General features: G+C 39.7%; 2 protein-coding genes and 1 non-coding gene across 7 annotated transcripts; 1 reads left to right on the top strand and 2 right to left on the bottom strand.

Annotated features, from left to right (window-relative positions):
- Positions 1-13352: 13352 nt before the first annotated feature.
- On the bottom strand, positions 13353-85295 carry LOC110288904 (UDP-glycosyltransferase 3A2). 4 transcript variants are annotated; one of them, XM_085831431.1, is made up of 8 exons: positions 85074-85295; positions 82127-82225; positions 58092-58190; positions 39035-39149; positions 23392-23926; positions 18387-18618; positions 17125-17344; positions 13353-14537 (listed from the first exon to the last, which is right to left on the bottom strand). In XM_085831431.1, exons 1-8 carry the CDS (start codon positions 85165-85167, stop codon positions 14261-14263), a joined length of 1671 nt encoding a protein of 556 aa, XP_085687557.1. In that variant the 5' UTR covers positions 85168-85295; the 3' UTR covers positions 13353-14260. The 4 variants fall into 4 exon arrangements, with proteins under 4 accessions (XP_085687557.1, XP_085687559.1, XP_085687558.1 ...); XM_085831433.1 differs by lacking the exon at positions 58092-58190; XM_085831432.1 differs by lacking the exons at positions 82127-82225; positions 85074-85295 and adding an exon at positions 61790-61993.
- On the top strand, positions 45484-45590 carry LOC115029513 (U6 spliceosomal RNA). The gene has a single exon (XR_003835074.1). It is a non-coding gene; the product is annotated as a U6 spliceosomal RNA (small nuclear RNA).
- Positions 85296-99107: 13812 nt separating the features above from the next.
- Positions 99108-129232, bottom strand: LOC110310735 (UDP-glycosyltransferase 3A1). 2 transcript variants are annotated; one of them, XM_085831435.1, is made up of 7 exons: positions 129137-129232; positions 124055-124153; positions 116214-116328; positions 108166-108700; positions 104033-104264; positions 102777-102996; positions 99108-99776 (listed from the first exon to the last, which is right to left on the bottom strand). In XM_085831435.1, exons 1-7 carry the CDS (start codon positions 129141-129143, stop codon positions 99500-99502), a joined length of 1485 nt encoding a protein of 494 aa, XP_085687561.1. In that variant the 5' UTR covers positions 129144-129232; the 3' UTR covers positions 99108-99499. The 2 variants fall into 2 exon arrangements, with proteins under 2 accessions (XP_085687561.1, XP_085687562.1); XM_085831436.1 differs by lacking the exon at positions 129137-129232 and adding an exon at positions 128179-128404.
- Between the last annotated feature and the right edge of the window lie 14947 nt (positions 129233-144179).

Raw genomic sequence — 144179 nt, forward strand, 5'->3', positions numbered from 1 at the left:
ACAGCAGGAAGAAAATTCACCAAAATGAAGCCATGACTTAGCTATTTTTATTCCTACATAGAGCTCACTGTAGACTGGGCACCTTAAAATCTACACTCTCCTTTGTGACAAGAGACACTTCTGATCTTGGACAGTGATTAATGAGTGAAATTATTATTAATCTGCCTGTTTTTTCTTTCATTGTCCTTACCTCTGTGCCTTCCTCCAACTCAAAGTGATAAATTTCTCCTGAGTATTCCGTTCTTGTCTTCCGTTACTAGTCAAACTAAGGAACACTGGAAGAGATGATTTTAACTCTGTTCTCCCCAAAGTCTCCTCTTTTCTACCTATAAACCCCCATGAACTACAAATTTAGGGACCTTATCTCAGTTGGAGATCCTCATTCTGATTCTAGAAAACATTATCTCCTTTGTTTCTGCCCCAGTGCTACATACTATAATAACCATGCCCTTTTACCTCATGGGCCAGTTTTAAATCCTTTCTGTTGTGTGAAATTCAAGACTGCCAAAGCTAATCTGAAAGCAAAAGGACCTAAGATTATTTTTAGGGTCTCTTGAAAGTAAGAAATTAATGAAATAATGCATTATGATTAAAAATCAAAGTGGCTGCTCATATTTTGAATGTTGTTTGATCTCTGTCTATTAGTAATACAGGTATAGGACCTGTAGGACATGGGACTTCATTATGATATATATTATGGTGGTAGTGGGCTTTTAGGGCTAGAACCCCGATCTGTTTCCAATCCACTTTGTGCTTTCTGATCTCATGTGCAGTGAGTCAATCTTAAATTACCACCACCCTGAATTCCTTCGTGTCATAATCACTAAGACTGTGAGCTACAGTCAGCATCCTCTCTAAGTTGTTTGGATCAGGTATCGTTGCTTCGTGTCATAATTACTAAGACTGTGAGCTACAGTCAGCATCCTCTCTAAGTTGCTTGGATCAGGTATCGTTGCTTCGTGTCATAATTACTAAGACTGTGAGCTACAGTCAGCATCCTCTCTAAGTTGCTTGGATCAGGTATCGTGGCTATAAGCCTTAGAAGAGTAACTATTAAGCTCAATAGCAGGGCTGTCTTAATAAAGCTTGTCTTGCGGTTCTTAGGATCAAAGGTCCCCCTTTGGAATGAGTGCATATACTCTGTTCCTAAATATATGAGAGATATTTAGTATATTGATTTTGTGTGTTTATTATTTTTGCAAATTTTGTGCAGTGCATTCCAGTTATACTCATCTTCCTTCCCTCGGCTCCTCCAGAACCACTCTGATCCAAGTTTCTATTCTCTTTTTTTAAGCCTAGCAAGTCCAATTTGTAGTGTCCATAGTCTTGAATAAATGGCCTTTGTCCATAGTCCTGAATAAATGGGCAATTTACCAGGGGCAGCAATCTTAACTCTCCCAACAGCTATTAACTGCCAACAGCACTTTCGCTAGGGATTCCACTTCTACTTCCTTCTCCATACTTGGGTTTAGTATGGCTTGGGCATGCTGTCACAGTCACTGTGAGATCTGACATTCATGAGTCCTGTTTCCAGAAAACACTGTTTCCTTTTATGCCTTCACTCTTCCGATTCTTCCGCTCTTCTTTATAAGCCTCTTCTACAATGATCCATGATCCTTGGAGGTGTGCTATGGTTTCCGCATTTAGGACTGAACATTCTGTAGTCTCTTGTTCTCTGCACCTTGACCAGGTGAGGCAATCTGTGTTAATCATGATCTACTACAAAAAGAAGCCTCTCAGATGAGCACTGGGACAATAAATGCTGTCAAAGGTGTGAAGAAATGTGAATACTGGTGAGAGTGAAAACTGGTACAACCAATGTGGAAAACAATGCAGAGGTTTTCTCCACAAGTTAGGAAATATGACGCAGGACCCAGCTATGCCACTCTTGGAAATGTACCTAAGGTCTCTATATTCTACAATCAAAGGACCTGCATATCCATGTGCATTGCCACTCTAGTAACCATACCCAGGAAATATAACAGCCTAGATATCCATAAAGTAATGAATGGGTGATGAAAATATGATACAGCTACACAATGACATATCATTCACCTGTTAAGAAAAACACAATTATGAAAATCACAGTATGGAGACAGAAACAGTTACTCTACATGAAGTAAATCTGACCCAGTATGTTTTCTCTCACCTGTGAATGCTAGCATTGGATAGTCAAATATCTATGTTACATCTAGAATGCTCACAGAGGTCTGGAAATTACTAAGAGAACATAGGGTAAATTTTCAAGGGAGAGAAGACAGACAATAGCAGCAAAAGTTGGTAAAGGGGAATAATAAAATAGGTCACACTGAGATGAGGTGAGAGGTAATAAGGAAAGAGATTTAAAAAAAAACACACATTTTGAAAAAGTCACATGTTTTCATCTCTCTCCCAAGTGGGACTGGGGCATCCTGACTTGGCCACTTCAGCTTGTTGAGCTCTTTGAGCACTATGGACTGTATCTTGGATATTCTGTACAATTTTTTGCAAATATCCACTTATTAGTAAGTACATACCATGCGTTTGAGTTACCTCACTCAGGATATTTTCTAGTTCTATCCATTTATCTGCAAAACTCAGGATATCCTCGTTCTTAATAGCTGAGTAGTATTCCATTGTGTAAATGAATCACATTTTCTGTATCCATTCTTCTGTTGTGGGACATCTAGGTTGTTTCCAGCTTCTAGCTATCAAAAATAAGGCTGCAACGAACATAGTGAAACACGTACCCCAGTGGCATGGTGAGGCATCTTTTGGGTATAAGTGTGGAGGGAGGGAAGGACCTGGGAGGGAAGGTGGAAGGGATTTGGCGGGGAGGGAATAGAGAAAAACCTGATCTGCTATTAGGTGAGGAAAAAGGACTGAAGCCTTAAGGACCAGCAGAAAGAATGTAAACAGGCAACCTCAGGAAATAAGAGGTTGGAGGACCCCCAGAATGCATCAGAGTCCTGGGAGGTGAGAGACTCCCAGGACTCAAAGGGAAGGACCTTAGATGAAATGCCATTACTGCTTTTAATAGTCTTTCTTTGTTTAGTGTTTTGATTATTATGTGACATGAGGAATTTCTTTTCTGGTCCAGTCTATTTGGAGTTCTGTAGGCTTCTTGTATGTTCATGGGTATCTCTTTCTTTAGGTTAGGGAAGGTTTCTTCTATAATTTTGTTGAAGATATTTACTGTCCCATTAAGTTGGAAACCTTCACTCTCCTCTATATTTATTATCCTTAGTTTTGGTCTTCTCATTGTGTCCTGGATTTACTGGACGTTTAAGGTTAGGATCTTTTTGACTGTTATATCAATGTTTTCTATGTGTATCTTTTTCACCCGAGATTCTCTTTCTTTTTTTTTTAAATATATTTTATTATGTATTTTCCTCAATTACATTTCCAATGCTATCCCAAAAGTCCCCCATACCCTCCCCCCTCACCCCCATTTCCCTACCCACCCATTCCCATTTTTTTTTTTTTTTTTTTGGCCCTGCCGTTCCCCTGTACTGGGGCATATAAAGTTTGTGTGTCCAATGGGCCACTCTTTCCAGTGATGGCCCACTAGGCCATCTTTTGATACATATGCAGCTAGAGTCAAGAGCTCCGGGGTACTGGATAGTTCATAATGTTGTACCACCTATAGGGTTGCAGGTCCCTTTAGCTCCTTGGGTACTTTCTCCAGCTCATCCATTGGGAGCCCTGTGATCCATCCACTAGCTGACTGTGAGCATCTACTTCTGTGTTTGCTAGGCGCCGGCATAGTCTCCCAAGAGACAGCTATATCAGGGTCCTTTCAGCAAAATCTTGCTAGTGTATGCAATGATGTCAGCGTTTAGAAGCTGATTATGGGATGGATCCCTGGGTATGGCAGTCTCTAGATGGTCCATCCTTTCGTCACAGCTCCAATCTTTGTTTCTGTAACTCCTTCCATGGATGTTTTGTTCCCAATTCTAAGAAGGGGTACAGTGACCCCACTTTGGTCTTCATTCTTCTTGAGTTTCATGTGTTTAGCAGATTGTATTATATATCTTGGGTATCCTAAGTTTTGGGCTAATATCCACTTATCAGTGAGTACATATTGTGTGAGTTCCTTTGTGATTGGGTTACCTCACTCAGGATGATGCCCTCCAGGTCCATCCATTTGCCTAGGAATTTCATAAATTCATTCTTTTTACTAGCTAAGTAGTACTCCATTGTGTAAATGTACCACATTTTCTGTATCCATTCCTCTGTTGAGGGGCATCTTGGTTCTTTCCAGCTTCTGGCTATTATAAATAAGGCTGCTATGAACATAGTGGAGCATGTGTCCTTCTTACCGATTGGAACATCTTCTGGATATATGCCCAGGAGAGGTATTGCTGGATCTTCCGGTAGTTCTGTGTCCAATTTTCTAAGGAACCGCCAGACTGATTTCCAGAGTGGTTGTACAAGCTTGCAATCCCCCAAAAATGGAGGAGTGTTCCTCTTTCTCCACATCCTCGCCAGCATCTGCTGTCACCTGAGTTTTTGATCTTAGCTATTCTGACTGGTGTGAGGTGGAATCTCAGGGTTGTTTTGATTTGCATTTCCCTAATGATTAAGGATGTTGAACATTTTTTCAGGTGCTTCTCAGCCATTCGGTATTCCTCGGGTGAGAATTCTTTGTTCAAGTCTGAGCCCCATTTGTTAATGGGGTTATTTGATTTTCTGGAGTTCACCTTCTTGAGTTCTTTATATATATTGGATATTAGTCCCCTATCCGATTTAGGATAGGTAAAGATCCTTTCCCAATCTGTTGGTGGTTTTTTTGTCTTATTGACGGTGTCTTTTGCCTTGCAGAAGCTTTGCAGTTTCATGAGGTCCCATTTATCAATTCTTGATCTTACCGTGCAAGCCATTGCTGTTCTGTTCAGGAATTTTTCCCCTGTGCCCATAACTTCAAGGCTTTTCCCCACTTTCTCCTCTAAAAGTTTCGGTTTCTCTGGTTTTATGTGAGGTTCCTTGATCCACTTAGATTTGACCTTAGTATAAGGAGATAGGAGTGGATCGATTCGCATTCTTCTACATGATAACAACCAGTTGTGCCAGCACCATTTGTTGAAAATGCTGTCTTTCTTCCACTGGATGGTTTTAGCTCCCTTGTGGAAGATCAAGTGACCGTAGCTGTGTGGGTTCATTTCTGGGTCTTCAATTCTATTCCATTGGTCTACTTGTCTGCCACTGTACCAGTACCATGCAGTTTTTATCACAATTGCTCTGTAGTAAAGCTTTAGGTCAGGCATGGTGATTCCACCAGAGGTTCTTTTATTCTTGAGAAGAGTTTTTGCTATCCTAGGTTTTTTGTTATTCCAGATGAATTTGCAGATTGCCCTTTCTAATTCGTTGAAGAATTGAGTTGGAATTTTGATGGGGATTGCATTGAATCTGTAGATTGCTTTTGGCAAGATAGCCATCTTTACAATGTTGATCCTGCCAATCCATGAGCATGGGAAATCTTTACATCTTCTGAGATCTTCTTTAATTTCTTTCTTCAGAGACTTGAAGTTTTTATCATACAGCTCTTTACTTCCTTAGTTAGATTGACGCCAAGATATTTTATATTATTTGTGACTATTGAGAAGGGTGTTGTTTCCCTAATTTCTTTCTCAGCCTGTTTATTCTTTGTGTAGAGACAGGCCATTTACTTGTTTGAGTTAATTTTATATCCAGCTACTTCACCGAAGCTGTTTATCAGGTTTAGGAGTTCTATGGTGGAAATTTTAGGGTCACTTATATATACTATCATATCATCTGCAAAAAGTGATATTATGACTTCATCTTTTCCAATTTGTATCCCCTTGATCTCCTTTTGTTGTCTAATTGCTCTGGCTAGGACTTCAAGTACAATGTTGAATAGGTATGGAGAAAGTGGACAGCCTTGTCTAGTCCCTGATTTTAGAGGGGTTTCTTCAAGCTTCTCATCATTTACGTTGATGTTGGCTACTGGTTTGTTGTAGATTGCTTTTATCATGATTAGGTATGGGCCTTGGATTCCTTATCTTTGCAAGACTTTTATCATGAATGGGTGTTGGATCTTGTCAAATGCTTTTTCCGCATCTAACGAGATGATCATGTGATTTTTGTCTTTGAGTTTGTTTATATAATGGATTACATTGATGGATTTCCATATATGAAACCATCCCTGCATTCCTGGAATAAAACCTACTTGGTCAGGATGAAGGATTGCTTTAATGTGTTCTTGGATTTGGTTAGCAAGAATTTTATTGAGGATTTTTGCATCTATATTCATAAGGGAAATTGGTCTGAAGTTCTCTATCTTTGTTGGATCTTTCTGTGGTTTAGGTGTCAGAGTAATTGTGGCTTCATAGAATGAGTTGGGTAGAGTTCCTTCTACTTCTATTTTGTAGAATAGTTTGTGCAGAACTGGAACTAGATCTTCTTTGAAGGTCTGATAGAACTCTGCACTAAACCCATCTGGTCCTGTGCTCTTTTTGACTGGGAGACTATTAATGACTGCTTCTATTTCTTTAGGGGATATGGGACTGTTTAGATCGTTAACTTGATCCTGATTTAACTTTGGTACCTGGTATCTGTCTAGAAATTTGTCCATTTCGTCCAGGTTTTCCAGTTTTGTTGAGTATAGCCTTTTGTAGAAGGATCTGATGGTGTTTTGGATTTCTTCAGGAACTGTTGTTATGTCTCTCTTTTCATTTCTGATTTTGTTAATTAGGATGTTGTCCCTGTGCCCTCTAGTGAGTCTAGCTAACAGTTTATCTATCTTGTTGATTTTCTCAAAGAACCAACTCCGAGTTTGGTTAATTCTTTGAATAGTTCTTCTTGTTTCCACTTGGTTGATTTCACCCCTGAGTTTGATTATTTCCTGCCGTCTACTCCTCTTGGGAGAATTTTCTTCTTTTTTTTTCTAGAGCTTTTAGATGTGTTGTCAAGCTGCTAGTGTATGCACTTTCCAGTATCTTTTTGTAGGCACTCAGAGCTATGAGTTTCCTTCTTAGAAATGCTTTCATTGTGTCCCATAGGTTTGGGTATGTTGTGGCTTCATTTTCATTAAACTCTAAAAAGTCTTTAATTTCTTTCTTTATTCCTTCCTTGACCAAGGTATCATTGAGAAGAGTGTTGTTCAGTTTCCATGCGAATGTTGGCTTTCCATTATTTATATTGTTATTGAAGATCATTCTTAGTCCATGGTGGTCTGATAGGATGCATGGGACAATTTCAATATTTTTGAATCTGTTGAGGCCTGTTTTGTGACCAATTATATGGTCAATTTTGGAGAAGGTCCCGTGAGGTGCTGAGAAGAAGGTATATCCTTTTGTTTTAGGATAAAATGTTCTGTAGATATCTGTTAAGTCCATTTGTCTCATAACTTCTGTTAGTTTCACTGTGTCCCTGTTTAGTTTCTGTTTCCACGATCTGTCCATTGATGAAAGTGGTGTGTTGAAGTCGCCCACTATTATTGTGTGAGGTGCAATGTGTGCTTTGAGCTTTACTAAGGTGTTTTTAATGAATGTGGCTGCCCTTGCATTTGGAGCATAGATATTCAGAATTGAGAGTTCCTCTTGGAGGATTTTACCTTTGATGAGTATGAAGTGTCCCTCCTTGCTTTTTTTGATAACTTTGGGTTGGAAGTCGATTTTATTCGATATTAGAATGGCTACTCCAGCTTGTTTCTTCAGGCCATTTGCTTGGAAAATTGTTTTCCAGCCTTTTACTCTGAGGTAGTGTCTGTCTTTTTCCCTGAGATAGGTTTCCTGTAAGCAGCAGAATGTTGGGTCCTGTTTGTGTAGCCAGTCTGTTAGTGTATGTCTTTTTATTGGGGAATTGAGTTCATTGATATTAAGAGATATTAAGGAAAAGTAATTGTTGCTTCCTTTTATTTTTGTTGTTAGAGTTGGCATTCTGTTCTTGTGGCTCTCTTCTTTTTGGTTTGTTGAGGGATTACTTTCTTGCTTTTTCTAGGGCGTGATTTCCTTCCTTGTATTGGTTTTTTTCTGTTATTATCCTTTGAAGGGCTGGATTTGTGGAGAGATAATGTGTGAATTTGGTTTTGTCGTGGAATACTTTGGTTTCTCCATCTATGGTAATTGAGAGTTTGGCCGGGTATAGTAGCCTGGGCTGGCATTTGTGTTCTCTTAGTGTCTGTAGAACATCTGTCCAGGCTCTTCTGGCTTTCATAGTCTCTGGTGAAAAGTCTGGTGTAATTCTGATAGGCCTGCCTTTATATGTTACTTGACCTTTCTCCCTTGCTGCTTTTAATATTCTATCTTTATTTAGTGCATTTGTTGTTCTGATTATTATGTGTCGGGAGGAATTTCTTTTCTGGTCCAGTCTATTTGGAGTTCTGTAGGCTTCTTGTATGATCATGGGCATCTCTTTCTTTAGGTTTGGGAAGTTTTCTTCTATAATTTTGTTGAAGATATTTGCTGGCCCTTTAAGTTGAAAATCTTCATTCTCATCAACTCCTATTATCCGTAGGTTTGGTCTTCTCATTTTGTCCTGGATTTCCTGGATGTTTTGAGTTAGGATCCTTTTGCGTTTTATATTTTCTTTGATTGTTGTGCCGAAGTTCTCTATGGAATCTTCTGCACCTGAGATTCTCTCTTCCATCTCTTGTATTCTGTTGCTGATGCTGGTATCTATGGTTCCAGATTTCTTTCCTAGGGTTTCTATCTCCAGCGTTGCCTCACTTTGGGTTTTCTTTATTGTGTCTACTTCCCTTTTTAGGTCTAGTATAGTTTTGTTCATTTCCATCACTTGTTTGGATGTGTTTTCCTGTTTTTCTTTGAGGACTTCTACCTGTTTGGTTGTGTTTTCCTGTTTTTCTTTAAGAACTTGTAACTCTTTAGCAATGTTCTCCTGTATTTCTTTAAGTGAGTTATTAAAGTCCTTCTTGATGTCCTCTACCATCATCATGAGATATGCTTTTAAATCCGGGTCTAGCTTTTCGGTTGTGTTGGTGTGCCCAGGACTAGGTGGGGTGGGAGTGCTGCGTTCTGATGATGGTGAGTGGTCTTGATTTCTGTTAGTAGGATTCTTGCGTTTGCCTTTCACCATCTGGTAATCTCTGGGGCTGTGCAGAATACACTGGGCGGGGTCCCGGAACCAAGATGGCTGTTGCTGATGCTCAGGCAAAGCGCTCCCTCTCTGCTCAGACCCCTTTCCACTGGCCGGAAGGTGGCCGGATGTCAGGGGCCTGTGCAGAATACACTCGTCGGGGTCCCGGAACCAAGATGTCTGCTTCCGATGCACAGGCAAAGCGTTCCTGGGCCGGTCGGATCCCTAACCACTGGCCAGAAAAGTGGCCAGCTGTCTGCGGTCTGAAAAGGGGGCTGCCTTAGAAGCTCTGTGGCTCCCCCCACCCTGACCCAGAAGCTTTTAGCTTCTGTATTCCGTACTCTCACCTGTGCAGAATGCACTCAGCTGTACGGTGGCTGGAAGTCTGGGGCCTGTGCAGAATACACCCGGCAAGGTCCCGGAACCAAGATGTCTGCTGCCGATGCTCAGGCAAAGCGTTCTCGGGCGGTCGGATCCCTAACCTCTGTGCAGAATACACTCGGCAGGGACCCGGAACCAAGATGTCTGTTGCAGATGCAGAGATTCTCTTTCATCTCTTGCATTCTTTCAGTGATGCTTTCATCCATGACTCCTGATCTCTTTTCTAGGTTTTCTAGGTCTGTTTCCCTTTATGATTTCCTTATCGTTTCTGTTTCCATTTTTAGATCCTGGATGGTTTTGTTCATTTCCTTCACCTGTTTGGTAGTGTTTTTCTGTGATTCTTTAAGGGATTTTTGTGTTTCCTCTTTAAGGGCTTCTACCTGTTTACCTGTGTCCTTCTTAAAGTCCTTTATCATCATTGTGAGAAGTGAGTTTAGATCCAAATCTTGTTTTCCTGGTGTTATAGTGCATCCAGGACTTGCTATGTTGGAAGAACTGGGTTCTGATGATGACAAGTAACCTTGGTTTCTGTTGCTTATGTTCTTACAGTTGCTTCCCACCGTCTGATTATTTCTAGTGCTACCTGCCCTGGCTATGTCTAACTGGAGCCTGTCCTTCCTGTGATCCTTGTTGTGTCAGAACTCCTCAGAGTTCAGCTGTCTCTGTAATCCTGAGATTTAGCATCCTGTGATCCTGAGATCCTGGGTGTTTCAGAGCTCCTGGAAGTAAAGCTGTCTCTGGGACCCTGAGATTCTGGTGTAACCAAGCCCCTGGATCCTGGGATCCTGGGTGAGTTAAAGAGCCTGGGAGTGGAGCTTCCTCTAGGTATTGTGGGATTGGCTGCAGAGTTAGGGCCCAAGGTCTGCTCAGGGCTCCAGCACAGACTGGAAGGAACCCATGCCACTCAAGATTTCACACGTTTATTTCATAGAACCTTTATAATTTTAATGAAGCAATTCTAAGTGTCATAGTAAGAATAAATATATTTTTAAATTTATTGAAGTATATTCAATATGTATCATCATGCATTTTATAAAGATATTTTCAATAAGGTACATAATATTATGGTCATATTTGACACCATGTATTTGAAAGGAGTGAATTGGCCTGAGCCAGGCTGACTTCCTGACAGATGGCAAACTAGCAGCTTATGAGATCACATTCGAGTTTCTACTTCCCAGAAATGGGTAAGTCACTTACTGGAACAACCACAGGCTTACATAAAAGGGATCCCTCCCCTGCTTTCCAAAGGACAGTTCGCCAAATTTTTAGCCAAGAGGTCAAGAGCTCCCCTTCCTTGGCATGAAGCAGGAATAGGCAGTCTGAACCATAGATCACTCAAACCCCAGAGATAGAATCCACCAATCAAGATACCTATAACCCCCCTAATGTTCCTCTTTTTTTTCTTTAATTTAGTTTTGACTTGTTTTCCTTTTTTTATTGGACACTTTATTTACATTTCAAATGCTATCCACATTCCTACCCCACTAGAAGCCACCTATCTTATCCTGCCTGCCCCTGCATCTATGAGTGTGCTCCCCCAACCACCCACCCACTCCTGCCTCCCTACCCTGGAATTCCCCTACACTGGGGCATCATGCCTTCCATGGACTAAGTGCCTCTCTTCCCATTGATGTCTGACAAGGCTATCCTCTGCTACAAATATGGCTCTGATAGAGCCATGGGTCCCTCCACATGTACTCTTTGGTTGGTGATTTAGCCCCTGGGAGCTCTAGGGGTCCTGGTTGGTTGATATTATTGTTCTTCCTATGGGGTTGCAAACACCTTCAGCTCCTTCAGCTCCTTCATTCCTTTCTTAGCTCTTCCCTTGGGGACATCATGCTTATTCCAATGGTTAAGTGTGAACATTCACCTCTGTATATGTCAGGTTCTGGCAGAGGCTCTCAGGAGACAGCTATATCAGGTTACTGTCATCGAGCACTTGGCATTCTCCATAGGGACTGGCTTTGGTGTCTATATGGGATGGATACCCAGGTGGGGCAATCTCTGGATGGCCTTTCCTTCAGTCTGTGCTCCACACTTTATCTCCACATTTCTTCCCTCAAGTACTTTGTTCCCTCTTCTAAGAATGAATGAAGCATTCACACTTTGATCTTCCATCTTCTTAAGCTTCATGTGGTCTGTGAATTATATCTTGGGTATTCTTTTTGGGCTAATATCCACTTATCACTGAGTGCATACCGTAGGTATTCTTTTGTGACTGGTTTACCTCACTCAGTATGATATTTTCTAATTTCATCTATTTGCCTAAGAATTTCATGAAGTCATTAGTTTTAATACCTGATTAGTATTCCACTGTGTAGATGGACCACATTTTCTGTATCTTCAGATGAAGGACATCCCAGGTTTTTCCAGTTTCCTGCTATTATAAATAAGGGTGCTATGAACATAGTGGAGCGTGTGTCCTTGTTATGTGTTGGAGCATCTTTTGGGTACATGCCCAGGAGTGCTATAGCTGGGTCCTAAGGTAGTGCTATGAGTGTTCCTCTTTTTGTCTTTAAAACAAAATCTGCAAATTCAGTCAGCATCCTTCCAATCCAATGAAATTGGGTCCTGCATGTAGGAATAGATGTTCTTTGCTTTTGCATACTATTTGAGACTGGGGTATTATTCTTCAGTGATTCATGGACCCTAACACAGATACACACCATTTCTTTTTGTCCTGTCTCTTTTTCTACTCATTCCTCTGGTCTCCTTTTTCTCTCATGCAATCTCACCCCTATTACTCTATATATATGAGTGATTTCATCTGTCTATATTAAAATCCAAGTCCCACAAATTTTACAAAATGTGGCTTTCTGGGTATAGGACTCACCAGTTGCAGTCACTGAAGTGGACCAGCAGTGATGTAATTCCTTTCTTCTTCATGACTGAATTACATTCTATACTACGTTTTCTTTACCCATTAACTTATTGACAGATGCCTAGGCTGATTGTATAACATTCTTAGGCACTACAGAACTTCAAGTTAGAACCACATCAAGATTTCATCTCACACCAGTCAGAACGGTTATCATTAAGAAGCAGAAAATAATAAAATGCTGTTGAGGATATGGAGGAAGTAATCTTGTGCACTGTTAGTGCCAAATAATAATTTCTAACTCTATTTTCATACATTTACAACAATATCTTTTGTTGCCAAGAGATTTACCTTTGTGTTTGTTTGTTTGTTTGTTTGTTTGTTTGTTTGTTTGTTTGAAGTAAGGTGTTATTGTATACCTCAAGTGGACCTTCAACTCAGATATCTCCTTGATAATGCTGAGATTAGAGGCAAGGACCACCATACCTATCTGAAACATTATATTTATATATATAAGTGTGTGTGTGTGTGTGTGTGTGTGTGTGTGTGTGAGTATCCCTTCTGGAGCATTTTTCTTCTTCCTGTGGCCTCATAATCATCTTACTTACCTAATATCAGTTTTCAAAGCATATATTTGCAAGGTGCCATGAATCTTTTCCATGATAATTAATACTTGAAGACCAGTTCATGGTCAGAAAATATGCTTGAAAATGTACAGATATAAATAGGGTTGCAAAATCCCATGTGGCTATCTAGAAGAGCATGCCTATCTTTATCATATCAAATTGTGAATTCTTAGTCATACTTTAAATTGAAGTACTTTCCCAGTTGCATTATGTTCATCTCATATTGCCATTTCTGAGTCTCTCTTTTACAACTAAAGACTACAACACTTGATGTTACCAAATTATTTACAAATCTATTTGCTTAATCCTCTGCAGTAGTTTTCAAACACTCATCCACCCAACTATGAAACACAAGCAGTAAATCATAAGATCATATAGATGTATGCTTTTCTTTAACTGGGAATTTGACACTCAAAATATTTTTAGCCATTGGTGGTGATATTTTTTCATGCTTTTCTTAGTAGTAAAAATCCTGGTGAGAAGATGAAGACCACTCTCATTTTGGTGTTTATTTGATTTCATGGGTTCACTTATCAAGTGAGTCTCAAACTTATGGTTCTTTTTACGAAAAAAAAAAAAGTATAGTGTAAGAAGTATAGTTGTATACTATTCATGGCACATCAACTCTTACATCTTAGAAAATGTGAAAGAAGATACTTATTGGTTCATTGGCATTATTTTAGTTAACAATACTGAACTCTATTCCACATACATTTATAGAACTCTGGCTCATTCTACTTTATATAGACACATTACTCCAATGAATAAATAGACAACAAGTTCTTTCCTTTTGTAATTTCTTAAATGTTTAGAAATAAATCTTTTACATCAGGAGCATTTTGAAAGCATATTCTTCCAATATTTCAGTTGCATATCATTTTTATTCTGATTATTACCAAACAAAAATTATTATATTTTTCTACCTCATATATTCTTAGATAAATTCATTTTATAGAATGATTGCTATCCAGAACTGAGGGAAACAGTGGAGTAAGGCAGAAGAGGTATTCTGAGCTCTAAAGAATGTTTATAAAAAAAAAAAAGAACATGAGAAAAAAATGTCCAACTATGGTTTTAACCCCAAATGATAGAAGGGATAAAGAGAGGAAGAACATAAGCAACCACGGGGCAAACAGCCTATTGAAGCAGTGTGTTTAGGATAAATGAGTGGGAGGAAGAACACATAATGCACGTGGTTTATATCTAAGTAGGAATGAAGGTCATAAGAGGAAAACAAGAAGCCAATGGGCCAAAAGTAGTGAGGTACTAACTCGGGTGCATCAGTAGAAGATAGAGGCAGAGAATGCTAGAGTTGCTATGTACTGAATTATGGAAGGCCTCTGATGAGCCACAGACCTCCCGTCACCACACCAGAGCCAAGCCCAGCATTTCAGCATTATGCCTGCTTGACCTTCCTTGCTCCACTCAGATACCTGGTTACACCAACAAGAACCTTTACACTAAGCCACAAGGTACCCAGTGTGAGTCCTAACAGAAAGAGGAAGACATCGAGCATATATTGCTCATGCCATGGCTGCTGGAAAGCATATGGCTTGAGATGTGCTGCACCCCCTGTCTGCAAGATGTGATCTATCCAGCCCACAAGCCTCTGGGCAGGGGTCAGTGGGTGGGAGTGCCTGATAATCTTGGAGGCCATTGCTGCAGACTTGTACCTGTGGACATAGACAGAGAAAGACTGTTACCTATTTGCTGTGCCAGTACTTAAATCTTAAATCATGAACACACAAACATACAAGCCCATATTTTCTCCCCACCGCAATTTCTCTCTCTCTCTCTCTCTCTCTCTCTCTCTCTCTCTCTCTCTCTCACACACACACACACACACACACACACACACACACACGCACACATTTCTTGTCCATATTCATAGCTCAGCTCTAAACCAAATCTGTTGGCAAACCCTTACCATTATTACTCAAGGTCCATCAGAAAGTTCCCATGGCATAGTAGATGGCCCCCACCAAACCAATTCACATGTGGAGAGTTCAACGCAATTGGTTAAAAGAGTGTATATATATATATGGAAGCAAAGATTTTAAAAGGAGAAAGGAAGTTGAGAGGGTGCTGTTTGAGGGAGTTCTGGGAAGAGGTGGAGGAGAAAGTAACCTGGAATTGATCAAAATACATCTATGTAAACAAAAAAATTCAAGAATACATACAAAAATCACGTTTAAAAGTTCAATATAAAAGAAAAACCTACACAGAAGGATTATAACTAATTTGTGAAGAGAGAATATTTAGACAGAGAAATAAGTAGTCATTAGAGGGAGGGAACGTAATGAGAGAAAGGATGGGGAAGGGAACAGGGTGGGGGAGATCAGATGTAAGGACACCTCAGAAGAGAGGACTAGGAGAATGAACCAAGATAACTGATAGAAACAGAATCAGAGACTAATAGACATACATTAGATCAAGCTTGATGGGTCGTGTAGAACAGTTTGGGGAAGCATTAAATGACCCTGAGGCAACAGGGATTACAAAGGAAGACCAAAAGTGTTAGCTATCCTGGACCCTTTGGGGCTCCCAGAGACTGAATCACCAATCAAAGAGCATACATGACCTGGACCTAGTCCCCCACCACACACATCACACACATATGTACAAGATGTGTGGCTTGGTCTTCATACAGAACTCCCAACAACTGGAGAGGGGCTGTCCATGACTGTTGCCTGCGTATAGACTCTGTTCCCCTAATTGGTCTGCCTTATCTGACTTCAGCAGGGAGGATGCACCTAGTTCTGCAGTGACTTGATGTGCCAGGGTGTGCCAGCCCCCGTTTTCAAAGGAGAAGGGAGTGGGTAGGGAGAAGGGGCTATATCAGAAGTGGACTGGAAGAAAGGGATTGCGATCAGGATGTAAAATGAATGAATGAATGAATGAATGAATGAATGAATGAATGAATGGCAAAACAAATTGTTAACTATTAGAGCTGCTTGACCCTATGACCTTCAGTGTTGGCTGCCTGTTGGATTCTAGAAACAAGATAGGATATAAAAAATCTAGTAGAAGTTGAGAAAGTGGGTTGGGCTAACAGTATGAGAGGAGAAGGCAGTTGATGTAGAAGATGTTATGTTAAGAGACAGTTGAGCCAGAAGAAGCAGAGCTGAGTAGATAGCCTAGAACCGTTGTTATAGTTTGGAGCTGCTAGTACTGGGAAAACTGGGAGAAGAGTCTGTTTAAGCAGAGGGAAACTGAAGGAAGAACAGTGGTTAGAAGAAGTCTTTGAAGGGGCTGGGCTGGAAACTGGGAGCATTGTTCACAGGAAGTTAAGAAAAGTGCTCACTGTTTATAGAAAAGAAAAAACACATTTTATACCCTATAGCACAGAGAGAATGAGTAAATTGAATACTGGGAACAGATGTAAGAGATGTATATCTGATTGAAGCCATTAGGACATTGAAACCTGAATATTTACACTTGTTGAGTTGTTAAGTCACTGTGCTGAATGGGCAAGAGCTATGTGGGTGTCCAAACTCCTGTTCCTGCCCTATTTGTGCTAGATTTGTAAAATCTTCCTTTATGGAAGAACTGCCCTGTGTCCTAGGAACAGGATAAAATTGATACACACTGCTTCTTCATGTTGCGTGCTCTCTATGTGCTACAGTAGGAAACACAATAACAATTCAGGTGATGGGGAGATGTCAAAGAGAAAGTCCTAAGGGAGATTAGTCACAATAACATGTAAATATCTTGAAGCAGAGGATTGCATTGCCTGGTCAGTCATCAATGGGAGGAGAGGCCTTTGTCCTATGAAGGTTCTCTGCCCCAGTTAGGGGAATGCCAGTGCCAGGAAATGGAAGTGGGTGGATTGATGAGGAGGGGTGAAGGGGAGGGGATAGGGGATTTTTAGAGGGGAAACTAGGAAAGGGGATAACATTTGAAATGTAAGTAAAGAAAATATCTAATAAAAAAGAACATTTTATGAAAATAAATTTAAATAAAACATGTAAATATCCTGTCCTGTTTCAACTGGAATTCTACTATAGGTACCCAAAATGTGAGAGGTCATAAAGGTACTTTGTAGAGAAGAAACCATCATACAACCATAGACAGAAGCATTTTTTTCAGCACTTTACCTAAAATTAGGATTAATGTCAAAGGAAAAGCAGGGCCTTCAAGTATCACACACTTATTATAACACAACTACAAAATTCTGGTTTCACTGGAAAACAGACAACACAGATCCCTGTGTCAGGCCTTCATTCAGTCTTATGGACCACAACCCAGAGAGCTGCATACCTCTTGTCTTCTATGACTTTTTTCATGGTGAGCGCAAATGACTCTGCTTTGAGCTTCTGTAGCTGAATAGAAACACCAAGATTCTTTGCTTCTACTCGGACCATGTTTTCAGGTTGGTCAAAAAAAAATGGAATCCCCACCATGGGCACTCCATGATGGACAGCTTCCATCACACTGTTCATCCCTCCATGAGTGACAAACAGACGAATGCTAGGGTGAGCTGTTGCAAAAGATAGACAGATGGTCCAAGATTTCACTATGGAAGCATCAGATACCAGGTAAAGCAGCAGACCCAAGAAATATCCATGTGCCGCAGAGAGTGGACATTGGTTTTGCTTTTGATATTTGCAATGTTCCAGGATATGATGTCTAACCTTACCTTTCCAGAGAAATGCCTTACTTCAATCCAAAGACATCCAGCTACAAGGAGAGTGACAAGCCAGACATGTTTCCTGTCCTCCTATTCATCCTTGTCCCTTCCAATGATGCTTTTCTCTTCTCTTTTGTCACCTCTACAATCTCTTGCTTTCCATACCTGCTTTCTTATAAAGCTTATATTCTGTGTGCTATCTCCTCTGCTTCAAGGAAAGCAAAGGGGGGATGGTAGACCAAACACTTCTAGATGTATAGGTCTTGTCTGTTGCAACATCTTGAAAGCAATCAAATATTTCTTATGATCATATAGAAATTATCCCAAACTATACCTCACACAAAATCTACCCATGTTCCCTGGAAAGTGAGCCTTTTTCCTATGTCCTTAAACCCCCAATGGTCATGTATGTGTCTAAGTTTTTAGCCTGTAGCTGGCAACCAAGATGTGTCTACATGCTTACATTCATATTTGTGTTTTAAAATCGCTGAAGTATCTTCATGTCACTGTGAGAGTGGTGACAAATAGCGCCAACTGCCTCAGAAAGTAGTTATAGTTCACATATTGTCCACAATGGTGTTATATTAATCCTAGTCAATCTTAGATACTGTTACGTCAAGGCAACGTAACTGATCATATCTAATTACGGATATGAGACCTGTCTGAGTTGGAAAAAAATAAGGACGTTGCTGCTATAGCCAGACTAGACTGCAGCCTGGTTCCTTCAAGAAGCTGTTATCATTCAAAAGCTGTGATTGCCTGCCTCCTGGAGATAAACCTTTACCTATCAGTAGCCTTCTCTTCTGCCATTCCACGTGTTCAGACATGGGATATCATTAAGTCTCCAAAACATGTGAATGAAAGGAAAGTAACAGGTCGAAGAGGAGCTTACCTAGAAGGTCAGTCTGTGGAAGCCAATCCATGATTTTGACATTTGGGGCCAAACTGACATCTTTGGGCCAATGAGAATCCTTACATGTCCAGAGCACCCCTTGAGGGAGGTGAGCAAAAGCACTGTTCATCTCCTTAATAATTTCCTTGGACTGAATCATGCTCACTATAGAGCCCAGGGCCACAAGAACAAAACCTGACTCTCCAAACTGAGAGATAAAATCCTCCAAGTCCTAGAAGAATCATAGAGGGAAGAAGGCAAAGGAGGTGGTTTGTAAAGGCCAAAGCAGCATGACATGAAAGCAGGCTGGGTATTGAATAAATCTTTGCTTCAGTTGATCATGTCCTATAAGATAAAAGTCCTTCCATAGGCCCTGTGTAGATGTGTCATGTGTACTGTGTTCATGCTTACTGCTTTTATTAGCAGACATCTCTTCACCATGAACTCTTATAAAATGTGTAGCCTGTGGTTTTACTGACGGAAGTCTATTTCCAAAATTTTCCAGCTTATTTTGAGTCACAATGTTAGGTACAAAACTCAGAGACTCAGTCACTTAGTGTGCTGGTGATGGGTCTCCAAAAAGTCACACATAAACATAAAATTTGAGGGGAGGTGGCTTTGGGGACTTCTCTATTGTCCAAGAAATCACTGTCTCTGTATCATAACATGGGATTACATAGGATGGTGCTCAAAGTGTTTCATATGCCAAACCCCCAATATTAATGTTGTAAATGTCGGAGTTCTCAGCCTTTTGCTGACAACCAAGTCTACATACGTGTAAATATACATATACGTATACATATACATATACACAAGATTTATTTCAGTGACTAATTTCTGTTGCTTAAAGTATAACCTTGGGAGTAACCTAATTGTTAAGAGTAGTTCTCTGTTTAAAAAATTGAGATCGCTGCAAACATTTTTTTTAATATCAATTGCATTATTTTATAAGTAGGCAACAAATATGTAATAGAATACACAAAATTCCTTCACCAGCTTTGTTCTTCTCATCTGGTTTTGATTTTTGTCTTTGTTACAGAGCAATAATAGACTCATAAAACGAGCTGAGAAGTATTCCTCCCTATACAACTGCCTCAAATATTTATAGAGGAGCTGCAATTGACTTTTCAGTGTTTCACTAAATTTGCCAGTTAATGTGTGTCATATTAGACTTTCTTGATGAAAGAGTTTGTTGGCATTTCCAACCTAATAAACTCTTACAAGTTTCAGATGTTCTATTTCTCTCAAGGCCAGGTTTGTAAACAGATAGCAATAGGAGTTTGTCCATTCCTGTAGGTCACCTAATTTGATGATACATGTTTGTGTGTTTCCCTTAGAATCTTTTTGTTTTGTTTTGTTTTGTTGTTGCTGCTGTTGTTGTTGTTGTTGTTGTTGTTGTTGTTGTTTTCGATACAGGGTTTCTCTGTATAGCCCTGGCTGTCCTGGAACTCACTTTGTAGACCAGGCTGGCCTGGAACTGAGAAATCTGCCTGCCTCTGCCTCCCGAGTGCTGGGATCAAAGGTGTGCGGGCCTGGAGGGCATCATCCTGAGTGAAGTAACACAATCACAAAAGAACTCACACAATATGTATTCATTGATAAGTGGATATTAGCCCAAAACTTAGGATACCCAAGATATAAGATACAATTTGATAAACGCATGAAACTCAAGAAGAATGAAGACCAAAGTGTGGACACTGTGCACCTTCTTAGAATTGGGAACAAAACACCCAGGGAAGGAGTTACAGAGACAAAGTTCGTAGCTGTGATGAAAGGATGGACCATTTAGAGACTGCTGTATCCAGGGATCCGTCCCATAATCAGCTTCTAAACGCTGACACCATTGCATACACTAGCAAGATTTTGCTGAAAGGACCCAAATATAGCTGTCTCTTGTGAGACGATGCTGGGGCCTAGCAAACATAGGAGTGGATGTTCACAGTCAGCTATTGGATGTATCACAGGGCTCCCAATGGAGAAGCTAGAGAAAGTACCCAAGGAGCTAAAGGGATCTGCAACCCTATTGTTGGAACAACATGATGTACTAACCAGAACCCTGGAGCTCTTGTCTCTAGCTGCATATGTATCGAAAGATGGCCTAGTCGGCCATCAATGGAAAGAGAGGCCCATTGGACTTGCAAACTTTATATGCCCCAATATAGGGGAATGCCAGGGCCAAAAGAATGGGAATGGGTGGGTAGGGAAGAGGGGGGCGCTATGGGGGACTTTTGGGATAGTATTGGAAATGTAATTGAGGAAAATATGTAATAAAAATATTAAAAAAAATAGAAAAAGAGACACAGATCTCAAAAAAAAAAAAAAAGGTGTGCGGGCACGGGGCATGGTGACACACGCCTTTAATCCGAGCACTCAGGAGGCAGAGGCAGGTGGATTCCTGAGTTCGAAGCCAGCCTAGTCTACAAAGTGAGTTCCAGGACAGCCAGAGCTATACAGAGAAATCCTGTCTCAAAAAAAAAACCCAAATAAATAAATTAATTAATTAAATAAAATAATGGGCAATTTTTCACTTTAGGATTTAATTATTTGATTGTTTTTTCTTATTCATTTTCTCAATGACTCTAGTGGTTTGCCAGTGTACTGTTCTCTTTTGTTCAGTTCATTCCAATGTTTTAATATTCATTGTTTCAATAATCTTTACTCTGATTTTTAAGCCTCTCCTTTCTAAGAGTATGCTATTTAGTCCTATCCTCATTATCTATTTCCATATAGTGAAAGGTTACATTATCAATCTCCATTGCCTTGTCTGTACCAACAGAGATAATGACAGCCAAAAAGGATGCCCAGAATTGTTTTTATTGTATTTTATTATCCCAATGTGTTTTGTCCCTTTCTCCTTGATATACAGTTTTTAAATGTTCCTCTTGATTTTCCCCCTTTGTCTCATTAGCTGTTTTAGAGCATGTTGTCTATTTTTATATATTTTTGATTTCTATATCATCCCACTGTGATATGAGATTTTTGCACTAATTCAAGATTTTGAAATTTACTGGGGTTGTTATCATCTGACTGTGTTCTAATGCACAAACCAAGGATATTGTTTTCTGCATTAGAGAAGAATATGTGCCTTGTTCTTACTGGAAAAGATCCTTGAGCTAGAGAGATGGCTTGGTATCTAAAAGAACTTGATGTTCTTACAGAGGACCACAGTTAAGTTTCCAGGAAACCACATAGCAGGTCACAGCCCTCTGTAACTCTAGCTCCAGGGAATCTGGTGCCCTCTTCTGGTCTCTTCTGGACCCAGGCACAGCTGTGTCTCATGCACAGGAATATATGCAGGACAAGAACTCAAGAAGTATAAAATGATTTTTAAAATAAATTTAAAGAATACTCTCTATATATTTCTAAGAGTTCTGATTAGCTTATAGTGTTGATGGAGATGATAATGGATATGGAAACTCTTCTCATTCTATAGAGGCAGAATTTAAGTCTTAAGTTATCTATTACTTCTTTAAATTGTTTACATTTTCTTCATATTTTTATTTCATATTTGTTGCATATATGGTGTATTTCTTACATCTTCTCTGTGAATTAACTGTTTCACATATTTTAAATAATATAATTGTAAAGTTTGATAAACTCAAAATTTCCAATAGTTAAATGCAGTCTTTAATCTTCTGTGAAAGGTTCAATGCAAAGTCTGCTTCTTATATCAACAAACACAACTGTCTATTTTGCTTCTAACATGATCTTTAAAGAACCATGTGGTCAAATACCCTACAGAGTAAGTTCCATACTGCTTTGTCAGGCATTCCTTGAAAACATTTCTCCCCACTCTTCTCTTTGACAAATACTTCATCTCTCTATGTTCAAATATCTAATTCACCTGTCTAGAAGGTGAAGACTGCCAATCACGTCTAGATCTCTAAATGTCAATGAATCTTCTATTCCTTGGAGATGCAGTCAGGGAACCAAGATGATGACTGTCTCCCTTCCACATCTATATACTGCACACCTACTCCCCCAATTTGAATTTTCAGAAGATTTTATCCAAAACCCATAGCTGACAACTCCTTTCAGCAATGAAAAATAAGTCATATCATTCAGTGATCACTCCCCAAAGTTTTCTTCTCACTCAGTGCTAGGAAAGGTAGGGACTCTGGCACCCAGTAGAACCAGAAGGAATCTGTACTCTCTCTGCATTTAGATGAAAATAGGAGAAGGATCATCTTCATCATTTCAACATCAATGCCACCACTGTATAAAAACTCAGGGGGTCATTCCTCCCAGCAAGGGACAGGGAATTATAGAAGATAATGTCTACAAAACAACAATACTATAGTGACAGGGAACAACCAATAAAAATCTATTAGTTCTCTGTACTTTTAATTTTTCAGTGGTAGTGATTTTGAGCCTGCATTGATCATGTAAACTACATGGCAGCTCTAATGGTTTACAATAGCTGGATGAAATTTAAAGAGCTCAAAAGACTGGACACACAGAATAACAGACACAGTTCTTGATGCCACTCCTGCTAAGTTTTGTCTAAATACATTCCTTCTGAAACAGGTATATGTTTCATCATGAAAAGCATGCTTCTGTAACAAATGCAAAATGTACAGACATTTGTTGCACTTTATACATATATATGTATATGTACATATATATGTGTGTGTATATATATATATATATATATATATATATATATATATATTTCTGTGTGTCTGTGTGTGTTTGGGTGTTTGTGTCCCTGTGTGTAATCAAATTTCAATCGGAAATATCAATACTAACTAAATGAGTCATTCTACCCAATCCAGGACTTCAGAGGGACAAAAACAACTCATACTTCTTACCATATAACCAGGTATTCAATATCAGCATGGGGCATTTTGACACTGTACTTACACAGCCCTAAAAGTGTAGGCTGCAAATATCTCCCTTACCTTAAGGCATTTCCTTTCAGGACATCTCTGACAATTGACAACCCCTACCTGAGTATTGTAGGTCTCTGAATAAAATATAAAGTGAGAGCTAATTTATCACTTACTTGGGGTATTGGCTGAACAGGTTTGTCCAGTAAACCTCCCACATAGACTGTGTTGGGAAACAGGGGACGAGCAAAATCCAAGGCAAAGTCAGAGTTGACAAACCACAGCTCAGCTTTCAGTAGAAGTTCAGACAACACTGGTCGAGAGCCTTCCACAAAATGCTCCTGGATAATACTGTCATATTGAGAAAGGATTTCCCTTTGCTTCATGGTGAAATCAAGGAACATCAGAAAGTTCTTCACTCGGCCCCAGAAGTCCATTTGGTCAGTTAGACCAGAACCATACACTGGAGCATAGGACAAGGGGGCACTTGGTAACCCAAAGTCTATATAGCTAAATTGAAAGGGAAGAAATGACACAAATCGTTTCCCAAGCTTTTCAACAGTCAGCAAAGAACAGATGTCCATTGAATCAAGAAGTACTAGGTCAAAGTTCTCATTTTTTAAGAAGTCCATGATGTCCTTTCTGCTTAATAATTGACTGCATAAGTCCCCAAAGTATTGATGAATCTTTAGTAGGGTGTGATGTTCGGACCTGTAATAAATAAACACACAAATAAATTAAAACACAACAAATATTTTAATAAGCTTTTCCACACTATTTGGAATGATACTATGCTTAATTCCCAAAGGATATTTTGTATGTTTTTACACACTTTAGTATTCAACATTAGATATAGGATCCTCAGTTATGGATAGTACTAAATATTCACTAATGATATTTGTAGGATATGAAAGGATATGAATATAAAAGTTGAACAAGCTCAGGAAAGATGACAATTTTCTTTCTGGTGACTCTCTAAGGCAGGTCCACTCAGGAGAGCATAGGCCCCAGAAGTGGCAGAAGAGCTGGGACAGGGTCCTATGGGCCAACATCTGCACCCAGGAGGTGGGGCTTTTCCTAGTCCTTTGTACACTGGTCTTCCCAGGAGGGAGCTGGTCTCCCAGACACAGGCTTACTGACTCACAGGGGAAACAATCTGTAGCCAGAGACAGCAAGAACATCTTACACCAGAAAATACAAGATAGCAAAAGACAAATGCAAGTATCTTACCAATAGAAACCAAGAATTCTTGGCATTATCAGAACCCAGTACTCCTACTACAGTGAGTCCTGGGTACACCAACACCCCGGAAAAGGAAGATTCAGATTTAAAATCATATCTCTTAATGCTGATAGAGGGTTTTAAGGACATTAATACATCCCATAAATAAATACAGGAGAATGCAGCTGAACACATAGAAGCCCTCAAAGAAGAAACACAAAAATTCCTTAAAGATTTACAGGAAAACACAACCAAACAGGTGAAGGAATTAAAAAAAAAACCACTCAGGATCTAAACAAAAAAGGAGAAACATCTTCCAGTCTGACCAGCACCGGGATATCTAGGGCGCAGGGTTGGCTGACACCCACCAGCTACCCACGACACCCGCCACAGGATCTTGAGACTTCTGGTGAGTGGAACACAGCTTTTGCTCCAGTCCAATCGCACGGGACCTGAGACTGCTTTGATTGGGGAGGCAGAAAACCGGCCTGAGTAGGGCCACAAGCCTCTTCCGGTCTGACCAGCACTGGGGTAGCTAGGGTGCAGGGTCCGCTGACACCCGCCAACTACCCACAACACCCACCACAGGATCTTGAGACTTCTGGTGAGTGGAACACAGCTTCTGCTCCTATCCAATTGCGCGCGAGACCTGAGACTTCATTAGTTAGGGAAGCAGAAAACCTGCCTGAGTAGGGCCACAAGCCTCTTCCGGTCTGACCAGCACCAGAGTAGCTAGGGCCCAGGGTCAGCTGACACCCGCCAACTACCCACGACACCCGCCACAGGATTTTGAGACTTCTGGTGAGTGGAACACGGCGTCTGCTCCAATCTTTAAACAGTGACAACGATAACAACTAACCCCAGAGATTACCAGATCGCAAAAGGTAAACATAATAATCTTACTAACAGAAACCAAGACCACTCACCATCATCAGAACCCAGCACTCCCACTTCGCCCAGTCAGGGCGCCCCAACACACTGGAGAAGCTAGACCCAGATCTAAAAGCATATCTCATGATGATGGTAGAGGACATCAAGAAGGAATTTAATAACACACTTAAAGAAATACAGGAGAATACTGCTAAACAGGTAGAAGATATTAAAGAGGAAGCACAAAAATCCCTTAAAGAATTGCAGGAGAACACTGCTAAACAGGTAGAAGACATTAAAGAGGAAGCACAAAAATCCCTTAAAGAATTGCAGGAGAACACTGCTAAACAGGTAGAAGACATTAAAGAGGAAGCACAAAAATCCCTTAAAGAATTGCAGGAAAACCAGAACAAACAGGTGATGGAATTAAATAGAACGATCCAAGACCTAAAAAGGGAAGAAGAGACAATGAAGAAAACCCAAACTGAGGCAACGATGGAGATAGAAACCCTAGGAAAGATCTCTGGAACCATAGATGTGAGCATCAGCAACAAAATACAAGAGATGGAAGAGAGAATCTCACGTGCAGAAGACTCCATAGAGAACATCGGCACGACAATGAAAGAAAATACAAAATCCAAAAAGATCCTAACTCAAAACATCCAGGAAATCCAGGACAAAATGAGAAGATCAAACCTACGGATAATAGGAGTAGATGAGAATGAAGATTTTCAACTCAAAGGACCAGCAAACATCTTCAACAAAATTATAGAAGAAAACTTCCCAAACCTAAAGAAAGAGATGCCCATGAACATACAAGAAGCTTACAGAACTCCAAATAGACTGGACCAGAAAAGAAAATCCTCCCGACACGTAATAATCAGAACAACAAATGCACTAAATAAAGATAGAATACTAAAAGCAGTAAGGGAAAAAGGTCAAGTAACATATAAAGGCAAGCCAATCAGAATTACAACGGATTTTTCACCAGTGACTATGAAAGCCAGAAGGGCCTGGACAGATGTTGTACAGAAAAAAAGAGAACACAATTTCCAGCCCAGGCGACTATACCCAGCCAAACTCTCAATTAACATAGATGGAGAAACCAAAGTATTCCACGACAAAACCAAATTCACACATTATCTTTCCACGAATCCAACCCTTCAAAGGATAATAACAGAAAAAAAAAACCAATACAAGGACGGAAACCACATCCTAGAAAAAGCAAGAAGGTAATCCCTCAACAAACCTAAAAGAAGACAGCCACAAGAACAGAACACCAACTCTAACAACAAAAATAAAAGGAAGCAACAATTACTTCTCCCTAATATCTCTTAATATCAATGGACTCAACTCCCCAATAAAAAGACATAGACTAACAGGCTGGCTACAGAAACAGGACCCAACATTTTGCTGCTTACAGGAAACTCATCTGAGAGAAAAAGATAGACATTACCTCAGAATGAAAGGCTGGAAAACAATTTTCCAAGCAAATGGTAGGAAAAAACAAGCTGGAGTAGACATTATGATATCTGATAAGATTGACTTCCAACCCAAAGTCATCAAAAAAGACAAGGAAGGGCACTTCATACTCATCAAAGGTAAAATCCTCCAAGAGGAACTATCAATTCTGAATAGCTATGCTCCAAATACAAGGGCAGCCTCATTCATTAAATATACTTAGTAAAGCTCAAAGCACACATTGCAACTCACACAATAATAGTGGGAGACTTCAACACACCACTTTCACCAATGGACAGATCATGGAAGCAGAAACTAAAAAGGGACACAGTGAAACTAACAGAGGTTATGAAACAAATGGATCTGACAGATATCTACAGAACATTTTATCCTATAAAAAAAGGATATACCTTCTTCTCAGCACCTCACGGTACCTTCTCCAAAATTGACCACATAATTGGTCACAAAACAAGCCTCAACATATACAAAAATATTGAAATTGTCCCATGCATCCTATCAGATCACCATGGACTAAGACTGATCTTCAATAACAAAATAAATAATAGAAGGCCAACACACACGTGGAAACTAAACAACACTCTTCTCAATGATACCTTGGTCAAGGAAGGAATAAAGAAAGAAATTAAGGACTTTCTGGCGTTTAATGAAAATGAAGCCACAACATACCCAAACTTATGGGACACATTGAAAGCATTTCTAAGAGGATAACTCATAGCTCTGAGTGCCTCCAAAAAGAAACTAGAGAGAGCACACATTAGCAGGTTGACAACACACCTAAAAGCTCTAGAACAAAAGGAAGCAAATTCACCCAAGAGGAGTAGACGGCAAGAAATAATCAAACTCAGGGGTGAAATCAACCAAGTGGAAACAAGAAGAACAATTCAAAGAATCAACCAATCGAGGAGCTGGTTCTTTGAGAAAATCAACAAGATAGATAAACCCTTAGCCAGACTCACTAGAGGGCATAGGGAAAGAATTCTAATTAACAAAATCTAAATGAAAAGGGAGACATAACAACAGACCCTGAAGAAATCCAAAACACCATCAGATCCTTCTACAAAAGGCTATACTCAACAAAACTGGAGAACCTGGATGAAATGGACAAGTTTCTAGACAGATACCAGGTACCAAAGTTAAATCAAGATCAGGTTAATGATCTAAACAGTCCCATATCCCCTAAAGAAATAGAAGCAGTCATTAATAGTCTCCCAACCAAGAAAATCCCAGGACCAGATGGGTTTAGTGCAGAGTTCTATCAAACCTTCAAAGAAGATCTAATCCCAGTTCTTCACAAACTATTCCACAAAATAGAAACAGAAGGTACTCTACCCAATTCATTCTATGAAGCCACAATTACTCTGATACCTAAACCACATAAAGACCCAACAAAAATAGAGAACTTCAATCCAATTTCCCTTATGAATATTGATGCAAAAATCCTCAATAAAGTTCTCGCTAACCGAACTCAAGAACACATCAAAACAATCATCCATCCTGACCAAGTAGGTTTCATCCCAGGGATGCAAGGATGGTTCAATATACGAAAATCCATCAATGTAATCCATTATATAAACAAACTCAAAGACAAAAACCACATGATCATCTCGTTAGATGCTGAAAAAGCATTTGACAAAATCCAACACCCATACATGATAAAAGTCTTGGAAAGATCAGGAATTCAAGGCCCATACCTAACCATGATAAAAGCAATATACAGCAAACCAGTAGCCAACATCAAAGTAAATGGTGAGAAGCTGGAAGCAATCCCACTAAAATCAGGGACTAGACAAGGCTGCCCACTCTCTCCCTACCTATTCAACATTGTACTTGAAGTCCTAGCCAGAGCAATTAGACAACAAAAGGAGATCAAGGGGATACAAATCAGAAAAGAAGAAGTCAAAATATCGCTTTTTGCAGATGATATGATAGTATACATAAGTAACCCTAAAAATTCCACCAGAGAACTCCTAAGCCTGATAAATAGCTTCAGTGAAGAAGCTGGATATAAAATTAACTCAAGCAAGTCAATGGCCTTTCTGTACACAAAGGATAAACAGGCAGAGAAGGAAATTAGGGAAACAACACCCTTCTCAATAGTCACAAACAATATTAAAAACCTTGGCATGACTTTAACTAAGGAAGTGAAAGATCTGTATGACAAGAACTTCAAGTCCCTGAAGAAAGAAATTAAAGAAGATCTCAGAAGATGAAAAGACCTCCCATGCTCATGGATTGGCAGGATCAACATTGAAAAAATGGCTATCTTACCAAAAGCAATCTACAGATTCAATGCAATCCCCATCAAAATTCCAACTCAATTCTTCAACGAATTAGAAAGGGCAATCTGCAAATTCATCTGGAACAACAAAAAACCTAGGATAGCAAAAACTCTTCTCAAGGATAAAAGAACCTCTGGTGGAATCACCATGCCTGACCTAAAGCTGTACTACAGAGCAATTGTGATAAAAACTGCATGGTACTGGTATAACAACAGACAAGTAGACCAATGGAACAGAATTGAAGACCCTGAGATCAACCCACATACCTATGGTCACTTGATCTTTGACAAGGGAGCAAAAACCATCCAGTGGAAAAAAGACAGCATTTTCAACAAATGGTGCTGGCACAACTGGTTGTTATCATGTAGAAGAATGCGAATTGATCCATTCCTATCTCCTTGAACCAAGGTCAAATCTAAGTGGATTGAGGAACTCCACATAAAACCAGAGACACTGAAACTTATAGAGGAGAAAGTAGGGAAAAGCCTCGAAGATATGGGTACAGGGGAAAAATTCCTGAATAGAACAGCAAAGGCTTGTGCTGTAAGATCGAGAATCGATAAATGGGACCTCATAAAGTTGCAAAGCTTCTGCAAGGCAAAAGACACCGTCAATAAGACAAAAAAGACCACCAACAGATTGGGAAAGGATCTTTACCTATCCTAAATCAGATAGGGGACTAATATCCAATATATATAAAGAACTCAAGAAGGTGAACTCCAGAAAATCAAATAACCCCATTAAAAAATGGGGCTCAGACTTGAACAAAGAATTCTCACCTGAGGAATACCGAATGGCAGAGAAGCACCTGAAAAAATGTTCAACATCCTTAATCATCAGGGAAATGCAACTCAAAACAACCCTGAGATTCCACTTCACACCAGTCAGAATGGCTAAGATAAAAAATTCAGGTGACAGCAGATGCTGGCGAGGATGTGGGGAAAGAGGAACACTCCTTCATTGTTGGTGGGATTGCAAGCTGGTACAACCACTCTGGAAATCAGTTTGGCAGTTCCTCAGAAAATTGGACGTAATACTACCAGAGGATCCAGCAATACCTCTCCTGGGCATATGTCCAGAAGATATTCCAACCAGTAAGAAGGACACATGCTCCACTATGTTCATAGCAGCCTTATTTATAATAGCCAGAAGCTGGAAAGAACCCAGATGCCCCTCAACAGAGGAATGGATACAGAAAATGCGGTACATTTACACAATGGAGTACTACTCAGCTATTAAAAGGAATGAATTTATGAAATTCCTAGGCAAATGGATGGATCTGGAGGGCATCATCCTGAGTGAGGTAACATATTCACAAAGGAACTCACACAATATGTACTCACTGATAAGTGGATATTAGCCCAAAAACTTAGGATACCCAAGATATAAGATACAATTTGTTAAACGCATGAAACTCAAGAAGAATGAAGACCAAAGTGTGGACACTGTGCCCCTTCTTGGAATTGGGAACAAAACACCCATGGAAAGAGTTACAGAGATAAAGTTTGGAGCTGTGAAGAAAGGATGGACCATCTAAAGACTGCCATATCCAGGGATCCATCCCATAATCAGCTTCCAAATGCTGACACCATTGCATACACTAGCAAGATTTTGCTGAAAGGACCCAGATATAGCTGTCTCTTGTGAGACAATGCCGGGGCCTAGCAATCACAGAAGTGGATGCTCACAGTCAGCTATTGGATGGATCACAGGGCCCCCAATGGAGGAGCTAGAGAACGTACCCAAGGAGCTAAAGGGAACTGCAGCCCTATAGATGGAACATTATTATGAACTCACCAGTACCCCAGAGCTCTTGACTCTAGCTGCATTTGTATCAAAAGATGGCCTATTCGGCCATCACTGGAAAGAGAGGCCCATTGGACTTGCCAACTTTATATGCCCCAGTACAGGGGAATGCCAGGGCCAAGGGGTGGGTGTGGGTGGGTGGGGGACTGGGGGGGGAGTGTATTGGGGACTTTTTGGATAGCATTGGAAATGTAATTGAGGAAAATACCTAATTAAAAAAAAGGAGAAACAATAAAGAAATCACAAAGGGGAGAAATTCTGGACATAGAAACCTAGGGAAAAAAATCAGGAGCCATAAATGCAAGCATCACCAAAAGAATACAAGAGATGGAAGAGAGAATCTCAGGTGCAAAAGATTCCATAGAAAAGATTGACACAACATCAAAGAAAAGGCAAAAAGAACCGAAACTAAATCATTCAGGAAATTCAGGACGAAATGAGAAGACCAAATCTAAGGATAATAGGTATAGATGAGAATGAAGATTTTCAACTTAAAGGAACAGTAAATATCTTCAACAAAATTATAGAAGAAAACTTCCCTAACCTAAAGAAAGAGAGGCCCATGAACATATAAGAACGCTACAGAATTCCAAATAGACTGGACCAGAAAGAAATTCTTCCCAATGCATGATAATCAAAACATCAAATGCACTAAACAAAGAAAGAATATTAAAAGCAGTAAGTGGAAAAGGTCAAGTAACATATAAAGGCTGACCTATCAGAATTATACCTGACTACTCCCCAGAGTCTACGAAAGCCTGAACATCCTGGACAAATGTCATACAAACCATAAAAGAATAGAAATGCCAGTCCAGGCTACTATACCCAGCATACTCTTAATTACCATAGATGGAGAAACCAAGGTATTCCATTGTAGCCTCCCCCAGCCTGAAGTGGGCTGGTACAAACCTTGTGGCCACTGAGGTGTGGCCACCTGCAGTGCAGCTTTCTGACTTGGCTGGCTCCTTTTTGAAGTGACAACTGCCCTGCTCTTCTGCTACCTGTCAAGAGGCTGAACCTGCCTTCCTGAGAGATTCCTGAATAAGCAACCAGCCTGGCCAATGAGTGCTGGCAGAATGGCTCCAGGCACCAAGAGTGGACTGGCGGGAGGAGGGGGTGGGGAATAGGCCTTCCCCCTTAAAAACACGGTCTCTTAGTAAACTTGTGGGCCTTGAACAGAGTTGTGACTTGGTCTTCATTAATTTCTCTCACAGTCTAAGTCTCTTTCAGCCCCAGTCTGCCTTCCAGGTGTACCCGGTTCAAATAGACTGTGGGCTGACATACAACATTCCATGACAAAACCACATTTACAACATATCTTTCCATGAATCCAGCCCTTCAAAAGATCATAAAGGAGAAACTCCAACACAGGGAGGGGAAACTAAACCCTAGAAAAAGAAAGTAATCTTTCAACAAACCTAAAGGAAGATAGCTTCATGAATAGAATCCCAACTCTAACAACAAAAATAACAGGAAGCAACAATAACTTTTCAATAATATCTCTTAATATCAATGGACTCAATTCCCCAATAAAAAAGACATAGATGAACAGACTGGCTACATAAACAGGACCCACATTTTGCTGCATACAAGAAACCCACCTCATGGACAAAACAGACACTACCTCAGAGTAAAAGACTGGAAAACAATTTTTCAATCAAATGGTCCAAAGAAACAAGTTGGAATAGCTTGTTCTATTAGCCATTCTAATATCGAATAAAATCAACTTGCAACCTAAAGTTATCAAATAACACAAGGAGGGACACCTCATACTCAACAAAGGAAAAATCTACCAAGATGAACTCTCAATTCTGAACATCTATGTATTATTTGATTCTCAAAACAATCAATATTATTACTGTGCTTGATGTATTAAATGCATTTAAATAATAAAAACTTAAAGAAATAAAGAAATAGTTCTGCAGATAGATAAACACAAGCCTGGAATTCCAACACTCTGGAAATGGAGACAGGAGGATGAAGAGTTTAAGGTCAGTCTTAGGATTGTGACTTTGAGGCCATCAGTGTCTGAGCTAAATAAAATTGTGACTCACTTAGATAAAAATGATTTCTAATATGTTTTATGGAAAGAGGATCTGTAGCCTGACTTATTGTTTTTATTCTGTTTAAAGATAGACAATCATTAGTTTTACTTCCTATGGAAACCATATGGCTTTTCATAAAATAAAGTATGCTTTTTAATTAAAAGCAAAAAGACACGTAGAAAGTTGTTTCCACACTCCTCCATTGCTGGTGGGATGGCAAGCTGGTACAACCACTCTGGAAATCAGTCTAGCCGTTCCTCAGAAAATTTGACATAGTACCTGATGACCCAGCTATACCATTCCCGGGCATATGCCCAGAAGATGCTCCAACATATTATAAGGACACATGCTCCACTATGTAGACTTGGAAAGAACCCAAATGTCCTTCAACAGAGGAATGTATACAGAAAATGTGGTACATTCACACAATGGAGTACTACTCATCTATTAAAACTATGAATTCATGAAATTCTTAAGCAAATGGATAGAACTAGAAAATATCATACAGAGAGAAGTAACCCAATTGCAAAAGAACTCACATGGTACACCCTCACTTATAAGTGAATATTAGCCCAAAAGTTCCAAATATCCAGGATACAATTCACAGAACACATGAAGCTCAATAAGAAGGAAGACCAAAGTGTGGGTGTTTTGCTCCTTCCTAGAAGAATAAAATACTCACAGGAACACATAGGGAGATAAAGTGTAGATAGGAGACTAAAGGAAAGGCCATCCAGAGACAGTCCCACCGAGAAATTCATCCCATATAAGGTTACCAAACCCAGAGACTATTGTGGATGCCAAGAAGTGCATGCTGAAAGGAGCCTGATATGGCTGTCTCCTGAGGGTCCCTGCCAGAGTCTTAAAAATACAAAGGCAGACCCCTTTAGCTCTTTGGGTACTTTCTCTAGCTCCTTCATTAAGGACCCTGTGTGACATCCAATAGATGACTGTGAGCATCCACTTCTGTATTTACCAGGCATTGGCATAACTTCACAAGAGAGAGCTATTAAAGGGTCCTATCAGTAATTTTTTTTCTACCATTTGCAAGAGTGTCTGGACTGGTGGTTGTTTATGGGATGGATCCCCAGGTGGGACAGTCTCTGGATTGTCTTTCATTCCATCTCAGATCCAAACTTTGTCTCTGTAACTCCTTCCATGGGTATTTTGTTCCCCATTCTAAGGAACAAAGTATCCACACTTTGGTCTTCCTTCTTCTTGAGTCTCATGTGTTTTGAAAATTGTATCTTGGATTTTCTAAGTTTCTGGACTAATATCTACTTATCAGTGAGTGCATATCATGTGTATTCTTTTGTGATTGGCTTACTTCACTCAAGATGATATCCTCCAGATGCATCCATTTGCCTAAGAATTTCATGAATTCATTGTTTTTAATTGCTGAGTAGTAATCCATTGTGTAAATGTATCACATTTTCTGTAGCCACTCCTCTATTGAGAAACATCTGGGTTCTTTTTAGCTTCTGGCTATTATAAATAAGGCTGCTATGAACATAGTGGAGCATGTGACCTTATTATAAGATGAAACATCTTCTGGGTATATGCTCAGGAGAGGAATTGCTGGATCTTCTGGTGGTACTATGTATAATTTTCTAAGAAACCACCAGACTAATTACCAGAGTGGTTATACCAGCTTGCAATCTCACTGCAAACCTATAGGAGGAACAAAAATATGAACTTGTACCCCCCAGAGCTGTGTCTCTAGTTGCATATGTAGCAGAGGATAGCCTAGTTGTCCATCAATGGGAGGAGAGGCCCTTGGTATTGCAAAGATCATATGCCCCAGTACAGGAGAATGCTAGAGCCAGGAAACAGGACTCGGTGGGGTGAAGAGCAGGGTGGAGGTGGGAATAGGGTACTTTTTGGATAGCATTTGAAATGTAAATGAAGAAAATATCTAATAAAAGAATGCTTTAAAAAATACAGATGCACATATTCACATCCAGCCATTGAACTGAGCCTTGAATCCCTAATAGAAGAGTTAGAGAAGGTACTGAATGACTTGAAGGGGTTTGTAACCCCATAAAAAGAACAAAAATATCAACCAACCAGACTCCCCAGAACTCCCAGGGACTAAGCCATCAACAAAGGAGTGCACATCCCTCCAGCTGCATATGTAGCAGAGGATGGCCTTGTTATGCATCAATGGAAGGAGAGGTCCTTGAATCTATGAAGACTTGATAGATGCCCCAGTTTAGAGTAATCGAGGGCAGGGAGGTGGGAGTGGGTGGGTGGGTGGGTAGAGGAAAACCCTCATAGAATCAAAGGGAGGGTAGAAGTGATAGGGTGTTTTCAGGAGGGAGGAAAACATTTGAAAAGAAAATATCCAATTTAAAAAAAAAAGGAAACATGTTTGTTTTGTAATGAAATACAGAAAGGTCACATATCTATTAGGGAAGTACTAGGAGGAGTGGAGAGAGGGAGGGGAAAGTATAATCAGAATATATTATGTCAGAAAAATATTTACTTTCTTTTTTTTTCTTTTTCTCTTTTTGATGTTTTCTTCATTGACATTTCAAATGCTATAGCCTTTCCTAGTTTGCTCTCTGAAAATCCCCTCTACCCTCCCCACTCTAACTGCTCCTCAACCCACCCACTCCCTATTCCTGGGCCTGGCCTTCCCTAATACAGGGTCATAAAATCTTGATAAGATCAAGGGACTCTCCTCCCATTGATGACCAACTAGGCCATCCTCTGCTACATATGCAGCCAGAGACACGAGCTCTGGGGGGTACTGGTTAGTTCATATTGTTGTTCCTCCTATAGAGTTGCAGACCCCTTCAGCTCCTTGGGTATTTTCTGTAGCTCCTTCATTAGGGACCATGTGTTCCATCCAATAGATGACTGTGAGCATCCACTTCTGTATTTGCCAGGCACTGGCATAGCCACACAGGAGACAGCTATATCAAGGTCTTGTCAGCAAAATCTTGTTGGTATACGCAATAATGTTTGGTGTTGGTGGTTATTTATGAGATAGATCCCCAGTTGAATCAGTCTCTAGATGGTCATTTCTTCAGTCTCTACCCCACACTTTTTCTCTGTAACTCCTTCCATGGATATTTTGTTCCTTTTTCTAAGAAGAAACAACATATCAATACTTTGGTATTTCTTCTTCTTGAGTTTCATGAGATTCTCAAATTGAATCTTGGGTATTCCAAGATTCTGGGCTAATGTTCACTTATCAATAAGTGAATATCATGTGTGTTCTTTTGTGATTGGGTTATATCACGCAGGATGATACACTCAAGAGTCATTCATTTTCCTAAGAATTTCATGAATTCATTGTTTTTATGAGCTGAGTAGTACTCCATTGTATAAATGTACCACATTTTCTGTATCCATTCTCCTGTTGAGGCACATCTGGGTTCTTTCCAGTTTCTGGCTATTATAAATAAGGCTGTTATGATCATAGTGGAACATGTGTCTTAGTACACATTGGAATATATTCTGGTCATATGCCCAGGAGTGGTGTTGCTGGGTCTTCTGGTAGTACTAGGTACAGTTTTCTGAGAAACTGCCAAACGGATTTTCAGAGTGGTTGTATCAGCTTGCAATCCTATCAGCAATGGAGGAGTGTTCCTCTCTCACCACATCCTTACCAGCATCTGTGGTCACCTGAATTTTTGATCTTAGCCATTCTGACTGGTGTGAGGTGGAATCTCAGGATTGTTTTGATTTGCATTTCCCTGATGATTAAGGATGTCGAACATTTTTTCAGGTGCTTCTTAGCCATTCAGTATTCCTCAGTTGAGAATTCTTTGTTTACCTCTGTACCCCATTTTTTAATAGGATTATTTGATTTTCTGAAATACAACTTCTTGAGTTTTTTTATATATTGCATATTAGCCCCTGTAGTGGCTATTCCTGGTTGTCAACTTGACTTATTTGGAATGAACTACAATCCAGAATTGGAAGGCTCACCAGTGACCCTTATCTGGAGGCTTGGAGATCCTTATCTGGATCTTGGTATGAAGATCTTGAGCCATAGTGGCTATGGATTCCAGAAGATTAAATCTCCGAGTTTAAGGAGATTTAATCTGGGCTACACCTTTCATCTGGGATTAAAGGTGTGGTGGAACACACCTTTAATCTGGGCTACACCTTCTGCTGGAGACAATATAAGGACATTGGAAGAAGGGAGTCTAGCTCTTGCTCCTGCACCTGCTTGCTGTGTGAGACGGAGTAACTGCTAGATCCTTGGACTTCCATTCACAGCTGCGACTGAACCATTGTTGGGAATTGGGCTGCCGACTGTAAGTCATCAATAAATTCTTTTACTATATAGAGACTACCCATAAGTTCTGTGATTCTCGAGAACCCTGACTAATACAGCCCCCTATTGGATTTAAGATTAGTAAAGATCTTTTCCCTATCTGTTGGTCGCCCTTTTGTCTTATTGACAGTGTCCTTTGCCTTACAAAAGCTTTGCAATTTTTTGAGGTCCCATTTGTCGACTCTTGATCTTTCAGCACAAGCCATTGCTGTTCGGTTCAGAATGTCTCCCCTGTGCCCATATATTCAAGGCTCTTCCCCACTTTCTACTCTATAAGTTTTAGTGTCTCTGGTTTTATGTAGACTTCCTTGATCCACTTAGACTTGAGCACTGAATAAGGAGATAAGAATGGATCAATTCGCATTCTTATTCATAATAACTGCCAGTTGAGCCAGCACCATTTCTTGAAAATGTTGTCTGTTTTCCACTGGATGATTTTAGCTCCTTTGTCAAAGGTCAAGTGACCGTAGGTGTGTGGGTTCATTTCTGGGTCTTCAAATCTATTCCATTGATCTACCTGTCTGTCGCTGTACCTGTACCATGCAGTTTTTTTTTTTTTTTTTTTTTATCACAATTGCTCTGTAGTACAGCTTGAGGTCGGGAATGGTGATTCTACCAGAGATTCTTTTATTGTTGAGAATAGTTTTAAAATGTAAATAAAGAAAATGTCCAATAAAATAAAAGGAAACCTGTTTATTCTAATGAGACAGAAAGTTAGTGGATATAGTAATGAGAAGTAGAGGAAGGGGAAACTGTAATGAGAATATATAATGTGAAAAAATTTTTACTTTCAATAAAAGGGAAAAAAAGAAAGCTTTTAGGCAAGTTTAATAGGAAAGAACCAATTAATAACACACTCATGTACAAGGGGATTTGAAGAATAAATTTCTGGTTTCTCTATCAACTCAGTTGTGTGACATGTTGTTTTCCTTGAAGCAGTTCTGTAAGAGCATGTTTTGCTGAAGCAGACATATGAGAGGGCATGCAATGCTTTGCTGGAGCAGACACTTGAGAGGGCGCATGATGCTTAGAAAGAATATAAATATAACCCCACAGATATGCAAGGATGCTCTTGTGTTGGTTCACTCAGCAATGCTTTGCTGGTTTTCTCTGATCTTCACTTGTCATAACTTCATAGAGAGAAACATGACAAAGAACATCTCATGGTGTTCTGGCTGCTGCCTGCCACCTCCTAGGACTCATGCTGATTCCTCAGAGCCTCGAGGTTTCTTATGGGTCAAGCTGCTGCTACTGATTTGTGTTGGTGTTGCTGATTGGACTGGACTACCACTACTGATTTGTGTTTGGAATTGCTCCAAAGAACCACTTCTAAACAAGTCTACATTGCCTTACTAACCAGCTTTCTCTTCTATATATGGTGAGTGGGCTAGGAGGAAGAATGAAGCATCTATGAATCCTTATTAAAGTATGATTTGAAAACTCTAAGCCTACAGGCATTACCTCTCTTAGTGAATTTACATAATAAGGTGACAAAGTACATTGAAGAAGGTGGCTCTCCTTTCCCTGAGTTGAGAAGTTGAAGTGACAGTACTGGCACAGAAGACAGGAAACTTGTTGACAGGTAAGTTGTAGATAATAAGGCCTAAAGGCACAGTTCCCACTTTCTAGAGAATTACTCCAACCCATCATTTATCTAGCTATGAGTCAACTACCATGCACAAACCAAACATATCCATCCCTAGATCCATCAGAGCACCAAGTCATCCTTTCCCTTAAGCTCACTCAAAGCATGATGCATCCTTCCTCTACCAACTTGTAAGGCTTGATTAGCAATAGTTTGGTTCAAAGAAATGAAAAAAATTACCTGCCATAAGTTATTTCTTCTGTAAGTCGATGCCTAAGATCAGCAAATTTCTTTTCCTGATCTTCAGGTGGACGCCAACTAATAATCTGGTATGATGGTTTTTCCTTTCTAAAATCTAAGAAAAGACCGACTGAGTAAAATTTAAATTTATCACAATATATCATACATTACTATGGTAATAAGGACAATTAATTTAATTAATATCACATCTTTGTGAAAATTGGATTTGTTTTCCAGTGGGCTTGTATTTCTTTTAATCTACACAATTCTGTATTCTAATATTTATTGATACTTTACAATAAACCAAGAATTTTTATACAGTCTACATAATGAAATATTTTAATAATGCCCTTCACTTAAAGACATAGCTACCATTTTTTTACTTTACAAGTAAGAAAACACAGAAGTAAATATTCTAAAATGATGTAATTCAGCAACTTTGTTAACATAGAGAATTAAAGTTTTTGTTAATTACAAGTGAGTTTGACTGCAGTTCTCTGTGTTTCAAAGACATATCAAAATGAAATAGATGAAGTATAATTTTGTTTGTTTGCCTTTTAATTGATATTCATTTCATATTTGTGGTTGGTTGGTTTGTTACTTGTTTTGTGATAGAGTCATGTTCTAACTTTTGATTGACTTTCAATTCACAAGCCTACTTCTTTAAGCTGCCAAGGAATTGGATTACAAGTATGTGATAACCCAAACAGGTTTTACCTTTGTTTGTTTGTTTGTTTGTTTGTTTGTTTGTTTGAGTAAATGCACAGGTTCTACTCACAGTCAAGATGCTAAGTCAAATAGAAAAAAAAATGAAAGGAAGGAAAGAAAACTGAAGGAAGGAAAGAAGGAAGGAAGGAAGGGAGGGAGGGAGGAAGGAAGGAAGGAAGGAAGGAAGGAAGGAAGGAAGGAAGGAAGGAAGGAAGGAAGGAAGGAAGGAAGGAAGGAAGGAAGGAAGGAAGGAAGGAGAGAAAGTCTGCTATGCCCCAACTGGCCAGTCTGGCTCTCCCCTTATTACTCATTCAAAATGAACACTATGAGTTCCCTTTGAGGTTTCACTTCTGACAAATTCAAGCTATATCTCTCATCTTAAAGAAGAAAAAAACTCAATTTATCTTCTCTTGCTATTGATGAGAATTTCAAGTCAAAATAAGTAGACCTAAACTCTCTAGTTAGGATCCTCAAGAATTTCAATCATTTGTGTTTGAAAACTAACTATATGTTGGGAACATACTTTCATTGTGCATGGCTCATGTGACACAGTCCCACACTAACTTGGTGTCTCAGACTCAGTCATAATTGCAGATTCCAGAACCAACTGTGGCTGACTCACCTCAGTGAATGCCTCTTATCTGCACATCTGTCAGGCAGTGATCATATAAAGTATTAGAATGGATCCCATACACAACACAATGAATAAATCCAACAGGATGCTTGTGCCCACACAACACAGACATCAATCACCCAGAATCCTGGAAAATGCGCTTTCTATCCCTGTTGATTACATATCTGCAGATTTTTTAATGCTATTAAAATGTTCCATGGGGAAAAAACACTCAAAATTTCCATGAGTGTGGCTCTTCTTTTTAATGATGTTGGTTGGGTCTCTCTGGGGAAAGTTGTAAATATAAGAAACTTTTAAATACACCCACCATTGGCAAGGGAAATGAAGCAATAACCAAAAAGAGATTAGGAGAGAGGTGAAGAACAGCTAAACAAAGCTAAAGACTATACAGAAGACATATGGAAATCCACTAATTTAGAAGCTAATTTTAAAAGAAGAAAAGAAAATCTCAAAGGGCCACTGAGATGGCTCAGGAGATTAAGGTACTCACTGCCAAGGCTGGTGGCCTGAGTTTGATCCCTGGGATTCAGATACTGGAAACTCCTGCAGGCTGTCCCTTGATCTCCGCACATAAGCATGCACACACACATACACACAGTCAGTAAAGAAGTTTACTGTCAAAACCATTCATAAAACATGTTTTAAATTGTTTAAATAGAGATGTCATGTATACTTAGATAATGCTGATCTCAGAAGTCAAGAGCAATCAAACAAAAAGACTCTGTGCTAGTGTGGGACACATTCCTAGGAGTTGTTGATCTTGATGCCAATGAAGCCCTCAAGACAGCATAGGCTATTGCCATTGCTCTTGATTGCCCAGCAGAACTAGATCACATAGTCACCACAGCTTTGGTTATAAGGCAGAGCAAACTCAAACTGGTACTGAACTCAGAACTTCCTTCCTTCGGCCTGGAAGATGCTACCCAGCAGGCAAAATTCATCAATACTTTTACATAAATAATGGGCCTCCCATGTTACAGTAGTGACCTGCAGGGAAAATGTGCCCAGTGTTATGGTGGTGATCTTCTACCTTCTGACTGGATTTAAAGCTTGTTGTACAAGGGAAAAAATAGTAGCAAGTATTATATAAGCCCATGGCTGGGGGGGAGGCATGTTTTGTATGGAAGAAATTACTACTTTCTTTAACTAAGCGGGTATGTTTTTTGAGCCACCTTAAAGATGTTTATGTTTATACCCGAGTATTTTAAGTGTTGCTCTCAGCCTTCATTATAGAATTTCTTTGTGCAGCCAACTGCAATAAATGCAAAGAACCATGTCTGCTCCATGTGCTGAGAACATCCAGTGCTCAGCTCTATCTACATCATACTTTCCAGGACTCAGGTAGCATTGCACAGGAGGGGAATCAAAATCAGAATAGAGCTGGATGGAGGGGAAATGGATCGCAAAATACTACTTCTGAACATGCAATAGCTGTGACCTCATTAGTGCTATGATTTCCTACACTGGAGCTGACTTCCAGACAGGATGAGGAATGGCTCATCCAACTCTGCCTTTCTTGGGAAACTACTGCGGACTGTCTATGGATGCTGAGGGAAGCAGTCATTGTCATCAGTAGTTTGACCACTAGTGAGCTTCCTAAACTTCGATGGATAGTCCTATTCACATGCTTGAGCAAGTGGTTATGTTAGTTAAATCAGTTGTTCTCTCTCTCTCTCTCTCTCTCTCTCTCTCTCTCTCTCTCTCTCTCTCTCACACACACACACACACACACACACACACACACACAGAGGTAGAGAGAGAGAGACAGAGACAGAGAGACAGAGAGAGACAGAAAGAGAGATGAATAAGGGCTTGGGAGAGAATTACAAAAAAGAAGGGAAATAGACAAGAGGTAGAGAGCTTAGAGGAGTAAGTATAGTGGTATGAACAGAATGCTTTATTTGTGTGGATGAAATTGTATATAAAGACCTTCAGGTACTATACATCTATCTATCAACCTAGAAAAAAAGAGTTTTCAGACAGTAGTGTGTGGATGTGTGTGTGTGTGTCTGTGTGTGTATGTATGTGTGTCTGTGTGTGTGTGTGTCTGTGTGTATACAAAACATTCACAATGGGTTATTTTTTAACCAAACATGACTATATATAGCCTGAACTCTATCTATAGGAAACTAAATAAGTTAATGATGACCATGTACACAAGACAATATGACTAAGAAATACTATGAGTTATTCACAAACATGAATGAATGTTTACATATCAAAAAGTATATGTAAGTTTTCATTTCATTCATATAAAGTCCAGAAGATACAGACTAACATAGTAACATTATATGTTGACTACCAATGCCTCCTAGGAAGTAAGATAGCCAAGAAAAAACATGGTGAAGAGCTAGGGAGGAGAAATCTTCTGTGATGATAAAACTTCAGATATTTTAACACTGATATCCATATATGTACAACTGATTGTTTTAGTTATGATGAATTTGTCAATAGTAATCCAGTAAATTACTTTGAAAAAATGAAATAATAGACAGATCTGCTTTGGATTTTACATGACTAAAAACCCAAACTAGAAACACTGTCTGTGTAAAATGTTCTTCACACATTGTTCATTAGGAGGCACAGGACACTAGGTATGCATTGGACTTAGTTTTCAGAATCCAGGTGATAGAATAAGTATTCAAATCCACTCAGGAATTCCCCCTGAGTAGAAGATTCAATTCAGATTTTAGGAAGGACAAGACAGCTGGCTGAAATTTGCAGGCTAAGCCAGCATGGTCACAGTGATACATGAGAGAGTAGAGTGCTCTGTGAGAGAAAATCTGGAACTGAGATTTCCTACAAACAGGTCAATCCAAACTGGCCAATCCCTCCTCCATTCAGCAGTGTGCTACAGAAACAGTCAAGTGGAATGATATCCAGAGGGTACACATGGCCCTTCTCTATGCCTTTATCCTTGATTCAATTATTAATATTTTCAACACAGAAAAGAGTCAGTTGGCTAGAGACACTTCACATTGTAATTGTGACTCCTCTCTCTCTCTCTCTCTCTCTCTCTCTCTCTCTCTCTCTCTCTCCCTCTCCCTCTCCCTCTCCCTCTCCCTCTCCCTCTCCCTCTCCCTCTCCCTCTCCCTCTCCCTCTCCCTCTCCCTCTCCCTCTCTCTCTCTCTCTCTCTCTCTCTCTCTCTCTCTCTCTCTCTCTCTCTCTTTATCTCTCTCATTCACTCACTCACTCACTCACTTTGTATGTGTGTGTCTCCCTTGGTCTTTGAATTCAAATATTTAAGGATAAATGCATATTTTAATTTCCTTAAACCCACTAGTAGTGAACCTACTTCACCTTACATAGTGAATGAAAATGTTATACTTTGAGTTCTTCTGGACTCAAGTGAACTGTGCTGTTAGGGAAAGGAAGGCCTGCATTCTAATCTGAAAAATGAACTATGAATTAGGGACTTCATCACATTTCTCTCTGTGTCTTTTGTTTCTTTGTTTTTGTTTCTATTTTACCAAATCTTCACTACAAATAAGAACCGGCCTGCTAGAAGGGATAAAGGTTGTCGGTAATCCAGAACACTTATACAAACATGTCCTGGCCTGATTATTTATATCAAATCACTAAGGATCAGTAGTGTTAGTGGAATCATCCCACCAAAACAAGAACATTTACTTGAGATGGATGCTTGATAGGAAGTAAGGTATATACATATTGATATGTTGTTCAGTTCTTAAAGTTCTTGGCTACTATATACAAAGTCTTACTCTGGATGCTGAGAATCAAGTTTTTTGGCACATACTTACAAAATAAGAACTCAGGAAGTTGAAGAAGAAAGATAATAAAACTAAATGTTATTATTTACTATAAAGCAAATTTGAAGCCATCCTGGGATGCATGAGATCCTTTGTCAAATCAAATAAATAGATAAATAGATAGATAGATAGATAGATAGATAGATAGATAGATAGATGATATAGATTAGATATAGATGATAGAGATAGAGATAGATGATATAGATATAGATGATATAGACAGATAGGTAAGTTAATTTAAAATAAGTCTAAGGATGCTTGTTATAGGAAGGAAAAGTACTATAAATTGCAACCATTAAGCCCTCCTTCCTGGCACTAATCCACTACTTGCAATTATGTATAAACCCTAAAAACCATTAATCCTTCAAAATACATCATATAGTTTTCAGGTTGAATAATCACAGAATGAAAGTGACCAAAACAGCTAATTAATGTTTAAATGGTTTAATGCAGAGCTTCAATTTAAGGTGAGGAGAAATAATCTTATAATGTTATTTCTGACTTCATAAATACACTCAAATTCTACTAAAAATTAAGAAGAAAGAATAACTCATTACTACATCTAAAGTGTCCAGAGCTCATGGATATTGAAAGGACATCTGAGTTGGGTGTGAATGGTGCCTCATGCCTCTAATCCCTAAAGTTGAGTTGCTAAGACAAGAGCACTCCCCTAACTTTGAGAACAACCCTGGCAATATAGCTGAGCTTCAGTGAAAGCCTGGGCTTATCTCAGAAAAAAATGAAGAAAAATAAGAGAATAATGAAAGAAAAGAAACACAAAAATGGAAGCAAACAGGACGCCATTGTGGGGTAGCAAAAGAAGAAAAAGATAAAGAAGAAATAAAAGACAAGATGCTTTAGGATAGCAAGACTAAAAACCTAACACTGAAGAATGACAGGTCTACAAATGTGGAGAATTTTAGTGGACTAGTTTGTGCATAGCTTATTAAAGGAGCAGAGTTTATAGCATTGAGCAATGTATCAAACATTGTGGAAACAAGCAAAATGGGCTGGGCATGAATTGCATCTATGAAGTCAGAATGTCAAGACAAATTAAATGTGTAGGAAGATAACCAGTGAACAAGGAAGTGACGTTTTCTGAGCTTCTGTGCCTTAATCTATCAGCACGGATGAATGATCTTCAGTTGGTTATGAGTCTCTGTGTTTGTTAAATTAAATAGGAACTTCTGACATCTCTGTACAGAATTTTGGGGGAGCTACTGATTTTTAAGATCCTGAGGTCATCACAATCATGCATACTAAACATTTGATTCAAATATGAAGGTCACTAGAAAATATTTCTTAAAAGGTAGGTCTCATTGAAAAGTAGAAACTGGTGCTCGCTTCGGCAGCACATATACTAAAATTGGAACGATACAGAGAAGATTAGCATGGCCCCTGCGCAAGGATGACACGCAAATTCGTGAAGCGTTCCATATTTTTCCTATCAGACCTTCAAAGAAGATCTAATCCCAGTTCTTCACAAACTATTCCACAAAATAGAAACAGAAGATACTCTACCCAACTCATTCTATGAAGCCACAATTACTCTGATACCTAAACCACAAAAAGACCCAACAAAGATAGAAAACTTCAGACCAATATCCCTTATGAATATTGATGCAAAAATCCTCAATAAAGTTCTTGCTAACCGAATCCAAGAACACATCAAAACAATCATCCATCCTGACCAAGTAGGTTTCATCCCAGCAATGCAGGGATGGTTCAATATACGGAAATCCATCAACGTAATCCAGTATATAAACAAACTCAAAGACAAAAACCACATGGTCATCTCGTTAGATGCGGAGAAAGCATTTGACAAGATCCAACACCCATTCTTGATAAAAGTCTTGGAAAGATCAGGAATTCAAGGCCCATACCTAAACATGATAAAAGCAATCTACAGCAAACCAGTAGCCAACATCAAAGTAAATGGTGAGAAGCTTGAAGCAATCCCTCTAAAATCAGGGATTAGACAAGGCTGTCCACTTTCTCCATACCTATTCAACATTGTACTTGAAGTCCTAGCCAGAGCAATTCGACAACAAAAGGAGATCAAAGGGATACAAATTGGAAAAGATGAAGTCAAAATATCACTCTTTGCAGATGATATGATAGTATATATAAGTGACCCTAAAAATTCCACCAGAGAACTCCTAAGCCTGATAAACAGCTTCGGTGAAGTAGCTGGATATAAAATTAACTCAAACAAATCAATGGCCTTTCTCTACACAAAGAATAAACAGGCTGAGAAAGAAATTAGGGAAACAACACCCTTCTCAATAGTCACAAATAATATTAAATATCTTGGCGTGACTCTAACTAAGGAAGTGAAAGATCTGTATAATAAAAACTTCAAGTCTCTGAAGAAAGAAATTATAGAAGATCTCAGAAGATGGAAAGATCTCCCATGCTCATGGATTGGCAGGATCAACATTGTAAAAATGGCTATCTTGCCAAAAGCAATCTACAGATTCAATGCAATCCCCATCAAAATTCCAAATCAATTCTTCAACGAATTAGAAAGTGCAATCTGCAAATTCATCTGGAATAACAAAAAACCTAGGATAGCAAAAACTCTTCTCAAGGATAAAAGAACCTCTGGTGGAATCACCATGCCGGACCTAAAGCTCTACTACAGAGCAATTGTGATAAAAACTGCATGGTACTGGTATAGTGACAGACAAATAGACCAATGGAATAGAATTGAAGACACAGAAATGAACCCACACACCTACGGTCACTTGATCTTCAACAAGGGAGCTAAAAACATCCAGTGGAAGAAAGACAGCATTTTCTACAAATGGTGCTGGCACAACTGGTTGTTAACATGTAGAAGAATGCGAATCGATCCATTCCTATCTCCTTGTACTAAGGTCAAGTCTAAGTGGATCAAGGAACTCCACATAAAACCAGAGACACTGAAACTTATAGAGGAGAAAGTGGGGAAAAGCCTTGAAGATATGGGCACAGGGGAAAAATTCTTGAATAGAACAGTAATGGCTTGTGCTGTAAGATCGAGAATTGACAAGTGGGACCTCATGAAACTACAAAGCTTCTGCAAGGCTAAAGACACCATCAATAAGACAAAAAAACCACCAACAGATTGGGAAAGGATCTTCACCTATCCTAAATCAGATAAGGGACTAATATCCAATATATATAAAGAACTCAAGAAGGTGGACTCCAGAAAGTCAAATAACCCCATTAAAAAATGGGGCTCAGAACTGAACAAAGAATTCTCACCTGAGGAATACCGAATGGCAGAGAAGCACCTGAAAAAATGTTCAACATCCTTAATCATCAGGGAAATGCAACTCAAAACAACCCTGAGATTCCACCTCACACCAGTCAGAATGGCTAAGATCAAAAATTCAGGTGACAGCAGATGCTGGCGAGGATGTGGAGAAAGAGGAACACTCCTCCATTGTTGGTGGGATTGCAAGCTTGTACAACCACTCTGGAAATCAGTCTGGCGGTTCCTCAGAAAATTGGACATAGTACTACCGGAGGATCCAGCAATACCTCTCCTGGGCATATATCCAGAAGATGTCCCAACTGGCAAAAAGGACACATGCTCCACTATGTTCATAGCAGCCCTATTTATAATAGCCAGAAGCTGGAAAGAACCCAGATGTCCCTCAACAGAGGAATGGATACAGAAATTATGGTACATTTACACAATGGAGTACTACTCAGCTATTAAAAAGAATGAATTTATGAAATTCCTAGCCAAATGGATGGACCTGGAGGGCATCATCTTGAGTGAAGTAACACAATCACAAAAGAACTCACACAATATGTATTCACTGATAAGTGGATATTAGCCCAAAACTTAGGAAACCCAAGATATAAGATACAATTTGCTAAACGCATGAAACTCAAGAAGAATGAAGACCAAAGTGTGGACACTGTGCACCTTCTTAGAATTGGGAACAAAACACCCAGGGAAGGAGTTACAGAGACAAAGTTCGTAGCTGTGATGAAAGGATGGACCATTTAGAGACTGCAGTATCCAGGGATCCATCCCATAATCAGCTTCTAAACGCTGACACCATTGCATACACTAGCAAGATTTTGCTGAAAGGACCCAAATATAGCTGTCTCTTGTGAGACGATGCCGGGGCCTAGCAAACACAGGAGTGGATGTTCACAGTCAGCTATTGGATGTATCACAGGGCTCCCAATGGAGAAGCTAGAGAAAGTACCCAAGGAGCTAAAGGGATCTGCAACCCTATTGTTGGAACAACATGATGTACTAACCAGAACCCCGGAGCTCTTGTCTCTAGCTGCATATGTATCGAAAGATGACCTAGTCGGCCATCAATGGAAAGAGAGGCCCATTGGACTTGCAAACTTTATATGCCCCAATATAGGGGAATGCCAGGGCCAAAAGAATGGGAATGGGTGGGTAGGGAAGTGGGGGGGCGCTATGGGGGACTTTTGGGATAGCATTGGAAATGTAATTGAGGAAAATATGTAATAAAAATATTAAAAATTAAAAAAAAAAGAAAAGTAGAAACTGATTTATGTGCTAATGAACATAGCAATCTTTATGTAAGTATGGTAGGATACATCTATTCAACACGACTTTCAGACAGTCCTTGACATAAGGACTTCTCACAATGATCAATAATAATGAGTAGTGTTGACTGTGAGCGACCGTCAAATAATGAGATGTTTAATTTATTTTTGTTGCCATAACAAAAATATCTGACATTTGTTAATTTATAATTTAAAAAAAATTTATTGAGATGGCTCAGCAGTTCAAAGTGTGTACTACTCTTGCAGAGAACTCATATTCAGTTCCCAACAACCACACCATGCAGGTCACAACTACCTGTTAATTCCAGGTCCGAATGATGCAACCATGTCTTTTGGTCTCCTTGGATACTTGCACTCTCAGGCAAAAACTCACATACCATCTGTGATGGTTTGTATATCCTTGGACCAGGGAGTGGCACCATCTGAAGGTGTGGCCTTGTTGGAATAGGTGTGACCTGGTTGGAATGGGTGTGTCACTGTGGGTGTGGGTATAAGATCCTCACCCTAGTTGCCTGGAAGTCAGTCTTCCACTAGCAGCCTTTGGTTGAAGACATAGACCTCTCAGCTCTGCCTGCACCATGCCTGCCTGGATACTGCCATGCTCCCACCTTGATGATAATGGACTGAACCTCTGAACCTGTAAGCCAGCCCCAATTAAATGTTGTTTTTTATGACTTACCTTGGTCGTGGTGTCTGTTCACAGCAGTAAAACCCTAACTAAGACAGAAGTTGGTACCAGGAGTGGTTCTAGAGTAACAGAAGTACAAGGATGAATCTTTTAAAATACTGGAATTGGCTTGTTGATCCACCAGCACTTTCAACTACTGAAACCTCTCCAGATTCTCTCCCTCCTGGGAGCTCAGAGAATTTTGAAGACCCATGGTTGAAATTATATTTCAAACTTAAAGAAGCTAATGCCCTTGATTTTCTTAATGAATTAGGTGATTCAGTGCACAAAGCTTTCTACAAGATGGGGAAAAAATCAGAAAATGATTTTACTGGCTGGCTGTTCTTAGTATCTGGGGAAAAAATGATGAATGAAAGGAAGGAGTTGTGTGATAAAATCGAAAGGCTCCAGACACAAGTAAACGATCTAAAAGTTGCTAAGTGTGTCCTTGAAGAGAATCTTCTCTCTTGCAGCAATAGAGTTCAAGTTGCAGAAAATCAAACTGAAACCCTCATTGTAAGGTTGGCTGAACTACAGCGAAAATTTAAGTCTCAGCCTCAGAGTGTGTCGACAGTTAAAGTAAGGGCACTAATTGGCAAAGAATGGGATCCTATAACATGGGATGGGGATGTGTGGGAAGACCATGTTGAAGCTGAGAATTTTGAATCTTCAGATTCTCAAGGGTTTGCCCCACCTGAGGAAGTAGTACCCTCAGCCCCACCCCTTGAAATAATGCCTTCCCCACATGAGGAAATTAATTTTTCAGAGTCTGATAAACCAGCAATGACTTTCAATACTGATGTTTCTCAAGGCCCACCAATAGTTTCTTCTAGACCTATAACAAGACTCAAAGCAAAACAGGCTCCTAGAGGTGAGGTAGAAAGTGTAGTCCATGAGGAAATTCGCTACACTACTAAGGAGCTTAATGAGTTTGCTAATTCATTCAAGCAGAAACCTGGTGAATATGTATAGGAATGGATTTTAAGGGTGTGGGATAAGGGTGGAAGGAACATAAAACTAGAGCAGGCTGAGTTTATTGACATGGGCCCTCTGAGTGGAGATTCTAGGTTTAATACGGAAGCTCACATGATTAAAAAAGGTGTCAAAAGTTTGTTTGAATGGTTGGCTGAGGTGTTTATCAAAAGATGGCCTACTGGAAATGACTTGGAGATGCCTGATATTCCGTGGCTTAGTGTTGATGAAGGGATTTTAAGACTTAGGGAAATTGCAATGCTAGAGTGGATATATTGTGTAAACCCTAATTGTCCACAATGGGAAGGTCGAGAAGATATGCCCTTCACCAGCTCTATAAGACGCAAATTGGTGAGAGGGGCACCAGCACATTTGAAGGGTTTTGTTCTTTCCCTTTTCCTTGTGCCAGACCTTAGCATTGGAGATGCTTCTGCTCAATAAGATGAATTAAATTCACTGGGTTTAGTTGGATTCCGAGGTAACAAGGGCCAGGTGGCAGCATTGAATCGCCAGAGACAAGGTGATCCTAGTTATTATAATGGACAGCGTAGGCAAAAGAATGTTTATAATGACAGACCCAGTAACGGTCAGCACAGGAGAGGTGAAATTTATAATGGCATGACTCGCTTGGACCTTTGGTACTGGCTAATCAATCATGGTGTTTCCAGGAATAAAATACATAAGAAGCCTACTGCATATTTGTTTGATCTGTATAAGCAAAAAAAAATTCTCAAACAAATGAAAGAAAGGCTACATTAGATCGTGGTAAACAGCAATCTCGGCCAGTGAATCAATTTCCAGACTTGAGCCAGTTTGCAGATCCGGAACCCCTTGAATGAAGGGGTGGCCAGGTTCCGCTGAGGAAGGATCCTGATAAGACACCCAAAGGTTTTGCTGTTACCCTTTCTCCAGTTCTTCCCCAGACGGACCTACGGCCTTTTACAAGGGTAACTGTACACTGGGGAAAAGGAAATAATCAGACTTTTTGGGGTCTGCTGGATACTGGTTCTGAGTTGACACTGATCCCAGGAGATCCCAAGAAACATTGTGGCCCTCCAGGTAAAGTAGGGGCCTATGGAGGGCAGGTGATTAATGGAGTTTTGACTGATGTCCGACTCACAGTAGGTCCAGTAGGTCCCCGGACACATCCTGTGATGATTTCCCTAGTTCCAGAATGTATAATTGGGATAGATATACTCAGAAACTGGCAGAATTCTCATATTGGTTCCCTGAACTGTAGAGTGAGGGCTATTATGGTTGGAAAGGCCAAATGGAAGCCTTTAGAGTTACCTCTGCCAAAGAAAATAGTGAATCAAAAACAGTATCGTATTCCTGGAGGCATTGCAGAAATTACTGCCACTATCAAGGACTTGAAAGATGCAGGGGTGGTGGTTCCCACCACATCTCTGTTTAACTCTCCTATCTGGCCAGTGCAGAAAACAGATGGATCATGGAGAATGACAGTTGATTATCGAAAACTAAATCAGGTAGTAACTCCAATTGCAGCTGCTGTACCAGATGTAGTTTCATTACTTGAGCAAATTAACACATCTCCTGGCACCTGGTATGCAGCTATTGATCTGGCAAATGCCTTCTTCTCAGTACCTGTCCATAAGGACCACCAGAAGCAATTTGCTTTCAGTTGGCAAGGACAACAGTATACCTTCACAGTTTTGCCTCAAGGATATATTAACTCTCCTGCCCTGTGTCATAATTTAGTTAGAAGGGATCTTGACCGTTTGGATCTTCCACAAAATATCACATTGGTGCACTATATTGATGACATTATGCTGATTGGACCAAGTGAGCAGGAAGTAGCAACCACTTTGGACTCATTGGTAACACATATGCGTATCAGAGGATGGGAAATAAATCCAACCAAAATTCAAGGACCATCTACCTCAGTGAAATTCTTAGGAGTCCAGTGGTGTGGGGCATGCAGAGATATTCCTTCTAAGGTGAAAGATAAGTTATTGCACCTGGCCCCTCCTACAACCAAGAAAGAAGCACAACGTTTAGTGGGTCTATTTGGATTCTGGAGACAACACATCCCTCACTTGGGTGTGTTACTTAGGCCTATTTACCAAGTGACTCGGAAAGCTGCTAGCTTTGTGTGTGGCCTGGAACAGGAGAAGGCCCTTCAACAGGTCCAGGCTGCTCTACCACTTGGACCATATGACCCAGCAGACCCGATGGTACTTGAGGTGTCTGTGGCTGATAGAGATGCTGTTTGGAGCCTCTGGCAGGCCCCTGTAGGTGAATCACAGAAAAGACCTTTGGGATTTTGGAGCAAAGCTCTACCATCATCTGCAGACAACTATTCTCCCTTTGAAAAACAGCTCTTGGCCTGCTATTGGGCCTTAGTGGAAACTGAACGTTTGACAATAGGACACCAAGTTACTATGCGACCTGAATTACCCATTATGAGCTGGGTACTATCAGACCCTGCAAGTCATAAAGTGGGACGCGCACAGCAGCAGTCTATTATCAAATGGAAGTAGTATATACGTGATCAGGACAGAGCAGGTCCTGAAGGCACAAGCAAGTTACATGAAGAAGTTCCTCAAATGCCTATGGTTTCTACTCCTGTTACAATGCCATCTGCTGCCAAGCATGCGCCTGTAGCCTCATGGGGTGTTCCCTATGATCGACTGACCGAAGAGGAAAAGACTAGGGCCTGGTTTACTGATGGCTCTGCACGTTATGCAGGCACCACCCAGAAGTGGACAGCTGCAGCATTACAACCCCTTTCTGGGACAACTCTGAAAGACACAGGTGAAGGGAAATCTTCACAGTGGGCAGAACTTCGGGCAGTACACATGGTATAACAGTTTGTTTGCAAGAAGAAATGGACAGATGTACGATTATTCACTGACTCATGGGCTGTAGCCAATGGATTGGCTGGATGGTCAGGGACTTGGAAGATCACAACTGGAAAATTGGTGAAAAAGACATCTGGGGAAGAAGTATGTGGATAGATCTCTCCAAATGGGCAAAGGATGTGAAGATATTTGTGTCCCATGTAAATGCTCACCAAAAGGTGACTTCAGCCGAGGAGGAGTTCAATAATCAAGTGGATAAGATGACCCATTCTGTGGACAGTCAGCCTCTCTCCCCAGCCATCCCTGTCATTGCTCAATGGGCACATGAACAAAGTGGCCATGGTGGTCGAGATGGAGGTTATGCTTGGGCTCAGCAACGCGGGCTTCCACTCACCAAGGCTGACCTGTCTACAGCTGCTGCTGATTGCCAGATCTGCCAACAGCAGAAACCAACACTGAGCCCCAGATATGGCACCATTCCTCGAGGTGACCAGCCAGCAACCTGGTGGCAGGTTGACTACATTGGACCACTTCCTTCATGGAAAGGACAGCGTTTTGTTCTTACTGGAGTAGATACTTATTCTGGTTATGGATTTGCCTTTCCTGCACGTAATGCCTCTGCTAAAACCACCATTCGTGGACTGACAGAATGCCTTATCTATCGTCATGGTATTCCACACAGTATTGCTTCTGACCAAGGAACTCATTTCACAGCCAGAGAAGTACAACAGTGGGCCCACGATCATGGAATTCACTGGTCTTACCACGTTCCCCATCATCCTGAAGCAGCTGGCCTGATAGAAAGATGGAATAGCCTTTTGAAGACGCAGTTACAGCACCAATTAGGTGGTAACAGCTTGGAAGGCTGGGGTAGAGTTCTTCAGAAGGAAGTATATGCTTTGAATCAGCGCTCGATATATGGTACAGTTTCACCCATAGCCAGGATTCATGGGTCCAGAAATCAAGGGGTGGAAAAGGGAATAGTTCCACTTACTATCGCTCCTAGTGACCCTCTAGGAAAATTTTTGCTTCCTGTCCCCATAACTCTAGGTTCTGCTGGCTTAGAAGTTTTAGCTCCAGAGAGGGGAGTGCTCCTACCAGGAGCTACAACAAACATTCCATTGAATTGGAAGCTCAGACTTCCCCCTGGTCGTTTTGGGCTTCTAATGCCCTTAAACCAACAGGCTGAAAAAGGAATAACCGTGTTAGGAGGAGTGATAGATCCAGATTACCATGGGGAAATTGGATTACCTCTTCACAATGGAGGTAAGCAAGATTATTTCTGGAGTGTAGGAGATCCCTTAGGGCGTCTCCTAGTACTACCATGTCCTGTGATTAAAGTCAATGGGAAACTACAACAGCCTAATCCAAGCAGGATGACAAAGGACGCAGACCCATCAGGAATGAAGGTATGGGTCAATCCTCCAGGAAAAGAGCCAAGACCTGCTGAGGTGCTGGCCGAAGGTGAAGGAAATACAGAATGCGTAGTAGAGGAAGGTAGTTATAAATACCAATTAAGGCCACATAACCAGTTGCAGAAACGAGGATTATAAAGTAATATGAATGCCCCATTGTAAATTTACAAATGCGTTTGTGATTGTACGAGGGATAGTTATATCATGTTAGGCGTATTCACAACCTTGTTATTGTTTCATGTGAACTTGAGATATTATTTGTGTCAAGTTGATAAGGGGTGGATTGTAGTGGCTATTCCTGGTTGTCAACTTGACTTATTTGGAATGAACTACAATCCAGAATTGGAAGGCTCACCAGTGACCCTTATCTGGAGGCTTGGAGATCCTTATCTGGATCTTGGTATGAAGATCTTGAGCCATAGTGGCTATGGATTCCAGAAGATTAAATCTCCGAGTTTAAGGAGATTTAATCTGGGCTACACCTTTCATCTGGGATTAAAGGTGTGGTGGAACACACCTTTAATCTGGGCTACACCTTCTGCTGGAGACAATATAAGGACATTGGAAGAAGGGAGTCTAGCCCTTGCTCCTTCGCCTGCTTGCCGTGTGAGACTGAGTAACTGCTAGATCCTTGGACTTCCATTCACAGCTGCAACTGAACCATTGTTGGGAATTGGGCTGCCGACTGTAAGTCATCAATAAATTCTTTTACCATATAGAGACTATCCATAAGTTCTGTGACTCTAGAGAACCCTGACTAATACAGAAGTTGGTACCAGGAGTGGGGTATTGCTGTGATAGGCCTGACCATGCTTTTATTTGACAGAATGTGGATTTTGGGACTTTGTATTTGGAAAGCAATGGAATGCTTTAAATGGGGCTTAATGGGTCATCCTAGTAGGAATATGGAAGACTTAGTTGCTGGGAGTAATTTGAACTGTGTTGACCTGGCCCAAGAGATTTCAAAGGAGGAGAATTTCAAAATGTGGCATAAAGACTGGTTTTGTGGTACTTTGGTGAAGAATGTGGCTACTTTTTGCCCTTGTCTGAAAAGTTTGCCTGAGGATCAGGTGAAGAGACTTGGATTAATTGCATTGACAAAGGAAGTTTCAAAAAAGCCCAGCAGAGACTTTGTTCTCTGGTTAAGTCTTATGAAGAGAAGTTTGAACAAGCATAGCAAGCTTAGAAAGGAAAAATATAAAATATATGGTTTGAGTATTAAAGGGGTACCAGGAAGTGAAATGGAACTAATTCCTGTGTTCTAGGAGATAACAGATTAAGGGAGTGGGACCTTGGGGCAAGATCCTACCCAGCTAAATTAAATCCAGGCATGGTGGTACACACCTTTAATCTCAGGAGACAGGCATGCTGATCTCTGAATTCAAGGTCAATCTACAGAGCAAGAACCAGGATAGCCAAGCTTAGGCAGTTAAGGATTTAGAAAACATAAAGCTAGTGATAATGTAATAGGACAAGAGGATCATGTTCTAGTTCCTGTATGCAGCAGAACTCGGCAGCTTCAGCCATGTGGCTCTGGCTCTAGAGTTAAGAATGGAAGGAACTACTGGGAAAATTGATGCTGGTTAGCTGGAGCTAAGGAATTAGCAGTGATTAAGAAGAGACCAGCATCACTGAGGTGAAATCTTCCGGAAATTGTTTTCTGGGAGCACAAAGAAGCTGTGTTCCAGAGATAACCAAGGTTGCACCTCATGCTGCGGCTGGACTTGGTAATGTGTAAGAGTCACTCAGGTGGTACTGCTTGTGAAGGAATGAAGGGATAATGGAGAGAAGCTGAGGCTTAGCACTATGAGAGGCCAGGGAAGGCCATTGGAGAAGGTGAAGCCTCAGCTATAGTTGATGGCCCAGGACTGAAGGGGTCATGCAAAGGATTTGAGGCTTGGCACCCTGAAGAGAGCCTATGAGAGGCTATTGATGAAGCCTAGTTGGAGTGGAATACCCCAGTGTATTGGAGATGTCAGTACCGTGGAGTGATCACCAAGAACTGCAGCTGTAGTGGAGTGGATCAACCCGAGCTTAGAGTGCTACAGAGCGCAGAGCTGGAAAAGTGATGCCAGCCCTTAGGAGGAGTCCAAAAGATCAAGTGGAATCCCAGACACTGAAACAAGAAGCTGTAACATTGAAATTGCCTTGGAGACTCAAAGATGTTAAAGATGCCAGAGCCATGGGACACATACTGAGAAAAGCTGCTAACAGGGAGTGGAACCAGCCCAGGAGAAAGCAGTTTGTTGCAGTCAACAAAAATGAAAAAGGAGTGGAGATCTGAAGACCACTTTGACATCAGCCATGGAGATGCAGAGTTTGTAGTTTGCCTAGCTGGTTTCCTGCCTTGCTTTGAGATTACAGTTAATTAAGTTGGATGAATCTCAGAAGAGACCTTGAACTTTGGACTTTTAACATTGTTGTGACTGCTATAGACTATAAGGACTTTGAAAGTTGGACTAAATGCATTTTGCATTATGCTATGTTTAAGTGTGGCCCCCATAGACTCATGTTTTTGAACAAGTCTATGGGGACCAGGGAGTGGAATGTGATGGTTTGTATATCCTTGGACCAGGGAGTGGCACCATCTGCCTTGTTGGAATATGTATGACCTGGTTGGAATGGGTGTGTCACTGTGGGTGTGGGTATAAGATCCTCACCCTAGTTGCCTGGAAGTCAGTCTTCCACTAGCAGCCTTCAGATGAAGCTGTAGAACTCTCAGCTCTGCCTGCACCATGCCTGTCTAGATGCTGCCATGCTCCCACCTTGATGATAATGGACTGAACCTCTGAACCTGTAAGCCAGCCCCAATTAAATGTTGTTTTTTATGACTTACCTTGGTCGTGGTGTCTGTTCACAGCAGTAAAACCCTAACTAAGACACCATCACATCCAAATATACATAAATTGAAAATAAAAAATCCAAAAAACAATTTTGCTCATCCCAAGATTGGAGAGAATCACCTGAACAGCCTTTGATGGGCTCTCACTGCATCACCACACAAAAGTGTCATGTGTGGGTACAAAGGTCACAAGACCAAAAAGAAGAAAGAGGCCAGAGAAGGGCAGGTTCATTGTTTCATTAACACCTGCCCATCTGAGGGCTAATACACCCCTGGAAGACAATGTAACTCCCTTCCAAGTGTTTACCTTCATAGGACAGTCAGATTATACTAGACTGGCCTCTTATATATCAATATTTATTTGACACCATTACATCAGAAATCCTGATTCTAGCATATTAATGTTTGGGGTACATACTGTAATCAAAATCAACCTATAACTGGAAGTAAGTAAATTACAGAAATATATCATAAGTGGCCAAGACTACATAGTCTAATGAGATCCATAAACTTTACACACACACACACACATACACACAAAAACACACACACATATATTCACACACCACAATTTAACTCTCAATAAGGCCATATACAGAACTTTTGTCAAATAGTTCTATACAGAAGTCATCATTTATTATTTAAGTAATTTATTGTAATAATTGATTTTAAAGATACCTGGGATATTACCACTTTCATAAAGAAGTTTGGTCACATTGTAGCCACCTTCATGAAGAACTTGCGACACACGGTTCATCACTATATAATGGCTTCCTCCTAGAAACAATATTTAAGTTTTATTTTTTTTTTTTTTGGAGATTAAAGAAATGGTTCTGATTACCATAGATAGCTGACATAAAGAAATCCAAAACTAATTGTCAAAGCACAGAATGCCTCAGGATGCCTCAATGGAAACCAGCTCTTCCATGCCCTCCATTACATTGTAGGTAACACTCAAGACACGAGCTTTCACCAAAGATCTGAGGGTCATGCCTGGAGAAATGGCTCGGCAGTTGAGTGCTTGCTGTTCTCACAGAGGATTTGGCTTCAGTTCTCAGAAGTCAGTCATGTGATGGTTCACAACCATATGAAACTCTAGTTCCAGGAGTTCCAACCCTTTCTTCTAACCCTTGCAGGCTTTCCACGTGCATATACACTAACATACATGCAGGCACACCACTCATATGTAAAATAAAAATAAATAAAATTCTTTTTTAAATTTAGACATTCTTCATCTTATGGTGCATGTATAAGTTCCATTGTATCTTTCCTTCACTGCCATCACTGTACTCCAAAAAATTACTCTAATCATGGAAAATGCATCACAATATGATGGGCAATATCTTTCTCTGGAATTTTATCTTATTGCTGAGGACAGAGATGCAGTATCTAAAACAATAGGAAAAGAATTTTCATAGGAATAGAGGGTATGGGGCCCCCACTTAAGAAGTTTCTCTTCTTGAACCTGAGTTTATGCCCTTTGAAAAAAGTTATTTAGGATCATTATGAGGCTTAAACCACCCTGAAATAGTCATGAAAAACACCAGAGACATGAGAAACTGAGACAGCATGATTCTGCAGCAACCCTGGGTTGCTATGTAAAGAGAATCCTTGGGAAAGGAACAAGTAACATCACTCCGATGTCTTCTCCTCAGCCACAATTTCTTTAGAACTTTGTTTTGAGTCCAAAACTGAAGCATAGAAACATAAATAAAGAAAAGAAGAAAAAGAAATTGTAAACAAAAGCTGAGAGTTCAGGGTGTTTGGGAACTTGAAGAACCATAATAATTAAGTTGGGGCATAAAAGTCAGGGAAACTGAACGTATCTGCTGAGTGGATAACTCCTTCCATTTCCATTTGTGTTATCTGAACACAGAAGAGTCAGAAGCTACCACACCTGAGGAGTCCTGCTCCTGCTCTCAAGAGACTGAGAAGAAGGAGTGCCCAGTGAGCCAGCCATAATAATGGATGCTCATGAGCCAGGTTTCTTGCAGAGAAATGCTGAGAACTTCAAACCGCACAAACTAAGTCAGTGGAACAGAAAAAAACACGGTAAAATATTAAGATCTGGTGACCTTACCATTATTTAATCTTCTGGGCAAGCAAGCACACACATTCGTGCACACACACACACACACACACACACACACAAGAAAAGAAACCCAACACAAAGTTAGAAATGCCTAGAGTAGGAGAAATAGTCTTCCCTAGGGATGAGCATACCAACTCTTGATCCAATACAAAATGGTTATCCCTAAAAATATTATACAGCCTGATTAGGTTATATTTAGGAATAAATGTTTATATACATGAACTTCTGTGCATGTTCCAACAATTAGTGAAAAAGTGGCCCTAGTATTGAAAGAGAACAAGGAGACATGCTTGCAAAGGTTTCAAGAGAGGAAGGGAAAGGGGAAATGGTGTAATTATATTATGATCTTAAAAAAAGTTATTTTTAAAAGCAGATGAAATGTAGCATCAGAATTTTTAACACTAATATACAAGCCCCCACTCTAAAACTACTCCATAAGAATTTTTTATACAACATTAGAAAGGTATTCCTGCAAGAGCCAGCCCATGCCCTTGACCCTTGTGTGCCTCTAACAAGAACAGAGTAGAAGGCTCAATCCCATGGTTATAGTCTGTGTTTCTGTCCAGTGCTAAGATCCTCAGGCTCCATCCCTGAAAGTGCTTTGAGGGTGGCACCCTGCCATTTGAGAGCAGCTAAGAACATTCACTCAATTATGCAGGCACACTTTTAACATTTTACATTCTAGCATCATAGACAAACAAAAAGTAAGTAACACATGAGCCATAAAATACAGAACTATAACACATATCCATCTGCAATATTGTTGAGAAAGCAGGAAAAGCACACCAGGGCACATAAAACCCTTGAGAAGATGCCCACCCATTCTCTCAGTTTTAACTTTGTAGAAAATATTCCTAACTTTCACCCCTTAGAAATATATGATAAGTCCCTTAATATTTTTCCCCGCCACTTAGAATGTTTTAGGATGCTAGGGCTTAAGACTCAAGTAAATCTTTGACACCAGTCCTGTATAATGATTACTTCTGCAGCACTAAAAAGAAACCTTCTAGCCAAGCGTGGTGGCGCTCGCCTTTAATCCCAGCACTCGGGAGGCAGAGGCAGGCAGATTTCTGAGTTTGAGGCCAGCCTGGTCTACAAAGTGAGTTCCAGGACAGCCAGGGCTAGACAGAGAAACCCTGTCTAAAAAATCAAAAAAAAAAAGAAAGACGAAAGAAAGAAAGAAAGAAAGAAAGAAAGAAAGAAAGAAAGAAAGAAAGAAAGAAAGAAACAAACAAACAAACAAACAAACAAACAAACAAACCAACCTTCTGCTTTCCATGAAATCATCATCTCGCTGAGGTAGTTAGAAATAGTGAAGAGGGACCCGTGGAGGCTAACTATTCATTGTTAAATCCAGAATGTCAATAGCTTTGCCATAAAATAACAGATAATTTGGGTTTTGGGTAATATGTATTATAAGTAAGTTATGATCACAGGTTAGAAATTAAGAGTTTGTGGTCCTTTGCAGATCTTTGAAGGTTAATTTTTCTTAAATTCCTACCTGGCACAATGTGATAACCCTTTCACCACCTCTGCCACTCTATTATGTCTGTGTTCTTTTTTGTCCTAATTATTGGGTTGTATTCTATTCAACTTTAAATCCAAACAAGTTGACCATTTGAAAAAGATTGTTTTCACAAAGCCTATATACAGCCTTCATGTGACCTGTTATCTGTTGTCACTAATGTGTATTTCTCCTAGCTAACCCAGTCTTTTATCAGTGATCCATGTACATGAAGCTGCTGTTATCATGAGCTCCAGACCAAAACTTGGGGTCAGGATGTTTGTGGTGTTAAGGGTAATGGATCAGGTCCTGGAATAAGATGATGTCCTGGTGACGTGCAAACTTTGAGGCCTGGGTGCTTATAAGAAAGAGAACATCTTTTAAAAACCAAAAGGCTTATGGATGTTAGCCTACCCAGAAAAAAAATCAAGAAATGTTCACTGCTCCCTTTGTTGGATGAATAGGCAGATCACTTTGACTGATCTGCCTCCCATCCACTCACAACTAAAACCCCAGTAGAGAAGCCTTCCTTACAAACCCCCCTCTGCATTCCTCCTTCTGTTTCCACATCACATTATATCACCATCTACTGTTGCTCTCTCCCTTGGGTAGAGTACTCTCTGAGCACAACTTTGCACACATTCCATAGCCCATCTCCCAGGTGTAGTCTACACCTAGATAGAAAAATCTCATGCATGGTCAACTATGTGCCATTTTTATGAAACATGTTAACCCAGGCATCAGAGTCTTGCAATACTCTATATCCCAGCAAGAACTTACTCAGAGTAGATATAGTCAGGATTTTTGCAGCCTCCAAGTGAAGAATGTCAAGAAAAAAGAAGCTCATGAAAAGCCAACCCTGATGTGCAGCCATCTGTAGATCATGTGGAGCCCTGGCACAGGTTGCACACCTAGAGAACTGTGCCCCACTAAGGGACCCTGTAAGCCTCTGTCACAAAGCACTGTCTCTTGCCTCAAATGGAGTAAAGGGAGAAGGTATTTTATATTCTTTTTCCAAATGCCCTTTTGCCCTTAGCCTTTTCTCTGCCAATCTCTTTCCAGCTGAGGCTGTTTCATTCTCCTTAACTAGAGTTGAAATAAAAACAGATGGAGAGTTAATGTGTAACTTGTTCTATAGCCACAATATTTTTTGCTGCCACAATATATCTCTAAATTGGGAATGTAGGGACCTTCAGAAATCTTGTCAATTAGAGCATCTTAAAGTGGACTATACCAGGAACATTTTACATGCCTAGTCATAAGCTTACAAGATGCTGTTTTCTCCAAGATTCCTCTATCTATTTCCTATTGCCATTACTGTAACTGGATACCGGTTTTAAAATTTCCAGTGATGCCAATCATAAACAAATCTTAGAGGTAAACACACAAGATTGTTGCTTGACATCTCTCACTAGTCACAGATGCATGAAAATGTGCTAGTTACCTACATACCTGAAAGATAGAAGAAGAAGAAGGGGGAAAAAGGCTAAAACTCCAGTTCTGAATAAGCAACATAAACCAGAATTTCACAATTCATCCAAGAGCAAGCTCAAGACAGAGTCCAAATCTGTTTATGTGTAAATTAACCCTGGAGGAAGAAGCACACTGCCCAGTGCAGTCATCTTCATGCTCCAGTGTAAAACCAAACTGCTTTAGTACAAAGTTTCCAGCTTCAAAGCAGAAAGAGAATCTGCCTCTGTACTTCCCAAGCATGCAGAATATAGCCTTGAATTCTGCTCTGCCCTGTAGCAGTGTGTCTTGTGTCTCTTAGACTTTGTCTATGCCTGAGTTTAAGCATGATGCTCTGGTATAATTCACAGTCATAAAACTGAAGAGACAAAAAGAAGAAGAAATAGTGTGAGAAAGAGGACTGCAGTATTCTTCCTCCCAAAAAAATCAGCCAATCTTTTGTTCTCATACTTCTCAAATGTATTGGTGTAATGGTTAATTGTCAACTACAATAGACTAAGAGATAGTCAGACAGATGGTAAGACATGCACCACTTGTGGCCAAGTGTGAGACTCCTTCCAGATGGAAGTAGCTTTGGAATCAGTGAAGAGAGTAAGGAAATTCTACACTCTTCCAAAGTGTCTGAGCACCATCATGTCCACTGAGGTTCTGAAAGAAAGGTGGATTCCTCTCTCTCTCTCTCTCTCTCTCTCTCTCTCTCTCTCTCTCTCTCTCTCTCTCTCTCACACACACACACACACACACACACACACACACACACACACACATACACACACACTAACATGCCCAGGCTCTTAGGATCCCAGGAACTGAGGATCCCAGGATCCCAGGACTTGGCCAAACAAGGATCTCAGGGTCTCAGAGGAAGTTTGACTGCTAAAAACTCTGACACACCCAGAATCTCAGGATCACAGGATCCTGGACTCACAGGATCACAGAGAAAGCTGGACTCAAAGAAGTTCTGCCTCAACCGGGATGACAGGAAAGACAGGCTCAAATCAGATGTACTGATGGCAGGGACCAATTGAGATAATCAGATGTCAGGAGGCAATCATAAGAATAGAAGCAACATAAACCAAGATTACTTGGCATTACTAGTACCCAACTCTCCTAACATAGAAGGTCCTAGATACACCATAACAAGAGAAAAGCAAAATATGGATCTAAAGTCACTTCTCATGATGATGGAAAAACTATAAAAAGGACATAAATAACTCACTTAAAGAAATACAGGAGAAAACAGGTAAACAGATAGAAGCCCTTAAACACAAAATTCCCTAAAAGAAATACAGGAAAACACATGCAAACAGGTGAAAGAATTGAACAAAACAAATCCAGGACCTAAAAATGGATGTAGAAGCAATAAAAAAAATAAATCACAGAGAGAGACAACTCTGGAGATAGAAAACTAGGAAAGAAGTCAGAAGCCATAGATAAAATCATCACCAGTAAAATACAAGAGATAGAAGAGAGAATCTCAGGTACAGAAATACCATAGAAAACATTGACACAAAAATCAAAGAAAATGCAAAATGCCAAAAGATACTAACCCAAACCATCCAGGAAATCCAGGACACAATGAGAAGACCAAACCTAAGGACAATAGGTATAGAAGAGAAGGAAGATTTCCAAATTAAAGGCTCAGTAAATATCTTTAACAAAATTATAGAAAATTATAGAAAACTTTCCCAATCTAGAGAAAGAGATGCCCATGAACATAAAAGAAGCCTACAGAACTCCAAATAGTTTGGATCATAAGAGAAATTCCTCCTGTCACATAATAATCAAAACACCAAATGCACACAACAAAGAAAGATTAAAAGCAGTAAGGGAAAAAGGTCAAGTAACATATAAAGGCAGACCTATCAGAATTATACCTGACTTCTCCCCAAGGACTGTGAAAGCAAGAAGATCCAGAGCAGATGTCATGAAGACCTTAAGAGAACACGAATGCCAGTCAAGCTACTATACCCAGCAAAACTCTCAATTACCATAGACGGAAAAAATCAAGGTATTCCATAACAAAATCAAATTTTCACAGTATCTTTCTACAAATCAAGCCCTTCAAAGGATAATAAAGGGAAAACTCCAACAAGAATGGAAACTACACCCTAGAAAAAGCAAGAAAGTAATCTTTCAGCAAAGCTAAAAGAAGATAGCCACATGAACAGAATTCCAACTCTAACAACAAAAATAACAGGAAACTAATGATTTTTCCTTAATATCTCTTAATATCAATTGACTCAATTCCCCAATAAAAAGTCATAGACTAACAGACTGTTTACATAAACAGGACCCAACCTTTTGCTGCTTACAGGAAACCTACCTCAGGGACAAAGACAGACACTACTTCTGAATAAAAGGCTGGAAAGCAATTTTCCAAGCAAATGGTCCAAAGAAACAAGCTGGAGTAGCCATTCTAATAGCGAATAAAATTGACATTCAATCTAAAGTTATCAAAAAAGATAAGGAGGGACACTTCATATTCATTAAAGGTAAAATCTACAAAGATGAACTCTCAATTCTGAATATCTATGCTCGACATGCAAGGGCATCCACATTAATTAAAGTAACTTTACTAATGCTCAAAGAACACATAGCACTGCACACAATAATAGTGGGAGAGTTCAATACCCTGCTCTCATTAATGGAAACAGAAACTAAACAGAGACACAGTGAAACTAACAGAAGTTATGAAACAAATATATTTATCAGATATCTATAGAACATTTTATCCTAAAACAAAAGGATATACCTTCTTCACACCATATCATGGGATCTTCTTCAAAACTGACCATATAATCAGTGACAAAGCATGCCTCAACATGCTTAAACAACATAAAAAAAATTTGAAATAATCCCATGCATCCTATCAGATCACCACAGACTAAGGCTGATCTTCAATAACAACATTAATAATAGAAAGCCCACATATACATGGAAGCTGAGCAACACTCTACTCAGTGATAAGTTGGTCAAGGAAGAAATAAAGAAAGAGATTAAACACTTGCTGTGACTCTAACTAAGCAAGTGGAAGATTTGTACAATAAGAACTTCAAGTCTCTGAAGAAAGAAATTAAAGACGATCTCAGAAGATGGAAAGATCTCCCATGATCATGGATTGGCAGGATTAATATAATAAAAATGACCATCTTCCATCCCATAATCATCCACCAAACACAGACACTATTGCATATGCCAGCAAGATTTTGCTGAAAGGACCCTGATATAGCTGTCTCATGTGAGGATATGCCAGTGCCTGGCAAATACAGAAGTGGATGCTCACAGTCATGTATAGGATGGAACACAGGGCCCCCAATGGAGGAGCTACAAAAAGTACCCAAGGAAACAACAATATGAACTAACCAGTACCCCCTGGAGCTCGTGTCTCTAGCTGCATATGAATCAGAAAATGGCCTGGTCGGCCATCAGTGGAAAGAGAGGCCCATTGATCTTGCAAACTTTATATGCCTCAGTACAGGGGAACGACAGGGCCAAGAAGTGGGAGTGGGTGGGTGGGGGAGTGGGTGGGGGAGCATGTGGGGGACTTTTGGGATAGCATTGGAAATTTAAATGAAATAAATACCCAATTTTTAAAAAGTACCCAAGGAGCTGAAGGGGTCTACAAACCTATAGGTGAAACAACAATATTAACTAACCAGTACCCCCAAAGCTCATGTCTCTAGCTGCATATGTAGCAGAAGAAGGCCTAGTCGGCCATCATTGGGAAGATGCATTGGTCTTGCAAACTTTATATGACCCAGTATAGGGGAACACCAGGGCCAAGAAGTGGGAGTGGGAAGGGGAGCAGGGCAGGGGGAGTGTATAGGGGACTTTTAGGATAGCATTTGAAATGTAAATGAAGAAAATATCTAATAAAAAACTGGGGAAAAATGACCATCTTGCCCAAAGCTATCTAAATATTCAATACAATCCCCATCAAAATTTCAACTCAGTTTTTCATAGATTTAGAAAGATCAATTTAAATTCATCTAGAATAACAAAAGACCCAGGATATTGAAACTATTCTCAACAATAAAAGCACTTCACTAAACGGATCAGGTCCTGGAGGGTTTTTTTTTGGGGGGGAGACTATTAATAGCAATTTCTGTTTCTTTAGGTGATATGGGACTGTTTAGATCATTAACTTGATCCTGATTTAACTTTGTTACCAGATATCGGTCTAGAAAATTGCCCATTTCATCCAGGTTTTCAAGTTTTGTTGAGTAAAGGCTTTTGTAGTAGGATCTGATTTTTTTTAAATTTCCTCAGTTTCTATTCTTTTTTTTTGTTTTGTTTTGTTTTTTGATTTTTAATATTTTTATTACATATTTTCCTCAATTACATTTCCAATGCTATCCCAAAAGTCCCCCATAGCGCCCCCCACTTCCCTACCCACCCATTCCCATTCTTTTGGCCCTGGCATTCCCCTATATTGGGGCATATAAAGTTTGCAAGTCCAATGGGCCTCTCTTTCCATTGATGGCCGACTAGGCCATCTTTCGATACATATGCAGCTAGAGACAAGAGCTCCGGGGTTCTGGTTAGTACATCATGTTGTTCCAACTATAGGGTTGCAGATCCCTTTAGCTCCTTGGGTACTTTCTCTAGCTTCTCCATTGGGAGCCCTGTGATACATCCAATAGCTGACTGTGAACATCCACTCCTGTGTTTGCTAGGCCCCGGCATCGTCTCACAAGAGACAGCTATATTTGGGTCCTTTCAGCAAAATCTTGCTAGTGTATGCAATGGTGTCAGCGTTTAGAAGCTGATTATGGGACGGATCCCTGGATACAGCAGTCTCTAAATGGTCCATCCTTTCATCACAGCTACTAACTTTGTCTCTGTAACTCCTTCCCTGGGTGTTTTGTTCCCAATTCTAAGAAGGTGCACAGTGTCCACACTTTGGTCTTCATTCTTCTTGAGTTTCATGCGTTTAGCAAATTGTATCTTATATCTTGGGTTTCCTAAGTTTTGGGCTAATATCCACTTATCAATGAATATATATTGTGTGAGTTCTTTTGTGATTGTGTTACTTCACTCAAGATGATGCCCTCCAGGTCCATCCATTTGGCTAGGAATTTCATAAATTCATTCTTTTTAATAGCTGAGTAGTACTCCATTGTGTAAATGTACCATAATTTCTGTATCCATTCCTCTGTTGAGGGACATCTGGGTTCTTTCCAGCTTCTGGCTATTATAAATAGGGCTGCTATGAACATAGTGGAGCATGTGTCCTTTTTACCGGTTGGGACATCTTCTGGATATATGCCCAGGAGAGGTATTGCTGGATCCTTCGGTAGTACTATGTCCAATTTTCTGAGGAACCGCCAGACTGATTTCCAGAGTGGTTGTACAAGCTTGCAATCCCACCAACAATGGAGGAGTGTTCCTCTTTCTCCACATCCTCGCCAGCATCTGCTGTCACCTGAATTTTTGATCTTAGCCATTCTGACTGGTGTGAGGTGGAATCTCAGGGTTGTTTTGAGTTGCATTTCCCTGATGATTAAGGATGTTGAACATTTTTTCAGGTGCTTCTCTGCCATTCGGTATTCCTCAGGTGAGAATTCTTTGTTCAGTTCTGAGCCCTATTTTTTAATGGGGTTATTTGACTTTCTGGAGTCCACCTTCTTGAGTTCCTTATATATATTGGATATTAGTCCCTTATCTGATTTAGGATAGGTGAAGATCCTTTCCCAATCTGTTGGTGGTTTTTTTGTCTTATTGATGGTGTCTTTAGCCTTGCAGAAGCTTTGTAGTTTCATGAGGTCCCACTTGTCAATTCTCGATCTTACAGCACAAGCCATTACTGTTCTATTCAGGAATTTTTCCCCTGTGCCCATATCTTCAAGGCTTTTCCCCACTTTCTCCTCTATAAGTTTCAGTGTCTCTGGTTTTATGTGAAGTTCCTTGATCCACTTAGACTTGACCTTAGTACAAGGAGATAGGAATGGATCGATTCGCATTCTTCTACATGTTAACAACCAGTTGTGCCAGCACCATTTGTTGAAAATGCTGTCTTTCTTCCACTGGATGTTTTTAGCTCCCTTGTCGAAGATCAAGTGACCATAGGTGTGTGGGTTCATTTCTGGGTCTTCAATTCTATTCCATTGGTCTATTTGTCTGTCACTATACCAGTACCATGCAGTTTTTATCACAATTGCTCTGTAGTAGAGCTTTAGGTCCGGCATGGTGATTCCACCAGAGGTTCTTTTATCCTTGAGAAGAGTTTTTGCTATCCTAGGTTTTTTGTTATTCCAGATGAATTTGCAGATTGCACTTTCTAATTCGTTGAAGAATTGATTTGGAATTTTGATGGGGATTGCATTGAATCTGTAGATTGCTTTTGGCAAGATAGCCATTTTTACAATGTTGATCCTGCCAATCCATGAGCATGGGAGATCTTTCCATCTTCTGAGATCTTCTATAATTTCTTTCTTCAGAGACTTGAAGTTTTTATTATACAGATCTTTCACTTCCTTAGTTAGAGTCACGCCAAGATATTTTATATTATTTGTGACTATTGAGAAGGGTGTTGTTTCCCTAATTTCTTTCTCAGCCTGTTTATTCTTTGTGTAGAGAAAGGCCATTGATTTGTTTGAGTTAATTTTATATCCAGCTACTTCACCGAAGCTGTTTATCAGGCTTAGGAGTTCTCTGGTGGAATTTTTAGGGTCACTTATATATACTATCATATCATCTGCAAAAAGTGATATTTTGACTTCATCTTTTCCAATTTGTATCCCTTTGATCTCCTTTTGTTGTCGAATTGCTCTGGCTAGGACTTCAAGTACAATGTTGAATAGGTATGGAGAAAGTGGACAGCCTTGTCTAGTCCCTGATTTTAGAGGGATTGCTTCAAGCTTCTCACCATTTACTTTGATGTTGGCTACTGGTTTGCTGTAGATTGCTTTTATCATGTTTAGGTATGGGCCTTGAATTCCTGATCTTTCCAAGACTTTTATCATGAATGGGTGTTGGATCTTGTCAAATGCTTTTTCCGCATCTAAGGAGATGACCATGTGGTTTTTGTCTTTGAGTTTGTTTATATACTGGATTACGTTGATGGATTTCCGTATATTGAACCATCCCTGCATCCCTGGGATGAAACCTACTTGGTCAGGATGGATGATTGTTTTGATGTGTTCTTGGATTCGGTTAGCAAGAACTTTATTGAGGATTTTTTGCATCAATATTCATAAGGGATATTGGTCTGAAGTTTTCTATCTTTGTTGGGTCTTTTTGTGGTTTAGGTATCAGAGTAATTGTGGCTTCATAGAATGAGTTGGGTAGAGTACCTTCTGTTTCTATTTTGTGGAATAGTTTGTGAAGAACTGGGATTAGATCTTCTTTGAAGGTCTGATAGAACTCTGCACTAAACCTATCTGGTCCTGGGCTTTTTTTAGTTGGGAGACTATTAATGACTGCTTCTATTTCTTTGGGGGATATAGGGCTGTTTAGATCATTAACCTGATCTTGATTCAACTTTGGTACCTGGTATCTGTCTAGGAACTTCTCCATTTCATCCAGGTTCTCCACTTTTGTTGAGTATAGCCTTTGGTAGAAGGATCTGATGGTGTTTTGGATGTCTTCAGGATCTGTTGTTATGTCTCCTTTTTCATTTCTGATTTTGTTAATTAGGATGCTTTCCCTGTGCCCTCTAGTGAGTCTGGCTAAGGGTTTATCTATCTTGTTGATTTTCTCAAAGAACCAGCTCCTTGATTGGTTGATTCTTTGAATAGTTCTTCTTGTTTCCACTTGGTTGATTTCGCCCCTGAGTTTGATTATTTCCTGCCGTCTACTCCTCTTGGGTGAATTTGCTTCTTTTTGTTCTAGTGCTTTTAGGTGTGTTGTCAAGCTGCTAATGTGTGCTCTCTCTAGTTTCCTTTTGGAGGCACTCAGAGCTATGAGTTTTCCTCTTAGAAATGCTTTCATTGCGTCCCATAAGTTTGGGTATGTTGTGGCTTCATTTTCATTGAACTCTAAAAAGTCCTTAATTTCTTTCTTTATTCCTTCCTTGACCAAGGTATCATTGAGAAGAGTGTTGTTCAGTTTCCACGTGAAGGTTGGCTTTCTATTATTTATTTTGTTATTGAAGATCAGCCTTAGTCCATGGTGATCTGATAGGATGCATGGGACAATTTCAATATTTTTATATCTGTTGAGGCCTGTTTTGTGACCAATTATGTGGTCAATTTTGGAGAAGGTACCATGAGGTGCTGAGAAGAAGGTATATCCTTTTGTTTTAGGATAGAATGTTCTGTAGATATCTGCCAGATCCATTTGATTCATAATTTCTCTTAGTTTCTCTGTGTCCCTGTTTAGTTTCTGTTTCCATGATCTGTCCATTGGTGAAAGTGGTGTGTTGAAGTCTCCCACTATTATTGTATGAGGTGCAATGTGTGCTTTGAGATTTACTAAAGTTTCTTTAATGAATGTGGCTGCCTTTGTATTTCGAGCATAGATATTCAGGATTGATAGTTCCTCTTGGAGGATTTTACCTTTGATGAGTATGAAGTGTCCCTCCCTGTCTTTTTTAATGACTTTGGGTTGGAAGTCAATCTTATCAGATATTATAATGGCTACTCCAGCTTGTTTCTTCCTACCATTTGCTTGGAAAATTGTTTTCCAGCCTTTCATTCTGAGGTAGTGTCTATCTTTTTCTCTGAGATGAGTTTCCTGTAAGCAGCAAAATGTTGGGTCTTGTTTGTGTAGCCAGTTTGTTAGTCTATGTCTTTTTATCGGGGAGTTGAGTCCATTGATATTAAGAGATATTAAGGAAAAGTAATTGTTGTTTCCTGTTATTTTTGTTGTTAAAGTTGGCATTCTGTTCTTGTGGCTGTCTTCTTTTAGGTTTGTTGAGGGATTACCTTCTTGTTGTTTCTAGGGCGTGGTTCCTGTCCTTGTATTGGTTTTTTTTTGTTTTTGTTATTATCCTTTGAAGGGCTGGATTCGTGGAGAGATAATGTGTGAATTTGGTTTTGTCGTGGAATACTTTGGTTTCTCCATCTATGTTAATTGAGAGTTTGGCTGGGTATAGTAGCCTGGGCTGGAATTTGTGTTCTTTTAGTGTCTGTATAACATCCGTCCAGGATCTTCTGGCTTTCATAGTCTCTGGTGAAAAATCTGGTGTAATTCTGATAGGCTTGCCTTTATATGTTACTTGGCCTTTTTCTCTTACTGCTTTTAGTATTCTATCTTTATTTAGAGCATTTGTTGTTCTGATTATTATGTGTCGGGAGGTATTTCTTTTCTGGTCCAGTCTATTTGGAGTTCTGTAGGCTTCTTGTATGTTCATGGGCATCTCTTTCTTTAGATTTGGGAAGTTTTCTTCTATAATTTTGTTGAAGATGTTTGCTGGTCCTTTGAGTTGAAAATCTTCATTCTCATCCACTCCTATTATCCGTAGGTTTGGTCTTCTCATTGTGTCCTGTATTTCTTGGATGTTTTGAGTTAGGATCTTTTTGCATTTTACATTTTCCTTGATTGTTGTGCCGATGTTCTCTATGGAATCTTCTGCACCTGAGATTCTCTCTTCCATCTCTTGTATTCTGTTGCTGATGCTCGTATCTATGGTTCCAGATTTCTTTCCTAGGGTTTCTATCTCCAGTGTTGCCTCATTTTGGGTTTTCTTTATTGTGTCTACTTCCCTTTTTAGGTCTAGTATGGTTTTGTTCATTTCCATCATCTGTTTGGATGTGTTTTCCTGTTTTTCATTAAGGACTTCTACCTGTTTGATTAGGTTATCCTGTTTTTCTTTAAGGATTTGTAACTCTTTTTTGTTTGTTTGTTTGTTTTGTTTTTTTTTGTTTGTTTGTTTGTTTTGTTTTTTCGAGACAGGGTTTCTCTGTGTAGCCCTGGCTGTCCTGGAACTCACTTTGTAGACCAGGCTGGCCTCGAACTCAGAAATCCGCCTGCCTCTGCCTCCCGAGTGCTGGGATTAAAGGCGTGCGCCACCACGCCCGGCTGGATTTGTAACTCTTTAGCAGTGTTCTCCTGCAATTCTTTAAGGGATTTTTGTGCTTCCTCTTTACTGTCTTCTACCTGTTTATCAGTGTTCCTTTGTATTTCTTTAAGTGTGTTATTAAAGTCCTTCTTGAAGTCCTCTACCATCATCAGGAGATATGCTTTTAGATCCGTGTCTAGCTTTTCCGGTGTGTTGGGGTGCCCTGGACTGGGCGAAGTGGGAGTGCTGGGTTCTGATGATGGTGAGTGGTCTTGGTTTCTGTTAGTAAGATTCTTACGTTTACCTTTCGCCATCTGGTAATCTCTGGGGTTAGTTGTTGTCGTTGTCACTGTTTAAAGATTGGAGCAGAAGCTGTGTTCCACTCACCAGCAGTCTCAAAATCCTGTGGCGGGGGTCGTGGGTAGCTGGCAGTACCCTGGTGCTGGTCCAGCCGGAAGAGGCCTGTGGTCCTACTCAGGCCGGTTTTCTGCTTCCCTAACTAATGCAGTCTCAGGTCCCGCGCGCAATTGGATTGGAGCAGAAGCTGTGTTCCACTCTCCAGAAGTCTTAAGATCCTATGGCAGGTGTTGTGGGTAGCTGGCGAGTGTCAGCCGACCCTGCGCCCTAGCTACCCCGGTGCTTTTCTGACCGGAAGAGGCTTGTGGCCCTACTGAGGGCGGATATTTGCCTCCCCAACCAAAGCAGTCTCAGGTCCCGCGTGATTGGACTGGAGCAGAAGCTGTGTTCCACTCACCAGCAGTCTCAAAATCCTGTGGAGGGGGTCGTGGGTAGCTGGTGGGTGTCAGCCGACCCTGTGCTCTAGCTACCCGGGTGCTGATCCGGCCGGATGAGGCCTGTGGCCCTACTCTTCGTTTGCTTTTTAATTGATATTCATTTATATTAGTGGTTGGTTTGTTTATTTGTTGTTTTCTGATAGAGTCATGTTCTAACTTTTGATTGACTTTCAATTTACAAACCTACCTTTTGAAACTGCCAAGGAATTGGATTACAAGTATGTGATAACACAAACAGGTTTTATCACTGTTTGTCTTTCTTTCTTTCTGTTTGTTTGTTTGTTTGTTTGTTTGTTTGAGAAAATACAAAGGTTCTACTCACAGTCAAGATGTTAATCCAAAAGAAACATGAAAGGAAGAAAGAAAGAAAGAAAGAAAGAAAGAAAGAAAGAAAGAAAGAAAGAAAGGAAGGAAGGAAGGAAGGAAGGAAGGAAGGAAGGAAGGAAGGAAGGAAGGAAGGAAGGAAGGAAGGAAGGAGAGAAAGTCTGCTATGCCCCAACTGGCCAGTCTGGCTCTCCCCTTATTACTCATTCACAATGAACACTATGAGTTCCCTTTGAGGTTTCACTTCTGACAATTTCAAGCTATATCTCTCATCTTTTTTTTTTAATTATGTATTTTCCTCATTTACATTTCCAATGCTATCCCAAAAGTCTCCCATACCCTCCCCCCAACTCCCCTACCCACCCACTCCCACTTTTTGGCCCTGGTGTTCCCATGTACTGGGGCATATAAAGTTTGCAAGTCCAATGGGCGTCTCTTTCCAGTGATGGCCGACTAGGCCATCTTTTGATACATATGCAGCTAGAGTCAAGAGCTCCGGGGTACTGGATAGTTCATAATGTTGTTCCACCTATAGGGTTATATCTCTCATCTTAAAGAAGAAAAAAAAAACTCAATTCATCCTCTCTTGCTATTGATGAGAATTTCAAATCAAAATAAGTAGGCCTGTACCAGAATCATCAAATGATCCTAACGAGAGAGTTTCAATAATTTGTGTTTGAAGACTGACTATAGGTTTGGAACATCCATTCATTGTTCATTGTTCATGCGACACAGTCCCACACTAACTTGGTGTCTCAGACTCAGTCATAATTGGAGATTCCAGAACCAACTGTGGCTGACTCACCTCAGTGAATGCCTCTTATCTGCACATCTGTCAGGAAGTGCTCATATAAAGTATTAGAATGGATCCCATACACAACACAATGTACATGTGAATAAATCCAACAGGATGCTTATGCCCACACAACACAGACATCAATCACCCAGAATCCTGGAAAATGCCCTTTCTATCCCTGTTGATTACACATCTGCAGATTTTTTAATGCTATTAAAATGTACCATGGGGAAAAAAACACTCAAAATTTCCATGAGTGTGGCCATTCTTTTTAATGATATTGGTTGGGTCTCTCTGGGGAAAGTTGTAAATATAAGAAAATTTTAAATACACCCACTATTTGGCAAGGGAAATGAAGCAATAACCAAAAAGAGATTAGGAAAGATGTGGAGAACAGCTAAACAAAGCTAAAGACTATACAGGAGACTTATGGAAATCCACTAGTTTAGAAGGTTATTTTAAAAGAAGAAAAGAAAATCTCAAAGGGCCACTGAGATGGCTCAGGAGATTAAGGTACTCACTTCCAAGGCTGGTGGCCTGAGTTTGATCCCTGGGATTCAGATACTGGAAACTCCTGCAGGCTGTCCCTTGATCTCCACACATAAGCATGCACACACACATACACACAGTCAGTAAAGAAGTTTACTGTCAAAACCATTCATAAAACATGTTTTAAATTGTTTAAATAGAGATGTCATGTATACTTAGATAATGCTGATCTCAGAAGTCAAGAGCAATCAAACAAAAAGACCCTGTGCTAGTGTGGGACACATTCCTAGGAGTTGTTGATCTGGAGGCCAATGAAGCCCTCAAGAAAGCATAGGCTGCTGCCATTGCTCTTGATTGCCCAGCAGAACTAGATCACATAGCTGAGGTCACCACAGACTTTGGTTACAAAGGCAGAGCAAACTCAAACTGGAACTGAACATGGAGCTTCCTCCCTTCTGACTGAAAGGTGCTACACAGGACACTAGGGGGCAAAATTCATCAAAGGATTTACATAAATGATGAGCCTCCCATGTTATAATAGTGACCTACAGGGAAAACATGCCCAGTGTTATGAAGGTGATCTCTACCTTCTGACTAGATTTAAAGCCTGTTGTACAGTGGGGAAAAAGTACCAAGCACTGTAAATTTCTTCAAACATCCATGGCTTAGGGAGGCCATATTTTGATATAGAAGAAATTACTATTTTCTTTAACTAAATGGGTATGTTTTTCAAACCACCTTATAGATATTTATGTTTATACCTGAGTATTTTAAGTATCGCTCTTAGCCTTCATTAGAGAATTTCTTTGTGCAGCCAACTGCAGTAAATGCAAAAAACCATGTCTGCTCAATGTGCTGAGAACATTGAGTGCTCAGCAATATCTACATCACTCTCTCCAGGTCTCAGGAAACATAGCACAGAAGAGATGAGAATCAGATAAAAGCTGGATAGAGGGAAGGGGGGGTCACAAAACATTATCTTCTGAACCTGCAATGGCTGTGACCTCACTACAGCTGTGATTGCCTACACTGGACCTGACTTCCAGACAGGATAAAAAATGACTAATGCAACTCTGCCCTCCTTGGGAAACTACTGCGGACGGTCCATGGATGCTGAGGGGGGCAGTTATTGTCATCAGTGGTTTGACCACTAGTGAGCTTCCTAAACTCCAATGGATAGTCCTAGTCACATGCTTGTGCAACTGGTTACTTTAGTTAAATACAGTTGTTCTCTCTCTCTCTCTCTCTCTCTCTCTCTCTCTCTCTCTCTCTCTCTCTCTCTCTCTCTCTCTCACACACACACACACACACACACACACACACACACACACACCACATAAATACAGGCTTGGGAGAGAATTGCAAAAAAGAAGAGATATAGACAAGAGGTCGAGAGGTTAGAGGAGTAAGTGCAGTGGTGTGACAAGAATGTATTATTCGTTTGAATGAAATTGTATATAAAGACCTTCAGGCACTGCACACCTAGCTATCAACCTAGAGTAATAGAGTTTTTAGACAGAGGTATGTGAATGTGTGTGTGTGTGTGTGTGCATTTCTGTGTGTGTGTGTGAGTGTGTGTGTATACAAAATATTCACAACGGGTTACCTTTTAACCACAGAAAAGCCAGAAGATACAAACTAACATAGTAATATTTTATATTGACCACCAAAGCCTCCTAGGAAGTAAGATGGCCAAGAAAAAACATCGTGAAGAGCTAGGGAGGAGAAATCTTCTGTGATGATAAAACTCCACAGTGTTCAGATATTTAAACACTGATATCCATAAACAGCTGATTGTTTTAGTTATGATGAATTTGTCAATAGTAACCCAGTAAATTACTTTTCAAAATGAAATGTGAACAAAAGGGAAAAATAGATAGATCTGCTTTGCATGTTAAATGACTAAAAATCTAAACTAGAAACACTGTCTGTGTAAAATGTTCTTCACACATTGTTCATTAGGAGGCACAAGATACTTGATAACCATTGGAGTTAGTTTTCAGAATCCAGGTCATGAAGGAAGTATTCAAATCCACTCAGGCATTCATTCTGAATGAGAAGATTAAATTCAGATTTTAGGAAGGACAAGACAGCTGGAAGGAATTTACAGGCGAAGCCAGCAAGGACAGAGTGGTATATGAGAGAGTAGAGTGCTCTGTGAGAGAAAGTCTGGAACTGAGATTTCCTACAAACAGGTCAATCCAAACTAGCCAATCCCTCCTCCTTTCAGCAGTGTGCTACAGAAACAGTCAAGTGGAATGATATCCAGAGGGTACAAATGACCCCTCTCTATGCCCTTATCCCTGATTCAATTATTGATATTTTCAACACAGAAGAGAGTCAGTTGGCTGAAGACACTTCACATGGTAATTGTGACTTCTCTCTCTCTCTCTCTCTCTCTCTCTCTCTCTCTCTCTCTCTCTCTGTTTCTCTCTGTCTCTCTGTGTCTGTCTCTATCTGTCTCTGTCTCTCTGTGTCTGTGTGTGTGTGTGTGTGTGTGTGTGTGTGTGTGTGTGTGTGTTTCCCTGTATCTATGAATTCTTATATTTAAGGATAAACGCATATTTTAATTTCCTTAGACCCACTAGTAGTGAATTGACTTCACCTTACATAGTGACTTTAGTGAACTAAAGTGAACTGTGCTGTTAGGGAAAGGAAGACCTGCATTCTAATCTGGAAAATGAACTCTGAATGCGGGACTTCATCACATTTATCTATCTGTCTTTTGTTTGTTTGTTTGTTTTTGTTTCTGTTTTACCTAATCTTCACTACAAATAAGAATCAGCCTGCTAGAAGGGATAAAGGTTGCCTGGTAATGAAGAACAATTATAAAAACATGTCCTGGCCTGAATATTTATATCAAATCACTAAGGATCAGTGGTGTTATTGCATTCATCCACCAAAACAAGAGCATATTCTTAAGATGTATGCTTGATAGGAAGTGAGACATACACATATTGATACGTTGCTAAGTTGTTAAAGTTTTTGCTAGTGTATACAAAGTCTTAACACTGGATGCTGAGAATCGAGTTTTTTGGCACATACTTATAATCCGAGAACTCAGGAAGTGGAAGAAGAAAGACAAGAAAAATAAGTATTATTTACTATAAAGCAATTTTGAAGCCATCCTGGGACACATGAGACCCTTTCTCAAATCAAATAGATAGTTAGGTAGATAGGTGGATTAATAGATAGATAGATAGATAGATAGATAGATAGATAGATAGATAGATTCATTTAAAATGAGTCAAAGTATGCTTGTTATGGGAAGAAAAGAACTATAACTTCCAACCATTAAATCCTCCTTCCTAGCACTACTCCATTACTCGCAATTATGTATAAACCCTAAAAACCTTTAATCCTTCAAAATACATCATATAGACCTTGGGGGCAAATTGGCAGGCAGTCCCAAGTTCCCCCAGAGGACTCTCAACACGATCTCAGGATCACTGGTAAGTGGAACACAACCTCGGTTCCATTCCAATCATGCCAGGCCTGAGCCAGTAGCAAGGAAGCAGAAAACCTGAGTGACCAGGGCCACAAGTCTCTTCCAGGAGGAGCCAGCTCTGCATCACCTTGGGCGTGAATTGGCAGACGGTCCCACAGACCCCAGAGGATCTTAGGATCACTGGTGAGTGGAACACAACATCTGTTCCAAACCAATTATGATGGACCTTTGACAGCAGGAGCAAGGATAAGGGAGCCCTACCTGACCAGAGGCTCAGGTTCCTTCTAATTGGTACTGGATGTAGATTGCATTGAATCTCTAGATTGCTTTTGGCAATATAGCTGTTTTTACAATGTTGATCCTGCCAATCCATGAGCATGGGAGATCTTTCCATCTTCTGAGATCTTCTTTAATTTCTTTCTTCAGAGACTTGAAGTTCTTGTCATACAGATCTTTCACTTCCTTAGTTAGAGTCATGCCAAGGTATTTTATCTTATTTGTGACTATTGAGAAGGGTGTTGTTTCCCTAATTTCTTTCTCATCCTGTTTAACCTTGGTGTAGAGAAAGGCCACTGATTTGTTTGAGTTAATTTTATATCCAGCTACTGCACTGATTCCACCTCACACCAGTCAGAAGGGGTATGATAAAAATTCATGTGACAGCAGATGCTGGCAAGGATGTGGAGAAAGAAGAACACTCTTCCATTGCTGGTGGGATTGCAAGCTGGTACAACCACTCTGGAAGTCAGTTTGGCAGTTCCTCAGAAAATTGGACATAGTGCTACTGTAAGATCCAGCAATACCTCTCCTGGGTATATACCCAAATGATCCAACTTGTAATAAGGACACATGCTCTGCTATGTTCATAGCAGCCTTATTTATAATAGCCAGAAGCTGGAAAGAACCCAGATGTCCCTCAACAAAAGAATGAATACAGAAAATGTGGTACATTTACACAATGAATTACTACTCAGCTATTAAAAAGAATGAATTCATGAAATTCTTAGGCAAATGGATGTATCAAAAGGATATCATCCTGAGTGAGGTAACCCAATCACAAAAGAACACATATGATATGCACTCACTGATAAGTGGATATTAGCCCAGAAATTTAGAATACCCAAGATACAATTTGCAAAAAACATGAAACTCAAGAAGAAGAGAGACCAAAGTGTGGATACTTCCTTCCTTCTTAGAATGGGGAACAAAATACCCATGGAAGGAGTTACAGAGACAAAGTTCAGAGCAGAGACTGAAGGAATGACCATACAGAGACTGCCCCACTTGGAGATCCACCCCATAAACAACCACCAAACCAAGACACTAGGAGATGCCAACTAGAAACTGCTGACAGGAGCAGATATAGCTGTCTCATGGGAGACTCTGCCAGTGCCTGGCAAATACAGAAGTGGATTCTCACAGTCATCCATTGGATGGAGCACAAGGTCCCCAATGAAGGAGCCAGAGATATACCCAGGGAGCTGAATGGGACTGAAGCCCCATAGAAGGAACATCAATATGAACTAACCAGTACCCTCAGAGCTCCTTGGAACTATACCACAAATCAAAGAAAACACATGGTGGAACTTTTGGTTCTTGCTATATTTGTAGCACAAGATGGCTTAGTTGGTCATGAATGGGAGGAGAGGCCCTTGGTCCTGTGAAGCCTCTATGCCCCAATATAGGGGAATGTCAGGACCAGGAATGGGAGTGGGTGGGTTAGAGAGCAGGAGGAGTGGGGAGGGGATAGGAGATTTTTCAGAGAGGAAATTAGGAAAGGGGATAAAATTTGAAATGTAAATAAAGAAAATATCTAATTAAAAAAAACTATTTTATCTTAAATAATGTCCCTAAAAAAATACATCATATACTTTTTCAGGTTGAATAATCACAGAATGAAAGTGACCAAAACAGCTATTAATGCTTAAATGGTTTAATGCAGAGCTTCAATTTAAGGTGAGGAGAAATAATCTTATAATGTTATTTCTTCATTCATAAATGCACTCAAAATCTACTAAAAAATAAGAAGAAAGAATAACTCATAATTGCATCTAAAGTGTCCAGAGCTGATGGATATTGAACGGACCTGAGTTGGGTGTGGTTGGTGACTCATGCCTCTAATCCCTAAAGTTGAGATGCTAAGATAAGAGCACTCCCCTAAATTTGAGAACAACCCTGGCCATATAGCTGAGCTCCATGAAAGCCTGGACCTATCTCAGAAAAATTAAGAAACATAAAAGAAAAATGAAAGAAAAGAACACAAGAATGGAAGCAAAAAGGATGTCATTGTGGGGAGCAAGAGAAACAAAAGAGAAAGAAGAAATGAAAGACAAGATACTTTAGGACAGCAACACTCAAACCTAACACTGAAGAGTGCCAGGTCTACAAATGTGGAGAATTTTGGTGGACTAGTTTGTGCATAGCTTATTACAGGAGCAGAGCCTATAGACTTGAGCAATATATCAAACATTGTGGAAACAAGCAAAACGGGCTGACCATGCATCTATGAAGTCAGAATGTCAAGACAAATTAAAAGTATAGGAAGATATCCAGTGAACAAGGAAGTGACATTTACTAAGCTTCTGTGACTTAATCTATCAGCAGGGATGAATGATCTTCAGTTTGGTTCTGAGTCTCTGTATTTACTAAATTAAATAGGAACTTCTGACATCACTGTACAGAGTTTTTGGGGAGTTACTCATTTTTAATAACCTGAGGTCATCTCAATCATGCATACTAAACATTGGACTCTAATATGAAGGTCACTAGAAAATATTTCGTAAAAGGCAGGTCTCATTGAAAAATAGAAACTGATTTATGTGCTAATGAACATAGAGATCTTTATGTAATTAGAGTCCTAAATATGGTAGAATACGCATTACTTTCAGACACACTTGACATAAAGATTTCTCACAATGATCAATAATAATGTGTAGTGTTGACTATGAGCAACCCTCAAGTAATGAGATGTCTAATCTATTTTTGTTGCCATAACAAAAATATCTGACATTTGTTAATTTATATTTTGAAATTTTTTATTGAGATGGCTCAGCAGTTCAAAGTGTGTACTACTCTTGCAGAGAACTCATATTCAGTTCCCAACAACCACACCATGCAGGTAAAAACTACCTGTTAACTCCAGGTCTGAATGATGCAACCATGTCTTTTGGCCTCCTTGGATACTTGCACTCACAGGCAAAAACTCACATACCATCACATCCAAATATACATAAATTAAAAATAAAAATAAAAAATATCTGAAAAGTTATTTTGCTCACAGTTCTAAAGATTGACAACCCAAGATTGGGCAGAGTCACCTGAACAGCCTTTAATGGGCTCTCACTGCATCACAACACACAAGTGTCATGTGTGGGTACAAAGGTCATAAGACCAAAGAGAATAAGGGGCCAGGGAAGGACAGGTTCATTCTTTCATAAACACCTACACAACTGAGAGCTAATCCACCCCTGGAAGACAATGTAACTCATTTCCAAGTGTTTATCTTCATAGGACAGTCAGATTGTACTAGACCTACCTTTTATAGATCAATAATTATTCAACACCATTAAGTTAAAAACCCTGATTCTAGCACATTAAGGCTTGGGGCACATACTGTAACCAGAATCAACCTATACTCAGAAGTAAGTAAATTACAGAAGTATATCATATGTGGCCAAGACTACATCGTCTAATGAGATCCATAAAACTTACACACACACAAACACACATTCGCACACCACAACTTAACTCTCAACAAGGCCAAATACAGAAATTTTGTCAAACAGTTCTATAAAAAAAATCATCATTTGTTATTTAAGTAATTTATTGTAATAATTGATTTAAAAGATACCTGGGATATCACCACCTTCGTAAAGAAGTTTGATTACATTGTGGCCACCTCCGTGCAGAATTTGCGACACACGGTTCATCAGTATATAATGGCTGGCACCTAGAAACAATACATAAGGTTTATTTTTTGTGGAGATTAAGGAAAATGGTTCTGATTACCATAGATAGCTGACATAAAGAAATCCAAAACTAAGTGTCAAAGCACAGAATGTCTCAGGATGCCTCAATGGAAACCAGCTCTTCTATGCCCTCTATTACATTGTAGGTAACACCCAAAACAGGACCCAGAACTTTGGCCAATAGTGATCTTTCAACAAAGATGTGAGGGTCATGCCTGGAGAAATGGCTCAGCAGTTAAGAGTGCTTGCTTTTCTCACAGAGGATTTGGCTTCAGTTCTCAGAAGTCAGTCATGTGATGGCTCACAATCATATGAAACTCTAGTTCCAGGAGGTCCAACCCTTTCTTCTAACCTTCGAAGGTTTTCCATGTGCATAATACACTAACATACATGCAGGCAAAACACACATATGTAAAATGAAAATAAATAAAATCCCTTTTTAAATTTAGACATTCTTCATCATATGGTGAAATTCCCCTATACTCTCCCCCCACCCTGCTCCCCTATCCACCCACTCCCATTTCTTGGCCCTGGTGTTCCCCTGTACTGGGGCATATAAAGTTTGCAAGACCAAGGCCCCTCTCTTCCCAGTGATGGCCGACTAGGCCATCTTCTGCTACATATGCAGCTAGAGACATGAGCTCTGGGGGCACTGGTTAATTCATATTGTTGTTCCACCTATAGGGTTGCAGACCCCTTCAGCTCCTTGGGTACTTTCTCTAGCATCTCCATTGGGGCTCTGTGTCCCATCCAATAAATGACTGTGAGCATCTACTTCTGTGTTTGCCAGGCACTGGCATAGCCTCACGAGAGACAGCTATATCAGGGTCTTTTCAGCAAAATCTTGCTGGCGTATGCAATAGTGTCTGCATTTGGTTTCTGATTATGGAATGGATCCACCGGTAGGGCAGTCTCTGGGTGGTCCATCCTTTCCTCTCAGCTCCAAACTTTGTCTCTGTAACTCCTTCCATGTGTATTTTGTTCCTAATTCTACGAAGGGGCAAAGTATCCACCCATTGGTCTTCCTTCTTCTTGAGTTTCATGTGTTTTGAAAATTGTATCTTGAGTGAGGTAACCCAATCACAAAAGAACTCACATGATATGCACTTGCTGATAAGTGGATATTAGCCAAGAAACTTAGAATACCCCCCCAAAAATAGTATTTTAAAAAGCAGATAGAATGTAGCATCGGAATTGCTAACACTAATATATAAGACCCCAATCTAAAACTACTCCATAAGAAGTTTTTATGCAACATTAGAAAGGTGAGTTTTACTCCTGCAAGAGGCAGCCTTGCAGGACCCTTGTGTGCCTCTAACATGAGCAGAGTAGAAGGCTCAAGCCCACGACTCTAGTCTGTGTTTCGCCACTGCTGAGATCCTCAGGCTCCATCCCTGAAAGTGCACTGAGGGTGGCACCCTGCCATTTGAGAGCAGCTAAGAACAAACATCCCTTTATACAGGCACACTTTTAACTTTTGCATTCTATTATCCTAGACAAACAAAAAGTAAGTAACACGTGAGCCATAAAATACAGAATCATAACACCTATCCATCTACAATATTGTTAAGAAAGCAGGAAAAGCACACAAGGGCCCACAGAACCCTTGAGAAGATGCCCACCCATTCTCTCAGTTTTACCTTGGTAGAAAATATTCCTAATTTTCACCCCTTAGAAACATAAGATAAGTCCCTGAATATTTTGCCCCTACCACTGAGAATGTTCTAGAATGCTAGGGTTTTATGACTCAGGTAAATCTTTGACACCAGTTCTGTATAATGATTATTTTTGCAGAACTTAAAAGAAAACTTCTGCTTTCCATAAAATCATCATCTAGCTGAGGTAGTTAGAAATAGTGAAGAGGGACCAGTGGAGGCTAACTTACCCATTCATTGTTAAATCCAGAATGTCTATAGCTTTGCCATAAAATAACAGATAATTTGGCTTTTGGGTAATATCTATTATAAGTGAGTTATGATCACAGGTTAGAAATTAAGAGTTTGTTGTTCTTTGCAGATCTTTGAAGGTTAATTTTGCTTAAATTCTTACCTGCCACGATGCGATAACCCTTTCATCACGTCTGCCACGCTATTATGTCTGTGTTCTTTCTTGCCCTAATTCTTCAGTCATATTCTATTCAACTATAAATGCAAACAAGTTGACCATTTGAAAAAGAATGTTTTCACAAAGCCTATATACAGCCTTCATGTGACCTGTTATCTGTTGTCACTAATGTGTATTTCTCCTAGCTAACCCAGTCTTTTATCAGTGATCCATGTACATGAACCTGCTGTTATCATGAGCTCCAGACCAAACCATGGAGCCAGGATGTTTGTGGTGTTAAGGGTAATGGATCAGGTCCTGGAATAAGATAATGTCCTGGTGACATTCAAACTTTGAGGCCTGAGTGCTTATAAGAAGGAGAACATCTTTTAAAAACCAAAAAGTTTATGAATGTTAGCCTACCCAGAAAAAAATCAGGAAATGTTCACTGCTCCCTTTGTGGGATAAATAGGCTGAACACTGACTGCTCTGCCTCCCATCCACTCACAACTAAAACCCCAGTAGAGAAGCCTTTCTTACAAACCCCCCTCTGCATTCCTCCTTCTGTTTCCACATCACATTGTATCACCATCTACTGTTGCTCTCTCCCTTGGGTAGAGTCCTCTCTAAGCACAACTTTGCACACACTCCATACCCCTACCCCAGGTGTGGTCTACACCTAGGTAGAAAAACCTCATGCATGGTCAACTATGTGTCATTTTTGTGAAACATGTTAACCCAGGCATTATAGTCTCACAAGACTCTACATTCCCAACAAGAACTTACTCAGTGTAGATATAGTCAGGATTTTTGCAGCTTCCAAGAGAATAACCTCAAGGAAAAAGAAGCTCATGAGAAGCCAATGCCGATGTGCTGCCATCTGTAGAATATGTGGAGCCCTGACACAGGTTGCACACCTAGAGAGCTGTGCCCCACTAAGGGACCCTGTAAGCCTCTGTCACAAGCACTGTCTGTTGCCTCAGATGGACTAAAGGCAGAAGATATTTTGTGTTCTTTTTCCAAATGCCCTTTTGCCCTTGGCCTTTTCTCTGCTAATCTCTTTTCAACTGATGTTGCATCATCCTCCTTAACTAGAGTTAAAAGAAAAACAAATGGAGAATTAATACATAACTTGTCTTTTTGTTTTGTTTTGTTTTTGTTTTTCAAGACAGGGGTTCTCTATATAACCCTGGCTCTCCTGGAACTCACTTTGTAGACCAGGCTGGCCTCGACTCAGAAATCCGCCTGCCTGTGCCTCGAGAGTGCTGGGATTAAAGAGGTTTGCCACCACACCCGGGTATAACTTGTCTTATAGCCACAATATTTCTTTGCTGCCACAATATATCTCTAAAGTGGGAATGTAGGGACCTTGGAAAATCCTGTCAATGAGAGTATCTTAAAGTGGAATATACCATAAATATTTTTAAAGCCTAGTCATAAGCTCACAAGATGCTACTTCCTCTGACACTACTCTATCTATTTTCTACTGTCATTTCTGGAACTATTACCCTGGGTACCGGTTTTAAAATCTCCAGTGACATCAATCATAAACATATCATCCAGAAAAGCAGTCAAGATTATTGCTTGACATCTCTCACTACTCTCAGATGCATGAAAACGTGCTAGTTGCCTGTGTAACTGAAAGACAGAAAAAGGAAAAGGAAAAAAAAAGAGCTAAACCTCTAGTTCTGAATAAACAGCATAAAACAGAACAGAACTATTCCACAATCCTTCCAAGAGCAAACTCAGAACAGAGTCCAAATCTGTTTAGTTGTAAATCAACAATGGAGGAAGGAGCACTCTGCCCCGAGCAGTCATCTTCACACTCCAGTGTAAAACCAAACTGCTTTAGCTAAGTTTCTCAGTGCAAAGTTTCCAGCTCCAAAGCACAAAGAGAATCTGATTCTCCTGAGGTTCCTTTATTGTTGAGAAGAGTTTTTGCTATCATAGGTTTTTTGTTATTCCAGATAAATTTGCAAATTGCCCTTTCTAACTTGGTGAAGAGTTGAGTTGGAACTTTGATGGGGAGTGCATTGAATCTGTAGATTGCTTTTGGCAAGATAGCCATTTTTACCATATTGATCCTGCCAATCCATGAGCATGGGAGATCTTTCCATCTTCTGAGATCTTCTTTAATTTCTTTCTTCAGAGACTTGAAGTTCTTATCATACAGATCTTCCACTTCCTTAGTTAGAGTCACACCTAGGTATTTTATATTATTTGTGATTTTTGTGAAGGGCGTTGTTTCCCCAATTTCTTTCTCAACCTGTTTATCCTTTGTGAAAAGAAATACCACTGATTTGTTTGAGTTAATTTTATATCAAGCTACTTCACTGAAGCTGTTTATCAGGTTTAGGAGTTCCCTGGTGGAATTTTTATGGTCACTTATATATACTATCATATCATCTGCAAAAAGTGATATTTTGACTTCTTCCTTTCAAATTTTTAATCCCCTTGATCTCTATTTTTTGTCCAAATGCTCTGGCCCGGACATTGAGTACTATATAGAATACGTAGGGAGAAAATAGGCAGCCTTGTCTATTCCCTAATTTTAGTGGGATTGCTTCAAGTTTCTCTCCATTTATTTCGATGTTGGCTACTGGTTTGCTCTATATTGCTCTTATTATGGTTAGGTATGGGCCTTGAATTCCTGATCTTCCCAAGTCTTTTATCATGAATGGGTGATAGATTATGCCAAATGCTTTCTCAGCATCTAACGAGATGATCATGTGGTTTTTGTCTTTGAGTTTGGTCTTATAGTGGATTATGTTGATGGATTTCCATATATTAAACCATCCCTGCATCCCTGGAATGAAGCCTACTTAAACTTGATGAATGATCATTTTGATGTGTTCTTAGATTCAGTTAGTGAGGAATTTATTAGGTATTTTTACATAAATATCCATAAGGAAAATTGGTCTGAAGTTCTCTTTCTTTGTTGTGTATTTACGTGGTTTAGGTTTCAGAGTAATTGTAGCTTCATAGAATGAATTGGGTAGAGTACCTTCTGTTTGTATTTTGTGCAATAGTTTAAGGAGAATTGGAATTAGGTCTTCTTTAAAGGTCTATAGATCTCTGCACTAAACCCATCTGGTCCTGGGCTTTTTTTGGTTGGGAGACTATTACAGACTACTTCCATTTCTTTAGGGGATATGGGACTGTTTAGATCATTAATATGATCCTGATTTAATTTTGGTACCTGGTATCTGTCTAGAAATTTGTCCATTTCGTCCAGGTTTTCCAATTTTGTTGAGTATAGCCTTTTGTAGAAGGATCTGAAGATGTTTGATATTTCTTCAGGATTTGTTGTTATGTCTCCCTTTTCATTTCTGATTTTGTTAATTAGGATACTGTCCCTGTGCACTCTAATTAGTCTGGCTAAGGGTTTATCTATCTTGTTGATTTTCTCAAAGAACAAGCTCCTGGTTTGATTTATTCTTTGAATAGTTCTTTTTGTTTCCACTTGGTTGATTTCAGCCCCGAGTTTGATTATTTCCTGCTGTCTACTCCTCTTGGGTGAATTTGCTTCCTTTCGTTCTAGAGCTGTCAGGTGTGCTGTCAAGCTGCTAGTGTATGCTCTCTCTAGTTTCTTTTTGGAGGCACTCAGAGCTATGAGTTTTCTTCTTAGAAATGCTTTCATTGTATCCCATAAGTTTGGGTATGTTGTGGCTTCATTTTCATTAAACTGTAAAACGTTTTTAATTTCTTTCTTTATTTCTTCCTTGCCCAAGTTATCATTGAGTAGAGTGTTGTTCAGCTTCCACTTCAATGTTGGCTTTCTATTTTTTTTTTTTTTTTGGTTTTTCGAGGCAAGGTTTCTCTGTGTAGCCCTGGCTGTCCTGGAACTCACTCTGTAGACCAGGCTGGCCTCGAACTCAGAGATCCGCCTGCCTCTGCCTCCCGAGTGCTGGGATTAAAGGCATGCGCCACCACGCCCGGGGCTTTCTATTATTTATATTGTTATTGAAGATCAGCCTTAGTCCATGGTGATCTGGAAGGATACATGGGATAATTTTAATATTTTTGTATCTGTTGAGGCCTGTTTTGTGACTAGTTCTATGATCAGTTTTGGAGTAGGTACCCTGAGGTGCTGAGAAGAAGGTATATCCTTTTGTTTTAGGATAAAATGTTCTGTAGATATCTGTTAAATCCATTTGTTTCATAACTTCTGTTAGTTTCACTGTGTCTGTGTTTAATTTCTGTTTCCAGGATCTGTCCATTGATGAGAGTGGGGTGCTGAAGTCTCCCACTATTATTGTGTGAGGTGCAATGTGTGCTTCAATCTTTACTAAAGTTTCTTTAATGAACGTGGCTGCCCTTGTATTTGGAGCATAGATATTCAGAATTGAGAGTTCATTTTGGAAGATTTTATCTTTGATGAGTATGAAGTGCCCCTCCTTGTCTTTTTTGATAACTTTGGATTGGAAGTCAATTTTATTCGATATTAGAATGGCTACTCAAGCTTGTTTCTTCGGGTCATTTGTTTGGAAAATTGTTTTCCAGCCTTTCACTCTGAGGTAGTGTCTGTCTTTTTCCCTGAGGTGGGTTTCCTGTAAGCAGAAAAATGTTGGGTCCTGTTTGTGTAGCCAGTCTGTCTATGTCTTTTTATAAGGGAATTGAATCCATTGATATTAAGAGATAGTAAGGAAAAGTAATTGTTTGTTCTTATTATTTTTGTTGTTAGAGTGGGCATTCTGTTCTTTTGGCTGTCTTCTTTTAGGTTTGTTGTAAGATTACTTTCTTCTGTTTTTAGGCCGTAATTCCTGTCCTTGTGTTAGTGTTTTCCCTTTATTATCCATTGAAGGGCTGGATTCGTGGAAAGATATTGTGTGAATTTGGCTTTGTCGTGGAATACTTTGTTTTCTCCATTTGTGGTATTGTTCAATTCCATTACCTGTTTGGTTGTGTTTTCCTATAAATCTTTAAGGGATTTTTTATGTTTCATCTATGGGCACTTCAACATCTTTAGCTGGATTCTTCTCTATTTCAAGGGAATAATTAATGTCCTTCTTAAAATCCTCTACCAGCTTCATGAGATATGATTTTAAATCAGAATCTTGTTTTTCAGGTGTGTTGAGGTATTCAGGACTCACTATGGTAGGAGTGCTGGGTTCTGATGAAGCTGAGTGTTCTTGGTTTCTGCTAGTAAGATTCTTATGTTTGCCTTTCGCCATCCTGTAATCTCTGGTGTTAGTTGTTATAACTGTCTCTGGCTGGAGCTTGTTCCTTCTGTGATTCTGTCAGCCGCTGTTAGCAGTCCTGGGAGTCCAATTCTCTCCTGAGTCTCAGTGGCCAGAGTACTCTCTGAAGGCAAGCTCTCTCTCATCTTGCAGGGAAGGTGCGCAGGGGTCTGGAGCTCAGCTCTGCCTCCTGACTGAAGATGTAGGCCTGAAAGGGATCGGGACCCAGAAGCTATGTTGCTTCTACTACCTGAGATCTCTCCTGAGCAGACTGGTCTCTGAGGGACCAGGGATACAAGATGATGTTTTCACCTGGTCCCTCTGTCACAGCCCTCCCTGGAGGCCAACTCTCCTCTGAGGGGGAAAGTGTCCAGACATCTGGCTGGGATCAATTTTTAACTGTGTCTATTAGTAGAACAAAAGCATCAGGGTTGACCTTAGGGGTAATGACAGAGAATGCCCCAGAATTTTGTCTCTGATAATGGTACAAAGCATAGAGTTCACATTATAGAGCAGGTTTTTAATCTAATCAGAAAATAGTTGGTTGCTCTGACAATATTTCTGCCACTGTTTTACCACTGGACATATTTTCTTTCAGGCCAATTGTTAATTTACAGTTCCCAGAGCTGTCAGTTAGGTAAGACTCATGATGATGCTTCTCCTCCAATAGCATGGATAGAACCTTCTAGCATTAAGAAAGTCAGCTAGCAGGAATAAAGCTGCTGTTTGGTTACCAGCTTGATTGTTACCTGTCCTATGAATAAGGTATTTGTCATCTTCAACAAAAGTCTTACATTCAAGTTTCAGGGAGGAACCAAGAGCAATGGAACCAGATTGTAATGTTTTGGGGAGGGGCTTTCTTTGACTTCTCATTGACCAGAATCCTGAAAAGAAGTAATTCATACCAGTGATTAGTATTGATGTTTTATTTGATAGCCTATGGTGCTTTCAAAAGGCATTGCATTCTCACTATAGATAAATCCCATTTAAGTTCTTTAATATGTATCATAATTAAAATAAATAATTATACATATATGGATATCTATATTTGTCCATACAGCCCCACACCCCTCTTATACATCCAGTGTAGATTAATCACCATTGAACATTCCCCTTCCCTAGCTCTTCATAATGTTTTCTGTTAGTTGTCTTATTTCCTAACAGCCTTTGGTGGTCAGTAAATAATGTTACTATGCTAGTTTGTATCTTCTGGATTTTACATAAATGAGACCATAAATTAGATAATCTTTTACTGTATTGTTTTAAACACACACACACTCTCACACACACACACACACATACAGACATGTTCCCACATATCTCTGTAAAAAAAACAAAAAACAAAAAAACTATTTTTTTTAGGTTGGTAGTTAGTAGTACAGTGCCTGAAAGTTTTTATATACAATTTCATCCACATGTATAATGCATTCTGTTCACACTTGCTTTTCCATATTTATTCCTTCATCATTTCTATCTCCTTTCTATATACCTTCCTTCCTCTTTGTAAGTCTCCATTCCATATTAATTTGTGTGTGTTTATCTGTGTGTGTGTGTGTGTGCATGTGTGTGTGTGTGTGTGAGAGAGAGAGAGAGACAAAGAGAGAAAGAGAGAGAGAGAGAGAGAGGTCTAGGTGTGTGTTATATGTGTTTTCATGTGTATATATGAGCAAGACACTTCATTCATATATTTCAGAACATGTAGGTTGAAGCCAGAGATAGGCATTAAGAGCCCTTCTTTATACTACATACCCTGCTTTTTGTAACAGGATCATTGACTAGACCTGTCACTTGGCAGTTAAGTCAGACAGGCAAGTGTATAATGCCCCAAGATACACCTATTTAGACCTTTATAGTCCTGGGATTATAGGTGCCTGTTTTGTTGTTGCTTTTGTTGCTTGTTTGTGTGTTTGTTTTTGTTTGTATTGTATTGTTTTGTTTTGTTTTTATTGGTTATTTTCTTTATTTACATTTCAAATGTTATCCCCTTTCTTGGTTTCCCCTTGGAAAAACACCCTTCCCCCTATCCCCTCCACCATCCCTGCTCACCAATCCACCCACAGCTGCTTCCTGGCACTGGCATTCCCCTAATCTGGGGCATAGAGCTTTCATAGGACAAAGAGTCTCCCCTCCCACTGATGTCTGACTAGGCCATCCTCTGCTGCATATGCAGCTGGAGCCATGAGTCCCACCATGTGTGCTCTTTGGTTGGTGGTTTAGTCCCTGGGAGCTGGGGGGGGGGGGCGGTTACTGAAGGTGTTGCAAACCCCTTCAGCTCCTTGGGTCCATTCTGTAGCGCCTTTATTTGGGACCCTATGCTCAGTCCAATGGATGGCTGTGAGCATCCACCTCTGTGTTTGTGAGGCACTGGCAGAGCTTCTCAGGAGACAGCTATATCAGGCTCCTGTCAGCAAGCACTTATTGGCAGCCACAACAGTGTCTGCATTTGGTGATTGTTTATGGGATAGATGGCCAGTTGAGTAAATCTCTAGATGGTCATTTCTTTAGTCTCTACTGCACACTTTGTCTCTGTAACTCCTTCCATGGGTGTTTTGTTCCCTGCTTCTAAGAAGGATACAAGAATCCACACTTTGGTCTTCCTTCTTCTTGAGTTTCTTGTGGTTTGTGAATGTGTCTTGAGTATTCCTAGCGTCTGGGCTAATATCCACCATTCAGTGAGTGCATATCATATGTGTTCTTTTATGATTGGTGTACTGGCTAGTTTTGTGTCAACTTGACACAGCTGGAGTTATCACAGAGAAAGGAGCTTCAGTTGAGGAAATGCCTCCATGAGATCCAGCTGTAAGGCATTTTCTCAGTTAGTGATCAAGGGGGAAAGGCCCCTTGTGGGTGGGACTATCTGTGGGCTGGTAGTCTTGGGTTCTATAAGAGAGCAGGCTGAGCAAGCCAGGGGAATCAAGCCAGTAAAGAACATCCATCCATGGCCTCTGCTCCTGCTTCCTGCTCTGCTTGAGTTCCAGTCCTGACTTCCTTGGTGATAAACAGCAATGTGGAAATGTAAGCTGAATAAACCCTTTCCTCCCCAACTGCTTCTTGGTCATGATGTTTGTGCAGGAAGAGAAACCCTGACTAAGACAAATTGGTACCAGCAGAATTGGATATTCCTGTGACAACCTGACCATGTTTGGGGAGGAGTGTGGAAGGACTTTGGACCTTTGGGCTTGAAGATCCATTCAGTGTTAAGAGCTCTGTCAAATGTTGTGTAGAAGTTTGGAAGCTAATGTTGAGAATAGTGCAGAAGATGGAAGCCTGGCTTATGAAATTTCAGAGGGAAAATTAAAGACTTTTCAAGGCCATTGCTATTTGGGAGTTTGATTATTCTGTGATTTTGGTTAGCTGGGGCTGAAAAACCAGCTGTGATTAACAAGATACCAGAACTACTAAAGCAAAACCTTTGCATTACTGGGTGGATCTATTGATGCTGGTTAGCTGGAGCTAAGAAATTAGCAGTGATTAAGAAGAGACCAGCATCATTGAGGTGACATCTTCTGGAAAGTGTTTTCTGAAAGGACAAAGAGGCTGTGTTCCAGAGATAGCCGCGGTTGTACTCCTGCTGCAGCAGGACTTGGTAATGTGTAAGGGTCACCCAAGTGATACTGGTTTTGAAGGCAAGAAGGGGTCACACAGAGCAGCTGAGGCTCGGCACTGTGAGAGGCCATGGAAGGCAATTGGTGAAGATGCAGCCTCAGTTGCAATTGATGGCCCAGGACTGAAGGGGTCATGCGGTGTTTTGGAGATGCCAGTACCATGAGATGACCACCAAGAGCAGCAGCAGTGGAGTACAGGTATCTGGAGCCTAGAGGATGACACATGTGCCACAAAGGGCATGGCTGGAGAAGTGACCCAAGCCCTTGGAGGAGCCCAGAAGATCGTGAGTTGGATCCCAGTCATTGGATGGTTGGAGATTGATTTTTGCTTTTGATTGTGACTGTGCACTGATATTTTTCCCTCTTGAAGGAAGAAACTATTTTAGTGGAGCCCACAGTTAAGAGACTTTTAATTGTAAAAAGACTTTGGATTTTAAAGATATGGCTATTTTAAAGAGATTGAAATTTTAAGAATATGTAAAGACTATGGGACTTTTAAAGTTATTTAGATCTTGGAGATGAATAAGAGGGTAAGGGTTCAGGCTTACTAGTGATGTGTTTGTGTGTCAAGTTGACAAGGGGTCAATTGTACTGGCTAGTTTTGTGTCAACTTGACACAGCTGGAGTTATCACAGAGAAAGGAGCTTCAGTTGAGGAAATGCCTCCATGAAATCCTACTGTAAGGCATTTTCTCAATTAGTGATCAAGGGGGAAAAGGCCCCTTGTGGGTGGGACCATCTCTGGGCTGGTAGTCTTGGTTCTATAAGAGGGCAGGCTGAGCAAGCCAGTAAAGAACATCCCTCCAGGGCCTCTGCATCAGCTCCTGCTTCCTGACCTGTTTGAGTTCCAGTCCTGACTTCCTTGGTGATGAACAGCAGTATGGAAGTGTAAGCTGAATAAACCCTTTCCTCCCCACCTTGCTTCTAGGTCATGATGTTTGTGCAGGAAGAGAAACCCTGACTAAGACAACTGGGTTACCTCACTCAGAAGGATATCCTCCAGATCTATCCATCTGTCTAAGAATTTCATAAATGCATCATTTTTAAAAGTTAGTAGTACTCCATTGTGTAAATATACCACATTTTCTGTATACATTTTTCTGTTGAGGGACATCTGGTTTCTTTCCAGCTTCTGGCTCTGATAAATAAGGCTGTTACGAACATAGTGGAGCATGTGTCCTTATAACACGTTGGAGCATCTTCTGGGTATATGCCCAGAAGTGGTATTTCTGGGTCCTGAAGTAGTACTATGTCCAATTTTTTGAGGAACCGCCAGATAGATTTCTAGAGTGGTTGTAGCAGCTTTCAATCCCACCCGCAATGCAGTACTGTTCCTCTTTCTCCACATCCTGACAAGCATCTGCTATCATATGAGGTTTTGATCTAAGCCATTCTGACTGGTGTGAGGTTCAATCTCAGGGTTGTTTGATTTGCATTTCCCTGATGACTAAGGATGTTGAATATTTTTTAGGAACTTCTCAGCCTTTCGGTATTCCTCAGTTGAGAATTCTTTGTTTAGCTCTGTACCCCATTTTTTAATAGGGTAGTTTGTTTTTCTGGACACTAACTTCTTGAATTCTTTGTATATATTGGATATTAGCCTTTTATCCAATGTAGGATTGGTCAATATCTTTTCCCAATCTATTAGTGGCCTACTTTTCTTCCTGACAGTGTCCCTTGCCTTACAGAAAGAAGCTTTGCAATTTTATGAGGTTGCCTTTGTCAATTCTTGATCATACATCACAAGGCATTGGTGTTCTGTTCAGAAAATTTTCCCCTGTGCACATATGTTCGAGGCTCTTCCCCACTCTCTCTTCTTTAAGTTTTTGTGTATCTGATTTTATGTGAAGGTACTTGATCCACTTAGACTTGAGCTTTGTATAAGGAGATAAGAATGGTTGATTTGCCACCTTCTACATAATAACCGCCAGTTGAGCCAGCACCATTGGTGGAAAATGCTGTCTTTTTCCACTGGATGGTTTTAGCTCCTTTGTGAAAGATGACATAACTATAGGTCTGTGGATTCATTTCTGGGTCTTCAATTCTATTCCATTGATCTACATGCCTGTCACTGTACCAATACCATGCCAGTTTTTAGTCACAATTGCTCTGTAGTACAGCCTGAAGTCAGGGATGGTGATTCCCTGAGAAGTTACTTTATTATTGAGAATAGTTTTAGCTATCCTGGGTCTTTTGTTATTATAGATGAATTTGGAAATTGCTCTTTTTAACTCTATGAATAATTGAGTTGAAATTTTGATGGGGATTGTATTGTATAGGTAGATAGCTTTGGGCAAGATGGCCATTTTTATTATATGAATCCTGCCAATCCATGAGCAGAGAAGATCTTTCCATCTTCTGAGATCTTCTTTGATTTCTTTCTTCAGAGATTTGAAGTTCTTATACAGATCTTTCACTGCTTAATTAGAATCACACCAAGACATTTTATATTATTTGTTACTATCATGAAGGGTGTTGTTTCCCTATTTTCTTTCTCAGCCTGTTTTATCCACTGTGTAGAGTAAGGCCACTGATTTGTTTGAATTAATTTTATATCCAGCCACTTTGCTGAAGTTGTTCTTTAGGATAAGGAGTTCTGTGGGAAGCCATTCTGGACTCCCTGGCCAGCCCGGACAGAAATCTGTGCCAGGCAGTAAACAAGCCCATATTTGGTGGATGGCTCACTCTTAATCCCTAATTGGCTGAGCAAGCCTGCCTGGTGAGGTGATGTGACCTGTGGTGATTGGTTGAGGCGTGGTTGTGGCTTGAGTGGATAAAAATGCTTGTACCCCAAGGCACGGGGGATTTGAAGAGAGAAGCTGCCTGAGTAAACTGCATTAAGAAGAACCAGTGGTTGCTTTTTCCTTGCTGGTCGAGTTGGACACAACAAGTGGTACCGAAACCCGGACCCGACTCCCCCACCAAAGAGGTTCAGAACTTTCTGCAGTCAGGGTCTGTCGACAGAATGAGTATGGTAAGTAACTCACCATCCCGGGGTTGGGATTAGACTCTCAGTAAAGAGACAATTAGGCTCTTGGTAAAGAGACAATTAGGCTCTCGGTAAAGAGACAATTAGACTCTCGGTAAAGAGACAATAAGGCTCTCCGTAAAGAGACAATTAGGCTCTCGGTAAGAGACAATAAGGCTTTCTGGCTCTGGAGACGAGAAAGTGAAGGTAAGAGGGTAGTGAAAGTAAGAGGGTAATAGGGACAGTCTATGGATTACTTTCTTTTTCTAGTCATTTGGGTAATTTTTCTTACTGCCTTTTGGTTCAAGGACTGGCCAAAAGGATGGCCGATTCAGGAGTCAGAACAAATATTACAAGGCCTGGGCTATGCAAAGAGCCCAGACATAAGTGCCAGGATGCTCCCTTGGAAAGATAAGGAAGGGCATGATGGGATGTTTCAACCATATGTGTTTGCGCTGCCCATTACCTTAGGGGGTAGGGATTTGTTGAAAATAGTGTCCTGTTTAGGAGCAAGGATCACCCCTATGGTCGTTTGGCCTCAAAAGATACAGTTGAGGGTTGATTCCTTGCATACTTTAAATGATTTTCAGAAATTGTTAGGCGATATCAATTGGATTCGGCCCTATTTGAAGATCCCAAATGTTGAATTAAAACCTCTGTTTCAAATTTTAGAAGGAGACTCAGAGTTAAGTTCCAAAAGGGAATTAACACCTGAGGCTAGAAAGGCCCTTACCCTAGTGGAAGAAGAATTGATTAAAGCCCAGCTTCAGCGTTGTAGAGAAGGGTTACCCATCATTTTGATATATTACCTACTGAGATGCAATCCATAGGATTATTGTGGCAAGAAGGCCCATTGTTATGGATCCATTCCAAAATATCCGCTGGGAGGACGTTAGATCATTACCCTACAACAGTGGCTTCTTTAGCCTTGTTGGGAATTCAGCATTGTTTACAATTTTTTGGTATAAAACCCAGCTCTATTGTAATCCCTTATGATGGGTATCAGCAAAAGGTCCTAACAGCAAATATTGATGAGTGGGCTACTTTAGCCTGTATTAATGAGGGCCCATTTGATAATCATTATCCCAAACATCCTTTAATGACCTTTTTTAAGGAACATCCAGTAACTTTCCCTCAAGTGGTGAGGAAAACACCCATTAAGGATGCAGTTAATGTCTTTACTGATGGATCAAAAACTGGATGTGGAGTATATATGGTAGAGGGGAAAGATCCTGTGGTCAGGCAATATTATCCCTGTACTCCGCAGATGGTGGAATTACAAATAGTTACTGAGGTCATTAAGGATTGTGATTTTCCTTTTAATCAAATTTCATATTCACAATATGTAGTTAATTTAGTTTTATCCCTAGAAGTGGCTGGCCAAATAAAAGCTTGTAGTACCATCCAAGCCTTGCCCTTACAATTACAGAAGTTGCTGTGGGAAAGATGCCAACCATTATATATTGCCCATAATGGGCTTCCAGGATCCTTAAGTAGGGGAAATGATATTGTGGATAATTGTACTCTTATGAAGTTCATATTTTTAGCATCCCCTATGGAGTTAGCCTCACAATTTCATTCTAAATTTCATGTTAATGCTAAAACTCTGCAGAGAAAATTTAGAATCTCTAGAGCACAAGCTCGGGATGTAGTCACTACCTGTGGACGTTGCCTTGAGTTTCAACACCTGACTTCTTATGGAGTGAATCCTAGAGGATTGCTCCCTCTACAAGTGTGGCAGATGGATGTGCACTGCACAGAGGTTAGTCTGGAAGCTGTTTGACAATCTCTGGGAGGTATGTCTGATTGCATGAGGGTTGAGTGTCTTAGTGTCCTTCCCCCAGGAAAAAATGGCACGGGAGCAGGTCAGGGTTGCTCTGGGTAAAAACCTGTGAGCCTAAGAGTCAATCCTGTACATGGCCCCTATTTCTACACACTGGGGATCAGATCTCTATCTTCACCCATGGAGCTTGCTTCAAAAGAATATAAAAGGGGGAATTGTGGGAAGCCATTCCGGACTCCCTGGCCAGCCCAGATGGAAATCTGTGCCAGGCAGTAAACAAGCCCATATTTGGTGGATGGCTTGCCCTTAATCCCTGATTGGCTGAGCAAGCCTGCCTAGTGAGGTGATGTGACCTGTGGTGATTGGTTGAGGTGTGGTTGTGGCTTGAGTGGATAAAAATGCTTGTACCCCGAGGCATGGGGGATTTGAAGAGAGAAGCTGCCTGAGTAAACTGCATTAAGAAGAACCGATGGTTGTGTTTTCCTTGCTGGTGGAGTTGGACACAACATAGTTCTCTGGTGGAATTTTGGGGGTCACTTAAGAATACTATCATATCACCAGCAAATAGTGATATTTTGACTTCTTACTTTCCTATTTCTATCCCTTTGGTATCCTTTGTTACTCTGGATAGGATTTCAAGCACTATATGGAATAAGTAGAGAGAGAGAGAGTGGGCAGACTTGCCTAGTTCCTGATTTTAGTGGGATTGTTTCAAGTTTCTCTCCATTTATTTTGAAGTTGGCTGCTGGTTTGCTCTATATTAATTTTACTATGTTTAGGTATGGGCCTTGAATTCCTGATATTTCCAAGACTTTTATCATGAACGAATTTTGGATTTTTGCAAATGCTTTCTCCGCATCTAATGAGATGATCATATGGTCTATTTCTTTGAGTTTCTTTATATTTTGGATTAAGTTGATAGATTTCCATACATTGAACCATCCCTGCATCCCTGGGATGAAGCTGACTTGATCATGATGGATGACTGTTTTGATGTGTCCTTGGATTTTGTTTGTGAGAATTTTATTGACTTTTGCGATAGCATTTGAAATGTAAATAAAGAAAATATCTAATAATATAAAAATGAAAGAACAAAAAAGGAAAACAAAATAAAAAGAAAGTATTTTCTTATAATATTTCAGTTGCATATCATTTTTATGCTGATTTTACCAAACAATAATTATTATATTTTTCTGCTTCACACATTATTAGATAAATTCATATATAATACAGAATTATTGCTGCCCAGGCCTGAGGGAAATAGAGGAGTAAGGCAGAGCAGGTGTTCTGAGCTCTAAAGAGTGTTTATTGTAAAAGAGAAGAAGAACAAGAGAAAAAATGCACAAATATGGTGTTAATCCCAAATGATAGAAGGGATAAAGAGAGGAAGAACATGAGGAGCCATGGGGCAAACAGCCTATTGAAGCAGTGTGTGTTTAGGATAAATGAGTGAGAGGAGAAACACATGATGCAAGTTGTTTATATCTAAGTAGGAATGAAGGTCACAAGAGGAAAACAAGAAGCAAAGGGGCCAAAAGTGTGAGGTAACAACTCAGATGCATCTGTAGAAGATGGAGGCAGAGAATGCTAGAGTTGCTATGTACTGAATTATGGAAGGCCTCTGAAGAGCCACAGACCTCCTATCCCCACACCAGAGCCAAGCCCAGCATTTTAGCATTATGCCTGCTTGACCTTCCTTGCTCCACTCAGATACCTGGTTACAGTAACAAGAACCTTTACACTAAGCCACAAGGTACCCAGTGTGAGTCCTAACAGAAAGAAGAATACATCCAGCATGTACTGCTGGTGCCATGGCTGCTGGAAAGCATATGGCTTGAGATGTGCTGCACCCCCTGTCTGCAAGATGTGATCTATCCAGCCCACAAGCCTCTGGGCAGGGGTCAGTGGGTGGGAGTGCCTGATAACCTTGGAGGCCATTGCTGCAGTCTTGTACCTGTGAAAATAGACAGTGAGAGACTGATACCAATTTGCTGTGCCAGTACTTAAATCTTATATCATAAACACACATACATATAAGCCCATATCTCTCCCTCCCCCCCCCACCCACACACATACATCTAGTGTATTTGCATAGCTCAGCTCTAAACAAAATCTGTTGGCAAACCCTCACCATTATTAGTCAATCAAAAAGTTTGCATGGTGCACAGTGTCCACACTTTGGTCTTCATTCTTCTTGAGGTTTCATGTGTTTAGCAAATTGTATCTTATATCTTGGGTATCCTAAGTTTTGGGCTAATATCCACTTATCAGTGAATACATATTGTGTGAGTTCTTTTGTGATTGTGTTATTGGACACTGTGCACCTTCTTAGAATTGGGAACAAAACACCCAGGGAAGGAGTTACAGAGACAAAGTTCAGAGCTGTGATGAAAGGATGGACCATTTAGAGACTGCCGTATCCAGGGATCCATCCCATAATCAGCTTCTAAACGCTGACACCATTGCATACACTAGCAAGATTTTGCTGAAAGAACCCAAATATAGCTGTCTCTTGTGAGACGATGCCGGGGCCTAGCAAACACAGGAGTGGATGTTCACAGTCAGCTATTGGATGTATCACAGGGCTCCCAATGGAGAAGCTAGAGAAAGTACCCAAGGAGCTAAAGGGATCTGCAACCCTATTGTTGGAACAACATGATGTACTAACCAGAACCCCGGAGCTCTTGTCTCTAGCTGCATATGTATCGAAAGATGGCCTAGTCGGCCATCAATGGAAAGAGAGGCCCATTGGACTTGCAAACTTTATATGCCCCAATATAGGGGAATGCCAGGGCCAAAAGAATGGGAATGGGTGGGTAGGGAAGTGGGGGGCGCTATGGGGGACTTTTGGGATAGCATTGGAAATGTAATTGAGGAAAATATGTAATAAAAATATTAAAAATCAAAAAAAAAAAGTTTGCATGGCACAGAAGATGGCCCCCACCAAACCCATGTATATGTGGAGAGTTCAACACAATGGGTTAAAGAGTAAATTAATTAATTAATTAATTAGGAATCAAAGATTTTAAAAAGAAAAAGGAAGTTGAGAGGGTGCTGTTTGAGGGAGTCCTAGGGAGAGTTGGAAGAGAGAGTAAGGTGGATTTCATTAAAATATACTACATATAAACAAAAAACTTCAAAAACAGATACAAAAATCATTTTAAAAGTCCAATATAAAATAGAAACCTACACAGAATGATCATAACTAATATGTGAAGGGAGAATATTTAGATGGAGAAATATAATAGTCATTGGAAGGAGGGAACTGGATGAGAAAAGGGATGGGGAAGGGAACTAGGTGTGGGAGATCAGATGTAGGGACATCTAGGAAGAGAGGGCTATGAGAGTGAACCAAAACAACTTGATGGAAACTGATGCAGAGACCAATAGCCATACATTAGACCAAGCTTGATGGGTCATGTAGAAGAGTTGGGGAAAGGTTTGAGGGACCTTGAGGGGATAGGGACTTGACAGGAAGACAAACAGAGTCAACAAACATGGAACCTTGGGGGCTCTCAGAGACTGAGTCACTAACCAAAGAGTATGCAGGGGCTAGAGCTAGCCTTACACCACACACATACATAGCAGATGTGTGGCTTGGTCTTCATACTGATCCCCCAACAACTGGAGAGGGGCTGTCCATGACTGTTTCCTGCTTGTGGACTCTCTTCCTCTAATTGGTCTGCCTTAGCTGGCTTCAGCAGGGAGGATGTGCCTGTCCTGCAGTGACTTGATGTACCAGGGTGGGTTTATAAGGGGACCAGACCGCCTTTTCAGAGGAGAAGGAATTAGGGAGGGGGAAGGGGCTATGTCAGATGTGGACTGGAAGAAAAGGACTACAATCAGAATGTAAAATAAATGACTGAATAAATTAATGGTAAAAACAAATTCTTAACTGTTAGAGATGCTTGACCCTATGACCCTTGACCCTAGTGTTGGTTGCCTCTTGCATTTCTAGAACAGGATAGGATATTTAAAAAAAAAGCCAGAAGAGGCTGAGAAAGTGAATTGGAGCAAAAGGCAGTTGATGTAGAAGATGTTATGTTAAGAGACAGTTGAGACAGAAGAAGCAGAGCTGAGTAGATAGCCTAGAACCGTTGTTATAGTTTGGAGTTACTAGTACTAGGAAAACTGGGAGAAGAGACTGTTTAAGCAGAGGGGAACTGAAGGAAGAACAGTTGATTAGAAAAAGCCTTTGACAAGGCTGGGCTGGAAACTGAGAGCAGGGCTGACAGGGAGTTAAGAGAAGTGGTCACTCTTTATAAAAATTTTAAAAAACCACATTTTACATCTTATGGCAGAGAGAAAACAAGTAAATTAAATGCTGTGAACAGATGGAACAGATGTATATCTGATTTAAGCCATAAGAACACTAAAACATGAATATTATTCTTGTTGGGTTGTTGAGTCACGGTGCTGAACTGGCAAGAGCTCTGTGGATCTCCAAGCTCCTGTCTGCCCTCCTTGTGCTAGATTTGTGAAATTTTCCTTTATAGCAGACCTATCCTGTGCCCTGGGGACAGAAGAGAACTGATTCACACTGCTTGTTCATGTTGTGTGCTCTCTATGTGCTACTGTACGACACACAATAACAATTCAGGTGATGGAGAGATAGATATCAAAGTGTCAGAAAGTTCTCAGGGACATTAGCCACAATTATATGTAAATGTCCTCTTCTGTTTTAACTGGAATTCTACTATTGTTACCCAAAATATGAGAAGTCATAATGACACCTTGTAGAGAAGAAACCATCATACCACCATAAGCAGAAGGATCTTTCAGCACCACACTTAAAATTGGGATTAATAGCAAAGGAAAAGAAGGACCTTCAAGGCTCCCACACATATTATAACACATACCACAAAATTCTGGATTCACTAGAAAACAGACTACACAGATCCCTGTGTCAGGCCTGCATTTAGCCTACAGGACCACAACCCAGAGAGCTGCTTACCTCTTGTCTTCTATGACTTCTTTCATGGTGCGCGCAAATGACTCTGCCTTGAGCGTCTGTAGCTGAATAGAAACACCAAGGTTCTTTGCTTCTACTCGGACCATGTTTTCAGGTTGGTCTCCAAAAAATGGAATCCCTACCATCGGTACTCCATGATGGACAGCCTCCATTACACTGTTCATCCCCCCATGGGTGACAAACAGACGAATGCTAGGGTGAGCTGTTGCAAAAGAGAGAGAGATGGTCCAAGATTTCACTATGAAAGCATCAGATACCAGGTAAATCTGTAAACCCATGAAATACCCATGTGCTACAGAAAATGGACTTATTGGTTTTGTTTTTGGTATTTGCAATGTTTCTGGGTATTTTGTCTAACCTTCCCTCTGTAGAGAAATGCCTTACTTCAATCCAAAGACACCCAGCTACAAGGAGAGTGACAAGCCAGACATGATTCCTGTCCTCCTATTCATCCTTGACCCTTCCACTGATGCTTTTCTCTTCTCTTTCCTACTTCTGCCTTCTCTTGCTTTCCATATCTGCACTCTTATAAAGCTTATATTCTGTGTGCTATCTCCTCTGCCTCAAGGAAGCTTACAAAAGGGGATGGTAGGCCAGACACTTCTAGATATATAGATAGGTCTTGTCTATTGTTCCACCTTGAAAGCAATCAAATACTTCTTATGATCATATATGAATTATCCCAAACTACACCTCACACAAAATCTACCCATGTTCCCTGGAAAGTCAGCATTTCCCCAATGTTATCAAATCTCCAACATTCATCTAAGTGTCTGAGTTTTGAACCTGTAGCTGGCAACCAAGATGTGTCTATATGCTTACATTCATATTTGTATCTTAAAAGAGCTGAAGTGTTCTCACAACATTGTGAGACTAGTGGTGACAAATAGTGCTAACTGCCTCAGAAAGTAGTTATAGTTCACATATTGTCCAAGATGGTGTTAGATTAATCCTAGTCAATGTTAGATACTGTTACGTCAAGGCAATGTAACTGATCATATTAGGGATGTGAGAACGATGTGAGTTGGAAAAAATTAAAGACGTTGTTGCAATAGACAGTCTAGGGTGCAGCCTTATTCCTCCAAAAAGCTGCTATTCTCCAGAAGCTGTGATTGCCTGCCTCCTAGAGGAAAAATCTTTACCTATCAGTAGCTTTCTCATCTGCCAGCCCAAGTGTTCAGACATCAGATATCCATCATGTGAATGGAAGAAAAGTAACAGGTCTAAGAGGAGCTTACCCAGAAGGTCAGTCTGTGGAAGCCAATCCATGATTTTCACATTTGGGGCCAAACTGACATCTTTGGGCCAATGAGAATCCTTACATGTCCATAGCACCCCTTGAGGGAGGTGAGCAAAAGCACTGTTCATCTCCTTAATAATTTCCTTGGACTGAATCATGCTCACTATAGAGCCCAGGGCCACAAGGACAAAACCTGAGTCTCCAAACTGAGAGATAAAATCCTCCAAGTCCTAGAAAATCATAGAGGGAAGAAGGCAAAGGAGGTGGTTTGTAAAGTCCAAAGCAGCATGACATGAAAGCAGGCTGGGTATTGAATAAATCTTTGCTTCAGTTGATCATGTCCTATAAGATAAGAGTCCTTCCATAGGCCCTGTGTAGATGTGTCATGTATACTGTGTTCATGCTTACTGCTTTTATTAGCAGACATCTCTTCACTATGAACGCTTATAAAATGTGTAGCCTGTGGTTTTACTGATGAATGTCTATTTCCAAATTTTCCCAGCTTATTTTGAGTCACAAAATAAAAATCAGCTTATTTTGTTAGGTACAAAACTCAAACTCAGTCACTTAGTGTGATGGTGATGGGTCTCCAAAAAGTCACACATAGACATAGATTTGAGGGGACATTGCTTTGGGGAGTTCTCTGTTGCCCAAGAAATCACTGTCTTTGTATCATACCATGGAGTTACTTTGGTTGGTGCTCAAAGAGTTTCATATGTCAAACCCCCAATATTAATGTTGTAAGTGTCTGAGTTCTCAGCCTTTAACTGACAACCAAGATATGTCTACATACATGTACATATACATATATGTGCACATACACAAGATTTTATTTCAGTGACAAATTTCTGTTGCTTAAAGTATAACCTTGGGAGTAACCTAATTGTTAAAAGTAGTTCTAGCCGAGCGTGGTGGCGCATGCCTTTAATCCCAGCACTCGGGAGGCAGAGGCAGGCAGATTTCTGAGTTCGAAGCCAGCCCGGTCTACAAAGTAAGTTCCAGGACTGCCAGGGCTATACAGAAAAACCCTGTCTCTAAAAAAAAAAAAAAAAAAAAAAAAAAAAAAAAAAAAAAAAAAAAAAATTAAAAAGAGTAGTTCTATGGCCAGGCAGTAGTCCTGCACACCTTTAATCCCAGCACTTGGGAGGCAGAGGCAAGTGGATTTCTGAGTTCGAGGCCAGCGTGGTCTACAGAGTGAGTTCCAGGACAGTATTGGCTACACAGAGAAACCCTGTCTCAAAAAACAACAAAAAATAAAAATAAAAACAAAACAAAACAAATAAACAAACAAACAAAAAAGAGTAGTTCTATGTTTAAAAACTTGAGATCCCTCCAAATGTTTTTTTTAATATCATTTGCATTATTTTATAAGTAGGCTACAAATACACAATAGAATACACAAGATTCCTTCACCAGCTTCGTTCTCATCTGGTTTTCTTTTTGTCTTTGGTAACAGAGCAATAATAGACTCATAGAATGGGTTGAGAAGTATTGCTCCCTGTACAACTGCCATGGATTTATAGAGGAACTGCCATTGATTTTAAGTGTTTCACCTAATTTGCCAGTTAATCTATGTTATATTAGACTTTCTTGATGAAAGATTTTGTTTGGCTTTTCCAACCTAATGCAATCTCACAAGTTTCAGATTTTCTATCTCTTTCAAGGCCAGTTTTGTCAACAGATACCCATAGGAATTTGACCATTCATGTAGGTCACCTAATTTGATGACACATCATGTTGTGTTCTTCCATTAGAATCTATATTGTTTTAAACACTAATGGGTACTTTTTCACTTTAGGATTTAATTATTTGGTTGTTCTTTCTTATTTATTTTCTCAATGACTCTAGAAGTTTGCCAGCATACTGTTCTCTTTTGTTCTGTTGATTCCAATTCTTTACTATTCATTGTTTCAATAATCTTTGCTGTGATTTTTAAGCCTCTCCTTTCTAAGAGTATGCTATTTAGTTCTATCCTCATTATCTATTTCCATATAGTGAAAGGTTATATTATCAATCTCCATTGCCTTGTGTGTACCAAAAGAGATAATGACAGCCAAAAAGGATGCCCAGAATTGTTTTTATTGCAGTTTATTATCCCAATGTGTTTTGTCCCTTTCTCCTTGATATACAGTATTTTTAAATGTTCCTCTTGATTTTCCCCCTTTGTCTCATTGGCTGTTTTAGAGCATGTTGTCTATTTTTATATATTTTTGATTTCTATATCATCCCACTGTGATATGAAATTTTGCATTAATTCAAGATTTTGAAATTTACTGGGATTGATTTCATCTGACTGTGTTCTAATGCACAAAATCAAGGATATTGTTTTCTGCATTAGAGAAGAATATGTGCCCTGTTCTTACTGGAAAAGATCCTTGAGCTAGAGAGATGGCTCAGTTTCTAAAAGAACTTGGTGTTCCTACAGAGGACCACAGTTAAGTTTCCAGGAACCCACATAGCAGGTCACAGCCCTCTGTAACTCTAGCTCCAGGGAATCTGGTGCCCTCTTCTGGTCTCTTCTGGACCCAGGCTATGTCTCATGCACAGGCATATATGCAGGACAAAAACTCAAGAAATATAAAATGATTTTAAAAATAAATTTAAAGAATACTCTATATATTTCTAATAGTTCTGATTAGCTTACAGTGCTGATGAAGATGATAATGGATATGAATAGTCTTCTCGTTGTATAATGGCAGAATTGAAGTCCTTACTTCTTTAAATTCTTTAATTTTCTTCATATTTTTATTTCATATTTTTGTATATATGGTATATGTCTTACATCATCTCTGTAAATTAACTGTTTCATATATTTTAAATAATGTAATTGTAAAGTTTGATAAACACAAAATTTCCAATAGTTATATATAGTCTTTTATCTTCTGTGAAAGTTTCAGTACAAAGTCTACTTCTTATATCAATGACCACAACTATTTTGCTTCTAACATGATTCTTAAAGAAACATGTGGTCAAATACCCTACAGAGTAAACTCCATACTGCTTTGTCAGGCATCCCTTCAAACCACTTCTCCCCACTTCTCTTTGACAATTATTTCATCTCTCTGTGTGGCAGTATCTGATTCACCTGTCTAGAAGGTGAGGACTCTGTCAATCACATCTAGATCTCTAAATGTAGATGAATCTTCTGCTACTTGAAGATACAGTCAGGAAACCCAGCTGATGACTGTCTCTCTTTCACATCTACATACTGTACCCCTATTCCCCAATTTGAGTTTTCGGAAGATTTTATCCAAAACTCATAGTTGATAACTCCTTCCAGCAATGAAAATATATATATATATATCATTCAGTGATCACTCCCCAAACCCTTCTTCTCACTCAGTGCAAGGAAAAGTAGGGACTCTGGCACCCAGTAGAACCAGAAGAAACCTGTACTCTCTCTGCATTTAGATGAAAATAGGAGAAATATCACCTTCATCATTTCAACATCTCGGCCACCACTGTATAAAAACTCAGGGGGTCATTCCTCCCAGCAAGGGACAGGGAATTATAGAAGATAATTTCTACAAAACAACAATACTATAGTGACAGGTAACAACCAATCAAAATTTATAAGCTCTCTGTACTTTTAATTTTTCAGTGGTAGTGATTTTGAGCCTGCATTGATTATGCAAACTAGATGGCAACTTTAATGGTTTACAATAGCTGAATAAAGTATAAAGGGCTCAATAGACTAGGGACACAGAATAACAGACACAGTTCTTGATGCCACTCCTGCTATCTAGATACATGCCTTCTGAAAGAGGTATATGTTTCATCATGAAAAGTGTGGCTCTGTAACAAATACAAAATGTACAGACATTTGCTGCATTTAATCTGTGTGAGTGTGTGTAATCAAAATTCAATTGGAAATATCAACACTAACTAAAAGAGTCATTCTACCAAAAGAGGGACAAAACCAACTCATACCTCGTACCATATAACCAGGTCTTCAATATCAGCACGGGGCATTCTGACACTGTACTTACACAGCCCTAAAAGTGTAGGCTGCAAATATCTCCCTTACCTTGAGGCACTTCCTTTCAGGACATCTCTGACAAGTGACAGCCTCCACCTGCGTACTGAAGGTCTATGAATGAAATATAAAGTGAGAGCTAATGTGTCACTTACTTGGGATATGGGCTGAACAGGTTTGTCCAGTAAACCTCCCACATAGACTGTGTTGGGAAACAGGGGACGAGCAAAATCCAAGGCAAAGTCAGAGTTGACAAACAACAGCTCAGCTTTCAGTAGAAGGTCAGACAACACTGGTCGAGAGCCTTCCGCAAAATGCTCCTGGACAGTATTGCCATATTGAGAAAAGATGTCCCTTCGCTTCTTGGAGAAATGAAAGAACATCAGAAAGTTCTTCACTCGGCCCCAAAAGTCCATTTGGTCAGTTAGACCAGAACCATACACTGGAGCATAGGACAAGGGGGCGTTTGGTAACCCAAAGTCCATATAGCTAAATTGAAAGGGAAGAAAGGACACAAATTGTTTCCCAAGCTTTTCAACAATCAGGAAAGAACAGATATCCATTGAATCAAGAAGTACTAGGTCAAAGTTCTCCTTTTGTAATAACTCCATGATGTCCTTTCTGCTTAATAAGTGACTGCATAAGTCCCCAAAGTTTTGATGAATCTTTAGTAGGGTGTGATATTTGGACCTGCAATAAATAAATAAATAAATAAATAAATAAATAAATAAATAAATCATAACATATTTTGAGAAGCTTTTTCACACTATTTGGAACGATGTTATGCTTAATTCCTAAAGAATGTTTTCTATGTTTTTATACAATTTAGCATTCAACATTAGATATAGTATCCTCAGTTATGGATATTGGTAAATATTCACTAATGATATTTTTAAGATATGAAAGGATATGAATATAAAAGTTGAACAAATTTCTTATGTATTATTTGAGTCTCAAAACATTTAATATTATTAATATGTTTGTTATATAAAATGCATTTAAATAATAACAATTTAAAAACAGAAAAGAAAATATTCTGCAACTAGACAAATACAAGCCTATAATTACAGCACTCTGGGAATGGAGACAGGAGGATCAAGAGTTTAAGGTAGGCTTAGGATTGTGACTTTGAGGCCAGCAGTACCAGGCTAAATAAAATTGTGACTCACTTAGAGAAAAATGATTTCTAATATATTTTAAGGAAAGAGGCTCTGTAGCCTGACTTTTTTCTTTTATTCTGTTTAAAGATAGAAAATCATTAGTTTTAGTTTCTATGGAAACCATATTGCTTTTCACAAAATATGGTTTTTAATTAAAAGCAAGCAGACACAAAGAAAGTCATTTCCACATTCTTCCATTGCTGATGAGATTGCAAGCTGGTACAACCACTCTGGAAATCAGTTTGGAAGTTCCTCAGAAGATTGGACATAGCTCTACCTGAGGACCCAGCTATACCATTCCTGGTCATATATCCAAAAGATGCTTGAACATGTAATAAGGATACATGCTCCAATATGTTCACAGTATCATTATTTATAATTGCCAGGATCTGGAAAGAATTCAGATGTCCTACATCAGAGGAATGGATACAGAAAATGTGGTACATTTACACAATGGAGTATTACTCAGCTATTAAAATGATGAATTCATGAAATTCTTAAGCAAATGGATAGAACTAAAAAATATCATCCTGAGTGAGGTAACGTGATTGTGATTGCAGGCTGGTCTCCAGTCGAGCTGAAGTCTGAACCCCGATGGTCATAATTCGCCTTCATTACATGGTAGGCGTTCCCTCATGCTCCTGGAATTCCAGCCCCTGCCTAAGTACCACCTCCCACAGCCCCCACAAGAGAAGCATGGTTAGTAGTCACATAAGCAATGGCCCAAGCTTCTGACCTTCAGGCTAAACTCCTCCCCAGTTACCTAGCAACAGTGACGACCATAAAAAGGGGTGCTCAGCCTGCACCTTGCTCTCTTGTTCCTTTGTCCTCTCTCTTCTCTCACTTCTCTCTCCTCTTCCCTTTCTCTTTGTCTTCTTCTTTCCTCTCTTCTCTTCTCTTCTCTTCTCTTGTTTTCTCCTCTCCTCTTCTCTCTCTTTCTCTCTCTTTCTTCCTCCTTTCTACTTTCTCTCTTTCCCCTGCATTTCGACAATAAAGCTCTTAAACCATAGAGTCTCTGTTCTGCTCCTTCAAGTTCCGCTGCGCACTCTGGTCAGTGTTGGGAACTTCTTCCCTCTTCCCTGTCTCCCACAACCCTGGTGGCTTTAGCCAAGTAGATCCAGGGGCAGGGGTCCCCAGGCAGGGCTGCCCCTTGACCACTCCCTGATGAGTGGGATAGAGGAATGCCCACCCAGGGATGAGTGGATAGGGTAGATAGTAGCCTCCCCACACCTGACTGACCAGAGAATAGGGAAACTCTGGCGGGGTGCGGGCATCTTTTTCCTTCCATTCTTCCCCAGGGCCACAGGGCCCCCCCCCTTTTTTATTTTGTTTCCAACACCTGATTGCAAGAGAACACATATGGTATACACTCACTAATAAGTAGAATGAACCCAAAAGCTCCAAATAACCAGGATACAATTCACAGAGCACATGAAGCTCAATAAGAAGGAAGACCAAAGTGCGGATGCTTTGGTCCTTCTCAGAAGTAGAACAAAATACTCACTGGAGCAAATATAGACATAAAGTGTAGAGCCAAAGGAAAGGCCACCCAGAGACTGTCCCACCTGGGTATTCATCCCATATACAGTTACTAAACCCAGACATCATTATGGATGCCAAGAAGTGCATGCTGAAAGGAGCCTGATATGGCTGTCTCCTGAGAGTCCCTGCCAGAGCCTTACAAATACAGAGGCAAATGTTCACAACCAACTATTGAACTGAGTGTCGGGTCCCCAATAGAGGAGTTAGAGAAGGGACTGAAAAAGTCGAATAGGTTTGCAACCCAATAGGAAGAACAACAATATCAACCAACCAGATCCCCCAGAACTCCAAGGGACTAAGCCATCAACAAAGGAGTACACATGGCTCCAGCTGCATATGGAGCAGAGGATGGCCTTGACAGGCATCAATGGGAGGAGAGGTCCTTGGTCTTATGAAGGCTGGATAGATGCTCCAGTATAAGGGAATCGAGGGCAGGGAGATGGCAGTGGGTATGTGGGTGGATGAACACCCTCATAGAAGCAGGGTGAGGGAGGATGTGATAGAATGTTTCTGAGAGGTAGGGAAACTGGGGAAGGAGATAACATTTGAAATGTAAATAAAGAAAATACCCAATTAAAAAGAAAAGAAAAGAAAGTCATTTCCAGGACCCTCCCTCCTACATGGAAATATTTCTTTACTTCTTAGTAATCTTTTCTTATGAGAGAAAGAGAGAGAGAGACACACACACAGAGTCAGAGACACAGAGAAAGAGACACAGAGAGAGACAGAGACACAGAGAAAGAGACACAGAGAGAGACAAAGACAGAGAATTCTAGGTGACCATGTAGCATCAGCCTTCCATCTGAATTACAGCTGTTCAACAAAACCTTCAGCTTTAATCATTCTGGTGTAGGTATTTCTGCTTCCTAAAATGCACCCACTTCCATAAGATTTCCTCTAAGGATTTAATTCCCATTCATCATCAATATGAGTTTGATTTCTTCTGTCTTGGAAGTCATCATTGATTGTAGTAGATCTTGGAGCATCAGTCACCAAATGCAGGTGTATAATGATATTTAACTCATGTTATATAATCAGTTTTTGAGTCATAGTATTGTTCCCCTGGCATTCTGTGTAAACAGCATAAATACAGCTAATAAAGTCCTCACTGATAAAGTTATTTCCTTTAATCCTCTGTATCTTAGCTTGGATGTTTTGTTCCATAAAGAGAACATTCATTCCAATGATAATATTGGAACTAGGCTGAACATGTTTCAGCTTTCTGCCTAAAACTTAAGCAATTAAAAAAACAATATATAAACCTAATGATTTTTGTCTTTTGTATGTGAAACCTAAATATAAACATGTGTGTGTGTGTGTTGTTGTTGTTGTTGTTTTCATTTTTTGATCATGGAATTAGAAAGGAAGCAATGATAGAACACTGGGGGGGGGATATCAAGAGAGATGCAGGTGTCATGAAAGAGAGCTGGGGAGGAAGAGGGCAAGATACCACAAAGAATAATCACACACGCACAAATCAAAACCTATTACTTTGCATGCTAACTTAAAATTTTAATGTAAAATATGTGTGACTGGAAGCTTACTATTAGAATGTCTAACTCTTATTGGCTCAAATTTTCACTGAAGATTGTGATATTGATCCTACTGATGACTCCTATCTGTAGCCCCGTTCCAGATACTCTTTCTCGTCAATGCTTCTCAGACAGATAAGCACCATAGTACAATGCCGCAATGTACCACATCAACATATATCAAAAGACCCACAAGATGTGAGCCCAGAAGCATCTTCACTCCCTTTCATACTCAACTTTAAATCACAGCAGCTGTTCTTTGTCTTCAAGGGTTCATCTGCCAGAGATTTGGGGCTCAATACAACTGTGTAGAGGTAGCAGGACCTTTAAGAGGGCACCTTAGTAGGAGATCATTCAAAGCTGGCCTCCTGTATGGTTAAAGTAGTCCTCATTGGACTTTGAGTTGGTGCCTGTAGTTGGCACTACGGAAACATACTTCTGTTCTTTCTCTGCTCTTTACCCTTCCAGGAACACTTGGTTTCAACATTGTCTATCATGATGCCATCACCCAAGCTGACTGTTGTTGATGCCATGGGCCCAAACTTCCACAACTGTGTGCCAAATAAAATTCTTTTCAGTATAAAGTCACCTAAATTCAGTTATTCTGTCATAATAATAGAGTGTAGGGCAATACAAGGCATAATTCTCTAAAATTATTGCTAGTATTGCATTTTAATTTTTATGTAATAATTGCCAAATGAAATGTAGTATGTGTAGTATATAATTCTTTAAAATAGAAGGTTAAATCCCTTTAAAGGCAATCAATTGTAAAAATTCCAAGAAGTTTCTGTTCACAGCAACTTGACTCTACTGCACTTATAATTTGAACCACCTTTCAAGAGATCAGGCTTGAAAAGAAGACCGTGTGTGTGTGTGTGTGTGTGTGTGTATGTGTGATTGTGTATGTTTGTGTGTGTGTTTTAAATGTGTATAAATAAGTGGGGGTGGGGTGAAATGTGTATAAATAATAACCCAATTTGAACCACCCCTAAAGAGTCCAGGCTTGAAAGAATCCACAATATATATGTTTAAATATGTATAAATAATAACCCAATTAGACAAAGGTGCAATTTGACTCTTCTTTCAATAATATGATAAAAGAAATATGTTTTTAAATGTCTGTGAGTGAGAACACTTTCCATAAAGAATTATCTATAAGTACCACCTTGATTGTTATGTCAAATTTTCAAAACTGGAGAAGAGAGTGAGATCAATGGAATTAACTAAAAGATACATCTGTACATGCCATGCTTGTGGAAGACAAAAAGAGGTTCCGTACACCCCATTTAAGAACTAAGAACTAAGCCTCAGGCTCAGCTGTATCACCTGGTCATTGAAAGGATTTAAACTTACCTGTGGCTATTGGTTGTAAATTCAATGATAACCAAATTGCAATCCGTAGAACCACAGAGGTTAGGTATAGAATAAGGGACAAATAGAGTAAGGGCACCAATAGATCTCCTTAAGGAAAGAAAAATAGAATAGATAGTTCTGTGTGGAAGTGGGAGGCTGGAACAGGATCAAGTCAGGAGGAGAGAGTGATGAGGGAGGGAATACAGAGAGACACAGCTACTATTAAGGAGAATTGAGGGGTATCATGTGAACCTAATACAGTACACTCTTTCTAATATATATATATACATATATATATGTATATATATGTTATGTGTGTGTGTGTGTGTGTGTGTGTAATCTAATTAAACTTGCCAAATAATGTGTTAGACGGAGTACTGACTGGCCATCTCTTTTCACACAATGAGCTTCCAGTACCATAACTGCGTTACATCTAAATGATTTGTTAGCCAAAGGGGTCCCATGGAAATTCCCAAACAGTCCAGGCAGTTGCCAAAACTATAGGATGCTCTCCACAAACTGACAGCAAGGCTCCACTGCTGAAGAAAGCACCTACACAACTCACTGAACATGGAGAAATTGATCTGTTGACGATACAGAGTCTATACAGAGTTCAAGCATTTTTGGTGCCAAAATATACACTACACACTACCAAATGAGAAATGTAAACATGAGCCAGCCACAAATCCATTGATTTACAATGTTGTCCTGCCTGCAAAATATGCTAGGAAAATTGTAGTACATAGCTTGTGTGAGTAACCAACCAATAACTGACTTTAGTCCCACTCCACTAGATAAAACCCATATACAGCACTGTTTGGATGACAAAGAGTAGGTGACTCTTTTTTAAGGGGTGACTATATATCCCAGAGACCTAAGGTAAGCCCAATACTATTGGTCTAAAAAAAAAAAGCAAAACAAAAGCAGCAGTATTTTGACTCCTGATGACATTCTGCTATACTCATAGATCTAGATCGTCACCTTGCTCATTCATTATAAGAAAGCTTCCTCTTGCAGCAGATAGGAACAGACCCACAGCCAGGGACTATGCAGCACTTAGCCCAGAATGGAAAGTTTGCATCAAAACTCTCCATTCTTTCAGGGCTCAGGGAACACTGAAGAAGAGGAAGCAGAGTGTAAGAACCAAAGGGTATGCAGAACAACAAGAAATCAAAGCCATCTAAACATAAGCAAAACTCATATGAACTCAGAGAGACTGAGGCAGCATGGACAGGGTCTGCATCAGGTCATATGTATACATACATACATACATACATACACACACACACATATATATACATATATATATACATATATACATACATATATACATATATATACACATATATATTTATATGTACACATATACGTATATATGTTAGTCTCGTACTTTTATGGGATTTCTGAGTGTGAAAGCTTTTGAATCTTGTGCATTTTCTTAGGCTCTTTTCCTTTTGGTTGTTTATCTTATCCAATTCTGATGTAATAGTTTTGGTTTTATCTTATTATATTTTATTTTGTTATATTTTATTATTATCCCTGAGAAACCTGTTTGTGTTTTAATGAGATACAGAAAGGTACTATATCTAGTAGGGAGGTATTGGAAGAAGCAGAAGGAGGGGAAACTGTAATCAGAATATATTATGTGAGAAAAAAAATTTACTTTCAATAAAAGGGAAGATAAAAAGAAAGCTTTTCGGGAAGTTTAATAGGAAAAAAACAAAGAATAACACACTCATGTACATGGGAGTTGAAAGTGGACATTTCTGGTTTCTCTATCAACTCAGTTGTGTGACATGATGTTTTCCTTGAAGCAGTTCTGTAAGAGCATGTTTTGCTGAAGCAGACATATGAGAGGGCATGCAATGCTTTGCTGGAGCAGACACTTGAGAGGGCGCATGATGCTTAGAAAGAATATAAATATAACCCCACAGACATGCGAGGATGCTCTTGTGTTGGTTCACTCAGCAATGCTTTGCTGGTTTTCTCTGATCTCCACTTGTCATAACTTCATAGAGAGAAACATGCCAAAGAACATCTCATCTCTGCTGCCTGCCACCTCCTAGGACTCATGCTGATTCCTCAGAGCCTCGAGGTTTCTTGTGGGTCAAGCTGCTGCTACTGATTTGTGTCTGGAATTGCTCCAAAGAACTACTTCTATTAACCATCTTTCTTCCCTATATTTGGTGACTGGGCTAGGAGAGAGGTTGAAGCGTCTATGAATTCTTATTAAAGTAGGTTTTGCAGGCATTACCTCTATTAGTGAATTTACATAAGAAGGTGACAAAGTACATTGAAGAAGGTGGCTCTCCTTTCCCTGAGTTGAGAACTTGAAGTGACAGTACTGGCACAGATGACAGAAAACTTGTTGGCAAGTAACTTATAATAATAAGGCCTAAAGGCACAGTTCCCATGTTCTAGAGAATTACTCCAGCCCATTGTTTATCTAGCTATGAGTCAAATACCATGCACAATCCAAACATATCCATCCCTAGATCCATCAGCTCACCAAGTCATCCTTTCCCTTAAGCTCACTCAAAGCATCATGCATCCAACCTCTACCAATTTGTAAGTTAGATTAGCAATACTTTGGTTCAAAGAATTAGAACAAATTACCTTCCATAAGCATATTCTTCTATAAGCCGATGCCATCTATTATCAAGTGTCTTTTGCTGATCTTCAGGTAGACGCCAACTAATAACCTGGTATGATGAGTTTTCCTTTCTAAAATCTAAGAAAACATGAACTGAGTAAAATCTAAATTTATCACAATATACCACACATTACTATTATGATAAATATAGTTAATTCAATTAATGTCTCCTCTTTGTGGAAATTTGATTTTTGTTTTTAAGTGGACTTGTATTTCTTTTAATCTACTCTATTCTGTATTCTCATCATATTTATTGATACTTTACAATAATTCAAAAATTTTTAAACAGTCTACATAATGAAATATTCTAATAATGCCTTTCATGTAAAGACATTGCTACCATTTTTTTTCACTTTACAGGTAAAAAAAACACAGAAGTAAACATTCTAAAAGTATGTAATTCATCAACCTTGTGACCTTAGTGAGTTAGAGTTTTTCGTTAATTACAAGTCAGTTTGATTGCAGTTCTCTGTGTTTCAAAGAAATATTAAAATGAAATATGTGAAGTGCTGTTATGCTTATTTGCCTTTTAACTGATATTCATTTCATGATGGTGGTTGGTTTGTTTGTTGTTTGTTTGTTTTGTGATAGTCATATTCTATCTTTTGATTGACTTTCAACTCACAAACCTACTTCTTGAAGGTTCCAAGAAGCACTTGGATTACAAGTACGTGCCAATACGAAGAGGTTTTACCTTTGTTTGTTTGTTCGTTTGTTTGTTTGTTTGTGTAAATACATAAGTTCTACCTTCAGTCAAGATGCTAAGTCAAAAAGAAAAATGAAAGGAAGGAAGGGAGGAAGGAAGGAAGGAAGGAAGGAAGGAAGGAAGGAAGGGAGGGAGGGAGGGAGGGAGGGAGGGAGGGAGGGAGGGAGGGAGGAAGGAAGTCTGCCATAACCCAGCTGGTCAGTCTGGCTCTTCCTTTATTACACATTCACAATGAACAATATGAGTCCACTATGAAATTTCACTTCTGACAATTTCAAGCTATATATGTCATCTTACATTAGAAAAAAATAAAAACAACTCAATTCATCCTCTCTTGATATTGATGAGAATTTCAAGTCAAAATAAGTAGGCCAAAACCAGAATCCTCGAGTGATCCTAACGAGAGAGTTTCAATCATTTGCGTTTGAAGACAGACTATAGGGTTGGGAACCTCCTTTCGTTGTTCATGGCTCATGTGACACAGTCCCAACCTAACTTGGTGTCTCAGACTCAGTCATAATTGGAGATTCTAGCACCAACTGTGGCTGACTCACCTCAGTGGAAAGCCTCTAATATGCTCATCTGCCAGGCAGTGTTCATAATAAACTGTTAGGATGGATTTCCTACACAACACAATATACAGGTGAATAAATCCAATTGTATGTTTATGCCCACACAACACAGACATCAATCACTGAGAATTCTGGAAAAATGTCCTTTCTATCCCTATTGATTACATGTCTGCATATTTTTTAATGCTATTAAAATGTTCCATGGGAGGGAAAAAACTCTCAAAATTTCCATGAATGTGGCAATTCTTTTTGGTGATGTTGGTTGGGTCTCTCTGGGGAAAGTTGTAAATATAAGAAACTTAGAAAGACACCCACTATTGTCAATGGAAATAAACCAACAACCAAAAATAGATTAGGAGAGAGGTGGGGGACAGCTAAACAAAACTGAAGATTATACAGGAGACATGTGGAAATCCACTAGTTTAGAAGCTAATTTTAAAAGAAGAAAAGAAAATCTCTAAGGGCCACTGAGATGGCTCAGCAGATTAAGGTACTCACTTCCAAGGCTGGTGGCCTGAGTTTGATCCCTGGGATTCAGATACTGGAAACTCCTGCAGGCTGTCCCTTGATCTCCACACATAAGCATGCACACACACATACACACAGTCAGTAAACAAATTTACTGTCAAAACCAATCATAAAACACCTTTTTAATTGTTTAAATAGAGGTGTCATGCATACTTGGATAATGCTGATCTCAGAAGTCAAGAGCAATCAAACAAAAAGCCCCAGTGCTAGCATGGGACACATTCCTAGGAGTTGTTGATCTGGAGGCCAATGAAGCCCTCAAGAAAGCATAGGCTGCTGCCATTGCTCTTGATTGCCCAGCAGAACTAGATCACATAGCTGAGGTCACCACAGACTTTGGTTACAAAGGCAGAGCAAACTCAAACTGGAACTGAACATGGAGCTTCCTCCCTTCTGACTGAAAGGTGCTACACAGGACACTAGGGGGCAAAATTCATCAATACTTTTACATAGATGATGGGCCTCCTATGTTACAATAGTGACCAACAGGGAAAACATGCCCAGTGTTATAAAGGTGATCTTCTATCTTCTGACTGGATTTAAAGCCTGTTGTACAGGGGGGAAAAACAGTACCAAGCACTGTAAATTTCTTCAAAAGCCTATGCCTAGGAGGGCCATATTTTGTTTGGAAGAAATTGCTACTTTCTTTAACTAAATGGATATGTTTTTTAACCCACCTTATACATACTTTTGTTTATACCAATGGATTATAAGTTTTGCTCTCAGCCATTAGAGAATTTCTTTGTGTAGCCAACTGCAATAAACGCAGAGAACCATGTCTGATTGACATTATAAAAACATCGAGTGCCTGGCTCTATCTACACTCTCTCAGGGGATCAGGGAACACAGCAGAAGAGAGGAGGAAAATCAGATGGAGCTGGTTGGAGGGAAAATGGGTCGCAAAACACAATCTTCTGAACATGCAATGGCTGTGACCTCATTACAGCTGTGATTGCCTACACTGGACCTGACTGCCAGACAGGATAAGGAATGGCTCATGCAATTCTGCCCTTCTTGGGAAACTACTGCAGACGGTCCATGGATACTGAGGGGGGCGGGGGGCAGTCATTGTCATCAGTGGTTTGACCACTAGTGAGCTTCCTAAACTCCAATGGATAGTCCTATTCCCAGGCCTGTGCAAGTTGTTACATTAGTTAAATACAGTTGTTTATATCTCTATCGCTCTATCTTTGTCTGTCTCTGTCTCTTCCTCTCTCTCTCTCTCTCTCTCTCTCTCTCTCTCTCTCTCTCTCTCTCTCTCTCTCACACACACACACACACACACAAACACACAGAGACACACACATAGACACATGCACACACTAATACAGACTTGGCAGATAATTGCAAAAAGGAAGGGAAATAGTCAAGAGGTAGAGAGGATAGAGTAATAAGTGTGGCAGTGTGATCAGAATGCATTATACATGTGGATGAAATTGTACAGAAAGACCTACAGAAAGACCTAGCTACGACCCTAGAGAAAAACATTTTAGACAGAGGTATATAGATGAGAGAGAGAGAGAGTGTGTGTGTGTGTGTGTGTGTGCGTGTGCATGTGTGTGTGTGTGTGTATGTATACAAAACATTCATAGTGGATTTCTTTTTTACTCAGAAAACATCTCTCAGTTTTATTTTTCTAAAGGCTGAGAAAATTAATAAAACAAATGTGATACATCAGTATATCTGGAATAGTATGTCTATAACCATTGGTTAATTTACTTAATCCTATAGTTTTCGGAAGCTTGCTTACTTGGGGCTTGTTAGGGGAAGGTACAATTGGGGATTAGCCCCAAAGCCCCTAGAGTACTGATCAGTGTTCTGCCCTGACCACTCCGACTCACTTTAATCAGTGAAATTCTTAGTGATGTTTATATCTATTAGTTCTCCAAAGTATAAGCCCAGAATGGGGATACAGGCCTTTAACACTGGCACTCAGAGGCAGACAGGCAAGTGGATATCTTTGAGTTCCAGGCCAACCTGGATTAAATAGCAAGCTACCTAACAGACTCTTGTCTTTAAAAAAAATTCCTAAAATAAACACAAGCTTTTATCAGCATGTAGTAAGTTGTTAGGCTTGCTACTCAATCAGTTGTTTGGCAGAACACAAACAGATCATGCCTGGATGGAAACCTGGTCTCTGGAGCCTCCCAGCAATTCATTTATCTTCTCATACCACTCCCAGGTTGTGGATTATTTTTTAACAACACAAAACTATACATAGCCTGAACTCTATCTATAAGAAACTAAATAAGTTAACCATGACCATGTACACAATAGGATATGACTAAGAAATACCAAGAACTATTCACAAACATGAATGAATGTTTACATAATAACAAAAAGACCATCTAATTATTTATCCCATTCATGCAAAGTCCAGTAGATACAAACTAACATAGTAATATTATATGTTGACCACCAATAAATGCAGTTTATTATTTAAAGAAAATAAACCCAGTAAAATACTTTGCAAAAGGAAATAATAGACAGGTCTGCTTTGCATTTTACATGACTAAAACCCAAACTAGAAACACTGTCTGTGTGAAATGTTCTTCACACATTGTTCATTAGGAGGCACAGGACACTTGGTACCCATTGGACTTAGTTTTCAGAATCCACGTCATGGAGGAAGTATTCAGATCCACTCAGGCAATCATCCTGAGTGAGAAGAATGAATTCAGGTTTTAGGAAGGAAAAGACAGCTGGCAGGAATTTGCAGGCTAAACCAGCAAGGACAGAGTGATACATGAGAGAACATATTGCTCTGTGTGAGAAAGTCTGGAAATGAGATTTCCTAGAACAGGTCAGTCCAAACTGCCCATTTCGTGGTGAGCTACAGAAACAGTCAAGTGGAATGATATCCAGAGTGTACACATGACCCCTCTCTATGCCCTTATCCTTGATTAAGTTATTGATATTTTCAACACAGAAGAATGCCAGGAGATACTTCACATTGTAATTGTGACTTCTTCTTCTTCTTCTTCTTCTTCTTCTTCTTCTTCTTCTTCTTCTTCTTCTTCTTCTTCTTCTTCTTCTTCTTCTCTCTCTCTCTCTCTCTCTCTCTCTCTCTCTCTCTCTCTCTCTCTCTCTCTCTCTCTCCCTCTCTCTGTATCTATCTCTCTCTCTCTGTTTGTGTGTGTGTTTCCCCATGTCTGTGAATTCTGATACGTAAAGATAAAAACATATTTTAATTTTCTTAGACCCAATATTAGTGAATCAACTTCACCTTACATACTGAATAAAACTGCTATACAATTAGTTCCTCTGGACTGAAGTGAACAGTGGTGTTAGAGAAAGGAAGGCCTGCATTCTAATCTGGAAAATGAACTCTGAATTCGGGACTTCATCACATTTCTCTCTGTGTCTTTTGTTTCTATTTTACCAAGTCTTCACTACAAATAAGAAGCAGCCTGCTAGAAGGGATAAAGGTTGTTGGGTAATCCAGAACTTATACAGACATGTCCTGGCATGAATATTTGTATCAAATCACTAAGGATCAGTGGTGTTATTGGATTCACCAAAACAAGAACATTTACTTGAGATACATGCTTTATAGGAAGTGAGATAAACAGGAACTGATAAGTTGCTCAGTTGGTAAAGTTACTGGCAAGTGAATACAAAGTCTTACATTGGATGCTGAGAATCAACATTTTTGGCACATACATATAATGCCAGAGAACCGGAAGTAGAAGAAGAAAGACAAGAAAAATCAATGGTATTATTTACTACAAAGCAATTTTGAAGCCATTCTGGGATACCTGAGACTCTTTGTCAAATCAGATAGATGATAGATAGATAGAAAGATAGATAGATAGATAGATAGATAGATAGATAGATAGATAGATAGATAGAAAGAAAGGTAGAGAGTTAATTTACAATGAGTCTAAGAATACTTGTTATAGGAAGAAAAAGAATTATAACTTCCAACCATTAAACCCTCCTTCTGGCACTAATCCAATACTTGCAATTATGTATAAACCCAAGAAACATTTAATCCTTCACAATACATTATATAGTTTTTCAGGCTGAATAATCACAGAATGAAAGTGACCAAAACAGCTAATTAATGTTTAAATGGTCAATGCAGAGGTTCAATTTAAGGTGAGGAAAAATAATCTTATAATGTTATTTCTGCATTCATAAATATACTCAAATCCTACTAAAATATAAGAAGAAAGAATAACTCATTATTGCATCTAAAGTGTCCAGAGCTCATGAATTTTGAAAGAACCTCTGAGTTGGGTGTGAATGGTGATTTGTGCCTCTAATCCCTAAAGTTGAGATGCTAAGACAAGAGCACTCCCCTAATTTGAGAACAACTGTGGCAATGAAGCTGAGCTCCAGTGAAAGCCTGGACCTATCTCAGAAAAATTAAGAAAAATAAAAGAAAAATGAAAGAAAAGAACACAAGAATGGGGGGAAACAGCACATTGTTGTGGGGTAGCAAGAGAAGAAAAAGAGAAAAAAGAAATGAAAGACAAGATACTTTTGGACATCAACACTCAAACCTAAGACTGAAGGACGCCAGGTCTACAAATATGGAGAATTTGGGTGGACTATTTTGTGCATAGCTTATTAAAGGAGCAGAGTCTACAGCCTTGAACAACATATCAAACATTGTGGAAACAAGCAAAACAGGCTGAGCATGAATTGCATCTATGAAGTCAAACTCTCAAGACAAATTAAATGTGTAGGAAGATATCCAGTGAACAAGTAAGTGACGTTTTCTGAGCTTCTGTGACTTAATCTATCAGCAGGGATGAATGATCTTCAGTTTGGTTATGAGTCTCTGTATTTACTAAATTAAATAGGAACTTCTGACATCACTGTACAGAGTTTTGGGGAGCTACTCATTTTTAAGAACCTGAGGTCATCTCAGTCATTCATACTAAACATTGGACACAAATATGAAGGTCACTAGAAAATATTTCTTAAAATGTAGGTCTCATTGAAAAGTAGAAACTGGTTTATGTGACACTGAATATAGTGATCTTAATGTAATTAGAGTCCTAAATATGTCAGATACATCTATTCAACACTTCTTTCAGATACACTTGACATAAGAATTTCACACAATGATCAATAACATTGGGTATTGTTGACTGTGAGTGACCCTCAAGTAATGAGATGTTTAATCTATTTTTGTTGCCATAACAAAAATATCTGACATTTGTTAATTTATATTTTGAAAATTTTTATTGAGATGGCTCAGCAGTTCAAAGGGTGTACTACTCTTGCAGAGAACTCATATTCAGTTCCCAACAACCACACCATGCAGGTAAAAACTACCTGTTAACTCCAGGTCTGAATGATGCAACCATGTCTTTTGGCCTCCTTGGATACTTGCACTCACAGGCAAAAACTCACGTACCATCACATCCAAATATACATAAATTAAAAATAAAAATAAGAAAATATCTGAAAAGTTATTTTGCTCATAGTTCTAAAGATTGACAACCCAAGATTGGGCAAAGTCACCTGAACAGCCTTTGATAGGCTCTCACTGCATCACAACACACAAGTGTCATGTGTGGGTACAAAGGTCACAAGACCAAAGAGAAGAAAGAGGCCAGGGAAGGACAGGTTCATTCTTTCATAAACACCTACCCAACTGAGAACTATTCCACCCCTGGGAAGACATTATAACTCCCTTCCAAGTGTTTACCTTCATAGGCAAGTCAGATTTTACTAAGCTTGCCTCTTATACAATATTTATTCAATACCATTACATCAAAAACCCTGATTCTAGCACATTAAGGCTTGAGGTACATACTGTAATCATAATCAACCTATACCTGGAAGTAAGTAAATTACAGAATATATAATATGTGGCCAAGACTACATCGTCTAATGAGATCTATAAAACTTACACACACATTCATACACCACAGTTTAACTCTCAATTAGGCCAAATACAGAATTTTTGTCAAACAGTTCTATACAAAAGTCATCATTTATTATTTAATTAATGTATTAAAATAATTGATTTTAAAGATACCTGGGATATCACCACCTTCGTAAAGAAGTTTGATTACATTGTGGCCACCTCCGTGCAGAATTTGCGACACACGGTTCATCAGTATATAATGGCTGGCACCTAGAAACATTACATAAAGTTCATTTTTTGTGGAGATTAAGGAAAATGGTTCTGATTACCATAGATAGCTGACATAAAGAAATCCAAAACTAAGTGTCAAAGCATAGAATGCCTCAGTATGCCTCAATGGAAACCAGCTCTTCCATACCCTCAATTACATTGTAGGTAACTGTCCCAACCCGCAGGACAGTCGAACAGGGTCTGAGGAACCACCTGTGGAGAGAATGGGGGACAAGAAACATAAACAACAGATAGCAAGTCTCATTGATCAATCTGACACATTTTATTTTTTCCAGGCAGGTTTTATACACATAGAAGCAGAATATGGGGAGGGGGATGATGCAGAATCCCTTTGTTTCTGGGGGGAATGCACCTGTTCCCCAAAGCAGGATATTGGCTAGGTAAAAAGTTCAGCAGGAGGAACAGAAGGGAGTGGGTTGCTAGGTACCTGTTCACAAGATCTATAGATATTTGTTCTTATCTGGGGGTAGTACTTTCCTACAGAGGCCTCAACTTTTCCCACAGAAATCTCAGCTAAGCTAGTACTTTTCCACTAAGGACAAGACTTTGTAAATAAGCACTTATGGCTGACAAGGCAGTTAACATTCAAACAGGGTCATTCCCAACAGGTAACACCCAAGACATGACCCTCAGAACTTTGGCCAATGGCAATCTTTCACCAAAGATCTGAGGGTCATGTCGGAAGAAATGGCTTGGAAGTTAAGAGTGCTTGCTGTTCTCACAGATGACTTGGCTTAAGTTCTCAGAAGTCACGTGATGGCTCAGAACCATGTGAAAGTCTCGTTCCAGGAGAACTAACCCCGTCTTCTAACCTTCACAGGCTTCCCATGTGCATAATACACTAACATACATGGAGGCAAAACACTCATGAATGTAAAATCAAAATAAATGAAATCCTTTTTAAAATCTAGACATTCTTCATCCTATGGTGCATGCATATTTTCCACTGTATCTTTCCCACACTGCTGTCCTTTGGGCTCCAAAAAATTATTGTAATCATGGAAAATACATTACAATATGATGGGCGATATCTTTCTCTGGAATTTTATCTTATTGCTGAGAACAGAGATGCAGTATATAAAATACTAGGGAAATAAATTTTCATAGGGATAGAGGGTATGGAGCCCCCACTTAAGAAGTTTCTCTTCTTGAACCTGAGTTTATGCCCTTTTGAAAAAAGTTATCTAGGATCACTATGAGGCTTAAACCACCCTGAAATAGCCATGAAAAACACCAGAGACATGAGAAACTGAGACAGCATGATTCTGCAGCAACCCTGGGTTGCTAAGTAAAGAGAATCCTTGGGAAAGGAACAAGTAACATCACACCGATGTCTTCTCCTCAGCCACAATTTCTTTAGAACTTTGTTTTGAGTCCAAAACTGAAGCAGAGAAAGATAAATAAAGAAAAGAAGAAAACAAAATTGTAAACAAAAGCTGAGAGGTCAGGGTGTTTGGGAACTCGAAGAACCATAATAATTAAGTTGGGGCATAAAAGTCAGGGAAACTGAACGTATCTGCTGAGTGGATAACTCCTTCCATTTCCATTTGTGTTATCTGAACACAGCACATACAGAAGCTACCACACCTGAGGAGTCCTGCTCCTGCTCTCAAGAGACTGAGAAGGAGTGCCCAGTGAGGTGACCATTATAATGGATGCTCATGAGCAAGGTTTCTTCCAGAGAAATGCAGAGAACTTCAAACTGCACAAGCTAAGCCAGTGGGACAGAAAAAAAAAAAAAAACACCCTAACATATCAAGATCTGGGGTCCATACAATCATTACTTCTTCTGCACATGCATGCACGCACATACACACACACACACACACACACACACACACACACAAGAAAAGAAAATCAAAGTTAACAAAGAAATGCCTAGAGTAGGAGAAATAGTCTTCCCTAGGGATGAGCATACCAACTGTTGATCCAATACAAAATGGTTATCACTAAAAACATTATACAACCTGAGCAGGTTATATTTAGTAATATATGTTTATATATGTGCACTTGTGTGCATGTGACAACAATTAGCGAAAAAGTGGCCCTAGTATTGAAAGAGAACAAGGAGATGTTTGCAAGTGTTTGGAGAGAGGAAGGGAAAAGGGAAATGGTGTAATTATGTTATGATCAAAAAAAAAAAAAAAAAAAAAACCAAGTATTTTTAAAAGCAGATGGAATGTAGCATCAGAATTTTTAACAGTAGTATGCAAGCCCCCACTCTAAAACTGCTCCATAAGAATTTTTATACAACATTGCAAAGGTGAGTTGTATTCCTGCAAGAGGCAGCCCATGCTCTTGACCCTTGTGTGCCTTGTAACAGGAACAAAGAAGGCTCAAGTCCATGACTGTAGTCTGTGTTTCTCTCCACTGCTGAGTTCTACTGGCTCCATCCCTATAAGTGCTCTGAGGGTGGTGTCCTGCCATTTCAGAGCAGCTGAGAATAAACATCCCTTTATACAGGCACACTTTTAACCTTTTGCATTCTATTATCCTAGACAAACAAAAAGTAAGTAACACATGTGCCATAAAATACAAAATTATAACACGTATTCATCTTCAAAATTGTTGAGAATGTGGGTAAAGCACACCCAGGCCCACAGAACCCTCCTAAGGATGCCTACTCCTCCTCTCAGTTGTAACTTGGTAGAAAATATTCCTAATAATCACCCCTTAGAAATGTAGGCTAAGTCTCTGAATATTCTGCCCCCTGCCACTGAGAATGTTCTAGAATGCTAGGGATTAAGACTCAGGAAATCTTTGACCCCAGTCCTTATAATGACTACTTCTGCAGCACTTAAAATAAAACTTCTGCTTTCCATAAAATAATCTGAGGTAAATCTAGCTGAGGTAACTAGAAATAGTGAAGGGGGGCAAGTGGAGGCTAACTTACCATTCGTTGTTAAACCCAAAATGTCAATAACTTTGCCATAAAACGACAGATAATTTGGCTTTTGGGTAATTTCTATTATAAGTGAGTTCTGATCACAGGTTAGAAGTTAAATGTTTACGATCCTTTGCAGAAGATTGAAGGTTAATTCTACTAAAATTCTTTCCTGGCACAATGGGATAAAACTTTTATCACCTCTGCCACGCTATTATATCTGTGTCCTTTCTTGCCCTAATTCTTGGGTCACATCCTATTCAACTATAAATCCAAACAAATTGACTATTTGAAAAGAAAAATGTTTTCACAAAGCCTATATACAGGCTTCTTGTGACCTGTTACCTGTTGACCCTAATATGTATTTCTCCTACCTGACCCAGTCTTTTTTTTTTTTTTTTTTTTGGTTTTTTTAGAGACAGGGTTTCTCTGTATAGCCCTGGCTGTCCTGGTACTCACTTTGTAGACCAGGCTGGCCTCGAACTCAGAAATCTGCCTGCCTCTGCCTCCCGAGTGCTGGGATTAAAGGCGTGCGCCACCACGCCCGGCTCTGACCCAGTCAGTGATCCATGTACATGAAGTTGCTGTTATCATGAGCCCCAAACGAAACCATGGGACCAGGACATTTGTGGTGTTAAGAGTAACATATCAGGTCCTGGAATAAGATGATGTCCTGGTGACATGCAAACTTTGAGGCCTAGGTGCTTATATAGAAGAGCATCTTTCAAAACCAAAAATGGTTATGAATGTTAGCTTCCCCAGAAAAATCAGGAAATGTTCACTGCTCCCTTTGTGGGATAAATAGGCTGAACACTGACTGCTCTGCCTCCCACCCACTCACAACTAAAACCCCAGTAGAGAAGCCTTTCTTACAAACCCCCCTCTGCATTTCTCCTTCTGTTTCTACATCACATTATATCACCATCTACTGTTGCTCTCTCCCTTGGGTAGAGTCCTCTCTGAGCACAACTTTGCACACACTCCATAGCCCCTCCCACAGGTGTGGTCTGCACCTAGATAGAAAAATCTCATGTAAGGTCAATTATGTGTCATTTTTATGAAACATGTTAACCCAGGCATCACAGTCTCAGAAGACTCTATATTCCCAGCAAGAACTTACTCAGTGTAGATATAGTCAGGATTTTTGCAGCCTCCAAGAGAAGAACCTCAAGGAGAATGAAACTCACAAGAAGCCAACTCCGATGTGCAGCCATCTTAGAACATGTGGAGCCCTGACACAGGTTGCACACCTAGAGAACTGTGCTCCACTAAGGGACCCTGTAAGGCTCTGTCACAAAGCACTGTCTGTAGCCTTGAAATTGGGTAAAACAAGAAGATACTTTATGTTCTTTTTCCAAATGCCCTTTGCCCTTGGCCTTGTCTCTGCTAATCACTTTCCCGTGGATACTGTTTCACCCTCCTTAACTAGAGTTGAAAGAAAAACAGGTGGAGAGTTAATTTTTAACTTGTCTTAAAATCACAATATTTTCCTTGTTGGCCTCAAAAAACTCTAAAGTGGAAATGGAGGGACCTTGGGAAATCCTGTCAATGACAGCATCCTAAAGTGGCATATACCATGGACATTTTACAATGTCACAAGACCTAGTCACAAGCTTAGCTTACAAGATGCTACTTCCTCCATCACTCCTCTATCTGTATCCTATTACCATGTCTGGAACTCATTACCCTGGGTACAGGTTTTTAAATCTCCAGTGGTGTCAATCATGAACTAATCTTCAAGGAAAACACTCAAGATTATTGCTTGACATGTCTTACTAGTCACAGATGCATGAAAATGTGCTAGTGGCCTATGTACCCGAAAGGCAGAAGAAAAAATTGTTAAACCTCCAGTTCTGAATGAACATCATGAAACAGAACAGAACTATTCCACAATCCTTCCAAGGGCAAACTCAGGACAGAGTCCAAATCTGTTTACTTGTAGATCAGCACAGGAGGAAGAAGCACACTGCCCTGAGCGGTCATCTTCACGCTCCAGTGTAAAACCAAACTGCTTTAGCTAAGTTTCCCAGTGCAGTTTCCAGCTCCAAAGCAGGAAGAGAATCTGCCTCTGTACTTACCAAGCATGCAGAATACAGCCTTGAGTTCTGCTCTGCTCTGTAGCAGTGTGTCTTGTGTTTCCAAGACTTTGCCTATGCTTGAGTTTAAGCATGATGCTGTCATATAATTCACAGGCATACAACTGAAGAGACAAAAAGAAGAAGAAATAATGTGAGAACGAGGACTGCAGTGTCCTTCCCCCAAAAAAATCAGTCAATCTTTTGTCCTCATATTTCTCAAATGTACTAGGGTAATGGTTCACTTATTGTCAGCTACAGTAGACTAAGGGATACTCAGACAGCTGGTAAGGAAGGCACCACTTTTGGCCAGGTGTGAGACTCCTTCCAGATGGAAGTAGTTTTGGCATCAGTGAAGAGAGTAAGGAAATTCCACCCTCACCCAAAGTGTCTGAGCACCATCATGTCCACTGAGGTTCTGGAAGCAAAGGTAGTCTCAGTCTCTTTCTCTCTCTCTCTCTCTCTCTCTCTCTCTCTCTCTCTCTCTCTCTCTCTCTCTCTCTCTCTCTCTCTCTCTCTCTCTCTCTCTCTCCCTTTTCTGGAGATCAGACACCTATCTTCTCCTAGTTTCAAACATCAGATCTCAGGACTGATGAAATTGTTCACTGCATGAAGAATTTGTGGACTTTAGTACAGATGCCTTAATCTAAGATTTAAAAAAAAAATAAAAACAAAAACAAAACAAAGCAACAACACAAAACAGGCAGTTATAATCCCAGCACTGGAAGGTCAAAATGGGTGGATCTGGATCTTGTGGCCTTACTCACACCTGCCTGTCAAGCTTAATTGCCAAGTGATAGGTTTCATAAAAGACCCTGTCTCAAAAAGCAGGCTATGTAGTATAAAGAAAGACACTTGATGTCAGTCCCTGGCTTCAACATACACGTTCAGAAATATATGTATGGAGTGTCAAGCTCATAAATACACTTGAAAACACATATACCACACACATAGACCTCTCTCTCTCTCTCTCTCTCTCTCTCTCTCTCTCTCTCTCTCTCTCTCTCTCTCATACACACACACATACACATTAATATGAGAGAGAGAGACTTACAAAGAGGAAGGAAGGTATATATAAAGGAGATAGAAATGATGAAGGAATAAATATGGAAAAGTAAGTGTGACCAGAATGTGGATACATGTGGATGAAACTGTATGTAAAAACTTTCAGGCACTGTACTTCTACCAACCTAAACAAAAATAGATTTTTTTACAGAGATATGTGGGCACGTGTCTGTGTGTGTGTTTGTGTGTTTAAAACAATACAATAAAAGAACATCCAATTTATGGTCTCATTATGTAAATCTAGAAGATACAAACTAACATAGTAACATTATTTACTGACTACCAATCAGCCTTAGTAAGTAAGATAGCTAACAGCAAACATGAAGAGCTAAGGAGGAGAAATATTCAATAATGATAAATCTTCATTGTGTGTGGGGGGGCAAATATAGATATCATATATGTATAATTATGTACTTTAATATGATGAGTTCATGAATAATACCCAAAAAATACTTTCCAAAGTGAAGTGTGACCAAAAGGAAATAATAGACAGATCTGCTTGGCATTTTAAATGACTAAAAAGCCAAACTAGAAGCATTAGAAACACTATCTGGGTACAATGCTCTTCACATTGTTCCTTAGGAAACATAGGATACTTGGTACTCACTGGACTTAGTTTTCTGAATCCAAATCATGGAAGAAGTATTCAAATCCACACAGGCATTCCCCCTGAGTGAGAAGACTGAATTCAGATTTTAGGAAGGACAAGACAGCTGGCAGGAATTTTCAGGCTAAACCAGCAAGTCCAGACAGGTTGCTAGGACTCAAGATGTATCACAGTCTAGAATTTGCCTCAGTTACTATTGCGCAACACATAGTAGGAATATTGGATAGTCAGCAAACCCTGACCTCTGTTATCTCCTGGACTCCTCTTTTCAGAGGCTGTAAGAAAAAAATCTTTGCTGTATTTACTTTGTGTGAATATTTGACAAGGAAACTCAGAGTAGAGAGTCTCGGATGCTTGAGCTTCTGGGACAGGTAGTGTTTAGAGTGCCTAGTGTCATTCCTGTTGCTGTTACAAATTTCTCTGACCAAATCAACTCAGTGAAGAAAAGGTTTGTTTGGCTTACACTGCCAACTTACAAGCTATTATTACAACTCGGAGTTACAGTCTACTCTTGCAGAGAAGTCAAGGCAGGAACTTAACCACACCTGCAGTCAAAAGCAGAAAGGACACACATACACAAGCCACCAGCTTCCTTGTATTTTCTCATCTGCCTTTGTCCATTCTTTGTCCAACATACAATTAACTTTCATTGCATGTTGAGTTTGTGCACAAAATTTGCAACCACTTATACTTGGTAAATAATTTTCAGAGTAACCTATTGAACGTTCATGAACTCTTGTGTATCATGTAAATATTTTTCTCTTGGCTCCACTTTTGTCTCACCACAGTTTCTTCACTGAGATAACTCCAACTTCAGTGGTGACAAATGAATAGTTTAACCGCATTGCCTCCCTTCCATTCCTCTTCCATTGCCTTCTCACAGTTTATGTATGAGTTTACCTGATTCCAATACTAAGAACACACTATAATTTTTTTTATATTTTTTCCTTTTTTCTTTCTTTTTTTATTATATATTTTCTTTATTTACATTTCAAATGTTATCCCCTTTCCTAGTTGCCCCTCCAAAAATCCCCTATCCTCTCCCCCCTCCACCTGCTCCCCAACCCAACCACTCCTGCTTCCTGGCCCAGGTATTTCCCTATACTGGGGCATATAAACTTCAAATGACCAAGGGCCTCTCCTCCCATTGATGACCAACTAGGCCATCTTCAGCTACAGATGCAGCTAGAGCCACAAGTCCCTCCATGTGTTTTCTTTGATTTGTTCTTTAGTCCCAGGGAGCTCTGAGGTTACTGGTTAGTTCATATTGTTGTTCCTCCTATGCGGCTGCAAAACCCTTCAGCTCCTTGGGTCCTTTTCTAGCTCCTTCATTGGGGGCCCTATGTTCTGTCTAATGGACAACTATGAGCATCCACTTCTGTATTACTCAGGCCCCTGCAGAGCCTCTCAGGAGACAGCTATATCAGGCTCCTGTTAGCAAGCTCTTGTTGGCATCTGCAATAGTGTCTGGGTTTGGAGGTTGTTTATGGGATGAATCTCCAGGTGGGGCAGTTTCTGGCTGGTCATTCCTTCAGTATCTGCTCTGAACTTTGTCTCTGTAACTCATTCCATGGGTATTTTGTTCCCCCATCTAAGAAGGATCAAAGGATACACACTTTGTTCTTCCTTCTTGAGTTTCATGTGTTTTGCAAATTGTATCTTGGGTATTCTGAGCTTCTGGACTAATATCTACTTATCAATGAATGCGTATCATGTGTGTTCTTTTTGTGATTAGATTACCTCACACAGGATGATATTCTCCAGATCCATCCATTTGTCTAAGAGTTTTATAAATTCATTGTTTTTAGTACTCCATTGTGTAAATGTACCACATTTTCTGTATCCATTCCTCTGTTGAGAGACATCTGGGTTCCTTCCAGCTTCTGGCTATTATAAATAAGGCTGCTACGAACACAGTGGAGCATGTGTCCTTATTACAGTTTGGAGCATCTACTGGGTATATGCCCAGGAGAGGTATTGCTGAATCTTCCAGTATGACTATGTCAAATTTTCTGAGGAACCACCAAACTGATTTCCAGAGTGGTTATACTGGCCTGCAATCTCACCAGCAATGGAGGAGTGTTCCTCTTTCTCCACATCCTTGCCAGCATCTACTGTCACATGAGTTTTTTATCTTAGCCATTCTGACTGGTGTGAGGTGGAATCTCAGAGTTGTTTTGATTTGCATTTTCCTGATGATTAAGGATGCTGAACATTTTTGTAGGTGCTTCTCAGTCATTCGGTATTCCCCAGTTGAGAATTCTTTGTTTATCTCTGTGCTCCATTTATAATATGGTTATTTGGTTTTGGGTTATAAAGGACTTTTTGAGTTCTTTACATATATATATATATATATGTGTATATATATATATATATATATATATATATATATATATATACACATATATATATATATGTTGGATATAATCCACCTATCGGATTTATTATTGCTAAAGATCTTTCCCCAATCTGTTGACTGCCATTTTGTCTTATTGACATATTCTTTTGCCTTACAGAAACTTTGAAATTTTATGAGGTCCCATTTGTCAATTCCAGGTCTTACAGCTCAAGCCATTGCTGTTCAGTTCAGGAATGCTTCCCCTGTGCCCATATCTTCAAAGATTTTTCCCACTTTGTTCTCTAAAATTTCAGTGTCTCTGGTTTTATGTGGAGTTCCTTGACCCACTTAGACTTGAGCTTTCTACAAGGAAATAAGAATGGACCAATTCGCATTCTTCTACATGATAACTGCCACTTGAGACAGCACCATTTGTTGAAAATGCTGTCTTCTTTCCACTGGATGGATTTAGCTCCTTTGTCAAAGATCAAGTGATCACAGGTGTGTGGATTCATTTCTTGGTCTTCAATTCTATTCCATTGATCTACCTGTCTGTCTCTGTACCAGTACCATGCAGTTTTTATCACTATTGCTCTGTAGTACAGTTTGAGGTCAGGCATGGTGATTCCCCCAGAGGTTCTTTTATTTTTGAGAATAGTTTTTGCTATCCTAGGTTTTTTGTTATTTCAGATGAATTTGCAAGTTGCCCTTTCTGTTCTTCTTTGTTTGTTTGTTTTTTGGGGTTTTTGTTTGTTTGTTTTTTGTTTTCTTTTTCTTTTTCTTTTTTTTTTAAGACAGGCTTTCTCTGTATAGCCCTGGCTGTCCTGGAACTCTCTTTGTAGACCAGGCTGGCCTCGAACTCAGAAATCCGCCTGCCTCTACCTCCCAAGTGCTGGGATTAAACGTATGTGCCACTATGCTCGGCTTGTAAATTGCCCTTTCTAACTCAGTGAAGAACTGAGTTGGAATTTTGATGGGGATTGCATTGAATCTGTAGATTGTTTTCAGCAAGATAGCCATTTTTACTATATTAATCCTGCCAATCCATAAGTATGGGAGATCTTTCCATCTTCTGAGAACTTCTTCGATTTCTTTCTTCAGAGACTTGAAGCTCTTATCATACAGATCCCACATCTCCTTAGTTAGAATCACACCAAGGAATTTTATATTATTTGTGAGTATTTTGAAGGGTGTTTGTTCCCTAACTTCTTTTTTTTTTCAATTTTTTATTAGGTATTTACTTCATTTACATTTCAATAGCTATCCCGAAAGTCCCCTATACCCTCCAACGCCCCATCCCCCCACCCCCGCTCCCCTACCCACCCACTCCCACTTCTTGGCCCTGGTGTTTCCTCTGTACTAAGGCATATAAAGTTTGCAAGACCAAGGGGCCTCTCTTCCCAATGATGGCTGACTAGGCCATCTTCTGTTACATATGCAGTTAGAGACATGAGCTCTGGGGTACTGGTTAGTTCATATTGTTGTTCCACCTATAGGGTTGCAGACCCCTTCAGCTCCTTGGGTACTTTCTCTAGCTCCTCCATTGGGGGCCCTGTATTCCATCCAATAGCTGACTGTGAGCATCCACTTCTGTGTTTGCCCAGGCACTGGCATAGCCTCACAAGAGACAGCTATATCAGGGTCTTTTCAGCAAAATCTTGCTAGCATATGCAATAGTGTCTAGGTTTGGTGGCTGATTATGGGATGGACTCCCGGGTGGGGCAGTCTCTGGATGGTTCATCCTTTCATCTCTGCTGCAAATTTTGTCTCTGTAACTCCTTCCATGGGTGTTTTGTACCCCCTTCTAAGAAGGACTGAAGTATCCACACTTTGGTCTTCCTTCTTCATGAGTTTTTCATGTGTTTTGTGAATTGTATCTTGGGTATTCTAAGTTTCTGGGCTAAAATCTACTTATCAGTGAGTGCATACCATGTGTGTACTTTTGTGATTGGGTTACTTCACTCGAGATCATATTCGCCTGAGTTTTTTATCTTAGCCATTCTGACTGGTATGAGGTGGAATCGCAAGATTGTTTTGATTTGCATTTCCCTGATGACTAAGGATGTTGAACATTTTCTCAGGTGCTTCTCATCCATTCGATATTCCTCAGTTGAGGATTCTTTGTTTAGCTCTGTACCCCATTTTTAATAGGGTTATTTGGTTTTCTGGAGTCTAACTTCTTGAGTTCTTTGTATATATTGGATATTAGCCCTCTATCAGATTTAGGATTGATAAAGATCTTTTCCCAATCTTTTGGTTGCTGTTTTGTCTATTGACAATGTCCTTTGCCTTACAGAAGCTTTGGAATTTTGTGAGGTGCCATTTGTTAATTTTTGATCTTACAGTAGTAGGAGTTTTCCCTTATGCCCATATGTTCGAGGCTCTTCCTCATTTTCTCCTCAATAAGTTTCAGTGTCTCTGATTTTATGTGGAGTTCCTTGATCCACTTAGACTTGAGCTTTGTACAAGGAGATAAGAATAGATTAATTCACATTCTTGTACATGCTAACCGCCAGTTGAGCCAGCACCATATTTTGGAAATATTATGCTTTTCCCACTGGATGGATTTAGCTCCTTTGGCAAAGATTAAGTGACCATAGGTGTGTGGGTTCATTTCTGTGTCTCAGTTCTATTCCATTGATCTACCTGTCTGTCGATGTACCAGTACCATGCAGTTTTTATCACAATAGCTCTGTAGTACAGCTTGAGGTCAGGGATGGTATTTTCACCAGAGATTCTTTTACTTTTGAGAATAGTTTTTGCTATCCTAGGCTTTTTGTTATTCCAGATGAATTTCCAAATTGCCCTTTCTAATTGAGTTGGAATTTTGATGAGAATGGCATTGAATCTGTAGATTGCTTTCAGCAGGCAAGATTACCATTTTTACTACATTAATCCTGCCAATCCATGAGCATTGGAGATCTTTCCATCTTCTGAGATCTTCAATTTCTTTCTTCAGAGACTTGAAGTTCTTATGATAAAGATCTTTCACTTGCTTAGTTAGAGTCACACCTAGGTATTTTATATTATTTGTTACTATTTTGAAGGGTGTTGTCTCCCTAATTTTCTTTCTCAGCCTGTTTATTCTTTTTAAAATTTTTCTGTAAAGAAAAGCCACTGATTTGTTTGAGTTAATTTTATATCCAGGTTCTTTGCTGAAGTTGTTTATCAGGTTTAAGAGTTCTCTGGTGAAATTTTTGGGGTCATTTTAGTATAATATACCATCTACAAATAGTGATAGTTTGATTTCTTCCTTTACAATTTGTATCCCTTTGATCTCCTTTTGTTGTCTAACTGCTCTGGCTAGCACTTCAACTACTATATTGAATAGATAGGGAGAGAGTGGGCAGCCTTGTCTAGTCCCTGATTTTAGTGAGATTGCTTCAAGTTTCTCTCCATTTACTTTGATGTTAGCTACTGGTTTGCTGTGTATTGCTTTAATTATGTTTAGAAATGGGCCTTGAATTCCTGATCTTTCCAAGACATTTATCATTAAGAGGTGTTGGATTTTGTCAAATGCTTTCTCCACATCTAAGGAGATGATCGTGGGGTTTTTGTCTTCGAGCTTGTTTATATAGTGGATTACACTGATGGATTTCCATATATTAAACCACCCCTGCATCCCTGGGATGAAGCCTACTTGATCATGATGGATGGTCATTTTGATGAGTTCTTGGATTCGGTTTGTGGGAATTTTATTGAGTATTTTTGCATCGATATTCATAGGGAAAATGGTCTGAAGTTCTCTTTCTTTGTTGGGTCTTTGTCTGCTTTAGGTATCAGAGTGATTGTGGCTTCATTTAAAAAAATGGGGGAATATCTTCTGTTTCTATTTTGTGGAATAGTTTGAGGAGTATTGGTATTAGGTCTTCTTTGAAAGTCTGATAGAACTCTGCACTGAACCCATCTGGTCCTGGGCTTTTTTTGGTTGGGGGACTATTAATGACTGTTTCTATTTTTTTATGGAATACCAGATGGTGTAGATTGTTAATATGATCCTGATTTAACTTTGGTACCTGATATCTGTCTAGAAAATTGTCCATTTCATCAAGGTTTTCCAGTTTTGTTGAGTATGGGCTTTTGCAGTAGGATCTGATGATTTTTTGGATTTCCTCAGATTTTGTTGTTATGTCTCCCTTTTCATTTCTGATTTTGTTAATTTGGATACTGTCTCTGTGCCCTCTGGTTAATCAGGTTAAGTGTATCTATTTTGATTTTCTCAAAGAACCAGCTCCTTGTTTGGTTGATTCTTTGTATGGTTCATTTTGTTTCCACTTGGTTGATTTCAGCCTTGGTTTTGATTATTTCCTGCAATCTACTCTTCTTGGGTGAATTTGCTTCTTTTTGTTCTAGAGATTTTAGTTGTGCTATTAAGCTGCTAGTGAATGCTCTCTCCAGATTCTTTATGGAGGCACTCAGAGCTATGACTTTTCCTCTTAGGACTGCTTTCATTGTGTCCCATAAGTTTGGCTATGTTGTGGCTTCATTTTCATTAAACACTAAAAAGTCTTTAGTTCTTTATTTCTTCCTTGACCAAGTTATCATTGAGTAGAGAGCTGTTCAGCTTCCACTTGTATGTAGGTGTACTGGCTGTTTTTGTGTGTCAACTTGACACAGGCTGGAGTTATCACTGAGAAAGGAGCTTCAGTTGGGGAAATGCCTCCGTGAGATCTAGCTGTAAGGTATTTTCTCAATTAGTGATCAAGGGGGAAAGAGCCCTTGTGGGTGGGACCATCTCTGGTAGTCTTGGGTTCTATAAGAGAGCAGGCTGAGCAAGCCAGGAGAAGCAAGCCGGTAAGAAACATCCTTCCATGGTCTCCGCATCAGCTCTTGCTTCCTGACCTGCTTGAGTTCCAGTCCTGACATCCTTTGGTGATTAACAGCAATGTGGAAAGTATAAGATGAATAAACCCTTTCCTCCCCAACTTGCTTCTTGGTCATGATGTTTGTGCAGGAATAGAAACCCTGACTAAGACAGTGGGCTTTCTATTACTTATGTTTTTATTGAAGATCAGTCTTAGTCCATGGTGATCTGATAGGATACATGGGATTATTTCATTTTTTTTTATTTGTTGAGGCCTGTTTTGTGACTGATTATATGGTCAGTTTTGGAGAAGGTGCCATGAGGTGCTGAGAAGACGGGACCATTTGCTTGGAAATTTGTTTTCCAGCCTTTTACTCTGAGGTAGTGCTGTCTTTGTCATTGAGGTGGGTTTCCTGTATGCAGCAAAATGTTGGGTCCTGTTTGTATAGTCAGATTGTTAGTCTATGTCTTTTTATTGGGGAATTGAGTCCATGATATTCAGAGATATTAAAGAAAAGTAATTGTTGCTTCCTGTTATTTTTGTTGTTAGAGTTAGAATTCTGTTCATGTGGCTATCGTTTTTTAGGTTTGTTGAAAAATTACTTTCTTGCTTCTTCTAATGCATAGTTTCCCTCCTTGTGTTGGAGTTTTCCCTTTAATATCATTTGAATGGTTGGATTTGTGGAAAGATATTGTGTAAATTTGGTTTTGCCATGTAAATTTGGTTTCTCCATCTATTGCAATTGAGGGTTTTTTGGGTATAGTATTCTATTTGCTGTGTATTGTATTCTCTTAGGGTCTGTATGATATCTGTCCAGGATCTTCTGGCTTTTATCATCTCTGGCAAGAAGTCTGGTGTAATTCTGATAGGTCTGCCTTATATGTTATTTGACCTTTTTCCCTTACTGCTTTTAATATTCTTTCTTTGTTTTGTGCATTTGGTGTTTTGATTATTATGTGACAGAAGGAATTTCTTTTCTGTTCCAATCTATTTGGAGTTCTGTAGGCTTTTTGTATGTTCATGGGCATCTCTTTCTTTAGGTTAGGGAAGTTTTCTTACGTAATTTTGTTGAAGATGTTTACTGGCCCTTTAATTTGGTAATCTTCACTCTCTTCTATACCTATTATCCTTAGGTTTGGTCTTCTCATTGTGTCCTGGATTTCCTGGATGTTTTGGGTTAGAATCTTTTTGCATTTTGCATTTTCTTTGATTGTAATGTCAATGTTCTCTATGGTATCTTCTGCACCTGAGATTCTCTCCTCTATCTCTTATATTCTGTTGCTGATGCTCACAGCAATGTTTCCTGATTTTTTTCCCTAGGATTTCTATCTCCAGAGTTTTCTCCCTTTGTAATTTCTTTACTGCTTCTACTTCCAATTTTAGATCCTTGGTGGCCTTGTTCAATTCTTTCACCTGTGTGGATGTGTTTTCCTGTAATACTTTAAGGGATTTTTGTGTTTCCTCTTTAAGGGCTTCTACCTGTTTACCTGTGTTCTCTTGTACTTCTTTAAGGGATTTAGTTATGTCCCTCTTAAAGTCCTCCATCATCATCATGAGAAGTGACTTTAGATCCATATCTTGCTTTTCTGGTGTGTTAGTGTATCCAGGACTTGCTATGGTGGGAGAATTGGATTCTGATGATGCCAAGAAACCTTGGTTTCTGTTGCTTCTGTTCTTATGCTTGCCTCCCACCGTCTGATTAACTCAAGTGCTTCCTGCCCTTGATATATCTGATTGGAGCCTGTCCTTCCTGTAATCCAAGTCAAGTCAGAACTCAGAGTCCAGCTTTTTCTGTATTCCTGTGATTCCAGGATCCTGTGATCCCGAGATTCTGGGTGTGTCAGAGCTCCTGGGAGTCAAGCTGCCTGTGATATCCTGAGATCCTGTTGTTACCAAGCTCCAGGTATCCTGGAATCCTGGAATCCTAAGATCCTGAGTGTGTTAGAGTGCCTGGGATTAGAGACTTCTTTCATCTCGGGACCGTTGGACTGTCTGCTGAGCTTGCACCCAAGTTAGAGTGGCGCCGACCAAAAGAAACCTGTTGAATTTTTTTTAACATTTATTTTATACCAGATTTCTGGAAGGCTGTTATTTGACTAATATTTTGCACTCAACATTATACTCAGGATGTTCTTTTTGTGAGACAGTTCAGTCCATTGTGGAAAAGAGCATATGGCTGATTCTTTAGAAGCTTCTATGAAATTATTTACCAGTTTTGCAAGTAAACATTATAGTGTTTTGGAATGTAACTGATTTCACAAGATACATAGAGATAGAGTTCAATCATTCAATTAGTAACAGTCATTTTCATTTCTTTTAAGATATATGGGACAGGTATTAGGGTTTGGAAAGACAAACATGTCTGTGGCATTATTACTTGATTCATCGTCTTCAAACTATAGAAAGTATAATACACAGTAGATTTTACTCAAATATACATGGAAGTCTTACTGGCTTTTATTAATTTTTCGCTGACGTGCTAATGTAACTCACCTTTCCAAACTTCCAAATTAAAGTGTTGAACCTGTTTCCTTCTGTAGCAGCTCACCCAAGCATGGATCTGCTTGTTACCCATGGAGGAATCTGCAGTGTAACAGAAGCCACCCAACATGGGGCTCCCATTGTTGGGATTCAATCAACTTAGATCAGCCTTTCAACATGGTTCAAGTAGAGGCAAGAAAGTTTGGAATTTCCATCCGGCCTGAGAATATTAAGAAGGAGACACTGGTCCTGAAGATAAGAAAAGTCATGGAAGCTATCACATGTTGTGTTCATCAAGTTGAATGTAGTTCTCATCTAAGAGGGAGAGAGAGAGAGAGAAAGAGAGAGAGAGAGAGAGAGAGAGAGAGAGAGAGAGAGAGAGAGAGAGAGAGAGAGAGAGGAGTCTATTTTTCATTAGAGAAGAGTCATCTAGGAAACAGAATTGTGCATAATATACTAGAGCCAACCTGTGTCCTCCAAAAGTAACACTACAGAAATTATAATGAAGTAATGAGGTGTCAAGAGTAATTTTCTAGTTTGTATCTACATATATGGGGCCTCTTTCAGCGAAGTAATTTTCTTTAATGAGAATTCCATGTGAGGCAGGGGATTGCCTTACACTTCTACAAACATTCTACACTCTCTTCCTCCTCCTCCTCCTCTCCCTCCTCTTCCTCCTCCTCTCACTTTGCCTATTAATGCTCCCTCCATTCTCTTTATGGAATAGCCTGTCCAAGAGATTCAAGTCTCATCTGTGACATTATCTTTCTAGTCCATTGGTTCTATTTCTAGCAGCCTCCTATCATGCTAGCTTACTACATAAATTCCATCTTAACATTAAGGGTCTAGAAATGCTCTACTTTTCTATACTTTCCTTTACTTTTGAACCTTATTGGAAGGCAGCTATGCTCACTGCTATACTACACTGCTCACTGCATGCTTTGTAATTAATTGTAATCTGCAAACTTAAGTGTAAGTCCCTTATCTTCCACTTTCTTCTCAGTGTCTAGAAAAGGGCCACTATTAAACAGGTAGTTAATGGTTTTCCAATCAGCGATGCAATGAGATGAGACCTTGGCACTTCAAGGTAAATACCTCCTACCAGAACCCAGTGATCTCTCTTAAAGAATAACAAGTATTTTTCCCCTTATAACCAAGAGAGGATAAATAATTTATTGATGCTTCAAAGGCAGAAACCTGAGTCAATTCTTTGAATTTTGTACATTTCTTTATAATTAGGCACTTAGGCAGGTCTTGTTAGCAGGAAGAAAAACACCCATGTAACAGAAGGTATAAGGCCTAAAGAGTTGGTAAGTTTCAGGACAGCTGTAAGTATTTGCAGTTTCATGTGTTGTGCTAGATGTTCACCTTCTGAAGAACAATTGGATTTTCAGATTATTAAATTCTGAGTGGGCATTCCTCATTGTGCCCATAATAGAAGTATTTTAGAGTGGAACAGAAATGATATTGTGCATCTTTGGGGCCAGCTCTAAAATTTGTGAAAATGCAAATATGGAAATTCTTTAGCCAAATAATTTTGAAATAGTAACAAATCAACAAGACTTAAATGAAGCACAGGGTCCTGGAGAGATGGCTCAGTGGATGAGGACCCTTGCTATTCTTCCAGAGTACTGGAGTTTGGTTATGTATACACATGTTAACCACCTGTAAATTCAGCTCCAGGGGATCTGATAACCTTTTCTGGTCTCCACTGGTGCCACACCTACTCCAGTGGAGTCTGTGCGACAAGTCCAAAAGCTTAGCCACAGTCCTGAGGCAAAAAATTTCATGGAAAAGGGTCTCCTGGAAGTTCTTTGGCATCTGGTAACACAAATGTGTTTCAGATTTGTCCCTGAGATAGTTGATGGAGGGTCTTGCATGCTTTCTTTCAGTATTGTTTTATTATAGGTGCCCCCAAGAAATGATTTGACTTATTCAGACAAAATGCCTCCACTGTTGAAAGAGAGATAGTGAAAGAAATCAGACATTGTAGTTTACTGGATAAGAGTAGAAATCTCAGGGCAAGTTCTACAAAGTAAACTTAGAATTCTCATTACAGTCAGCTATGGCAGACTACATTACATATTAGAAGAAAGTTGGTGGGCTCCTCTGATAAATGGAGGTTCCCCACAGATACTTAAAATAACAGCTAAGTCACTCCCATATGCAGGAGTTTACAATGGTCTAGGAAGAAGGAGGGTTGTGGTTTAAGGGGGAACTAGAGCATTACATTATTCATGGAAAGGTTAGCAAGAGCAGAATCCCCCAGATATACGTTTTTAAAAGGCTCAGAGAAATAGCATAATTAGGCACTTACTAAGGGAACCTTGTGACTAGGGTACAAAATCCTCATCTGACTCCTACAGTAGGTGACTTCAGATAGGGCCGCTTTTTATTTCAGTTTTAACCACTGCCTGGTTCCTGCCAGTCTTTATATATGCATTTCTCTGTTTTGTGTCATTATACATCAGATGACTTCAATGTACCTTCAATGTATCACCTAAATTCCTTGTTTTTTTTTTCTGTAATATAAGTCTGATGCTCACTTTAAGAAATTACATTCAGATTCAACACTCTGTTGTGTTTGTGTCTGTTTGTCACTCGCTGACTCCTTGCCCACCTGAGTACTGGAATCCTAATTTCACCCCTGTGTTGAGGGATTCTGACTGGGCCCAGCCCGTGGCATACTGGCAACTGCATTCATATGCATAAGTACACATGCATATGCTTACATGCTCACATGCATATACACCCACAATAATTAAAATGAAAAAATAAATCCTTAAACCAAGCACAGGATACTACTATGCATAATGTATAAATATGAAGCTTGAGTTGGGAAAACCTGTTTTGACCAATATGATATACTGCTGTTATATGAAGGAAACAAGGTACAATTCTCCAGACTCTCCAGAGTATTATTTATCAACAAGTATACACTGATACAGAGTGATTGTTCCATACAAATGATATTACTTCAACTATAACCTTACAGTTATTTAATAGAAGAGGTATGGTCTAGTCCTAAAACAGTAATTTTTTATACTTTAGTACTTTTAGAATTAATGAATCTGAGCCATTAAGATTATATTAATCTTTTAAAGTAGATCATGCTAATGAGAGGCATGTACATATCAATATAACGCACTTATGGGTACAGAATAGAAATATTTGGGTGGTATGTGTGCATGTGCGTGCGTGTGTGTGTGTGTGTGTGTGTGTGTAGGGGTAATGAGAGATATGAGGGCTCAAAATATTGGCGCATGACTATGATAATATCCCTTCTGCTTTGACCCACAGGTACAAGTCTGCAGCAGTGGCTGCCTGAGTAATCAGACACACCTACCCCATTGCCCCAGCTCAAAGGCTTGTGGGTTGGATTGACCACATCCTGAAGACAGGGGTGTAGCACATCTCAAGCGCTATGCTTTTCAGCAGCCATGACATGAGCAGTATTTTCTGGATGTCATCCTATTCCTGGTAGTGCTCACTCTAGGCACCTTATGGCTTTGTGGGAAGGTACTTGGTGCTGTGATCAGGTATCTGAATAGAGCTAAGAAAATGAAGAAGGCATGACATTAGGACATGATTGTACTGCCTAGGGGCAAAACTAGTGTTGGCCAAGGTGCTCTGAATCTTCAAAGGGTTTCCCACCATAGCACACATCTCTTCCTCCTGATACCCTAGCAAATAGCCCTCACATTTTGTCTACTCATTTGTGGAAATCCAATGTACCACATTTGGTCTTCT

This window comes from Mus caroli, unplaced genomic scaffold, assembly GCF_978045245.1.
Source record: "Mus caroli unplaced genomic scaffold, Mus_caroli_1 scaffold_16, whole genome shotgun sequence".
NCBI classification, from domain to species: Eukaryota; Metazoa; Chordata; class Mammalia; order Rodentia; family Muridae; genus Mus; species Mus caroli.

Excerpts from the sequence above, each read along its gene's own strand:
- LOC110288904 (XM_085831431.1), bottom strand. The coding sequence starts at position 85,167 with ATGGCAGCACATCGGCATTGGCTTCTCATGAGCTTCTTTTTCCTTGAG. Across the intron at positions 82,226-85,073 it reads CCTGACTATATCTACACTGA|GTGCCAGCCATTATATACTG; the intron begins GTAAGTTCTTGT and ends TATTGTTTCTAG. Across the intron at positions 23,927-39,034 it reads GAAGAAATAACTTATGGCAG|GTCCGAACATCACACCCTAC; the intron begins GTAATTTTTTTC and ends TATTTATTACAG.
- LOC110310735 (XM_085831436.1), bottom strand. The coding sequence starts at position 128,272 with ATGGCTGCACATCGGAGTTGGCTTCTTGTGAGTTTCATTCTCCTTGAG. Across the intron at positions 108,701-116,213 it reads GAAGAATATGCTTATGGAAG|GTCCAAATATCACACCCTAC; the intron begins GTAATTTGTTCT and ends TATTTATTGCAG. Across the intron at positions 104,265-108,165 it reads CTGTTCAGCCCATATCCCAA|GACTTGGAGGATTTTATCTC; the intron begins GTAAGTGACACA and ends ATGATTTTCTAG.